Here is a 137174-nt window from a genome sequence, read left to right on the forward strand (position 1 = left end):
CGTCAGTGAGAGTCAGAGTCAGTCACTATCGGGCTAATTCACCGGTCGGTCCCTCAGAGTTAATCAGAATCCAACCGAGTGCGTCCTTGTCGTCGGCAAAGTCTGTCAGCCTGTACTTCCCGCCACCCGAGTACCCTAAGCGATCTGTAGGAGAATCGCGGCGCCAGACTGAATCCCTGCCCCAAGCTCCGCCCCTCCATAGTTTCGTCCAACCATCAGTCTCTGCCTCACAGGGGTGGTGAGCTCTACCCAATCAGGGGCCTTTTCCAATTCGAGACCCCCGCTCCTCCAGGGCCCGCCTTTCCCTGGCTGGCGCCGCGCCAAGCGGTCGCCGCGGATGACGCAATCGGGCTGCGCGGCAAAAGGTCACACGGCCTCCTCCAACATGGCGGCGGTGGCGCTGCGTGGAGGCTGGTGCCGGTGTCCGCGGGTGAGCGGGCGTGCGGGGCCGGCTGGGTGGGCTTGGTGATCTTTGGTACGGCGACCTCCAAGGCCTACCTCTCCTCAGGCTCTTGTCCCCCATGACCTTTCCCTGCACTCAGGCGGGAGGCGTGGGGTTGGGTCAACCGAGGTGTGGGCGGGGGGCCGGGTGCAAGGCCTGAAGGCGGAGAGCAAGCTCTCTCGGCTAGGAACGGCTAGGCGTGAGGCCGACAGAAAACGGATTGCCCCTCACCTCCTGCTTTCACCCCCCATGTGTATGGGGGAGTGATTCGTGGCCGGGGGCGGCCTGTGGGGGAAAAATAGCGAGGGGAAGGTAAAAACCAGTTCCAAAGTGGCTCGCGTTTATAGGCCAGATTTATAGCGCCTCTCAACCCTGAAGTCGCAGTGTGGGAGGTGGTTCTCTACATGGCTTAGAGCTTTTGAGCTGTTGGGTCCATAGAGCGGTGGGAGTCAGGACATGTAAAGCGTACTCAGAAGATAGCACTTCACGTTGTTGCTGCTTGTCCCTATTTCACCGATTAGGAAACGGGAAATTCAGGGTAAGCAACCTACCCGTAGTCCAGAGCTAGTGAGTGCTTGATCTGGTCCAAAGCCCAGGTCAGTCTGTCTCCAGAGGCAGACTGTTAAGAGGAAGGAAAATAATCTTGTAGGAGTCTGAATGTCTCCTTGACACTCTGCAGTCATTTGCTGCTTGTTTTTTGAGTCAGGGATTAGAGGTGGAATGTACACAGGTTTGAATTTGGGCTCAAGACCTAGGGGGAACCAGCTCAGGTTTGATCATGGCATGTGATTTCTTTTCGTGGTTAGATGACTGTATGCTTCTATTTCAGATTATGACTCTGGGATTAATGGGGGTAGGTGTATTGAGAAATAAAACATGTTATTTAAACCCCCAGGAGTTACTCTCATAGCTGTAGGAAGTAGTAGCATCTATATATGTTGAGGATGCCTTATGTGAGTCAGGAAAGAGGGAGAGGAAAAGTCCCGGAAATGTGGAAATGGAAGAATGATTCTATTGGTTCATTGGACATCAGTGTGCTAGGTTCTGTGCTGGGTGCCACGTTGAATAGGACCTCCACAGGCCCTTCCCTCCTGGAGCTTTAAGTTTATTGGTTGGTAGGAAACGAAAGTGTCTTTCACGTGCATTTTAGCTATGCCTTTGCCCAAGCTTCTCCTAAGATGCCTTGCTTGTGGCTCTTCCCTTGGCCAGGGCATTGCGGGCTAATTTCAAGGCTGTGTCTGAGGCAGTATGTTCTCAGTGTTTGCTTCTGAAAGCTCAGGTCTCTGTTCTTCAGAGGTTGGCAGAAGGGGGATGGGCTTGTAAGAGAAAACTCCTTTCCACCAGCATCAAGGCTCAACATGCCCATTTTCAGACTGAGAGATTAACACTAGACTCATACATTTAACCTTCTTTCCCCCATAGGTTGGACCTTCCTGGGACCCATCCATTTTCCCCAGGTTCAGAGGCAGAAGGGTAGAGATAGGCCCTACAGGTGAAGCCTCAGCGTTTTCTCTTTCCACGAGATCCCCCTGACTTCTCAGGCTTTGTGAAGATCTAGGAGTGTCCGGCGCGTAGCAGGCCTGGGATAAAAAGCGAATGAGGGAGCGGATGTGGGTCAAACTCCCACATGGGAGGTTCCGGGTTCTGTTCCTGGTGCCTCCTGAAAAAACAAAAACAAGCAACAAGCAAAACAAATGAAAAAACCAACTCAGGGGAGCTTATGTGACTCAGTGGTTGAGTACTGGCTTTCCATATACGAGGTCCCTGGTTCAATCCCTGGCCCTGGTACCTAAAAAAAAAAAAAAAAAAAAAGCAGCCAATGAATCTCAGTCTCAGGAGACCTCTTTTACTGTGGCATACTTATTTCCCAGCCATCTTCATGTGTAATGGATCTTTTCTTTTTCTTCCCCAATTAGAGATGCCTCAGCAGCGGGATCCAGTTTCTCTCCAGCCACAGCCTCATGCCACTACCCCATGGTTCGACCTATCAGATATGCTGGCCGGGTGGAGGGCTGCCCCTGGTGAGTGACTCAGGAGGAGCAAGCAGATAGTAAGGGGAAGTCTAAAAAGTTAGTCTTGTTGGCAGAAGGGAGGGGAAAGAATGTAGAAAGTTGCCCACACTGCCAGTAGCATCTGAGTGGCAGCATTCCGCATCTAAGGCCTTCGTGGCTACAGATCCCTGCGTGTTCCATCCTTTCAGAATCCCTGGGAAGCAGGGGACTGGCCTGCTGCTCAACATCTTTAGGGGCAGGGCACAACTACCTCACAGAGTAGTACCTTGTAGCAGCTTTTAATCTCTAGAAAAATCATTCCTGTGAGCTGAAATCCACTCCACCCCCACCCTGGCCTTAACCTGTGCATCCCTCACCAAGCAAGGCTGTTCCTTTTCAAAGCCTGCTGTCCTTTAGGCATTTGAACTGAGTCACCCCATCATCCCCTGGCTATCAGCTTACCCAGGCTACACCCTCTCTGTATACTTTCAGTTTCCTTGTAGGCAGCATTTTCTAGAGCTTTTGCTTCCCTAGTCACTTTTCTTCAACTATGCTTTGATGGTGACTCACCACTGTGAGGAGAGAAGCCCAAAACCTGATAGTACCATGTTTGGACAGCCCATACCATCCTGTTCTCTCTCTTCCTGCACTCAGTCTCATCTTAATCACCTCATCACAGTCAGCTACATGTGCCTGCCTCACCCAATTTTCAGCTCCCCAGTCCTATTCTGTATCAGTTGTCAGCGTGGGACAGGCCCTTTAACCCTTTCCCTTAATTATCCAGTTCCCCACCCCCAAGATTTGCAGTCCCAGAATATGTGGTAGGACCGATGCTGGGTGGCGCAATCCCTGATGGTCTTAGAACCTGCACTTCCCCTGCAGAAGCATGGCCAGGGTGGGCATCTGAACGAGACCACAGCCTGCTGGCATGAGGCCTGGCTGCCCCTTCTGTGACACAGCACCCAGGCTCCGTGTAGCTTTCCCTTGGGGCCTGACGAGGGCAGGGAGGCAGTCACTCCCAAAGCTAGTAGAGTGACCCCAATTTCTGTGGCTGGGGAAGACCCCTGGAAATGTCAGGAGGAACTGACTACTTATGGCCACCTCCCTGTGAAATAATTCTCTTTCAGTCATTCTTTTAGCAGTTTCCCTTTTTTTGCCCAAATGATGGAGCGAGGATTTAAGTCTGGCCATCATCATGGAGCAGGGTGCACTATGGGCTCTCTCCTGGCCGCCTTTGGATCTGGCTCTCAGGCCTCAGCCATCTGACTTTCCCAAGGGTGGGGAGCCAGAGTTCTCTGACTGCGATCCTGTGGGCCAAGGGAGGGAGGTCTGTGCCAATCCCCAGACCCTTGGGTCACGTGAGAGTACCAGCTGAGTACCTGGCAGTGGTCCCAAAGGAAGCATTTCTTCTCTGGGAGGACGTCAAGCCATCCCCAGAATCCCAGGGACTAATGCCCTGTGTGGGATCGATCCTTTGGGATCAGGAGCCCCAGAATCCTCGCAGCTCCAGTTCTGGGACGAGGGCCCCTTTGGCAACTGGCCTCAGCCTTTGGTCAAGGTGAGCATGTTTGAATTCCCCTGAGGACTGCTTTTCTGTTGTTTTGTCCTCAGCGTTTTCTCTGCATTTTAAAATTTGTCTTTTAACATTAATATTGTTATAATAAAAAAAAATAGCTATTTGTTGTTAAACCTGTATCAGCAGAAAGAAGAAAATAAAAACTACTCAGTCCCTCTGGGGTAACCACATTTGCAATGTACATTCTTCCACTTATTTTGCTAATTTTTTTTTTTACATTCTTTCTAGTCGAAGCCATATTCTTCTGGAAACAGAAAAGGGTTTCTGTCTGGCTTGCTAGATAATATCAAACAAGAGTTAGCCAAAAACAAGGAAATGAAAGAAAGTATAAAAAAATTCCGAGATGAAGCCAAGAAACTGGAAGAATCAGATGCGCTCCAGGAAGCCAGAAGGAAATACGTGAGTCCCTTCGCGTTATATCTGTCTTGGCTGATAGCCTTGTCTCTGGAGCCAGGATTTCCCTGGCCCCAGGAAGCAATCAGAGCTCAGTGCCAGGGCAGCTGGGGAAGAGGGCAGCTAGCAAGCACGTGAGGTCATGGACAGCACTGACGGGAGCGAGCCTGAGGGACAGGAGTGGGTTTCCAGGCCTCCTGGTTCTGTGGTGAGATGATGCAGCACTCTGCAGCTCAGAGCTTCTGGTAATTTGTAAGAAATGTGGTCTCAGACTCCTCTCGACCTGCCTGATGGGAACTGGTGTTTTAACAGATCCTAGGTGCTCCATTACATGGTAGGTTTGCGAGGCAGAGCTCCTGAGAGCCTCCTGGTTGTGGCCCGCTGACCAAAAAGGGGACAGAAATTGGGTTTTGGTGCTGGTGTAGTCATTAATGACCACTGCCATTGTTTACTGAGCAGCTGCCCAGTGCCAGCCCAATTATAGGCTCGGTATCCTATAGCTGTCTGCCACTTAAGGACCCTGTGAGGCAGGCACAGTGTCCCCATCTTACTCATGAGTGGCTGAGCCTGGGAGATGCTGGCATTGCCCCCAGTCCCAAAGTGTTTTGTTTGGTCGGTCTCTTATCAAGCCAGGGGCAAGGCCTGTGCCCTCTGAGTATCCCCAAATCACCACCCAGGTGGATCCTGCTTGGGGGAGATTTGACCCCATGGAAGACCTGGAAAATCACCATATCTTTAAGGAAGGGGTGTGGACAGACAGGTTGTTGAGGGGCAGAGCAGGCTGGGGTTGTCACGTGACCAGAGGTAGTGGAAAGGTGGGGAGCATGGGACCCATGCAGGTTGGGCCGAGGGCAGGCTAAGGTGGGGATGGTGCTGAGAGTAGCGCCCCCCTGAGATACCTCGCTGGTGAGCCTTAACTCCTGCCACTCTCAGAGGCAGTCTCAGGCCAGGGGCCCCTGTGTTCAGGAGGGCGGATGCCGAGGAGGGTCCACGTTTTGGCTGCCCTACATTCTGGGCAAGGAGCTTTCAGCTGCTGAGACCCACAAGCCAAGCTCTGGGGTGGCAAGAGGTTTGGGTCTCTGCCCTCTCCTGACTAAATGTGGAGATGGCTAGGGGGGTAGGATTCGGGTGGGGCCTCAATGGAGGAAGGAGCTGCAGAGAAAAGGCTTCTTTGGACTGGTGTTTGGAAGATACATTTAATTGCCATGTTGTAACAAAAGAAATCATGTTCTTTGTCTTAGAAAACCATTGAATCTGAAACCGTCAGGACAAGTGAAGTCATAAGAAAGAAGCTCGGGGAGCTCACGGGGACAGTGAAGGAGGTAATGTCAGAGCCAGCCCTGACCCCTCTGGGTCACGGCAAGCTCTTGGCCGCCGCTCCCAGAGACCATCTGTTACTTGCTTGTCAGGAGGAGAGCGGTTGCTGAAGCAGCGGGGCAGAGTCGACTCCTGGAGGGCGTGCAGACATGGCTTGGCAGCAGCGGGGATGCCTGGGTGTGGGCGGCCAGCAAGGACAGATCAGCCTGTTCAGTGGCAGCTGCTTGTGCTGTTGGGGAGGCTTTAGGGGGACAGAGTCAGACTTACTTAACAATTGGCCACTTGGGACAAGATACTAGGGGAAACGAGATCAAATGGGGGTGTTCTTGTTTAAAAATAGTAGGTAAAGTCACAAGAATGCGGAGGTGGAGATGGAAGGAAAAGCCTCCTTCAGGGCGTGGGTACACAGCTTTCTTTTTGTTGTTTTATTTGGTTTCCTTTTTTCTCCTTCCTGGAGACAAGGGAGAAGGGGTAAGACTTTGCCTGCCGTGTTGGGTGCACACCCTTGCCTTCTTTCCTAACCTTTGGGCTGCTGCTGGTTCCGGTGTGCCAGAGGGCTCGGGACTCCTGCCCATTTTTCTAGAAGACGCAGCTGGCCCAGTGTCTACCCTGGAGCCCTTAGCCGAGGGGCGAGACACCCCAGTGTCTACCCTGGAGCCCTTAGCCAAGGGGCGAGATGCGGTGTTCTTGAGCATGTGCCACTGAGTCTCTAGGTTCCGTGACCTGGATGAGCGAGGAGTGCCTATTCTAGCTCTCTGGGAGCCTGGTCCTCGAGACAGCTGACTAACTCTTCTCTGTCTGTCTGTCTCAGTAGAGTCTTGACGAGGTCAGTAAAAGCGACCTTGGCCGGAAAATCAAGGAGGGTGTGGAAGAAGCTGCCAAGACAGCCAAGCAGTCGGCCGAGTCAGTGTCCAAGGGTGGGGAGAAGCTGGGCAGGACCGCGGCCTTCAAAGCCCTTTCCCAGGTGAGGTTGGGGACTGGTTTCCATGGAATGCACTCCGTGGCTTTGGGCACAACCACACAGGCTGCTAGACGTGCTAGGAGGGTCCCTGGAGCCCCTGGCCGTGAGTACCCATTGCAGCCTGCTATGCTTTCCTTGCAGGGAGTGGAGACTGTGAGGAAGGAAATTGATGAGAGTGTACTGGGACAGACAGGACCCTACCGGCGGCCTGACCGACTCAGGAAAAGGACAGAGTTTGCGGGAGAGAAAATCAAGGAAGAGAAAGTGTTTGAGCCCAATGAGTATGTATCCGACCACCCTAGGGCACATGAGGGTGACCCCACCCTCGTCGCTGCCTTCTTCTGCATCCCCTCCACTGAGGCTCTGCCCTCATCGTCCGTGTCCAGGGGCCAACAAAAAGTATCTTGCTTGTTTTCTGCTCAAGATTCCTGTCTCCCTCGCAAGAATTTGGGCGAGGGAATGAGGTGACCGGCAAGGAAAGAGAGAAGGCAGGAAGTCTTGAGACAAGGAAGGGCTCATTGCAGCCCCTGGGCTTGGGTGGCTCAGGCCTGCCATCTTCCTGCCACCCCTCCTCACACCCTTTCCACAGCAACAGGGGCACTGGAGGGCACAGGGCACAGGGCTCCCAGGCCACCGCTCACTGCATCTGCCCCAATCTTCCCCAGGGAGGCCCTGGGCGTCGTGCTCCACAAGGACTCCAAGTGGTATCAGCAGTGGAAGGACTTCAAGGACAACAACGTGGTATTTAACCGTGAGTGTTGATGTTTTGGAGAGCGTGCCCACCCGAGTCCCCATGCGGTTGACTGGCGCCTCCCAGGCACCAAGCAGCTCTGGCTGCGGGTGGTGGCAGTGACGATACCGGCTCCAGAGGTGATAGTGGGTGCTGGGCCCACAGTGCAGGTCACTTCCATGGGGCCACCCAGTGAGTGAGCAGTGGGGCCCTCTTTGACCCAGCTCCACCCCGACAGGGAGCCCACATGCCAGCTGTTGCCAGGTGGAACCCAAGAAGGGGCAGGATGCCCACCTTTGCCGCGCTGGTAGTGGCAGTCAGATGGCCCACGCTGGGTGGTCACTCCGTCTGAGGGAGGTTGGGAGGCCAGGCACCCTGGTCCTGGCAGAGGCTGTGGTCAGCCCAAGGCCCCTTGGGACAGACAGCCCATTCAGCTGGCAGAGGAGAGTCAATGTGCCACGCGCCTGACGCTTGTCCCGTGAGGGTCACTAGAGGCCTGTGTTTCCTTTGTAGCGGCAGCAACAGCCAGCAGGGGCGGCACCTCATAGTTTACCCAGGCCCACTGCTGGTGGGTGTCTGCGGCCTCGTGAGGTAGGTGGCAGGCACCCATCCCCCGCTGCAGATGAGGAAGCAGGCTCAGGGAGGTCCGTTCAGTTCATCCAGCCTGCCCTGCAGGTCGATTGCACAGGGGCCAGGGGAGCCTCTGCGAGTGGTGGAGTGGGGTGTCTTTCTGAAAGGTGCCCCTCATCCAGTCTCTGCTCCCACTGTCATCCCCTGCAGGGTTCTTTGAGATGAAGATGAAGTATGACGAAAGTGACAATGCACTCATCCGGGCATCCCGGGCGCTGACAGACAAGGTCACGGACTTGCTGGGTGAGCGAGCGCCCCAGGACTATCCTGCTCACCCAAGCTGGCGGCAGAGCTGTCCCAGGCCCTCAACCTGCTTTGCCGCTGGCCTCCTCCCTCCCCAGGGGGCCTCTTTTCCAAGACGGAGATGTCGGAGGTGCTGACGGAGATCCTCCGGGTGGACCCAGCCTTCGACAAGGACCGGTTTCTGCGGCAGTGTGAGAATGACATCATCCCCAACGTCCTAGAGGTGGGCACTCCCGATGGCGCTTTTCAGTGGGTCTTCCTTGCCACAGCCCTGCCTCTGGCCGGCTAGGGTTCCCACAGCCATCCCCTCCCCACTACAGCTGGGGATATGGCAGTTTGAGGAGGGAGTCCCCCAGGGGAGTTTCCCCATAGAGGGTTTTTCCTGAGCAGAGACCTGGCACAGGTCCACAGTGAGCTGTACCTAGTGCCCTCCCCAGATTTCAGAGCTTGCCCCACCCTGCCTGGGTCGGCTCAGCCAGGCTCCTGAGGAGGCCTCTGGTCACTCTTGGGCAACCCCCTGAGGAGTCCAGCAGCGCCCATCGATTCAGGTGTCAGTGGCCCACAGTTGGCGTGCCTTGCCTGGGCTGCCGCCTTTTTGGCAGCTCCCGCCCACTGTGTGTATCTGTGCCAAGGCACCGAGCTCTTCCCCCTTGCAGTACCGCGCACGAGCTTCTGTCTCCCTTTCCCCCAGCAAAACCTGGAGCTTGCCGGCGATGTTTGCCTCCTGCTCTCTGCTTAAAGCTGTTCCCTCGAGGTGGCTGTGAGCAGCTGCCAGGGACCAGCTGTCTCTGAGGTGCCGGGGCTTTTCAGGAGTCAGAAGTGGGTGGCTCCCCTTGGGTGCCAGGGTTGGGTGCTCGGCTACCTCAAGCGGCAGCTGTGAGGTGGGCCCGGGGTACCATGTTTTTGCTGTGTCCCGATGCACTGGCCAAAAGGCAGGAACACAGCCAGATGAAGGGGACTTTCCTCAATAGCACTTTATCTGGGTGAGTCCTAAAATCCACTTTCTAGTTCTCCTCAGCCTCCCTGTGGTTTATAAACGAGGGTTGGCCTGTTCAGGGGCACAGTGCAGCACACCCTCCACCAGCCCCTACCCACACTGAGTTGCCTCTGCCTCTTGGAACCCTCCCGGGATGTGGCAACAGCTGAGCATATGTGGCCAGTTCAGGCCAGGCCTTCCCAGGCCTGTAGTGAATGGTCCCGTGACCCCTCCTGGCTCTGCTACCCCCAGGGCTCCAGAAAGCCCCTCCAGCCTGCAGATCCTCTCCTCTTCTGCCACCCTTCTGGTCTCCCTCCCCCTCCATGGGCCCAGGTTCTTCACATCACTCAGGGCAGGGCTGCGAGGACACGGAAGTGGGAGTGAGTTCCCCAAAGCAGCAGCTGGAGCCTGGGGTTGAAAGGTGGGGGCGCTTCATGCTCTCAGCTCACGGCTGCCCTACGGTCCTCCCACGGGGCACCTGGCTTCTTCCTCTCTCTCCACTCTGCACACCCACCTCGCCTTCACCAGACCCAGTCCTGTCTCCAGTTCCTGTGGTGGAAGCTTCCCCCATTGCACCTTGGCAGCCCTAACCTCATGCCGTTGGCTGCTCTCTCTGTAGCCTCCCCCTCCGACCACCCCCCCACTGACTTGGAAGCTTCTGCTCCTGGTGGTGACACTTGAGGCCCAGGGGAGGCAAAGAGTGTGGGCTCCCCAAGAGCAGGCAGCTCCTCAGCGCCGTGGCTCTGCTTCCTGTCCAGTGGGAGAGCCCGAACTCCACACAGCCAGCTGCCTGCGTCTTCCACCAGGCCTTTGGGGACCCCCATCTGGGGCACCCCTGTGCCCTCCCCAGCCTTCCCCACACCTATGCCGAGAGGGCCAGAGTCATGCACACATAGTAATTGGGGTTTGCTCCCTGGAGCCTTGGGGAGGGTGCACCCTCTGCTGTGGCCTAACCCAGGCTCCCTCCTTCCTGAGGGCATCTGGCCCCACCACAGACACTAGCACCCTGAGGCAAAGCCTCTGAGAGGACAGGTTCCCACTGGAGAATGCTCTCAAGAGCAGCCCTCCTCAGAAACCCTCTCGTTCTCACGCCTGGTTTTTTATCTTTCCCTTTTTAGGCCATGATTGCCGGAGAGCTAGACATTCTGAAAGACTGGTGCTATGAAGCTGTGAGTTCTTTTTCTCCCCTTCCCTTCTTTTCTAAAAAAGACCAAAATCACCATTTAGAGATGGAGACCCACTTGGGCAGCTAGCTCGCTTTGAAAAGGCAAGGTGGGACCGGGTCTCCTGCCCCGAGGAGCAGGGTGGGGTGCTCGTGTATGAGATGCAGGCTTGGCAGTCCCCTTCTTCCTCGGGCTCCGCAGCAGAGGGAGTCTCTGGGCTGGGCTGTGGAACCTGCTGGGGCTCACGGGGGGCCAGGGGGCTCCTGCTTGGAGGGTGATTCATCACTTGGTGCCTGTGTGATGGCCTGGGTGTTCTCTCCTTCGTCACAACCGTAGCAAGAGAGGCAGAGGGTTACAGAGCAGCCAGTTTGCTGGGCCTTTAAAAAAAAACCTTCATACATTTAAACCGTTTTTAAACCTGGTTAGGAGTGTTGTAGGAGAGGAGACTCGAGCCATTGAATAAAATGAAGTGCCTCGGTTTGCCACGCTGCTCTAACAGCAAACATTTATTGGCTTAGAATTTTTTTTTAAAGTAGGTACCAGAGATTGAACCTAGGACCTCATATATACGAAGCAGGCACTCAGCTACTGAGCTCCATCTGTTCGCCCGGCTTACAGTTTTGAGGCCAGAAGAAGTCCAAAATCGAAATATCAGCAAGGCTGACCCTCCTGGAGCCTGTAGCATTCTGGTGTGAGCTGCTGGCAGTCCGTGGCTTGTGTCTCTGACTCTCGTCTCATGGCATCATCTTCTTTCTGGCTTTTGTGACGTCTTTTGTTTTTTTTTTTTACTTATTTACTTAAACATACTTAGATTATACGAATGTCCCATAAAAAATAGAGGGGATTCCCATATGCTTCACTCGCTACACTGCCCACATTTTCCCACATGAACAACATCCAAGGTTAGTGTGGTATATTCATTGCAATTGATGAACATATTTTGGGGCATTGCCATTGAGCGTGGATTAAAGTTTACATTTTCCATCCAATTCTGTAGGTTATAGCCAGATATGTAATGGCCTACAGCTGTCATTGCAGTGCTTCTGTGCCTTCTGCGTTCTCTTTGTACAGCCTCCATCCATAAGGCCCGTGCGAATCTGGTTAGCCACACTTTAACTAAAAACGATGTCTTCAAAAGGTCCTGTTTCCAGTGGGTTCACAGCCACCAGAGTGCAAACTGTAATCAAGAGTGTGTTTGCTGGGGGGCATAATTTCCCCTGCCACGTGAGAGTGTATAGTGTGGCCTGTTTCCAGGGTCTCCCTGCCTTGCTTCAGGTAGCCACAACTAGCATAAAGCAGGACCCCATGACCGAGATGGTCCTTCAGGGCAGAGAGTGGCTGAAAAAAGGACAGGGAGTAGCTTGGGGCGTGAAGACCGCTGGCACGTGTCTTCCAAGTGTGGCAATCATGGGCTCTGGGAAGTGGCTGGGATTTGTTGTCTCTTGGGCCTGGGTCACTTCACTCCCCCGGCCCAGAGTTTACTCCTGGTGCCCACCTGATGGGTGTCATGAGGGTAAAACGTGAATGCAGAATCTTTCCAGTCCTCGGAAAGTGCTCAGTTGAGCAAGTGGCTGTTCTCGTGACAAGCTCCTGAAACTCTGATCAAAACAAACCTTGATAGATTTCCATCCTGGGGAGGAGGGACGTGTCCTGACTAGGCCCCAGCTGCTCCCGGGAGTGGGGGAAGTGGGCGCAGACTCCAGGGCCACCGTCAACACTGGGGTATGTGCAGGCAGGTCAGGTGCCCCCTCCTGACAGCCCCTCTGTCACTGTGGGACTACATGCTGCTGTCTTGCCAGGCCACCGCCCCTCACCCTGCTTGCTCCCTGACCCACGTCTTCATGAGTTTTCTCAGCTTCTCTGCATTGAGCACTCCCTTGTCTTTTTTGGCTAATGCTATTCTGTACCAAGCTCACAAACAACTTGGAAAAACAGAGGAGACGATGTCAGATTTTCTTTTTAAAATACTCCCCTGCACAGTGACTAATCTAGCAGGCATTTGAGTTTTTTGTTGTTTTTTTTTTTTTACTTTGGGACTTGCCACCATTAAGCTGTGGCTGATTATCTTTGACAGAGAGCTAGCTGCTGGGGACCCTGGAAACAGCTGGAATTGCAGCCGCTTACACATACGTGTTTTTAAAATGTCATCTGTATGAAACCGAACCAGTAGGATTAGCACCATCTTTTTTTTTTTTTTTTCTCGGCGGATTGGTTATTTCCATAATGTGTGTATGCCATCAGAATGGCTTCTGTCTACGGCTTTCTGCCAAGCTCAGAGAAGCATGCGTGGCCACACATTCTCGGGGGCTTTGTCCTGTGCTGGGTAGTATTGGCACAAGGGGGCTGAGGATGGCATGTGGGTAGTTATGTCCCAGACAACTGCATGGAAAAGGCTGGTCAGTGGGAAACACCCAACAGCTTAGACACTTAGAAGTGTCTGATCCCAAGCAAGATTCAGAGCAGTGTGAGTATGGGAAAGATCAGGGAAGGGCATCTGTGTACCCCTGGGAATGTATTTTAGGTGGTGTTCTCAGAGAATTACCTCCTTCACTGATTGATGCTGTTTTCATTTGGTAATCTCGACACAGTGCTTTTACAGTCAAAGGGCAGGAAGGGTGTGACTCAGGCCAGGTCCGCACATGAGTGGCACCAGCGTCCTGGGCTCTTGGCATCTGCTACTCCTTGGCAAGCACCAGGACCCATTTCTGGAAGGTGCAGGAGCAATTTACTGGGCTGAAAACCCGAAACAAAGCTAGTAAGACCACCTTGCCAGGGAGATTTTCCACAAAGATGCTGCTGCCAGCTCCATTGGGCTGACTCCACCCTGGGGTGTGCAGGGGGTGCTCCTGGGAGCTGCTGGCTCTCCCCTGTGGCATGGCACCTGCAGCACAGCCTGCCTCCGGGTGGCCGTCTTTACGGACATGTCTGGCCTCTGGTTGCAGACCTACAGCCAGCTGGCCCACCCAATCCAGCAGGCCAAGGCGCTGGGCCTCCAGTTCCACTCCCGCATCCTGGACATCGACAACATTGACGTAAGTGCCTCTCCCGAGGGCTGGGTGGAGCCCAGAGGCATGGGGCAGATGGCCCTAGTAGGAAGTCTTTGATAGAAGACCTCAGACAGGGCCTGGGAGGCGGCCTGGCCAGGACTGGGAGTGAGCAGGGTGCCAGGAGGATTTCTAGCCTGGGCAGGGGCTTGGATTAAGTGATCTGAGGGCCCAGTCGGCACAAAGCTGCTCTAGCCCTATGTTTGGAATAGTTTTGGGCAAGTGGTGGGGGCAGAGGGTGTGGCGTAGCTGCCCCGGTTTTGGGTAGCCCTTCTCCTTCACTGGGCAGGGGTTGTTTTGTCGGGTCAGCTGGGCCACCAGACTTCCGATTTCCTTCCTGACAACATTTAGCCTCCCTCCCTACTCTGCCTGGGGCGGGGCAGGCCCTGACCCAAATCCTGCACCTGCTAGGGAGCCCCCCAGGGCTGGGGAGCCTGCTTGGAACTCTAGGAAAGTTCACATGGGAGAGGTCTCATAGGAACTCCTCCACCCAGAAATGGACCAGTGGGCTTGCAGGAGGAGGTGGCTGTGGGTGCAGACCCGGGGTCGGTCTCCCCTGGCTCCCTTCTGGAGGCAGGTGGTGCCAGGTGGGGTTCTGCAGAATGGGCAGTGGAGCTGGGCAGAATGCCCCTCAGCAGGATGGGGTGTCCGAGCCTGTTCTGCTAGTGTCCAGGAAGCTGGGGGCTTCCACCTCAGGGAGTGGCAGGAAAGCCAGCCCTGGGTCTGAGGCCCCCTGCCCTGTCCCCCTTCCACAGCTGGCCATGGGCAAGATGATGGAGCAGGGACCCGTGCTGATCATCACCTTCCAGGCCCAGCTAGTGATGGTGGTCAAGAACCCCAATGGCGAGGTGGTTGAGGGAGACCCGGTGAGTGAGGGGCGGAGTCAGCCAGATTCTTCCAGGACCTGTGGAGACAGGGAGGGAGTCCTGGGGCAGAGTTTGGGCTTGGCAAGAGGGAGACCAGTGACCAGGTTGGTTCACCAAGTCCTGAGTGGCTCCTGGGCTGTGGCCTGAGTCCTGGCCAGGGTCCTTGTGACAGTGTATCCTCTGCAGACACAGGCCAACCCCCTGGGTCCCCTCCCAGAGCTGGTCCTACCCAGGCACAACAGCCTCATCCTCCCCAGCCTCTCCCTACTGTCCCTGGACCCTGCAGCTGCTGGGCCCACTCTCCATCTGACCCAGACCCTCACCCCTCCTTCCGGGCAGGACAAGGTGCTGCGCATGCTCTACGTGTGGGCACTCTGCCGAGACCCGGACGAGCTGAACCCTTACGCGGCCTGGCGGCTCCTAGACATCTCAGCCTCCAGCACAGAACAGATTCTCTGAGCATGGGCTCACCACGTGGCAGGCAGACTGGGGACAGGTCGCCCGTGCACCTAGGCATCCAGCATGAGACTGTCCTCTCTGATCCCGTTTCTGCCCAAGTGGCCGGGTGGGGAAGACGCCGGGCTGCTGAGGGTGCTGGCGGCAGGACATAGCACCTGCCCCTGCCGTCCCTTCCGCGATGCTCCGCCGGCTGTTGGGCAGGCTGGTGGGGACACTCAGGCTCCGCAGTTGCCAAGAGGTGTCCAGGGGCCCTTCGGAGGGGCAGGGGTGGGTAGGCCAGGTCTGCTGACAACATCCGCCTGCCATTTTAGCGTTTTTTTTTTTTTTTTTTTTTTTTTTTAATTTTAACAGTGCCCTTATTTCCTGTACATAAGCCCAAGATTTGGAAATGGTAATAAAACACCAAAGTGCAGAAGAGCAACTTGAATGGTCTCAGGCACCTGTCTCGGAGGGAGGGTGGAAGGGTGCACTGCGCAAACTGGGTCCGCTGGCTGAAGAAGCTGCAGCCCAGGGTGGCGGGCGAGGGGCGGCTCTACCCTTCGAATCCCGTCCCCTGAAGGTTGGGGGGTGAACCAAGCGACAGGAACGTTATAGAATCACTCCCCCAGTGACCTGGCGGCATGTTTCCAGGCTTGAGGGAGCTCGGGCGCTTCTGGGGTGAGGGGTGCGGTGGGATCCCCCAATCCGAGTCAGTGAGGGATCTGTCCCTGAGCAGAAGCAGGGCGCGGGGGCCGAGGGTGCTGAGAGCACGGGTGGGGAGGGCAGTGGCAGCTGCCCGCGCTGGTGGGGAAGTTTCCAGGTGCTCGTGGGGGACCCCGAATCCCTCCACTGGCGACCGGGTGGGGTCCCAGGCACGCGCGCCGCTCCCTGCGCAGCCTCCGCCCCCCGCGGCCCCGCCCCCGTCGCCATGGGAACAGCCGCGGCGGCCCCGCTCGCGCGCTGCGCGCCGGCTTGGTCTCCTCCGCTCCAGGGGCGGCTGGGGTGGGCTGAGCCGGGACCGCCCCGGAGAAGCCGAGAACGGAGTCGGCGCGGGTCCTGGGAGAGAGCGCGGCCGCCGGGCGGTCGGTCTCCGTCCCGGTCGAGGTCAGAGTGAGGGGGCGCCGGGGCGGGGCGCGGGGGAGGGCGGCTCGGGACACCGAGAACAAAGGGAGCGGGGCCGCGCACTCGCACCTGTTGTGCGCGCGCGGGGCTGGGCCGCTTGGGGCTCCGGCTCCCAGCGCTTGTCGCTCCTGGCGGCGCGCGCCCCGGAGCAGTCCGTCGGCCGGGCAGTGGGGCGTTGCCCGGGGGTCGCGGGCGCGGGCAGGGGCGGGAGTGGCGCGCGGCCTCATCCCTGCGCCCCGGGCGGGGCTCCCCCCACCGCAGGGCGCACGGCAATGTGAGCCATGAGCGCGCCGTGGACGTTGTCCCCGGAGCCGCTGCCGCCGTCTACGGGGCCGCCCGGGGGTGCGGGCCTGGACGCGGAGCAGCGCACGGTCTTCGCCTTCGTGCTCTGCCTGCTGGTGGTGCTGGTGCTGCTGATGGTGCGCTGCGTGCGCATCCTGCTCGACCCCTACAGCCGCATGCCCGCCTCGTCCTGGACCGACCACAAGGAGGCGCTCGAGCGCGGCCAGTTCGACTACGCGCTGGTCTGAGCCGGGCGGCGCCCCCGAGTGGCCCTCCGCGCGCTCCGGGAGGGCCGGGCCCACGAGGGGCGCCGCCGGGCCTGGACTGCGCTCGGGACCCCGCCCCGGAGCCCCCCAGCCCGCGGGGGAGGGCGCTAGGAGCCCAGCCCCTCCCCCCGAAACCCTTCCTATCCCCGGCCCCTCCCGACCCGGCCCGGGCCCCACCTCGTGCCTTTATCCGCCCTGGCCATGTCCTCTCGTCCCAATTCACTGGCCCGGCCGACCCTCGAGTGTGCACCCCGGTGGGGTTGGCACTGCTCTTGTCCTGTCGCCAGGCATGAGTGTCACGTCCCCCATCCCCACCCCGGTTAAGTGTTGAGTCCCTCCTTGGGCTCCTACCCCGGCGAGCTAGCCACCCCTGGGCCCCCGGGTGGACGTACCTCCCGCCAGCCTCCCAGCTGAGTCCAGGATGTATCTTGGCCCAGGCCCCAGGCCAGGTCAGCGTGCCCCTCCCTCGGTCACCGCCTCGGCCCCCTAACTGCCACCTCCCCCTAACCCCTCCTGCCATCCACGCCCCTTCCCCTCCCCTTTCTCCCCTCCCTGCCTCCTCGCTGAGGATAATAAAAGCCGTCATTCCTGAGCGCAGCCTCCGCCCAGCCCACACTTGTGCGGGGGTTCGCGCCTGCTACCCAAAGCCCCTTCCGTCCTCCGGACGCCCGCCCCGGTAACCTCCCTGTTGAAGGGTCAGAGGACCCAGGGACAGGCTGCTTGAGCACGTGGCTAGAATTTTAAGCAGGGCTGACTCCTGCGGGCCCTTTAGGGCTGCACAGATCCATGCCCTCCTTTCACCAGCTTTTGGGGAGCTGATCACCCCGGATCCTCCCCGCTTCTTTCCCTTGGCCAGGCCGAGGTGCTGGGGTCTTGGGGGCGGGGGGAGGGGATTTAGCTCGGTGACGAGCTGCCAGCCATGGAGAGTTGTTTTCAAGAACTGAGACCACCACCCTGCAGTCCCCAAGCCTCTCTGAACCTCGTGCTTCCTGCCCACCCTCGAAGTGCACTTTGGTAAACTGCGTCTGGGGCCGTGGGACTCCCCAGGCGCTCTGGGGGGATGAGTGCAGTGGGTGGGGAGAAAGCAGCATTTCTCTAAAATGCAGGCTGCTGCCTGAAAGCTCAGGAACAGTGCCTTTGCCCCACTCAGCGACTAGTGAGGGTTGCCTTTGGGGGAGGGAGCCCAAAGTTCCCTGGCTGCCCCACCCTGCTCTCGAGGTGACCAGAATCCCTTCCACAGGCCAGGTGGGGCTGGTGGAGCCTGTGCACGGAGGCCTAGCTACACCCCCAGGAATTTGGGGTCTTCAGCTTCTGCAGGACTCCAGTCTCCTTCCCTTCAGCTCTGCACCCCTTTCTTCCCCAACACCTTCTTTTTTTTTTTTTTTTTAAAGATTTATTATTTATTTAATTTCTCCCCCTCCCCTGGTTATCTGTTCTTGGTGTCTATTTGCTGCGTCTTGTTTCTTTGTCCGCTTCTGTTGTCGTCAGCGGCACAGGAAGTGTGGGCGGTGCCATTCCTGGGCAGGCTGCACTTTCTTTTCACGCTGGGCGGCTTTCCTCATGGGTGCACTCCTTGTGCGTGGGGCTTCCCCACGCGGGGGACACCCTTGCGTGGCACAGCACTCCTTGCGCGCATCAGCGCTGCGCATGGCCAGCTCCACACGGGTCAAGGAGGCCCGGGGTTTGAACCGCGGACCTCCCATATGGTAGACGGACGCCCTAACCACTGGGCCAAAGTCCGTTTCCCCCCAACACCTTCTTGTGTGTGGGAGGGTACTCAACTCCCTCCAACTGCCAGCCCCTTGCGGCAGCTCCCATCCCTCTTCCCACCCCCACTTGTGCCCTCGCCCCTCCCATCTGGTTGCCCTTGCCCTCTGCTGGTCTCTCCCTCTATCAGTATGATGGCAGGAGGCCACCCCACTCAGAAAACCTCTTCCAGACCTCTGTGCTTCTTAACACCAACCTGCCTCTGTCGGGTCCGAGAACCCCCTCCACTTCCTCACTGCCTCACTTCATCATGAGATAACTCCAGGCCTTGATGTACCAGCCCTGGCAGTGGCAGCCTTTGTCCCTTCAGTTTCCATGACCCCAAGCTTTGACCCTCCTGCTTCTTGTCTTCTCCCTCTTGCACTTCAGAGCCCGCACTACCATTTTTAACTCGCGGGGGCAAAAACAAGGCAGCTTGACAAGAACCCTGTTTGCTGTCCGACTGGGGAAGGAATGAGGGGCCCTGGATTGCAGCCAGCTGGGGGTGGTTTAGAGACAGCATGTGGTCTTGAGATGCATGCTGGGCTTGGGACAGAAGGAGATCCACAAAGAAGGGCACAAAGGAGGGTTTATTGTGTCAAGTGCCAGTTCACTGAGCACCCCGGGGAGGCAGGGGGGAGGCCAGCCCTGTCCATCTGTCCTTCCATCCACCTGTCCAGGGAAGTCAGGCTGCTTATGTGCAAAATCTCTGTAGCCTCTGTTCTCCATGAGCCCAGCTTTGGGGCCATCAGCTGTGGTTTCATTTCTGAGCCCCCCAATTGTCTCCAGTCTCTTAAGGGCCGTGTTATACTGGGCAGCATGTCAAGGACATTCCACCAACACTGGATCTTCAGGACAAGCCAACCCCAGCAGGATGAAGAGGTGGGGCGTCAGGGATGGCTGGGGGTGTCCTCTGCAGGGGTGGCCACCTTGCCCAGAAGCTCCAGGGGCACGAGAAATGGATTCAGGGGGCAGATCCCGGCTGCCTGCCAGGCTGATCGTGGTACACTGGGTCCAGTATCCTCAAGGACCTGGGGAGTGGCCTGGCTGGGTTCCTCATGCCCTTTGGAGCCAGATCCACCAGCCTCAGCCCCAGACTCCAAGATCCCCCCAGCTGAGCTGGGCTGGGGAGCCATCAGGTGGAGGTACATCCTGGCCAGATGCTCAGCCAGGTCTGTGCAGGGTAGGTGGGTCAGCTCCTGGGGAAGTGACAAGAGCAGGTCAAGGACCACAGCAGACTCTGGGGAGAAAGGAAGAGAGAAGAGGTAAGAGGGGGAGGGTGCTTGCCACCTGGGACCCCACCCTGTGGCCCCGGCCCCCACAGGCAACCTTACCAGCCGCAGAGAGCTCGGGTGTGGGGCCTCTGCGGCAGAAGGATGACAGGTACTTGTAGATCTTCTCAAAGTCCACAGTGAGGTCTCCCTCCGCACAGGGGCCAGCCAGGGATTCGGAAGGGACCTCAGGGATGTGGGGTGCCTGAGGGGCCTGCGCCTCCGGCTCTCTGGGGGTGCTGAGAAGCAGCTGCTTTCCACGGGCCTGCGTGGGCTTCGAGGGCTTCGAGTGCAGGAGGCTGATGGGTTCCGTGGCTGCGATGGTGAGTACCTGGTGGTGGGCAAAGCCATCAGGGAAGGAAGTCCTCCCCTGCTGCCACTCTCCTGGCCAGCAAATGGCAAGCTCTCCACCTGCACCCGCTCACCAAATCCTCCCTGCTCCCCTGAAAAAGCCCCCCCCCCCCCCAGGCAGGAGAGAGCCTCAGAAATGGGGAAACTGAGGCTTAGGAACTGGCCTGGATGTCCAAACCCATCTGATTTGGACTCACAGGCAGGACCCTGCTCCCTGGGACATGCTGGCCTGCGTGGGTGGTAGCTGTACCTGTGAGAAAGCAGCTGTCACAGCTTCCTCCAGGGGGCCTGTTATCTTCTCAGCCAGATCCAGCCACACCTGGGCAGGGTAACAGGAGGTACTGTCTAAGTATAGGGATCGGCCCAGGGTTATCTCCCCAACTCCCACCCCACTCCCCACGGGCTGCCTCTGGAAAATCTTGCCCTCCCACCTGCCTCACCTCAATGGGAGCCGGGGTTTGTGCCTCCCGGGGCCTTGGACCCCGGGGACCACCTGGACGAACCCTCTGAATGGCCTCCCGGGCCACGCGGTCCTTGAGCTGCTGGAGGAAGTCTCGGATCTGGGGAAGAGAGAGGAAGTGACCCCATGGACCTCCTATGTGCCCAGGGCTGGGGGAGAGAAGCTAAAGCCCGCGCCCCGTCAGGGTAGTCCCCTTGCCCCAGACTTGTACCGCACGGGTCGTGTCTTAACAGTGTCTGTGATCAGACACTCTCCCTGGCCTCCTGCTATCCGGTGTTAAAGAGTCCCAGGTCAGGACCCAAGAGGTACCCAGCTGCCTAATGAGGAGGGAAGTCCCGGCCTGGCTCCTCCCTCAGCCAGGGCCCGCCCCCCGCTCAGTACCCGGTCCTGGGCCCCCGCTCCGCCCCATTTCCCGCCCTCGCGTCAGCCCCCTTCTGCCCTTCGGCCTTCTCCGCCACGCCGTCGCCCGGGGGCCGGCTCCCGACCTCGGCCTCGCTCCGGCCGGGTAGGCCCCGGCTCAGCTCGGCGGCGTCCAGTTCCGGCTGGCCCCGCCGCGCCTGTAGTAGCCGGAGCAGCTGCCGCTTCTCGCGGGCGCTCCAGGCCGCGGGGCCGCTCGCCTCGCCCAGGTAGCGCGCGGGGGCCGCCCGCCGCCGCTGCGGGGGCTTCATGCCGCGCCGTTTCCCGCCGCTCCCCGGCGGGCGGGGCTACGGGGGCCGCCGGGGCCAGAAAGCTTCGCGCAGAGGCGGGCGCGGGGAGGGGCGTGGCTCCGCGGTGTCAGGCCGCCGCGGGCGCAGAGGGCGGGCGAGCCCCGGGCTCGGGTTTGATTTCATTCCCTGGATCCCGTGCCTTCCCTCCACTCCCGCACTCTTAGGACGTTCCTCCCGTGTGCTTTGCCCGGAAAGCATCTGTGCCTAGGAGCGTGGCTGCAGGCTGGAGCCCTTGGCCAAGTAACCGAGCACCCTCGGTTTGCTCATCTGTAAAGTGGGCTAGTAGTCCCGCCCTTCCCAGGCGCAGGCAGCAGGCACTGAAGGGGTTCTAAGACTAGACGGACAGTTTAGGAGCAGGCCAGACCGGTGAGGGTGCAGGCCGGGGGTCTGGGCGGCGGCTCTGGAGGATGCAGGAGGTAGGGGGATCGGTGCTGGGGTGGGAGAAGGGATGGGTTTATTTTTAACCCAAACTGATGCGATGGAGGGTTGCTTTCTGTCTGCTTCAGTACGCGCCCGCCGCTTGGCCGGTAGTACGTGCGTAGCTGTGCGTGGAGCCCCGCCCCACCCTTCCAGTCCCGCCTTCACCCAGCCTGGAATACCCTCCCCCAAGTCCCAGACCCAGGCCCTGCCCAGCCCCCCCTCCTGCTCCCTCCACCCCTCCCCGCCTCGCACACACAGACTCTCGGACTCAGCACATCAGTTCAGAAATTCATTTTGCGCCCAGGCGGGAGGGAGGGAAGGGAAGCCGGACGGACGCAAGGGGTCGCTGTCCCATCGCGTCGGAAGCGGAGGATCCTGGCGGACCTGGTCCGAAGCCGTGGCTGGTGCGTCTCCGGACCCTGCTGGGGCGCGTCATCCCTGGGGAGGGGCGGCCGGAGCTGAGCTAGAGAGGGGACACTGCGCAGGCCACCTCTTCCCCAGCCGGCCACTGACCTCCCCCATCAGTCTGTGCGGCGGGGTGAGGGTGGAGACTGGGTCCGAATCCCGAATTCTTCTTGCCCAGGGTATGTCCGTGGCCTGGGGACCCCTCTCGCTACACGGGGCTGTTGTCCCACTGTCTGAGTTCAACTCCCAGCTCCACCAAATTTTGTGAACTTTGATCAATTCCTTAACTTCAGAACACCTTATTTTTCTCATGATAAGATGGGGGTTATAATAATATCTGGGCGGTGGACTTGGCCCAGTGGTTAGGGCATCTGCCTACCACAGAGGAGGTCCGCGGTTCAAACCCTGGGCCTCCTTGACGGGTGTGGAGCTGGCCCATGAGCAGTGCTGATGCGTGGAAGGAGTGCCGTGCCACGCAGGGGTGTCCCCGCGTAGGGGAGTCCCACGCGCAAGGAGTGCACCCCGTAAGGAGAGCTGCCCAGGGCGAAAGAAAGTACAGCCTGCCCAGAAATGGCGCTGCACATACAGCGAGCTGACACAAGATGACGCAACAAAAAAAAACAGATTCCCCTTCCACTGACAACAACAGAAGTGGACAAAGACGACACAGCAAATAGACACAGAGAACAGACAACCAGGGTGGGGCGGGGGAGAGAAATAAAATAATATCTGCCTGACGGTTATGAGAATTAAATTAGGTAATATGTGCAAAACACTTAAAACTGGCACAGAGTAAGCGCTAAGTTATCACCTCCCTTTTCCCGCCCCCCCTACCGCCCCCCCCCCCCCCTTACCAGCCCCCGCTGCCACCACCACTACCCACTTACGTGCCTCACTGGGGCCTCCTGGACTGGAGGCGGCTGGGTGAGGTTCTCGGGGGCGCGCCAGGGATCTGAGGCGCTGGAAAAGAGAGGCAGACTGCAGGGGAGCCGGCTGCGGCCGGGGTCAAGGCGTCCCCTGGGGGCTGCTGCGGGCGTCGCGGAAGCCAGGCGGGCCAGGCCCCGCACGTGGGATCCCGACGTGCAGGGACAGAGGCTGGGGAGCAGGTGGGGATGGGACCGAGTGTGCGTGCGTCCCGGCAGGGCGACAGTCCGTACCTGAGTGGGCGCAGACTAGGCCGAGCCCGGCGGCCAGCGCAGCGCCCAGCACGAAGGCTGCCACCACCAGTGCCACCACGGGCGCGGGCTCCAAGGCGGCGGAGGCCGGCGCGGGCGGCTCGGGGCGCGCGGCCCTGCCCGGGACGCCCTTGGGCGGCCCTGTAGGGAGGTGGAAGGCTGAGACTCCTCCTAGAACGCGGAAGTCCGCCCCACCGCCAACCTCCGGTGCGGAAGGAGGTCGCGCTTACTTGGGGGCGGCCGGGGCACCGTGACCACGATGGGCTGTGTCAGCGTGTGCAGGTGAGGGCTGTCGGCGCCCAGGCTCTCGCCGCTGCCACTCCCCGCGTCCGCACACGCCTCGTCCTGAGGCAGACACTGAGGAGCGGAGGGAGGAAAGGCACGGGTCTGGCCCCTGGAAATTCGGCCCCTTAGGGTTCCTGAGCGCGTCTCCAAAAATATGCAAGCGGCCAGGCGCCCAGGAGTCCCAAGCCCAAGCCCCTCGAGGGGTTCACAACCTCCCAGCTCTCATAGCAGCTAATCTTCTGTAAAGACAACATTAGGCACCCAGAGATGTGGCCTCTTGGCAGCCCCTTGCACCAGCCCTCCAGCGACCCCCCAAAGCCCCGCCCAAGGGACCCCTGCACCCTGCCCTTGGTAGAACTCAATGTCCACTCTTTGCCCCTGAAGAACTCTTGTACCGAGCCCCACGGGTCCCCCGGGAGCTCTTGTACCGAGCCTCCAGCCTGCTAGACCCAGTACCCTATCCCCGTTCCCAGACCTCAAAGGGCCCCGAGGTCCCCAGGTCACCAGCCCTGCTCTGGCGCACCGGCGACGGTGCCGGGGGTGTGCGGGGCGCAGGCACCCGGCGGACTCCCCGGAGGCGGCGACATCGGCTCAGCTGGCAGTGCAGGAACTGCACCGAGGCATTGAAGACCGGGCGCAGGAGGAAGCTGAAGCGCGCCGGACGGGCGGCACTGAGGTTCGGCGGCGGTGGCAGGAGGACGACCGAGGCGTCGGCGGGGCAGCCCCCGCGCAGCAGCGCCAGGGCAGGGCCAAAGGCCGGGCGTGAGGACGGGGTCACCGAGCAGCGGTGCAGCGCCAGACCCCAGCGCGGGGAGGGGCGGGCCAGGGCCGCCTGGGGGAGGTAGGTGCCATCAGCTGCGGCCTGACCTGACCCAGCGCTCCCTCTCCGCCGCCCTCCCCCGGGCTCTCGCCGCCCGCACCTGCACGAACACACGGCTGTCTGCCGGCACCTCGAGCGGCCCGGCTCGGCGCGGGAATGCGTCCTCCGCGTCCGACAGCTCCAGCCTGAAGAGGGGTGGGCGAAGCCAGGGCCCCGGCGCAGGCGGGAACGGGGGCGCTGGGCAGAGAGGAGAGGGTAGCAAGGAGGAGGGCGGGCGCACGACCCCCGAAACCCCCTGAGAGCGCGGCCCTGCCTCCTCGCCTCCATCTGCTTCTTTGGCAAATGACTGCAACCTCGTTCGGGAGTGGTGACAGCATCACCCCTGCTCAAGCCTCCTTCACCGCGGGCGCCGTGAAGGCTACTATGGGCTGCAGGGGGGACACTGCAGCCCCGCAGCCTGGGCCGAGTTTGGCAAGGGAATCCCCTGCGCCTGGTGGAAGGGCAGGCTGGGTGAGGTCTGGGCACTGTGCAATCCGAGGCGGGGGGCTTCTCTGGGGTACCAGCAGACTGGCTTGCGAAGGGTGCTGGCCCACCCTTCCCTTTCGAAATGTAGATGCTATCACCAAAGGGGAAGGGGAAAAGGAGGGTACCTCTCCAGCCCTTCTTGGCACCTCCAAAGCCGGGCCCAGATCGGGGGCTTTTTCTTTTTTCAATCACCCAGGCACCTCGATGCCCAAAGGATGGAGCTGCAGAGCCCTAGGGAGGGTCCTCCATCCCCTCCATGACTACCCATCACACAGGCTGGCCAGGGCTGACAGGCCAACCAGGGTCCTTGTGGAATGGGTGTTAGGTAGGGAGGCTCAACTGCACACACATCTCCTAGCTGCGTTTGCACTGTCCCCTTCAACAGCCCTTGCTCTCTCCATGGGTGCCAGGGACTTGGAGGCCTGACACCCAGGCCAACCTGGGAATGGGGGTTAGAGGCAGAGCAACCCCTAGCCCACCACCCATGCCCCCAGGTGGAGTGGGAGACTTCAAGCAGAGAAAAGATGATGCCGGGATGAGTGTGATGGGCCCCGTGTCCCCCCATCTCTACGTACCAGGCGGCCCGCCAGGCAGGGTAGCAGCCCCGAGGAACGAGACCAGCAGGAGTGCTGCTCCCAGCATGCTGGACTGGTTGCACCCACCGTGTAGGACTAGCACCAGTCAGGTGCTACACCAGTCAGGAAGCACCTGGGCTCCGCAGGTGGGCAGATATCCCTGTCCTTGGGCAGCCACGCAGAGAGCGGGGGTGGTGGCCCGTGGGACTGACACCATAACCGGTGACCAAGGCCTGTGGGGATTAAGGGCTCCTCTCCTGTCCCAATGTGGCTCTGGGGGTGGAGGTGTCCCTCACATAGGGTGCTTGATAACAGGCAAGTCACCACCACGGCTGTCCCACCAGGGTCCACCCTGCCCATTCCCCCTTGATGCGTCACCCACCAGGCCCCAGCTCCTCTCTCCCAACCGCCCAAGGTTGGAGCTCCCCACCCCTCCCCACCTCCCCTTGCCAGGTCAGGCTGGGACCGCGACACACCATGGACCACCACTCAGTGGAAGAAAAGGGAGGGCTTTTATTCTCAAGCATCTAAGGGTTTACAAACAAGGGCATTTTGTTTTAAAAAGTGACAGGGCAATACTGGTGGCCTGAGAGCGGGTTGTGGGCCAGTGGGCTGGGCCCAGGCCGCCCCAGGCCCCCGCCTGCCCAGTCCATCCTCTGCCCAGATGAGAGGGATGGCTGGTGACGGAGAGGGGAGGATGTGGGAGAGGCAGGGAGGTAGGAGAGGCTCCTCCAGGGCTCCCACTTAACACTGAGGGTGGAGGGGCAGGAGGACACACAAAACAGAAAATAAAGTTAAATAAAAATAAAATCAGGCAGCTTGGCCTCAGGCCTGTGCCGACTCTGGGACCAGCCAAGCAACCTTCCAGCTACCCGCAAAGGCCCCCATGGCTGGACCCAGCTTGAGGGCAGTAGGGGTGGGGGTGGGGACAGACACATTGGACCCCCACCCCGCCCCTGTCCCCTCACAAAGGGGACACAGGAGCGACCCCCTGGGGAAGAAGACGACTTCTAGGACTTTTTAAACATGCGGCATTTTGAGACTAGAATAATGACTGAGTACGAGAGAGAGGACACAGCGACGCCTAAGCCTGTATTGCTTCAGCTACATCCAGCCAGGTTCCTCACCTTTGGTGTCGGTTGGTTGGTTGGTTCTTTTCTTCTTTTATTATTGTTTCCTTGTCCACTTGATTTGCATGCATCACCAACAAAAAGGAAACACCACCTCCCCCCTGCTCTGGCCGCAGCAGCGGTTCCGAAGGGCACCGCAGCCTGGCCTCATCTGGGCTGGGGGCTGGCCAGCTCTGAGTTGGGGGCTCTCTGGGGACATACCTGCCTCCCCCACTCCCACTACCCTGCCGCGGCCTGGCCTCCCCACTCGTGCTTGCCTGCCCCACCTCTGTCCCTGCTGCACATCCTCGAATCCCTGCGTCCCCTCCCGGTAGCCTCAGTCCCCGGACTCCTCCAACCCCCTCTCTCAGCACCACGGCCCCTCCTGCCTGTTGTTGAGTCCCTCCAGCAGCCTCCTTGCCGCACCAGCAACTTCTGCTCTCTGCCCCACCCCATGCCTACCCTCCCTGAAGGCCATCCTGTGTGGCCGCGGCCCTTTGGGCTCCCGCTGCACCCCCTGAGATCTTCAACTCACCCCTAAGCTGTGGCCAGACTCCAGCCCTGGGGGCTGGCTCCCGGGGAGGAGGAGCCCCCGGCCCCCACCTTTAAGACTTGTCTTTCCTGGATCAGGGCTGATGATGAGCTGTGGCCCAGGCCCCCCAAGGCTCAGCCCCCAAAGCCAGCCCCCCACCCCAGGCCCTACCACACCCACATGCAGATGGGGGCTCCACCACAAGCAGCTATACATGACTTTGGTAAAGTTTCTGAAGGTACCAACAAACCCCATGAGAACAAGCTCTTCTCCCCCCACCCCCCAAGCACCCCACCAAGTTCAATAAAATACAATAAACTCCAAAAAGGACCCCCTGAGATCAAAGAGAGAAAAGCCAGGCCCGGTCTGGCTGCAGTCACCTTGCCCAGACCACCTTCCTGGGGCAAGGACGCCAGCCTAGACTCACTGAAGGACAGAGACCTAAGCAGACCTGGGGGTCCAGGCTGTGGCTCTGCCCTGCCTCTCCATCCTGCCAGGAGCTGGCCGAGCCCCCCGGAGGCCAGAGGCCAGGAGAGAGGCAGAGGCAGGAAGGGAGACAGGAGAAAAGCCAGACAGGGACAGAGGTAGAGAGGGGAGTGACGGAGAGATGGAGGACATGTGCGGGGGAGAGACGGGCTCAGGCGCCCAGGCTGGGCAACTGGGACGGGGACGCGGCGGCTCTCTCCTGGCCTCTGGGAGCCGCCCCAGCCCAGAGGTTACGACTGAATAAATAGCAAGTCTGATCTGATCGTGGCCTGCTGTCTTCCGTTCACAGTGTCTGTCGGGGGGACGCGCACAGCCGCTGACCCCTGGGATGGGAAGGGCTGGGGCCTGGCAGGCCCGTCTGTCCGTGGCTGGTGGGCAGGGAGTTGGGGCAGGGTCGGCGCCCCCTACTTTCTGTCCTCAGCCCTCGGTGACTGTCCAGGTCCCAGATCTCCCCTGGCGGGCAGCTGGGTGGCCATGTGGGGATGGGGTTGGGGGGGCTGTGGCCAGGCCCCTGGGCCCGAGGGGCTGGCCGCCGCCACGCAGCTACCTGAAGAAGGGCAGGTGGTGCTGGCTCAAGATTCCACTAGTCCGCGGCGACTCGGTCTTTGCCATGACATCCTTGAACCAGGAGGCCACGTCCACCTCCAGCGTCTCGTAGCGCTTGATGAAGCTGTGTTCCTGCAAGGCCCGAGAGGTGGGTCTTAGGATGAGGGGCTGGGGAGGGGGAAGGGCTGGGGTGCGGGCCAGGAGAATCAACAAGTACTCACAAGTAGCTTATTATACTTTGGTCTCTTCCTGTGATCTTTAGTAAGGCTGGAGGAGGAAGAGGAATGAAAAGAGGTGAGAGCCTGGAGGGGGCCCTGTCTCCATGCACTCGAGCTGCCCTCCCTGTGGGCCAGGCATCTTCAGGAGCCTTGGGAAGGACCTGCTGGTGGTATCACAGCCCCAGCGGTGCATCCCTGAAGCCTCCTGTTCGAGGGCGGGGTGCACGGTGTCTGGCTTGGCCACAGTGCCTGTCCCCTCGCAGGCACTCCTAGGGCTGCAGTGCCAAGAGCATCTGGGGCCACAAACAGGCATCCTGCTTGCAGGGAAGACTGGAGGGGCCGTGAGGTTCGCCCTGGCAAATATAGTTCTGCTCACTGTGGGGGCCGTTAACCTTGAGGGACCTCTGTCAGGTCACAGCTTCCCGTGACAAAGCCCAAGGGCCACCGTATCAAAGGCCTGCAGGACCAGCTGTCCCCTCAGAGTCCAACCCTAGTCACGACTCCCTGGGCACTGGCTCCAGCTCGTCTGCTGCCCCCAGCTGTGAGTCCCTTCCTGCTTCAGCTGCTCCCACTGTCCCGCCTGCTCCTTCTCCTGCCATCAAGGATGGGCACTACACAACTGGCTGGATAGGCCTCCACCCACCCTGTGGCTTCCCTCATCCCAACCCACCTCCCAGAGCTGAGGGACAGGGTTGGAGTCCTCACCAGTCTTTGACAAAGGACTGGAAGTCCCCCGAAAAGCCCATGTGCCCGGGCAAGAGGGGGGGCTCTTCCTGGAGGACTTTGGTGAGGACCTCAAAGTCTGTCTTGCAATTCTTGTAGGGAAACTGTCCTGTTGCCAGCTCCACCTGGGAGGGAGACAGGGAAGGGCTGGGGTCAGCTGTGGGCAGGTCTGGACACTCCTGCCCGGCCTGCCCAGCGCGAGTGGGCCTCAGAGCCAGCCCGTGGAAGGGGCCCCAGCTCACCAGCGAGATGCCCAGGCTCCACACATCGGCTCGGATGTCGTAGTCGGGCTTGGTGGGGTCTGGAGGATCAATACGCTCAGGCTATGGAGGGAGGGGACACAGATGTAGCCAGAAGGTGGATGGGACGGGTTTCTGCCCACCCACTGAATGTGGCCAGGGCCCTGCTCACCGCCATGTAGGCAGCACAGCCAGCGCTGCGTGTTTTAGCCTTGGAATCCACGAGGCGGCCGCTGATGCCAAAGTCACAGAGCTTGATCTGGCCCCGCTCATCCAGCAGGATGTTGGAGGGCTTGACGTCACGGTGTATCACGCCATGTTTCTCCTTCAGGTAGTAGAGCGCTTTCACAATCTGTGGCGAGAACAGAGAGGACGCCAGTGATGGAGCCCAGGACACACAGGCCAGCCTGGGTGGACGACCCGCCCTCCCCCCTGCCGGTGCCCACCCGCTTACCGCCACCGTCATCTTGCCCAGGATCCGCTCAGGGATGGGGCCCTGCATCCGCTTCTTCAGCTTCTCAGCACATGTGCCCATGAGCTCCATGGCGATGAAGACGTCCGTCTGCGGGGCCAGTATGTGGCGGCTTGGGGGCAGCCCGTGCCTTCCTGCCCACCCCAGACAGGCCCCAGGTCCCGGGGGAAGGGGCCGGGGCAGGGAGCCAGTCAAGTCAGGGCAGGCTCAGAGACTGGCAAGGAAGAAGAGATTCAGGAAGTGGATGCTGGGTGATAGTTCTGGCAGGCCCCCTGGTGTCTGGGAGGCCACACAGAGGGAAGTGGGGTCCCCCGGCTTCCCACTGCCCACTTCCTGCCAAGGCCGGGGCTGGGCAGGGGCCACTTACATTGGTGATGAAGGTGCCAAAACACTGGACAATATAGGGGCAGTCGTGGCTCTTGAGCACCACGTCCAGGTCCATGAGGATGCGCTTATTTTCCTCCTTGTTCCCCGAGCGCCGCATTTGCTGCACAGGAGGGCAGGGAGCCTCAGCCTTGGGCTGCAAAGTGCCGGGCCCACCCTTGGGGCAGGGGCTAGGCTCACCTTGACTGCAATGATGTGCCCTGTCTTCCGGAAGCGCATCTTCCACACTTGGCCACAGGTGCCACTGCCCATCTCACCCAGGTTCTCCAGGTCATTGATTTCCGCCTGGTAGCGCTGGTGGGAAGGGCAGGATTGCGTGGAGCCAGCCCCATAGGGCTGTGTCCCGCCCGTCCACCCTCCACCTCCCCGTCCAGGGGTGCTGGGGGCAGGGTGGTACCTGGCCCCCGATAGTCAGGTAGCCTGTCTGCTTCATGATCTCCTGCAACTTCTGGTCGATCTCGAGGCTGGGGTGATAGGGAGCGGGTACCAGTGGTGGGGGTGGAGATCCTGACCAGCCCAAGGCGACCCCCACCCCCGTCTCCCCCGAATTCAACCACTCTCCTGCTTGGGACTGGCACAGTGGCCCCAGTCCATGGCAGAGACCCTCCCGTGCTGACTTCCCAGGCCTCCTCTGGCCCATTCCTGCTCTGGTTGCTCACCTCTCCATGCTGCGGGGTACGAACAAGGGAGGCGGGAGCCCCAGCATGTGGCGGGGCCGGGCGGGAGGCGTGGGGTGCTGCGGGGAGCTCTCCGAGGAGGGTGAGCGGCTGCCCCCATCATTGGCCAGCGGGAGCTGCAGGGCTGGGGGGGTGAGAACCGGGAGTGGATGTGGGGTTAGCTCTCAGCCTGCCCCTCCCTTCCGGCACCAGCTCCAGCTTCGGGCCCTTGAGGGGGAGCTTAGGATGCTCGTCCTCCCCTGCCTGGCACCCTGCAGGTAGGATGGCCCAGCCCCTACCTGCCCTGCCAGGCTGGAGGAACTGGGACCCCTGTCCCACACCCTGGACTGTTCTCCGGGTGCATTCTCCCACCCCCTGCCCTGGGAGAGGTACTCAGAGCTGAGGGTTCATCCCCAAGTCGCCACTGATGGAAACATGGCCTGGAGGCCAAGGCCCAATACTGTCCCCCAGCAAAGTGGCCTCCCTGGAGGTCCCTTTCTCCTGCCTCTGCCCAGACAGCAGACCCAGGGCCAGGGTGCCCACCCTGGACACACCAGGAGGTGGCTGGGGTCCACCTGCCACCGCCCTGCCTGCAGCACTGAGCTGGCAGAGGAGGTGCGAGGCAGACTGTCCTGGAGAACATGGACAAGGGACCCAGGCTGCAGGCTACCTCACAGCATGTTTGGCAATGGGGCCACCCTCCGGCCGGCCGGCTGATTGGGACCCTCCCAGGCTGGCCTGCAGAGCCGGGGCCAGTAGGGGGCAGAGGCAGAACCCCAGGCTGGGTCTGTGTCCTCTGAGTGAGGGGATCTGGGTGGCACAGCCCCTCCAGGGCTGGCAAGAGGGGCAAGGGGAAGGGCTGGGGCGGCGGCTCAGTCCCTTCCAGCAGCCTGCATGCGGACAGCTCGGGCATGCTGCGGGTAGGCGGGCAGGCGGTGGGCAGGCAGCAGACACCCAGGGCAGGCTGGCGGGCAGCGTTAGGGGATGGGCGGGCAGGAGACAGACAGACAGACAGGAACCAAGACTTGGGGCCCAGGTGCCCAGAGGAGATGCTGCAGAGATAGGCCAGTGAAGGACCTGGACAGAGAGGAAGCTCCCTGTGGAGCTAGGAACCCCTTTGCTGGATTGGCAATGGGAGAGAGGGGAGCAGAGGCCGGGAGGCAGGGTGCGGTCCCTGGAGGACGCCCCGAGAATGGGGTCACTGGCTGGGAAAGGCCATGGCTCGTTTGCCTTGGAGCGCTGGCCATAAGTACTCTCCAAGGCTCACCCTCCTGGAGGCCTGGGGCCTCTGCCTGCTGCGCTCGACCCCCTCAGCTAGTCTCCCCCACCTCCTGCCGTGACCCACCTTCTCTTCCCACCGCTGTGCAGGCACCTGGCAACTTGGGCACCAATGGAAAGACCCGTGCTTGAGTGCTGACAGGCAGGCCTTTCCCTTGCCCTGTCGGCCCGCGGCCCTGACCTTGATCAGAGCAAGGGGCACGACCCTGACCTGCAGTCCTAGGACAAATGCAGGGACCCCTGGGGCCAGGAAGGAGCAAAGGAAGGGCTCTGGGGACCTGGAACAGGCCCTCCCCTGGCGACCCCACCTCCCTGCCTGCTCGTGAACACACTTGCAAAAACACCCCTTGTCCCCATGTCCCCTCCCTGAGTCTGGCAAACTCCCCTGCCTTCAATCATGGACAGAGTTAGACTCCTGACCCTCCCTCTCTGGCTCAACATTCTGGGGTTCCTGAGGGCCCCATGCTCCCCCTGCCCTGGACTCTCTCAAGACGTGCTGGGCTCTCACCCTGGGGGTACATTAGCCAGGCCCTTTCCTGCCCCAAAACATCAGCTTCCTAGGGACAAGGCCTCAACTCTCTCTGTACCTCACAGTGCCCTAAGGGTCCCCTTCCTCACAGTCCACCAGGCCCTGAGGGCGGCTCCAAAGGACAGAGAGATGGTTGCTGGGAGCCATCCCCATGAGCCCTGATGAGGACTGGAGGAGCCAGTGAGGGGTGTGTAAAGTGGAGGAGGGTGAAGAGTTATACAAAGATCCTAAGGCGGTGACAGGCCACGTGGGAGGTCAGGAGGGTGGAGGGAGAGCAAAAGGGTGAACAAGAGAGGGTGAGAACGAGAGTGTGAGAGCAAGGGAGGGCATGCGGGTGCGTGGCCGGCAGGAGCCACGGACTCCCCAGGATGCCAACCCTGGCATTCGTGGATGCACACACGCATACACCTGGAGCACGGAATGATCCCCTGCCCCTAGCAGGCAGATGGGCAGAGGATGCACCATGGAGCCCCTGACATAACACTTTTACCTGCCTGAGGTTGAGCACTGGCCACCCCCGTGCACACTGGCCCACAGGGCCAGACTCCCCACCCCAGTCTCTTTCCTAACAGACCCTGCCTCACTCGCACACATCCACACATGGGGCACACTGCACATGGGAACCAACACGCCTGGGGTCCCCTGCATGTACCACGCGCATACCATTCCCCTACATGGTGAGTGCCGTGCACTCAAGGCCTCAGCAAGGCTGCTCCCCCAAACCCCAAACCTGCAGCTCATGCCCTACCTCCCACAAGCCTCATCTCAAAACCCATCTTCTCAAGAGGCTTCCCCTGACCACCCCACTGCAGAATTCCCTTTCCCGGCTCTAGTTTTTCCTTTCTCTGGGAACCTGCAGCATGCTAATGACCTCCCTAACTCATTATGTTATGTGCTCACTGGCTGCCTCCCCTACTTCAACTCCACCAGGAGAAGGACTGGGCCTGTCTGGTTTGCTGCTATGTCCTCAGTCCCTAGAACAGGCACAGAAGACCGAAAGGCTTTGGTAAGTGTTTATCAGATAGCTGAAGTTGGCTGAATATACACAGTCCACCCAACTGGCCCAATGTGCTCTCTCTCTCTCACATACACACACAGGTACATGCACACATGTGCAACTCCTTTGGCAGGTGACATGCTCCCCTTGATGGGTGAGCCCACTTCCTCCTCTAGCCCAAGAGGAATGGAAGAGTGGGAAGTGAGAGGGCACAGAGAAAGAGGATGAGGCTGGGCTGGACATTACTCATTTGGAATGAGAGAAAGTGAGAGAGAAGGACGTGAACACACACACAGCATGGGGGGAGGGGGAGGGGGAGAGGGAGAGGGAGAGGGAGGGGGAGGGATGGCATTCTGCGGCCCAGGGAAGCAGTTAGGTCAATGGTGCAGACGTCCAAGCGGCGATGATAAAAAGGCTGGTACCTGCTCGTTGGGACGGGGCAGGAGCAGGGCTTAGAGTGATCACAATAACTGGATGGGGAGAAGGAAGAAAAAAAACAACACCACGATAAATCACAACAGAAACCGATTTGTCCAACAGAAAAGAAATCAAATCATAACAAGGAGGAGCAGGGGAGGTATGAGGCACCAAACTGCAGAGATGGGGAGAAACTGAGAGATGGAAGGATGGTATGGAGCTGACAGAGACACAGACACCTGGAGGGGGACTCCTTGGGGGGCCTCTCCAGGCCTCACTCTGTCCCTGGGTCCGGGCTCTGCTGGGCCAGTCACCCCTTAAGGCACCCCAGACCCCTACTCGGCCCTGTCTCAGCCACATTGAAGACAGGGAGGGCAGCAATGTAGAGCTCAGCAGCAACCCTCCATGTCTTGGTCCAGCCTCTTACCCCAGGCAGTAATCCACCCCACCACCTCTGGGCCTCCAGGAGACACCCTGTCAACCCAGGCCAGAAGAGGGAGAGAGGTGAAGTGTACTCTGTATGGGGCTGGGAGCTGGGGAGTTATGGGGTATCCAGATCTAGGTAGTGCTTCCCCCTCGTCAAGATAAGGCCACAGGGAGCTATAACTACAAGGATCAAGAGGAGAACATCCCCAAGTCAGAGAGAATGTAGAGAAGGAAAATTTGCTGGGTTGAGAGACATAGAAAGGGCTATGAGGCTGGGAGTGTGGTGGGGGGAGATCTGATTCCTACCAGATGAGAGGATTTAGAGAATCAGTTGTGTTGAACATAACAAAGAGAACTGAGGTTACACCAGGCCAGGTGTATGTGTTGTATGTGTTTTGGCGGGGGAGCTGTTGACCTCAGATGATGAGATGCTAAGACGGTATGCACTGAAATGGTGAATTCAAAAAAGATGTTGTGTGTTGGGATGCCTAGAAATAGTCATAAAGACCCCAACGTGTCCCCAGGCCAGGTTGGGGGAGGTGAACAGTCACTTGAGCCCAAGTGACCAAGTCACCAGTCAGACTTTTGGAGGGGCTAGATGCAGTCATCAAGGCGGTGGGAAAGTGGCCTGAAAGGTACTTGAAGACTTGGCAGCAGTCACCGCGTCTCCAGGTCTGATATGTGTATAGGGTGTGTTGGGGGTTTGGGGCCATCCGATGAGGCCAGATGACAAAGTCCCAGGCTTGGGAGAAGGCACTGCTAGGCAGACAAAATCACAAGGAGTGAGAGAATCATCTGATCAGAAGGGATGGAGAATTATTTGTAGTCCCCAGGCCAGGCGAGTGGAGCATCAGTTGAAACGGGATGTCAAGGTCCGAGGCCTGGAAAGGGGGTTCTAGTGGAACGGGTTCCGGCTCAGCCTAGGTAACGGAGACGGGGGCGCGTCATCAGTTGGGGACCTCGCCTGGGGCAGGGCAACGAGGCTCCCAGGCTCCTAAAGTGGGAAACACCCAGGTCGGGGGACGGCTGTACGGGCGCGAAGGGGCATACCCGGATCGGTGTCCTCGCCGGCCCCACGCCCCCTGGGTCACCATGACCCTCTGCCAGCGAGCCGAAAAAGGCGGGGGACGGAGAGCAGGAGGAGCGCGAGCGCCCCGGAAGCGGGGGCGGGGCCTGGCGGCGGGGGCGGGGCCTCCCGCCCCGCGCGCCCCGCCCCGCCCGCCCCCTCCCCCACGCCGCCGTGCTTACTGGGCCTGGGCCGCTGGGGGCTGATATCCAGGTTGAGGTCGATCCTCCGCCGGGCTTCGCGGTTCTCCTGCTTCAGCTTCGCTTCCAGGCGGGACAGCTTCTGCTCCAGGGAGGACGCCGCCATCTTCCCCGCCGCCGCGCACCGCCCGGCCGCCCGTCAGTCCGGCAGACAAACACCGCACTGCGCCTGCGCCGGGATGACCCCGCCGAGCCGCCGTCTCGCCCCGCAAGGCGCATGCCCATGGCATGCACCCGCCCTTTCCTCGTGCGAACTTCGGCGCGTGCGTGCTTTGTTCCAGACGGAAGGACGGAAGGATGACGCCACCTAGAGCTCGCGGCTGACAGACGGGCAAACCTGCGGGAAACGGTGCGCCTGCGCGGATTCTGAGCGCTTAGGCTTGGGTCGCTGGGCGGGAACTCGTTCTTCGGCGAGCAGTGGGCGGAGCAAGCGGCGCGCGTGCGTAAGAAGGAAAAAGGCAGTCTCCGCGCGGTTTCTGCTGCGCATGCGCGTTGCCGGCCGTTTTTTTTTTTTTCTTCAGCCGCAGCCTCCGGCGGTAACCTCCAGGCCAATTCCTGAGCCTTGTGCCTCATGCGGGTACTCGCCTTGGGCAGTGCCTCATTAGGATACCAGTTACGCTTAACTGCTCTCCAGCCTCCTCCCAGAGCGGTGCTGCCTGCTGACCATAATTAAGCACCTGTAGGGAGCCTTTTCCACCGCAGCCCGGCCCAACAAGCTGGGTGGGCCGAAGACACGGGGAAGGGAGAAGTGGGGGCCGGGCCACTGGCCGGCCTCGGGACTCTAGCGGCATGACCCCTGACCTCGGCGACGGGGCCAAAGTCAAGGCCAGAGAGTTCAGAGCTGGACCCGCGTGGGCCCTTCCGAATTTACCCCTTGGAATAGGAACCCAGCTCCCGACAAGGCAAAATAAGCACCTGAAGACAGGGTCTGGGTTTAAGCGCTTTGCTTGGCGTCCTCCGCAGCCTGAGACGACTAAGACGGGTCTAAATGGTGCTGGGGAAATGTTCCCATTGGGTGACATCTGGAGAGCAAGTGCCAGGAAGTTGCCCACATCTTGCAGATGGACCTGGGAGGTGGCCAAGCCCAGGAATACCTTGTAATGGTGTGGAAAACTTGGGGGGTGAGGTGGGGGGGAGCCTACTTGACTCAACTGATAGAGCATTCGCCTACCACATGGGAGGTCCAGGGTTCAAACCCAGGGCCTCCTGACCCACGCGGTGAGCTGGCCCATGTACAGTGCTGATACTTTCAAGGAGTGCCAAGCCACGCAGGGGTGTCCCCCCGTAGGGGAGCCCTGTGCACAAGGTGTGCACCCCTCAAGGAGAGCCGCCCCACACAAAAAAAGCGCAGCCCGCCCAGGAGTGGCACAGCACACACAGCTGGTGCAGCAAGGTGACGCAACAAAAAGAGACACAGATTCCTGGTGCTGCTGACAAGAATGCAAGCAGACACAGAAGAGCGCACAGCGAATGCACACAGCAGATGGGGGGTGGTGGTAATAAAAAATAAATCTTTAAAAAAAAAAGACTTGTGGGCCTCCTCAGATGACAATTCGTTGGGCAGACACAAAAGTGTGGAGTTGGATGGAATAGAAGGAAAGGTAGAGGGAAAGGGGTCCTCCAGGAAAAAAAAAAAAGCAGAAAAGGCTATCTAATGTCTCCATCTCATTGGCTAAGTTTTCTCCTCTCCCCTTTGCAGAGTTCCCACCTGAGACTCCCACCCTTGATTCTGATATGGGGCTGTCACTGCTTGCCTATAACTGGTCTAGTAACATGGAAAGCTTAGACAAGGGCAGAAGAGGACCAGTGTTATTCTTACAATCATCATTCTTTATTTTTTTTAAAGATTTATCTATTTCTCTCCCCTTCCCGCCCCCCCCCCCCCCCGCCCCAGTTGCCTGTTCTGTGTCTGTTCGCTGCGTGTTCTTCTTTGTCCACTTCTGTTGTTGTAAGCGGCACGGGAATCTGTGTTTCTTTTTGTTGTGTCATCTTGTTGTGTCAGCTCTCCATGTGTGTGGCACCATTCTTGGGCAGGCTGAACTTTCTTTCGCTCTGGGCGGCTCTCCTTGCGTGTGGGGCTCCCCTACGTGGCAGGGCACTCCTTGCATGCATCAGCACTGTGCATGGACGAGCTGCACACGGGTTAAGGAGGCCTGGGATTTGAACCGCAGACCTCCCATGGTAGACGGACGCCCTAATCACTGGGCCAAGTCTGCTTCCCCATCATTCTTTATTAAGCACTCGATGATACATGCTCTTTCACACAAGCACATTCAATAGACATAGTCCCTGCCTGTCCTCAGAAACTAGCTTCCACAGCTACTTAACCTGGATCTGCAGACCTTGGGAAGTCCATAAAGAACACTCAGGGGAATCTATGGACTACCCAAAGTTGTTTACAGAATTTGTATGTGTGCACGAACATTTTCCTGAGGAAGGAGGTATGTAGCTTTCATTGCATTCCTAAAGAGTCTAGGACCTAGAAAGTCTTTGGAATCGCTGCTCTGGACATTTTCAGATATCTATTCTTAAGATCAGTGTTTTCCAACATAGAGTCTTAAGCAGGTTTTTGGCCCCTGCCCAGACCTCCTGAGTCAGTCTTTCAGGGGTGGGGCCTGAGATGTCTCCCACTTGCTTCCCAAGGCAATTTTGATGCATAGCCAAATGTGAGAATCATTGTTCTGAGGTCATATCCGTAGCAAACAACTGATAAATAAGGGATTAGCTTCAAAGTGTGTGTGGGTGGGTGGGGGGTAGAGGTTGATCCCTTGTCTCTGACCCCTCCTTGGGAGAGAACCCCAGATGTAAGCTGTTTCGCTGGGGAGAGAGGGATGTGCCCCACCCCCACATATGGCACTGATTGAACTGGGATATACAGGGGAGGGTAGCAGTTTTGGCCCAGGGCTGGGGGCAGGCCCGCCAGTGAAGGACACAGGTGTGGTTTTGGCCTAGAAATTCTGGACTGAGTTAATCCCTCCATGTGGGGTTCCACCCCAAATCCACAGCTTCCTGTTTCTCCCCAGACAAACCAGTCCCAGGATCTTGCCTGAGCCTCACAAGCTACCATGTCTGCCCCTCCTCTCCTGGCATGGACCCACATGGCCACCTTCCTTGAAGTCAGTGGTAGAGATTCTGGGGTGGAAGCATCTGAAGGCCTCCTGCCCCCTCCAACATACCCCACCCTGGCTTTATTCCTCCTCCATCTTCTCTCGCACCTCTGCTGGCAGGCCCTCATAAAGGGTGTCTTCCACCAGGAGCCCGGTTTTCTTGAGCCCCGCACAGTTACTGAGTTCTTCTGGCAGTGCCTCTAACCTGTTGCCCTTGAGCTCCAGACGGCTGAGGGCCCCAAGGGCCCCAACATGGGGCGAAAGCCGGCTTAGGTGGTTGTAGCCCAGAAGCAACGTCCGCAGCTTGCGGCAGAAGAAGAGCTCGTCGGGCAGGGCCTCAAGAGCATTGTAGGAGAGAGCCAGGTGCTGCAGGTTCTGGAGGAGGCCCACCTCGGGCAGCAGGGTGCGCAGCCCATTGTGGGAGATGTCCAGCAGGCGGAGGCTGGAGCACAGTCCAAGCTGGGCGGGCAGGGCCTCCAGCTTGTTGTGACTGAGGTAGAGCTGCTCGAGGCCCCTGAGTTTGCGCACATGCTCAGGGACGTAGGTGATCTGGTTGTGCCACAGCCTGAGTGTGACCAGCTTGCGACAGTGTTGGAAGCTGAGGATTTCCTCGATGGACCGCAGGTGGTTGTCCTTCAGGTCAAGCTCCTGCAGTGCGCCGAGGCTGAAGACTGCATGTGGGATGCGCTCCAGCCCGCAGGCCACCAGCTCCAATTCCCGCAAGGACACCAGCTTCTTGAGGCTGTTGAGGGCAAGCAGGCGGGCCCCATCGTTGTGCAGGCTGAGCCTCTGCAGATGCCCGGCTACATCTGTCACGCTGGCAGGCACCTTCCCGGCATTGCTCCTCAGGGACAGCACCTTAAGTTGCTTCAGCTCCCTGAGGCTTTCAAGGGTTGCTGCCCGAGCCAGCTCTGGGGGGAAGAGTCCCTCCAGGTGCAGCTCCTCCAGGCTGCGCAACCCAAACACCCAGAGGGGCACCTCCCGGAGCTCCTCACATTTGATGCGCATCACCTTCAGCCGGTCCCGCAGGAAGACCTGAGAGGAGAAAGGCAGCCTGGCAGGCGAGTGCAGAAGGCTGAGCTCCTGCAGGTTCACCAGCTGCGAGAGGCCTGGGGGGAAGGTGATGTCGCCAATGGCCTCCAACCGGAGTGCCTCCATCTCGCTGAGCTCGAATACGGTGTCCGGCAGCCCTGGGAGCATGCAAAGGGCCAGCTCAAGCCGGCCCCAGACATTGCGCTGCAGCTTCTGCCGCAGCTTCTCAGGTGTCCACTCATGGTTCAGGTTGAGCTGCTTGAGACGGCTCTCGCTGACCTCGGAGAGAAAGACAGCAAAGCGCTTGGAATAGAGCGAGTCATACTGGTCAATGAGGTGTAGCATGAAGGCAAAATCGTTCTTGACGTCAGGGATGTCGCCCATGCCCGTCTCCTCCCGCACAGAACGGAAGGAGTACTCCTTGAGGGGCCGGTGGAAGAGCCAGTAGAGCGTATAGAGGCAGGTGATTCCATAGACACACACGAAGGAGATATAGCAGAAGGCCAGTTTGGAGAAGAGGTGGGCCTTGGTGTGGTTGCAGCAGAAGCTGGCATAGCCCGTGACCTCTGAGGTCTCCACCCTGCAGGCCACCAAGAAGCTGATCTTCTCCACGTAGATGACGTTGTAGACCAGGATGGCAAAGAACTTGCATACTTTGAGCACCGTCTGCCGGATATACATGGAATACAGAATGTCGCCCTCTTCTACATGCACACGGAATTTCTTGACCTTCTCAAACAGGGCTTTGGCTTGCTCACCCTCTTTCTTGTCCAGCAGGGTGACAACTGGTGGCTCAGTCACCACCTTCTCAGGCTCCGCCCTCTCCTTCTCGCCCTCACCTGCCTTCCCCAGCACACCCCCCGCTGCTACGGCCACAGTTGCTGCTGCCCGTCCAGCAGCAGGGCCCTTGTTATTCTCCCCAGAGACCTCGGACAGGGCCCGCGTGGTCCACGGCGAGTCGAAGCACTTGCCTAGGATGGAGATGAAGTGCTCAATCTTAGAGCTTGTGCCAGGGAACTTGAACCAGAAGCTGGTGCAAACCATGAAGATGAGGGTGTGGATAACGACCAGGTAGGGGAAGTACTTGGCGTACCAGTGGAGGGCTGTCTCGTAGCACAACTGGTTGATGAAGCTGTACTGCTGCAGGTCCAGGTTGTTTTTGAGGCCACTTACCTCCTGGAGGCCCCCCATCTGCTCAGAGACCCCCCGCGGCAACAGCTGCTGGCACGGGGCCTCCGATGAGTTCTCCCGGGGCTCGTGACTGGGCAGACAGATAATCTTATCCTGCGTCACCTGGGGGCAGGGAAGAGGAAAGAACAGGGCCAGGGAGCTGATGAGGCCAGAGCAGCTGGGGCAAAAGAAGCAGGCCAAAGGCAGGTACCCCCAGCTGGCTGCAACCCTGGTAGAATTTGCTAGAGCTCTGAGCATCAGTGTCTGTATAAAAAAATGGAGTTGGTAACAACAGCACTTCCTAGGTTACAGGGATGAACCTGAGTGTCATAAAAGTATATGGAAGAAGCCCCCTCTCAATCAGAAACAGAGTAGGCATCACCATGCCCAAATCCTCAAGACTGATGAATGAACAAACGTAAGGGGAGGATGCAATTATGGACTAAAGTAGATTTATTCAGGCAATGGAAGAACCTGTATCATTGATATAAAGGCAGTGGCCGCCAGACATTCGGAGGGGAGGGAGAAGGAAGAATCAGTGTAACATGGCACATATTTGGGACATTGGAATTGTTCTGCATGGCATTGCAGTGGAGGATACAGGCTATTACACACTTTTGTCAAAACCTGTAAAATTGTTCAGGACAAAGTATAAACTATAATGTAAACTATAGTCCATGATTAGGAGCAATGCTTCAGTATGTTCATCAATTGTAATAAATGTACCATGCTAATGAAGGGTGTTTTAATGTGGGAAAGTGCAGGAGGGTTAGGGAGTGAGGCATATGGGAATCCCCTACATACATATATATATATTTTTTAAGATTTATTTTTTAAATTTATTTCCTCCCCCACCCCCAGGTTGTCTGTTCTCTGTGACCATTTGCTGTGTGTTCTTCAATGACCGCTTCTATCCTTATAACCGGCACTGGGAATCTGTGTCTCTTTTTGTTGTGTCATCTTGTGTCAGCTCTCCGCGTGGGCGGTGCCATTCCTGGGCAGGCTGAACTTTCTTTCGTGCTGGGCGGCTCTCCTTACGGGGTGCACTCCTTGCGCATGGGGCTCCCCTACACGGGGGACACCCGTGCGTGGGGGACACCCCTGCGTGGCAGCACACTCCTTGCGCGCATCAGCACTGCACATGGGCCAGCTCCACACGGGTCAAGGAGGCCCGGGGTTTGAACTGTGGACCTCCCATCTGGTAGGCGGACGCCCTAACCACTGGGCCAAGTCCACTTCCCCCTATATTTTTTTATGTAACATTTATGTAATCTAAGTATGTTTTAAACATTTTTTTAGGGAAACATACTTGGCCCAGTGGTTAGGGCGTCCATCTACCACATGGGAGGTCCACGGTTCAAACCCCGGGCCTCCTTGACCCGTGTGGAGCTGGCCATGCGCAGTGCTGATGCGTGCGAGGAGTGCCCTGCCATGCAGGGGTGCTCCCAGCATAGGGGAGCCCCCCACACATGGAGTGTGCCCAGTAAGGAGAGCCGCCCAGTGGGAAAGAAAGTGCAGCCTGCCCAGGAATGGTGCCCCACACATGGAGAGCTGACACAACAAGATGATGCAACAAAAAAAAACACAGATTCTTCGTGCCGCTGACAACGACAGAAGCGGACAAAGAAGATGCAGCAAGTGGACACAGAGAACAGACAACCAGGGTGGGGGGGAGGGGAGAGAAATAAATAATCTTTAAAAAAATTTTTTTAAGTATATATACATTAAAAAACAAAGTGTACAATCAATGGTATTTGGTATAGTTACATATTTTTGTGTTATCATTTCAATCATTATTAGAGCATTTTCATTGGTTCAATAAAAATAATAAAAAAACAGAACACAAGTAAACAAGAAAAGTCTTAGCTCTCACCCATATATTTTGTTTTGTTTTTCTTTTTTAAAATTTCTTATTCACCCATATATTTCTGATGTAACATTTCTGTAATCTAAAAGTTCTTTAAAAAGAAAAAAATTAAAAATAAGGAAGTATATATAAATTATTAAAAGAACCAACTAATAATTCTGAGGTTGAAAAATGCAATAAATGAAATGGATTAAAAAAAATAGTTTTGTCTTGAGCTGGACTCTCGTTCCTAGGCCATAATCATTCCCTGCCCTTCCTCTGGTAACAGGACCCTCTCTGGCGTGCCCCCCCAGGCTTACTCCCCACCTCCAGCCACTCAACTCCTGGAGGCCCCCCATCTGCTCCAGCCATGCTCTTACCTGGAGGGTACATCCAAAGACCCCAATCATGAGCATGGCCACGGTGAGGTACTCGGCCAGCACGTCCCACCAAGGTTTGAGCACCTTGAACGCAGGTTGCTGCTCCGTGAACTGCTTGAACTCTGCCACCGGGATCATCCTGCCTATAGGAGAAGAGAAGGCGGGGGTGGGGTGGGGGGTACCAAGGGCTGCAGGGAGGAGCGCCTGGCAGTGGGGTCTCTTGAGGAGCCAGAGGACATGGGCTTCTGCCCCCAACCTGCTCAACGTCCTGCCAAAATCCTGCAGAGCCCATCAGCTGACCGCTTTCCCTCTTAGCCTGGCCTCCTTGGCCCAGACCTCCCCTGTGTCCCAGGGCTGCGCAGCTACTGCTCTCGCCACTTCTCCCGTGCCCCCAGCACCCCTGCCCCAAGGGACTCTGTCCAGCCCTCAGGAGTGGCAGGTCCACAGGGCCACTGCCACCCAGTGTTCCTGTGTGGCCGTCTCTGAAACCCAGGCATCCCCCTCCCACCGTTGCCGCTGGAGGCCCACAGCACTCCCTCGGGGCCCTCTCACCCTGTCCTGCCCCCCCCCCCCCCCCCCCCCCCCCGCCCGCCCCTGCTCTCACCACCTCACCACCGTGGACCTGAGAGCGGCTGAGGCTCAGGACTTCCGGGTGTGGGCTTGGGAGTACCCCCCTTCAGGGACACTCCGGGCGCCACCTCCACCCTCCAACTGGAAAAGCCGGCTGGAGCCTGGCTCTGGTTACTAGAGCCCCAGGGACAGGGAGTGGCCAAACTGAAGGCTAATCAGCCCTGGGGAGGGTGAGGGGGCAGGACACCTGGGACTCTAGAGTGCTGGGGAGCCCAGAATCAGATGAAAAGACAGCCACCTGGGCTCCCAGGCCCAGGGGGTGAAGGAGCACGTTCAGGCGCTCGGGGTGCACTTGTGGCCTGGTCGGCCCACTCTGTCTATCCCTGGGTTTCCTTTCAGACCAAGGTATCATTATTCCAGACACAGCCAGGCTCTGGTCACTCCAGGGCACGAGCCACAAGCTGGGACATCATCCCCTGTGGCAGCCTGGGACCCTCCCTCCTCCTCCCCCAAGGCTGGACGACGGGGAAGGGAAGGAGGCAGCCGCCTCCGAAGGGGTTCCCAGGCCGGCCCCAGCGTCCATCCTCACCAATCCGCTTCCCTTGTCGTCTGGGGCAGGTTTCCTGGAGGCTCCTGTCCTCTTCCTGACAGCTTGTCCCTGGGCACAGGCTGAGCAAGGAAGGAGAGAGTCTGGGCTGCGGGCTGCTTCTCTCTAGCCTCGTACCTGTCTCCTGGAGAGGGGTCTGGGGAAGCCGTACCCCGGTCGCCTGTCTCAGCCAGTCACTTAGATCCCTCCACTCTTCTCCTTCCTGCCCCCCATATTCCCTGACTGTCTTGGAATGTCTCCTGGGTGAGGACCTGGCCAGGTGGTGTTGGTGTCAGGGCTCCTGCAGGACGCAGACCTCGCCCACCAGGCTGAGGGCTGGGCAGGCCACCACACCCCTTAATCCCCTCTGAGGCTCCCACCTCAGTTCAGGGATTGGCACGCAAGGGGGCAGGCACATGCCTGCCCATGCATGGGTTCTCCATTGTTCCCAGCCTCATGGGCCCCCTGACTCAGACCCTGACTCATGCGGAGTCCTTCGCTCGCTGGCTCCTCTCACGGGCCATGCCTCTTGCTCAGTTATACTCCTGGGCTGAAGCAGAAGCCCAGGAAAGAAACACACGTGCTTCCCAGTTAGTCTCAGTCCCCAGGGCATCTGACGGACACGCGCCACCAAGCCAGGGGGAGAGCCAGGACTGGCAGCCCTAACACCCGCTTTCAGTTCTGGCCACTGGCTCTTCTGGCTGTGGTCACCGGCCACGTCAGGTCCCCGCGAGGGACATTCTGCTCATTGGCTCTACTTAAGAAGAATGCCTGCGGGCTGGGGCAGAAATGCCACACGTGGGCAGGGACCTGGCCGCCTGCCCCTGTCCCTGCCACCCTGCAGGACCCATCTCTCAGTATCCTGAGCTCTGCTGCCCACAATTACAGGCAAGAAAGCAGAAAGATGCAGCCAGGGCCCCGAGCAGATGGCACAGTCACTCACACAGAACATGGGGTAGACATACACAGCACCGGAGGCAGACACGGGGGTTATCATTATCTGTCTGCGTGACTCAAGCTTGATCTCCCCGAGCCTGCCATTAAGTCTCTGCAGGCACAGGGCTGGCCCCCTGGTCTCCACGGGGCGGAGGCGGAGGACCCAGGAAGAAGCGCTCGCTGAACAGGGTCCCAGAAGAAAAGAATAGCTAAGACCAACAACGCAACTTGCATCCACCAGATGCCTCAAATGCGTCATTTTCTCCCCAATTCTAGGAGGCGTGGGTGCTAGGACCCTTGTTTTCCACTGGCAGGGCAGAGAAATAATATATGCTTGGTCTCCCCGGCCCCTGTCTGATTTGCTTCCACTCTGTTCTGTCTGGGGAGAGAACCTCTCAGCGAGACGCAGCAGCTTTGGAAACGGACCTCTGAGCCTGGGTCGGTGGGGCAGGGAAGTGATGGAGAAGATGGCTAGGCTGGGAGGTCCTGCCAGTCTGGGAGTGGGTGCCCGCCTGCCACCCATCCATGCCTCAGCCCCTCTCTCAGGTCCTCAAGCCCCCAGATGGCCCCAAAGATATTAGAGGCAAGTTCTTGCTGGTGGCGGCGGTAATAGGTGCTTCTGGCCCAGCCCCCAACCCCCACCAGTAGTCCATCCTAAAGGGGTAAGGTCCAGAGTGGGGAAACTGGGGTCGTGGGTGGGGAAGGCTCACCCCTAGTCAGACCCCAGGCATGTGGAGTTATAGCCCGGTACTTTCCCGAGCTGCTCCTGCCCAAACGTGGTGGCCTGGGGAATTCTGAGGTTCAAGAGCACCAGACAGCAGACTGGTGTGGACCCCAAGTGGTAGGGTTCTAAGGTTTTGAGGGGCTCGCAGGGGTGAGTTGTCACTGTTTTCCCAGCAGCTGAGGAAAGGGGGAGGAGGCTGAGACCCCCTCGAGATTCACTCCAGCCTGTCGAGCCACGTGGTGCCAACACGGCCTGGACAGGCGCCCCTTGGACTGAGCCCCTGCCCCCTCCCCACTTGCGTGCCCCTATGGTCTGCCCAGACCATGGTGCCAACTGGACCTGGGGCAGTTCCGCCCAGCTCCCAGCCTGACCCCCACCCTGCCACCCCATCCCCAGGGGTTGGGAGAACCTACTCACCACTACGGGACAGACACTGGGCCCAACTCCCGGGTACCTGGGAGCGGAGCAGAGCAGCCGGGACTCCTGCGCCCGAGCTCCCCGGGCAGGCGAGGGTGAGTCAGGGAGGCGGGGACAGGAGCCCGGGAGCTGGCCTGCCCCGCCCTCCGCCCGAGGCACCCAGCTCCCTCAGGCACTCCCAGGTTGACCCCCACCCGGGTGCCCTGTGGTCCAGGGAGGAGGGAGAGCCCAGCCTCCTCTCCCTCTCTGCCCGATGTGAGCAAAGGCCTCAGCCGCAGGTGCTCTGGGGGAAACCGAGGGAGCCAGAGCCCTGCGCTGCAGAGTCATCCGTGGCTGCCCTTCTTGGGGCCGAGCTGCAGAGACACTGGCAGGAGAGTGTGGGAGGATCTCCGCCCCGCTGGGCCGGGCCACTGGTCCTCAAAGCCCCCAACCAGTGAACACTCAGCAGACGGGTGCCTTCCTGGGGCTGCGGCGGGCCGGGAGCTTTTTCCTTCTCACTCTGGCTTTGGGGGAGCAGGAGCTGGGCCGAGCTCTGGGACCAGGTAGGACTAGGGGTGCTCACCCACCTGTCTGCGCCCAGGGGAGTCTGGGAGCCGGGGATGGAGCTCCAGTCTGAAAGGCCCAGGTTCTCCCCAGAAAGGCCCTGCCTTCCCACCCCACCCTCTCCTCCCACCTGCGGAGGCCTAAGCTGGCTCTTGGACGTGCAGATCTTGCAGTGCAGCCGGCAGGCCTCGGTGGTGGGACCTTGATCTGCACTCAGTCTGGAATGGAAGGAGAATGGGACTGGGGTGGAGATAGCAAGGCCCCGTCCCCTGTAGGGAAGAAAAGAGCCAAAGCTCTTCACCAGCTCCAAGACAGCCTGAGACCTGCAGCCTTGAGGATTGGGGTCCCCCTAAGCTTAGGTTCCTCTGTTGCCTCAGGTGGGTGAGACCCAGCCAAGGAAGAGGCCTTTTGGGCTCGATCCCCAACCCCTGAACCCAAAGGCAAGTTCTAGAGACACAGCAGTCTGCCCTAGGTCTGCTTGATACTGGGGCATTTTCAGAACTTGGAGTTGTCCTGAATGACATTGCAGGGACAGATGCAGGACATTATATATCCTGCCATAACCCACTGAATTGACTGGGAGAGAAAGTAAACTGCAGTGTAAACTATGGTCCATGTGGTGCAGCAGTGCTCCAAAATGTATTCAAACGCAATGAATGTGCCACACTAATGAAAGAAGTTGTTATTGTGGGAGGAGTGGGGGGTGTGGGGAGTTGGGTATATGGGAACCGCTTACATTTTTTAATTTAACGTCTTGTCTGATATATGAATCTTTTAAAAAAATAAAAATAAAAACAAAAACAAAACAAAAAAACCCAGCTCTTTTTTGGCACCTATTGTGTGTGAGGCCCTGAAGCTGCCAACCACCTAGACAAGCCACAACCCCACCCTGCACTCCCCGAGCTTCAGTCCTAGTGGATGGGAGATGCAGACACTGAACACACAAGCAAATGAAGGAACAAGATGATAGTGGTTTATCTATGTGATTGTGCCGAATACCCCCATCAACTGTGCACTTTGGATGAATTGTATGCTTTGTTGATTTGTATCAATAAAATTGATGTGTTTAAAAAAAATAGTGGCTTATGACAAGTGCTGTGAATATACGGCAGGGTGAGATGGTAGCTTGGGACAAGGGGAGGGGTCATTTGAGCCTGGGTTATCTCCCATTATGCCGCTTCCTCTCTCTGGAGAGACGTCTCTCCTTGGGATCCACGTCCTGGGTGTTTGTTTCCAACCGTAGGCTGAAATGAGCATCTTCATACACATCACGCATATTGTTCAGGAATCTCTGGGGTCACTAGAACCTAAGCCCCATGGGACCGGACACGTGTCTCCTGCTCCCTCCTGTATCCCCAGCGCTTGAAAACAGTGCAGGGCAGCCACTCAGATACCTCTATGATGGGCGGGTGAATGACACAGGGGTTCTTCTTCAGCCTGGGCACCCTCAGCAGCAGACTCTGAGGCAAGGGAATGGATTACCTGGATGGTGATTCCAGGAAGTAATGAAGTGAGACAGGGCAGAGAAGGAAGCCACTGATGGTGACCTACGGGGACACTGATCAGCTGAGGCTCAGTTCTGCTGGGAGCCTTTAGGAGATGGTATAGACTCAGCCTCCAAGTTGTCCCAGTCAAGAAGTGAGGGAATTGAAATAGTTCTCCACCCACTTTGGTGTGTCATTGACTACGGGCTGCTCGGGGTGCGGGTGGGGAGGCCAGGGAGTGTCTTCTTCCTGACGCTTCTCATCTTGCAGAGGGGATTTGCAGCAGACGCTGCAGCACCTGCCCCAGGTGTGGCACTGGAGTAGAAGGGCTAGGTCACAGGACATACAGACTCAAATGCTTTCTAATGGTTCCTCAGAAAGGCTGGCTCAGTTTACGTTCCCATTGGCAGTGTGTGGTTTTCTAACATGGATAACATCCAGCTTCCAAGGCTCTGTGAATCTGAGGCCGTTATGTATTGCTGAGTAACAAATTACCCCCAAAAGAAATAGCTGAAAACAACAAGTATTTATTATCTCACACAGATTCTGAGGGTCAGGAATCTCAGAGTGGCTGCAGTGGATGGTTCCGTTATTCTCCCTCTTGCGCCCCCGCCCCGCCCCCAGGCAACCACTGATGTGTTTTCTGTCACTGAAGATTAGCTTGCATTTCCTAGTATGTTATATAAATGGAATCATACAGTGTATGCTTTTTTTTCCCCCCTCCCGTGGCTGGCTTCATTTGTTCAGCTTAATGTTTTTAAGATGCATCTGTGTTTGGAATGTACCAGCAGCTTGTTACTTTTTTAGTCCAGTTGTAGGTTTACAGGAAAATTATACAGAAAGCACAGTCCTCCTTTCGCCTCTTGCTCTCTTCTGAGAGGCTTTTCTCCTTGGGATACATGACCTGGGTGTTTGTTTCCAACCATAGGCTGAAGTGCACATCTTCGTACACATCATGCATATTGGGCAAGAATCTCTGCCCCACCCCCGAGCTTGTTCCTTTTTATTGCTAAGTAGTATTCCAGGGCAGGGCCCACTTTGGTTTTGTGTTATCTGTTTTCCTGTTGATGGTTGACTGGAGACTGTCTTTTTAAGAGCAAAGAGTGCAGATCCCACTTAAAGCAGTTTGGGTCTGGGGAAGCGCCATAGTCAGAAGGCAGGAGGGCAGGCATTTGGGCAGATGGTTGTGACTCAGGAGGGCAAGGCTGGTGGGTGGGCAGGGAGGGGAGCCACGCTGCTGTTATGGGGGAAGGGGCTCCCTAGGTAGGCCTCAGCCTGGAGGGATCCAATTTAGAGGGCATGCCCTGGCTGCTCTGAAGTGGTCCCTGTCCAAGCCTGGAGGGAGAGGACACTGGAGGAGTGGGTGCCAAAGCAGGGCATTCAGTCCTGATGCCACCACCTTTCTTTCTTCCACCCCCAGAATCTCAAATGTGGACACAACGCCTGAAGCAACTAACAGAACTGTTTCCAGCCACACCCTGCCAGCCTCCTGTGTCCTGCGGGTGCCAGTTTCCATCCTTGCCTCTCCCGTGCACGGAAGCACCCTGAGTTCCAGGAAGGGATGGACTGCTCAAGTGTGTGTGTGCACATGCGAGGGCATTTGTGCATGATGAGGACGGGGCAGGGAGCAGAGAGAGCTGGCTCCTTGGAACACGGCGGGGTGTCTGTAAGTCTGGAAAGAGGAGGCCTAGAGGTGGAGAGCACAGTATGTGTGGGGGCACTTCAGGAGGCCAGCGCAGGCCGCTTCGCCTCCTCTGCCTCAACGTCCCCTACCTATGGGCCCCTACACTGGTTGGCGAGGTCACCAAAATGATACCTCCCACCCGAGACCCCTCCATCCTGCATCTGTTTTGACCCCTCCCAATCTTCCAAATCCTGTTGGCCCTAAGCCTGGCTCTGCCAGAAAGCCTTTGCTGAGGACCTCACCCCCTTCCTGTGAGCTGGGAGGGGGTGGAGGACGGAGGGGCCCTGCCCTGCAGGAGACTAGGGTCGCCGCTCACCAGATTTTGCCTTTTTTGTCTCTCTCTCTCCACCTTCCTTGCTTCTCCTCCCCAAACTCAGGTCTCCCGCATCCTTTAAATTCCCGGAGCTGCATGTCTTCCAGCAGCTCCCCACCAGCACCACGGCGGAGATTTGCTGGGGGTCTGGGAATAATCTTCGGATTTGGGAGGGACGGGGTGGGGGTGGGGGGGTGGGGGACACCCTTCCATCGTGGTGATGAGGGGGAAGACAGGGACGAGGGACGTCGAGCGGCCCGATTGGCCAGTTGGGCCAGGAGCGCGATGGTCCCACCCCCTGGTTGCCAGGGCCCAGCCTATCCGCGTCCGGGAGGACCTTGGTCGCCAGGTAGTTGGGGTGGGGGCCGGGGCAGGTGTTTGTGGGTGTCGTAGGGTGGGGGTTGAGGGGGCCGGGCGGAGAGACCGCAGGGGTTTTCCCCAAGTCCGCTCCCATCCGTCTGGTCTCCGAGCCCCTCGGGTGGGAGCCGCGCAAACGGGTCTCCCTCAGACCCCAGAGAAGCCGCCCCACCCCTCCGACGCGCGCCGCCCCCTCCCACCCGCGCGCCGCCCCCTCCCACCCGCGCGGCGCGCTCCCGCCCGCCGCTCGCGCGGGTCTCCACCGAGCGCGCGCGCTCCCCCGACTCCCCCGCCCGCGGCCGAGAGGCGGGGCGCGCCGGGCTCCCCCCGCACCGCCGCCCCCTCCTCTTGCCCTCCCGCAGGCCCCGGCGGCCGCGGCGCTCCGGCCTCGCCCCAGCCCAGGCGCCCCCGCGGGCGAGAGGCGGGCGGCAGGCGCGGGAGGTGAGCGCGGCCCCGGCAGGTGGAGGGCACCGGCGCGGCCGGGGCCCCGCTGGGGGAGGGGGGCGGGCGCCCGCCGCCGCTCTTTGTCTCCCCGAGCCCATTCGCGGGCAGCCGGGGCCGCTCCTCCTCCTGGCAGGTGCCGGAGTCCCTCGGGGAGGGCCGGGGAGGGCGCCGGAGCTGGCTCCGCGCCCCCTCCCCTCCTCTGAAGTCCGTGGCAACCCCCTGTCCCCGAGGCCGGCGGTCATCTCGGGTCCTGAAAGGTAGCAGGGGCGGGGGCGGGGGGCGGGCTGGGACGGACAAGACTCCCCGGCCCTTGGGGAAAGCGGTGCGGGTGGGACTTGGGGACCACGCCAAAGCCGCGGGGCTGGTGGAGCGAGGGCGGGAGGGAAGCGGGTTAGGCCGAGGCCGCGGTTCGGGTGCCCGTGGGCGGCGAGGCCACCAGCAGCGGTTCCCGCAGGGCAGCAGGGTCCCCGCAGGCAGCGCAGAGCGCCAGGCCTGGGATGCTGATGGGCCCGTGGTTTCATCAGGTGCAGAATGGACAGGAAGGACAAAGCCAAGGCAGGGGCCGCTTCGCGGACGCCGGCTGCTCGCCCTCCCGGCCTTCCGACTCCCAGGCCTCCAGGGTCTCCTCGGCCCTCTCTCCCAGTAACCACCGCCACCCTCCGAGGACCGGGCGCCGCGGGACGAAGGCCCCTGGCTGAGCGAACCGGGGGAGCCGCTCTCCCTGAGCCTGCTCCCCGGGTGGGACCCACGCGGAGTGCCGGGACAGGTCCCCGGAGCACAGGTGCCCCAACCTCCTTCCCCCATCCCCATCCCACCCCATCTTCCCGCCTCCCCCTTCCTCCCGAGGCACCCGCCACCCCACCCCCACCCCCTTGCCTTGCCCTTCCAGGCCAACTCTGACCGGGCCTTCTTCCTGTAGCCTCCAGACTCCCAGCGGCTGGGAAAGGGGAGCGGGTCCTTGCCAAGGCCCCTGGCCCGGGCTCTACCTCTAGCCCCGCGCGTGCCGGTGGGATGACCAGGTAACCCCCTTCCTCAGGTCCCTAGGCAAGAGTTTGTCACTCTTAGGAATCTTGAGATTTTACTCTTGGGTTTGGGTGGGAGGGCATTTGCAGATCGCTGGGCACAAATTGGGTGGAAGCTATTATTGGTCTGCAGAGAGGGTACGGTCCCTTTTCACATATGGGAAAATGGAGACTTGGGGGGGGAGAAGGAAATCAAACTAGGAGCTAGGACTCCAACCTGAGGCAGTCCCTCCTGTTCCCAGGTCGGGCCCTCCTGGCCAGAAGGGGCTCCGGCCCCCTGCTGAGGAGTCTGTGGCCAGAGGAAAAGCCCTAGAGTTGTCCAGAAAAAGTGGCCCGAGTGCAGCTGCAAGGAGAGGTAAGGGGAGGAGCAAGGTTTCCTGGGCTGTGAGAGGAGTCGGCCCGGAGGTATTGGTGACCCTTGATCCTCTGCTTTGCCTCCAGACTCTTCCGGGCTCGCCCCAGGTGTCCCCTCCCCGGTCACCAGTCGTCGCACCCGGGTTGTGGGCACCGAGGTGGGACTCACCCGGGCAGCTCCGAGTGCTCAGACCCGGCCCGTGATGGAGGCCCCCAGGAGATCAGTGAGCAGCGCTGCGGAGCCCAGCCCTGCCACCAGAAGGCTGCCCAGCGCCGGCGGGGGTCTCCCGAAGCCAACCTCGCGCCCCCTGGGCTCCAGCGCCACCCCTCTGTCCTCCCCAGCCCGGCCCGAGGCCTCACCCCGTGGGATAGTCCGGGCTCCTACTCATCCCTCTCAGCCCAGGACTAAAGGGCTTCAGTCTCTGCGCCCTCTGCAGGCCACACCCCCAAGGAAAGCAGCCGCTTCGCCCTCTTCTTTGGCCACACCCTCTTCCCGAGGTCCCACCGCACTGCAGGCCCCGCGTCTCCGGAGCCCGGCCCCTCGGCTGCCGGCCACGCCCCCTCCATCGCCGCCGGCCACGCCCCCTCGGCCCCCCAAACTCCAGCTCCGGGCCACGCCCCCTCCACTAGGTCCTCCTCCCCCTGCTACCCTCTCTCTGCAGTCCCTACCCTCTCCACCGGCCACGCCCCCTTTGCCAGCCGCACCCCCATATCTAGGTACAGCCTTTCCGGAGGCATCCGCCTCTCCCCTGGGCACACCCAGTGTTCTCACTCCAGTCTCTCCATCAGTCCCACCCCCTCCGAAGAGTGTGCCCTCCACCCAGGCTTCTCTAGCTGTACCTCTTCTCCTGGCTCCTCCCTCTCCCTTGGCCGTACCCACTTCGCCGGGTTCTCCTCCACCAGCCACGACCCCTCCTCAGGCCCCTCTCTATCCAGCAACTTCTCAGCTGAACCCGCTTTCTCCCCTAGCCACGCCCCTTCTCTCGTCCGACTCGACCACGCCTCCCCCTCAGGCTCCTCCTCTGCCTCCGCCCGCCTCCCAGACCACGCCCAATATTGTGGCCACATCTCCCACGCTGGACCCTGCTCCTTTGACCACATCCCCTCTGCTGGTCCCTTCCAAACCTCTGGTCACTCTGTCTTTGCAGCAACCGAGAGCCCTCTCCTCTGCCTCTCCCTTGGCCACACCCCTTCTGCAGGCCCCACCTTCCCTGGCCTCGCTGTCCCTGCAGGCCCCCCGCTCTCCTGTCTCACCCCCTCTGCAAGGCCCGCCCTCTCCCCCTGCCTCACCCCTTCTGCGGTCTCCTCCTTCGGTGGCCTCATCCCCTCTACAGGCGCTGCCTTCTCCTCCTGCCTCACCTCTTCCGCAGGCTCCTCCCTCTCTGGCCTCACCCCCTATAAAGGCTGCATTTTCACCCCCTGCCTTGCCCCTTCTGCAGGTCCCGTCTTCTCCTCCTGCCTCACCCCTTCTGCAGGCCCCTCCCTCTTCTGTGGCCTCATCCCTTCTGCAGACCCCATCCTCTCCCTGTGCCTCACCCCCTGTGAAGTCATTTTTCCCCCCTGCCTCACCCCTTCTGCAGCACACTCCCTCTCCCCCTGCCTCAGCCCTTCTGCAGCTCCTTCCCTCTCCCCCTTCCTCACCCCTTCTGCAGGGCCCTCCCTCTTCTGTGGCCTCATCCCTTTTGCAGATCCCATCCTCTCCCTGTGCCTCACCCCCTGTGAAGTTCTCATCCTCTCCCCTTGCCTCTCCCCTTTTGCAGGCCCCGCCCTCTCCCCCTCCTTCACCCCCTGTGCAGGGTATGCCCTCTCTCCCTGCCTCTCCCCTTCTTCAGCACCCTTCCTCTCCCCCTGCCTCACCCATCCTGCAGCACCCTCCCTCTCCCTCTGCCTCACCCCCTGCAAAGGCCTCATCCTCTCCCCCTGCCGGACCCCCTTTAAAGGGCCCTTCCACTCTCCTTGCTTCACCCCCTGCGCCGGCCTCATCCTCTCCTCCTGCCTCACCCCCTGTGAAGGCCCCATCCTTTCCCCCTGCCTTGCCCCTTCTGCAGGACCCGCCCTCTCCCCCTCCTTCACCCCCTGTGCTGGGCATGCCCTCTCTTCCTGCCTCATCCTTGCAGGCCCTGCCCTCCCCCTCACCCCCTCTGCAACGCCTTCCCTCTCCCCCTGCCTCACCCCTTCCGCAGGTCCCGCCCTCTCCCCCTGCCTCGCCCCCTCTTCAGGCTCCACGCCGCCCGCCGACCCCAGGTCCGGATGCCCCGATCCCGGGCCCACGGCTGACCCTGGCGCTGGCCCCAGGCCCGCCGCCGCCGCCCTCGCGCAGCCCCTCCAGCACGCTGAGCGGCCCGGACCTGGCGGGCCACAGCAGCAGCGCCACAAGCACCCCCGAAGAGCTGCGCGGCTACGACAGCGGGCCTGAGGGTAGTGCCACGGCCTCTCCGCCCGCCGACGCGGACCTCGCCGCCTGCCACCCCGCCGCCTGGAGCCGAGGCCCCGCTCCGCCGCTGGTGGCCCGCGGCGCCCCAGGTGAGCGGCTCCCGGTAGCCAGCGGGAGTGAGGCGGGGCGGGCCGGGGCAGGCCGGGGCCGGGGCCGGGGCTGGGGCTGGGGCGGGCCCTCCCCCTCCGCTCAGCACCGCGCCTTTCGCTGCAGGAGCGTCTCTGCCGTGGCCTCCCGCTGCTGGGCCTGGCTCCGCCGAAGGGCTCTGCACCATCTACGAGGCAGAAGGGCCCGAGTCAGCGCCTCCCGCCCCGGGCGCGCCGGAGCCAGGGCCCGGCCCGGGCGCGGGCCCCGGGAAGCCGGCGGCCGCGGCGGGGACCGGGCCCGGCGCGCGGGGCGCGAAGCCGGCGCGCCTGGGCGAGCTGCCGCTGGGGGCGCTGCAGGCGAGCGTTGTGCAGCACCTACTGAGCCGGACGCTGCTGCTGGCGGCGGCAGAGGGGGCGGCGGGCGGCGGCGGCGGCGGGGGTCCCGGGGCCACGGATGGTGGCGCCGTCGCGGGGAGCGCCAGGGCTGCGCTCAGTGACGCTGAACTGGGTCGCTGGGCCGAACTGCTGTCGCCACTGGACGAGTCTCGGGCCAGCATCACCTCTGTCACCAGCTTCTCCCCGGACGACGTGGCCTCCCCACAGGGCGACTGGACCGTGGTGGAGGTGGAGACCTTCCATTAAGCCCGCCTCGGACCCTGCGTAGCACGTCCCTCCCCTGCCTGAGGACCTGTCCTCCGGTTACACCTCTCCCACTTCGACCCCGTCCACTCCGCTAGGGCTCGGCTCCAGTTCCACTGCCCTAAGCCTCCTAGATTCCCAGTCTTTGGCCCAGGCGCTCCACCCCTGCCTAGGCTCGGTTCGGACCCGCACCTTTGGCCTAGGCCTTCCCTCCAGACCCGCCCCTGGGCCTAGGACACGCCCCCGATTCCCTCAAGTCCTGCTCCGCGACCTCGCGTGCAGTCTATCGCGCCACGGGAGTTTGCAATAAAACCCGGACACCCGCACCTGCACCTTCGCCGTCGCCGCGGGGGCGGGCGGTGGGGCGGTGCTGGCAACGGGACGTGGGCAAATCGGGGCTCCGCTGAAGGCCTGTCAGCACAGCCCGCAGCCGCGTGCGTGAACCTGAGCGTCTTCGTGGCCGCTTGTTCGTGGACACACTGGGCGCAGAAGGGGCCACAGTGGGTCACGCGCGGAGGGGATAAGTCGGTGCGTGGCCATCATGGACGAAAGATAGGAGCTCTTCCCACGCTCGGCTCCTAGGCGGAGAGGCGGAACCGGAGGCGCCCTTCCCAAAGTCCCTCGCCACAGGGCGCCTCATCTTACTTTGCGCACCCTGAGGCGCTGCTCTAGGAGCGCGGGTGGCTGCGGACCTGGGCCTTACTTGGGGGAGGAGGGAGCGAGGAGTCGGCTGGGGCCGTTCCTGCCCTTCCCATCCTGGGCTCGCTGCAGAGGTCAGGCCGGCAGGTGGGCCCGGGCCTTCTCCAGAGGATTCTCCGCGGGGATAGGGGTCCCTTGGGCCAGGCTCCACCAGGGATTCCCAACGCTAGGCCAGCTATCCCCGCAGAGGTCTGCAAGGAAGAAGCAGCCTTTCCCAAGACTTGAGGGGAGACTGTCCGCCATTCTGTCCTCTCCTCTCCAGGTGCTTATGCCTCTGCCGCCTCCCCCTCCATCCTTGGTATTCCTACCCTGTCATCTGTCTCAGACATCCTCATCTGAATTCCTTGCCCTTCCAATCCCCATCCAGTCAGACTTCCCCTCTCCAGTCCTAGTCCAGGCCCACCCCTTTCCCAGGTGCCCCTGAAGGAAGCTCACCTCCCACAGGGTCTCCGGTTTCACACCAAGAATGATGGAAGCCTGGTGGGGGCTGCAAGGGAGGGTCAGAGCACAAGGCAGGACCTCAACCGTGTCTCTGTCCCTGCACCCAGTCCTCTAGTCCACTATCTGTCAGGCACAGACCACCAAGTCCTGCCTGGTTCCTGCCCCAGACACTGCTGCTTTCTAGCCTGGATTTGAGTAGAAAAGGGCCCCATCCCAGGTGGGTGCTCCAACCCTGGAAGCCAAGAGGTGCCCAATATGCTCCATTACCCAATATGTTCCTCTCCAGCTAGGCCAAGCTGAGGACTTCTTTCCAGATCCTATGCTGAGTCCAAGGGTAAGGGATGATCCCTGACATGCCAGGCTGCCAGAACCTCAAGGCCATGGGACAGTCCCATGAGGGAGCAGGGCAGAGCCAGCCAAGGTGGAGCCTTACTGGAAATCCGCAGGATGGGAATGTGCCTGTGCCCGAAGGAGCCCCGAGTATGCTGGGACAACCCGTGGGACTTGGCTGTCCTCATGCTTAACTGGGGTGGTGTCCTGCTGCTTGGCAGGGATCAAGCATTGGGGGTCACACTGTGGACCCACAGAGGGCAGGGCCAGGCACCATCTTCCTGGACCCAATTAAGTTCCTGTCCCTGGGAAGCCTTTGCCATTCCTGGCCCTGTTTCCTCCAACCCCAGCCAGGACTCAATCTCAGATGGGTGTCCCCTGGGAACCCTACCCAGGATTCTGCCTTGGGGAGCCCTCGCTCGCTGCCCACCCAGCTGGTCTCTGCATCAGCTTCCTCAAAGATCCCCTAGTACATCTGATGGTGTTTCCCTTGTCTGACCCCTCCGCCAGGTCCCCCTTGCATTTGGTTCAACAGGCTCTGGCACTACCTCCTCCAAGAAGTCTTCCCTGATCTCCCTGCTTATTTGTCTACTGGGTTCTTACCATACCATGGTGACAGGCTCAGATGCCTACCCTGGGCTCTGTCTCCATTATACCAGGACCAATGATGGACCCTTCAGAGCCAGGCACAGGTGGGGCGCCTGTAGGCCTCGGTAAGTGTGTACTGCCTGGGTGAATGTGGCCAGATTCTGCCTCTTCCTGCACCCCAGCCACTTCGCATTCCTCCTGTGCCTCAGGGGAGGCCCAAGTTGAGCCGCCCAAATGGGAAATGACAACCTCTGCATACCCCTCCCTTCCACTCCTCAGCCCTCGCCATCTCGTCACCCTTCCCAAACACCCCGGCTCTAAGGGCCTGTGAGCCTGACATCTGAGGCCCTCCAGGACCTGCCTTCCCCTAGGGCACAGGACTTTATTCACCCTGAACCACACAGGGCCCTCCTAACCTCACCCCCACCCCAAATGACCCACCCCTGACCTCTGCCGCTGACTATTGGACTGTGGGGAACTCCTGAGGGACAGCCTGTCATTGTCGTTCCCCCCCAGCTTCCAACGCTTTTGGCAGGACAGGGGGCTGAGACCCTGCGGCTGCTTATGATCCCCCTACCCACCAGCCTGCATCCCTCAGCATCCCTTGTCCACGACCGCGTAAATACTTTATTTTCCATCTTTCCCACCTGGGCGGCATGTGGGGTGTGAACAGGCAGTGTGCAAAATGGTGGTGGGCAGTGTGTGGGGCACGTGGGGTGGGGAGGACCCCCGCGGATGCCCACGCTGGCCCCAGGCTTTGTAACACTGAGGAGTGAGGGACTGGGCTGGGGGGACTAAGCACAGGTCCCCGCCCCAGGAAGCGCCAGGGATTGCTTGTGACACCATTCGAGGCTCCAGGAGCACCGAGAGGGTCAGCCCCCAAGGGCTCCAGGGCCCTGGGGGAGGGGACTGGGGGGCTTTGTTGGACTTTGGCACCGTTCTCGGCTCTGACTTAGCAGAGAGCACGGGACCACCAGGAGGAGGCTGGGGGAGGCAGCTCCTCTGGGACGCCTAATCTGGGGCTGGCCCTGGCTGAGGCTGAAGACCCCCTGCAGAGGAGGCTCGTCTGAAGGGGGTGCTCCTCCATCATGGGTCATGGGAGGATGGGAGTGTCTCATGGAGGAAGGGCTGGCGCACTGGGGAGAGGGTTTCTGCACTTCTGGGCAGCTGCTCAGGCCCCCAGAGGCCGGGAACAGACACTGCCCAGGCCTGGGTCAGTTCCCATTGGCCACCCACACCCCAGGCGGCCCTGAACACAGGAGGGGGGGCGGACTTTGGTTTCTGCTGCAGGGGCCATGACACCTGCACCAGGCAGGAAAGCCCAGCCTGGCCATCTGTACCCAGTGGCCAGACTCCCCTGGAGGAGACCAGGGGCTGCTCAAAGGTGGCTGTGTCCCCAGGGATGTCAAGGGGTGGTGAGCAACTTCCAGCTCAGAGCACCCCATACCCCCTCAGGCCTCCTCTAGCTCCTGGGCCCTTCCCAGCAGGGCCGCCCTTGTCCCTGAAACAGAAGGGAACTTGCTGCTCGCCCAGTCCTGGGTCCTCTGGGTCATCCCTGCCCTTGCCGTTGAGAGACGAGGCCCTCCAGGTAACTGGTCCAGGCACTTCCAGGACACGGGAGGGCCTGGAGGGAGTCAATGGGGTAAACACTGCTGGGGAGGAGGGCCTGCCAGGGTCTGAGGATCTCCCCAGCTCTGGCCCTGCCCCTTGTGCTCTGGGCCTTGCCCTGGGTTTGGGCTGAGCCACAGAGGGTGTGGAGTTCTGTAGGTATGGCGGGTGCTCCCTGACCACCGCGGCCCTCGACTCCCAGCGGGCGGGGCGAGGCCTCAGTTGTCCAGGCCCTGGCTATAGGGCGCGGCCAGCTCGTCACCGTCGCTGTCCGAGCTGCCCTCGCTGTCCTTGGCCGGCCGCTCTAGACGGCGGAAGAAGCGCGCATCGCGCGGAGACAGTGGGTAGAGTGCATCCTGGAGTGCAGCGCCCACGCCTACGCCGAGCAGCTCCTCGTCCGAAGACGGCAGCGAGTCCTCGTCCAGGTGCCGCGCCAGGCCAAGGCCGTCGAAGGCCAGCGGATCCTCGAAGGGCGGCGGGCCCTTCAGCAGCCGCACCTGGGGCGGGGGTCGCGCGCACTTGAGGGGTGGAGGACCGCACTGCAGCTGGCGTGGGGTTGCAGGCACCCTTCCCAAGCACCGCGGCCCAGCACGACATAGGCCCAGGCCCCCAGGGCTCTCCCAGCGTGCAGCCACCCTGGTGCCCGCGCCAGCCGACGCACGGTTCCACACTCACCTCGGCCTTCAGCTCTTCGATCTGGTCTTTGAGCTCGCGGATGTACTGCGACGAGTCCGAGTGGTTCAGCTGGCCCTGGATGCGGCCCTCCTCCCTCTGCGGGCCGGGCCAGGTCACTGGGGGTCCAAGCGGGGACCCGGCCCTGGGGTCCGCCCCCTCTGCCCCCCAGCTGCTGCTCACCTGGATCTCCAGCTCAGCGATGCGCTGCCGCATCTCGGCCACAGCGGCCATGCTGTCTGCCTCCCGCAGGCGCACGGCCATGACCTCCTCCTTGCTCTGGGGGGGTGTGGGGAGAGCCGGTCATCGGGCGCCGGGTCCCGGGCAGGACCCGGCCACGGGGCGGGGCGGGGCGCGGGCGGCACCTTGCACTCGGCCTCGGCCTGCTTGCGGCGGCTTTCGCTGAGCTGTGTCTGCAGCCCCTTGTTCTGCGCCGCCAAGTACTGCAGCTTCTCCTGCAGCACCGCACGCTCCGCCTCCACGCGGTTTAGCAGGTTGCGGTGGATGTGGTCCTGGGGAGCGGAGGGGGCGTCACGGCCTCAGTCAGGGGGCCGCCCGCGGACCCCTCCACCCCTCCTCCCAGACAGGTGGACCCGGGGCGTCGAGCGACCGCGGCCCACCTGCGTCTCGAGCTCCACAACGCGCTGCCGCAGCTCGCGGCCATCGGCCAGGGCCTGGGCCTCGCGCAGACGCACGCTCATCAGCTCGTCCTGCAGCTCGCCCAGGACCAGCTTCCGCGGGGACTCTTTCCAGCGCCCTCCGCGGGACAGGTGAGCCTGCAGGCAGGGCCCGAGGGCTCAGAGGTCAGCTTGTGCCCCGCAGTCCCGAAGCTGTGGTCGCGGGCCTCGCGGGTGGACTGAAGTGGGTGCTCAGGCCGTGTTTTGTGCGTGTGTGCGTGAGATTAGGGCGGCCTGCCTGGCTGGGGGCCCACTGCAGCCCTCACCAGCCTCCCCCCCCCCCCCCACTGCCCCGGCGTCCTGCCCTGCCCCCTGCAGCACTGTGGCCCTCACCTGCCAGGTATCTGAGAGCTCCTGCAGCTGCAGCTTCAGTTCTCTGGCAGAGGCGACGGCCTCGCCCTCCCGAACCTTGAGCGCCTTCAGCTCCTCCTGCAGCCGGGCCACATTGTTCTCATCGGGCAGCGAGCTGTTCCTCTGTGGGGAGGTAGCGTGTCAGACGTGCAGCAGCACCTCCCTGCCTGCACGACCCCCGCTGCTCCCGCACTTCCTCTGAGGTCGACCCCTGCTGCTCCCGCTTCATGAGTTCCACCTGGGCCGCCTGGGGCTGGGGAGGGCAGCCCCCTGGACAGGACAGGGTGGGGAAGACTCTGGTCCTGTGCAGACCTGTGGGGGCCGGCCTGACTTCCTTAGCTGTCAGATGGGTGAGTTCACAGCTCCTCTCTCACCTTGTCCCTAGGGCAAGCCCCATAAAGCCAGTGACGTGGGTCCTCTCTGAGCCCAAGGAAGCCTGGGGCTGCGAGGTGGAGGGCTGGGGTAGGTGCTTTTCCACCCAGGAGCCTCACATCCACCCTTCTTGGGGCCCATGATTAGACCCAAGATCTGCCCCAAGCAGGCACCAAGAAGACTCTGGGCTCCAGAGCCCTTGGATTGGCCAGGCCAGGCCAGGCTGCTCCGCCCTGGGAACCTGCCGAGACCAGCCTAGGCCGGCCCTGCCTTCCCAAGGGCTTAGTGATGGGAACTTGTGCTCCAGCCTCTGGGCCCTCATCCTGCAGTCGCCACGCTTGTCCTGTAGACTGTCTTCCCCACCTCTCTTCTCCCAGGATCTCCCACTTGCGCACCCAGTCACACCTTCTCCATGTCCAGAACTTTGTCCTGCATCTCCCGCAGCGCCCCCAGCGTCTCGGTCTCCCGCAGCCGGGACTGCTCCAGCTCCGTCTCTAGGTGGGTCACGAAGTCCTCTGTGAGGCGTGGGTTGTCCTAGGGGGAGGTAGAGGGCTGCTGCTGGGGTTCCACTCCCTAGACCCCCAGGCCGCACGCAGAGAGAGGTGAGCAGAAACCCTGGAGGACCCTCCTGGTCATTTCTGGCACCTGGGAAGAGTGGAGAGGGCTGGGCCCAGACAGGTTCCCATCTCTGGGTGAAGGGGGTGCCGGCCCAGGTGCCACTGGCCTGGCCCAGCCTCTTCCCTGGGGAAGTGGCACAGAGGGGAGTTCTTAAGGGGGCTTTCTATGGCCACAGCTGCCTTCTGAAGGATGCTGAAGTCTCAGGGTCACTGGGATGGGGTAGTGGGTGGTTCCCTGCATAGTCAGTCAGAAGGGGGGGAGCGGGGGGAGGCAGAACCCTGACTAGGTGCAGGGATGGGCTCTGGACTGTGTGCACTCTTGCCCCTCACCCTCTGCATTTCAGAGCAGGGAAGGATAGGGAAAGAGCTGGCTGGGACTACTCTCCTGCTAAGTGCCCAGAAAGCTTCCAAGCAGCTCCCCAGTGGACACCCAGGCATGTGGGTGCTGTGAAGTTCGAGAAGCCACCTGAGCCTGAAAAAACCCTGGCTGGTGGGTGAGGGAAGCCCCTGGGGCTGCTCTGAGGCCCCGGTGGCCTGGAGGGCAGTGCCACAGCTCCAGACGGCTGCCCCAGCCTTCTTTGCCCTCCTTTTCCTGGCCGCCCCCCTAGCTGCTGAGGCCTGCTTGCTGTCCTCAACCACTGCAGTCTCTGCGACCCATGGGTGCCAGTGCCCTCTCTCAGCCCAGCCTCCTGCCTCGCTTTGGACCAAGGACGTGGCCCTGGGCCTCATCCATTTCTGGGGTGACGTTTGGTGCCTGGCATTTGGAGTGGCTGGTAGATCTCTCTGCCCAGTCCGAAAAGGGGCCTCATTCTGGGCGGTGGGGGGACAACAAGCCTGGCCTCAGCACCCATCAGCTTCATGGTGCCGCCAGGCCGGGTGTCAGCACCATTAAAGACTATGGCTGTTGACGGGTGGGTGGTACTTGCAGGGCACGAGATGGTGAATTGCATGTAAGCGTGGTGCTGACACTCAGCCCCTATTCCTGAGGCTGCAGTGTCCTCTGCCCCAGGAGCCACACATCAGCCCAGATCCCGCCAAGGTGTGGCAGTTTGATATTATGAATTCCAAAAAGACATATCGATTATGTTTGTAATCCAGTCTGTTCCTCTGGGTGTGATACTCTTTGATTGTATTAGATTGAACTGAGATGTCTTTGATTAAATTATGTTAAGATTAGGGCTTTGATTCAACCACATCATTAGGGCATGCAGGGTTGAGTCCCTGCTCCCCTTGGTGGGTGATATAAATGAACGCTCAATCAAGAACACAGAAGTGGGGAAATGGACTTGGCCCAGTGGTTAGGGCGTCCGTCTACCACATGGGAGGTCCGCGGTTCAAACCCTGGGCCTCCTTGACCTGTATGGAGCTGGCCCATGCACAGTGCTGATGCGCGCAAGGAGTGCCGTGCCACGCAGGGGTGTCCCCCGCGTAGGGGAGCCCCACGCGCAAGGAGTGTGCCGGGAAGGAGAGCCGCCCAGTGTGAAAGAAAGTGCAGCCTGCCCAGGAATGGCGCCACCCACACTTCCCATGCTGCTGACGACAACAGAAGCGGACAAAGAAACAAGACGCAGCAAATAGACACAGAGAACAGACAACCGGGGGAGGGGGGGAATTAAATAAATGAATAAATCTTAAAAAAAAAAAAAAAAGAACACAGAAGTAGCTACACAGAGAAGAACACAAAGGAAGAGGGACAGCTCCATAGACATGGCAGAGGCCCCGGGAAGAGAGATGAGCTTGAGAGTTTGTAGCTGAAGAGAACAGGGCAGCTGAGAAGCCCTGAGAGATGAGCCTCATGCTGGCCTACAGCTGAGATCGGAAAAAGCCGGGACCACGGAGCCTTAAGAGGAAGAAGGAAGGCTGAGCCCTTGCAGAGAATGGCAGCCATCTTGCTCCAACACGTGAAAATAGACTTTGGTGAGGGAAGTAACTTATGCTTTATGGCCTGGTATCTGTAAGCTGCTACCCCAAATAAACACCCTTTATGAAAGCCAACAGGCTTCTCGTATTTTGCATCAGCACTCCTTCGGCTGACTAATACAAATATCCTTTATAAAAGCTGACAGATTTCTGGTACTTTGCATCAGCACCCCTTTGGCTGACTTATACACAAGCCTGAACCTTCTGGCCTGGGAGGTGAGGGTGGGGGCTCTTCCTCAGTGAGTGACCCTTCCTCCTCCAACTGCTGTCTATGGAGCCACCCCCCATGGCTTCTCCAAATCAGGACCCCTGCCACACCACCAGGCCAGGCCTGGTTCAGCCCTAGGTTGTAGAGCCTGCAGCCTCTTTCCCTGCTCCTCACCCCTCCAGGGTGTGGGTAAGCATGGACCCCTGGGCTTTTTTTTTCTTTCTTTTTTTCAATGCTAATCCCATCTTTTATTTCCTCATACCAAATATTTTAGTTCATCTGTCTTTGCTAATAACTTAATTTATAGGAGTAAATTGCAAATGTGGGCCCAGGGGTCCATGCTGGTCTTGGGGGCCACAGCCACTGATGGTTATGGGAAAGGCAGAAAGGAAGAGGTCTAAAACCTCCTCCCAGAGAAGCAGACTCTCTGGGCAGTGCTCTACTCCATGGGCCCTCCCACCACTGGATCCTGAGTTTGTGACCCCACAAAACAGGCTTGGGGTTCCCTTCCTCTGCCCCCGAGACTCTGAGCTGTGGCTTCCAAAGTGGCCCCTGAGGGCCCTGCTGCCCTTTTCTGTGGCAAAGTCCTGGGGCGTGGGCCCTCGACACTGGAGGAGGGAAACCTTGTTGTCTTGTCCTAGCTGCTGCCCTGCACGACGGGCCTCTGGGGAAGCCCAGCAGCCTGTTAGGCCCCGGATAGCTGCAAGGGCTACCCCAAGCGGTCAAGTGTGCCCTGTGTGTATGCTAGGGAGGGGACCTACGGGAACAGCCTGGGTCTCAGAGGCCACCGGAGGAGGCTGAGGTAGTGGGGAGGCAGCAGCCTTTGGCTCAGGGTAGACGGCAGGACATGGAGACCACTACGGGACCCTCCCCTGGACCTGGGGCAGCTGGGGCTGTTGCAGGCTGGGGCCGCTAGGCTTTGTGTCCACCTGACCCCAGGGATGATGGGGGCCAGCTGTTCCCAGGGATACACAGAAGGCAATGGGGCATGGGACCCGGCCGGTACCTGCTGCTCCTGCAATTGCCGGATGGTGCTCTGCGCCTTCTGTAGGTCCTCGGCCGCCGAGCTGCACTGCTGTCGCACCACCGCCAGCTCTCGCTTGATGACGTAGTTCTCCTCAGCCTCCTGTGCCCGTGTCACCTGTCCCTGAGCACAGCGAGGAGAGGGGGTACCATGACCCTCGGCTTGGACCCCAGGCCCTTTCTTGGGCCACCGGTGGACAAGGGAGTCTGGACTCAGAAGTGAGAGGGATGAGGCCTCCTTTGCTCAGGGCCTGGGATGGGGTGCCCTGGGTCTGGGAGGTGGCTGCCAGACAGTGCCAGCCTGCCCTGGGCTGGGGGGCGGTAGGAACAGAACACCTGGGCCCAAGCTCTGTGCGGGTCTTTGGTGGGGCACGGAGGCCCCAGGCCTGGGACTTCCAGCAGCATCTTCCTGTTCCCGGCTCTCAGCCCATCCAAGGTGAGCTGAAACGAGCCTCTCCACCCAGGGGAGGTGGCGCAGTTGAGGCTGCCGCTGCCAGCTCACCCTAGGCTCCGCCGGTGGGGGTGGGGGGAAGGGGGCAGCTCGTTGGCTGGGGAGGGGATGACACCTTCCCCAGGGGCCTTCTCCAGTCCTGGACTCAGGGGCTTCCACCTGCCTGGGGTTAAGATCCCTGCCTCTGAGCCTCATCCCCTCACACACACACACACATCCACACCCCACAGTAGGCCCCCCATTCCAGGGTCAGAGCCAGCAGGCGGCGGGTGGAAGCTTTCAGAGAAAGCCGTTCAAGATGAGGCAGCGGCAGAAGCAGGTGAGTGGCAGAAGATGCCAGGCCTTGCAGAAGTGAACAGAGAGGGGTGGGAGGGGGCAGAGGGGGTGTGCCGTGTGTGCATGCGTGTGCTTATGGAGTGGGAGAGCTCAGCCAAGTGCATACACCGGAGCTTGGGGCTGATATACTCTTAGGATCCCTGAGCCGTCTTTGCTCTCTTCCTGTCCCCTGGAGGAAGGAAATTGTCTGTACCTGTGCGGGTATGTCCATCTCCACTCCACCCCCCTTGTTTCCTTTCCACATGCCCCTCCCCGGGGAGGAAGGCCTTTGCCACCCCTGAGAAGCGGTCCCCAGCTGCCCCCATGCAAGGCGCCAGGCCTACCCCTTCAGCCCCAGAATGGCAGCGGCCACGGAAGAGGCAGTTACTGGCTGTCATGTGCAAGGAAGGGACCAGGAAGGGAATGGGAGAGGGAGATAAAAAGCTACAGTACCTGGATTAACCTATCAGCCAGAGCAGCACTCTCCTACCCGGCGGAGGGGGTCCGAGCAACAGGGGGAGGAGCAGAGCAGAAGGCGCGGGGACAGGAGAAGGGAGAGACAGACAAGAACCACTTGTCACTGATGCAGTGGGCTATCTCTAGAAGCAGGGGAGAGAGGAGTGGAGGCCAGAGAACCAGCAGAAGAGGACCCGGAGAAAGACCAAAGCCGGAGGCAGTTCCATCCCAGAGAGGGTCTGCGCCGGGACGCCCATGGCTGGGGAGGAACCTGGAGGGCTGGGAAACCCACGGATCCCACCCTGGGGCAGGGGGACGAGGTGCTGGGGGCTGAGGGGACCCAGTGCCTGGAACACGGGCAAAGTAGGGCCTGGAGGAGCTGTCCTGGGGGGGTGGGGCTCTGGGTAGCAGTGCTGGCCTAGGGGAGGGGCTGCATTTTAATTTTCAGACCCAGCCATGGTGGAGGTTAGACCCCGGGCTTTGGGCTTTGGGCAAAGGGCTATGAAATCCTGTGGACAACCTGACCCCCTGTGGTCGCCGAGGGCCAAGAGGAAGAGGCCTGGTGGCCTGGGAGGTAGGGGCAGGCGGCGGGGAGTGGCTGCCTCACCTCCACCCTCATCTTTCAGAGTTGGGGTCCAGTATCAAGGCTGCACTCCCCTCCCCTCCCGATGGGGCTGGTGGCCATGCTGTTGCCCCTCCCCACTTGGCCTTTCTTCTTTTTTTTTGAGGGTCAGACTTCCAAATGACAGGGTGGGCTGGTTTGTTGCCCAAGAGCTGCTGTTCTGCCCAGTGGCAGGGGATGGGTGATGGCACTGGCAGTCAACTGGGTTGTGAGGAACCCCGGTGGGCCCGCGGGATTTCTGCTGTGCTCCCTCTGGCTGCTGGTGCCTGGCGGCCCCCGAGGAAGATTCTGTGGTCCAGACTGGCGGCCGCACCCCTCACCTTCTCCAGGGTCTCAATCCGTTGTTTCAGGAGCCGGTTCTCCGTTCGAAGCCTCTGGGGGCGGGGTGTAGGGGGAGGAGGAGAGCACGTGAGAGCCCTTCCCCCACTCCGGTGCCCCTCCCCCATTCACCAGCCACTGCCAGGCAGGACAGGTGCCAAGGGAGCTGGAGTGGAGCTGGTATCCTACGTACGTTCCGGCTCAGTGATTTCAGAAAACAGACGGGCCAATTCCCGCTCAGAACAGCCCAATATTTTCTTCTTTTAAACCACCTTTAGTTCAGTAAAAAATAATGTGAATGCCTTTCGTGGCTCTTCTGGGGCTTTGTGGCGTCGGCGTCCATGGGCAGTATTGCGGGGGTGGTCAGCACCTAGGCTTGGGCCTGTCGAGGGCCCACGGGACCCCCAACCTGGGGCAAATGCCTCCGAGTTCAGGTGTGGCTGCTATTGGACAGCCCCCGCCCTCAACCCCAACCCCTTGCTTGGCTCTGAGCGCCCAGGTTAAAAATCTCTGAGGACCACCTCCCCTCAGAGTTTGGGTTCAGGGGTGAGGCAAGGGTCTTGCTGAACGTGCACACTTCCTTCAGCTCGACAAGGAATCTCTGTGACCCGCCGAAGAAGTCACTGGCCCCAGGGGGGGTTTTGGAGAGGGGGGTCTATCTGGCTTTTCCCTTCCATGCGGTGCTGACTGATTCTGGTTAGGCATTTTTGAGTTTAGGTTACTCTATGATGTTTGGGGAAGCAGGTGAGATTTACAGATGCCCTCTGTCTAGTCTCTGCTTACATACCTATAGCGAACTAGTTTGGATCAGCATATTAGTGAGAATCCTGCCTCCCTGTGGGTCACACAGAAAATGGCCTGGGAAAAAAGGTGATGGAGATGCCCACAACATGCCCAGGAAGCAACCGTGGTCAGAGAGAATTGCAGATCTGATGGTTATTGTCTTCGCTCATGGGTGGGGAAACTGAGTCAGAGCAGGACTGGACCTTCCCCGTGGCTCTCCGCTCACCTGGGTCAGAGCCACTTATGGCACAGGTCTCTGTTCCTCAGAGCCAGTTGAAGGCCTGACTCCTGCCCTGGGTTGCTTTGACCTCCCTCTGGCCTCACTTGCCACTGTACCAAGCAGAATCATCCTTGGGGGAGCTGGAGGTGCCCCACTGCCCCCTTGCCCCTCTCATGCCTCCTCCAAAGGGAAAATGAAAGAGTGAATGAGAACCCATGGGTCTCTCGGGTTACTCTTGTGGGAAATTCCCAGGCTGGGCCTGGGGCCAGAGAATCTTCTACTACCTTGCCAACTGCTAAGCCCTCACGGCCACCAGACGACCGCAGGCCCTTGTCTGTACGTGAATGAGGCACACGTTTGACTGGTGTATCACGCAGGCTGCCCTTACTGAGGAAGGGAGATGCTCAGTACCTCAGGACCCAAGACTCAAATTCCTAAACCAGGGTCAGGACAATAATGACTTCCTTCTCCCTCAGGTCTGCGTGGGCAGTGACCTGGATTCTAATCCCTTCTCCTGCTGCCTTTCTAGGGAGGTGGGATGATGACGGTGAGGATAATACAAATGTGAACAGCAGAGCAAGTATCATTCCCATTTTACAGAAGCAGGCTCAGGAGGCAAATTCACATAATTGACCGAAGGCTCAGAGAGGTGAATTCACCTGCCCAGGGCACACAGCTGATCCATGCTTGGGTTTGCGTTTGCATCCCGGGCTGTAGGACCTCAGTCAGAGCCACATGTGTCACTGCCTTGGAAGAGGACAGAGCCGGGCTGTGTTGGGGTTTGTGTTTGTGACTGTTCCCCTCAATGGACTTGGGGCCCTCAGGCTCTGCTGTGACTCTGGCACATACCAGGGGTTCAATAAATGCTTGCTGGGTGAAGAACCATTCAGGTGTGGAGGGCAGAAAGTGGAAGGAAGGAGAGTGGGGAGCTGGGTGCAGAGGCTCTGCATGCTCAGGGAAATCCCAGACCTAGCAGGGCCAGGGGGCCAGGTGCCAGGAGAGCCAGGGGTTACCGTTGGACCATGCCTTCCTGTGGCCTGGGTGCACCCCGTGACATCTGGCCCCAGCCTGCCTGGGCTCTCACCACTCACCCCCAGCCCTGGGAGCTGTCCCCATTACGGCCTTCTTGATATTCCTGCAGCCCACTGGCGCACTGCTGCCTTTGGCCTTTTGCCCTCTATTCCCTGAGCCTGGAACATTCTTTGGCAGGTCAGTGCCACTCTAAACATTCCTTCTCCCTCCCCTGCACGTTTTTAGCTAGTGTGCTTTATAGTAGGCTTTTTAGCCTGCGGACACTCTTGCTTTATTGAGATTTTAACCCCCACCAGTGAAGATGCAGGTGGGTGGAAGGACAACCGCCCCATGGCCGAGGATGGCCTGGTCCTTGGCAGGTGCTGGGCAGGACCGCCCTCTAGCGGCCAACAGCCCCGTGAGCAATGCCCAGAAGTTGGGAAGGGACCCCCAAGGGCTGGGCATCCTGCCCTCTTCTCCCCAGGGACTCACCTTGATCTCGATTTGCTCCTCCATCTCCTTGCTCTTCATGACGGCGTACTCCTTCTCCAGCCTGCAGACGTGAGGGAAGACCAACAGGTGAGTACCCTGCCCTGGGGTGCCCAGGCCCCTGCTAGCACCCCGGGGCGCTCGGTCCTGACCTCTTCATCTTCTTGGGGTTGTACTTGACCTGGTAGGCCTTGAGGATCAGCTTGTCCGGGCAGCTGTCAAACTGGTGGGGGATCACCCTCTGGAAGTACTGTGGGGACACAGGTGTCACCAGCTCCAGGGTGGCCCTGGACCCCGGCCAGAGTCCCTGCTGCTTCCCGCTTCCCTGGAGAGCCCGGGTGCTTTGGGAGGGGAGGGAGCAGTCTGCCTGGGGCGTTGCCTGTGGTGGATGCTCGGTTGGTGTTTGGGGACCGAGTGGAGAAGTGAGGCTGGGGGAGAAGGAAGGGCCGTCCCCTCCACTACCCCCCACCCCGAGCTGTGTGCAGGTAGGGGCTTCTGTTTCAGGAACGAAGCAGGATGGGACACTGGGTTTGTGTCTGAGCACAGAGGGCTTTCACTGAGGAGGGCTCAGGAGGTGTGGCCCTCAACCCAAAGCCTGAGTTCACCAAACAAGACCAGGCCAGCCCCAGGGAGGCCAAGGGCCTGCAGGGAAGAAGGCCCTCAGGGGACCACCTGCTTGTCCGGGGCCCTGGAGCCTCAGCAAAGGGTTAACAGCAGGCTGCGGGCAGACCCGGCTTGTGGCTGTTAGAGGGCAGCCTGGCTTTTGCTCCCCAGCCCAGCTGGCCCCCTCTGGCAGCTGCAGACAATGGATGCCCATGTCTGCGGGTACAACCGTGGCCTTTGTGCATTCTTCCTGAGAGCAGCAGCTGGAGGACGCCGGGAGGGGGCAGGGGCCTGCGTGATGGGAAGATGGGGAGAAGCAGGCTGGCCTACTCTCCAGCAGGCAGGAAAGCAGGGCAGGGTGGGGGGCTGCCCCAGACCTCTTGCCCATCCTGTGCCTCTGCCTGGCAGGTTGCTGGGGTGGAAAGCACAGCCGAAGCCTGGAGGATGGGCCAGTACTACTATACCAGCAGGGATGTTCAGCCATATCGGGCTTCGGGGGACCTGGAGCTGGGGGTGGTGGGGGGTGTTCTGGGCACTTGTCCTGGTCCTGGGCCTTCCTCTCTTCGCTGACAGCCTGCCGGCCCTGGACTTTGGCAGAGGCTGTGGGCTCCTCAGGGCCACCTTGGTACCTACAGGATGGCCTTGGGGGCAGGGCTGATGGCAAGGACCAGGGATGCTCAGAAACGTCACCTTCTCTCGGAGTTAGGGCCTCCCCGGGCTCTTGTGAGGGCTTCACCCACCCCACCCGCCCCTGCCTGCCCACCTGGGACATCCCCTCCATGTCCAGCTGCATCAGCTCCATCTGGTTCACCTGCAGCAGGGCGAGGCCCACCCGGAACACGATCTCCAGCCCCTGCGGAGGTGGCGGTGGCAGAGCGTCTCCTGTTCTGCTTCCCCAGGGAGCTTTCTCTTCGCCCCTCCCCAAGCCCCAGCACCGTCCAGGATGGTTGCTAACGTGGCATGTGACCTGTTGCATCCAGAGCCGACTGGGGAGGTCAGGGCACATGGGGCCCTCCTTGACTGGGTCGGGTCCTCACCTCATACATGAAAATGTCAAAGACCCGGGTGGCGACTGGCAGCGGGAAGGTGGTCAGGAAGAGCGTGAGGAACCAGGACGAGGCGTACATGGACGTGTGGAAGCTTTGGGAGCGGAAGTGGGTGTTCAGGTCCGGGAGCTGCTCCTGCCGGGTAGTTGGGGGGCGGAGGGGGGAGCAGGGGCCAGGCCCTGTGAGGAGGGCGTCTGGGCCCAGTTGTCTCTGCCCACCAGCTCCCTTCCACCTGGGTGGGCTGGGCCTCAGTGCTCTCGCCTCCAGGGAGCCTTCCCTGGCCTCCCCTGGGAAGGCAGCCCAGGGCTTGGAGAAGCCTGAAGTGAGGACACAGACTGGGGTGTAAGAGGGTGCACATACTGGGCAGGAGGCACCTTGCAGCAGTTCATGAGATCGTGCCCTGGGAGGGAGGTCTTGAAGCTCAGATAGGCCACATTTCTGCCTGAAGACCCCCCAGAGAGCTGGGGGAGGGCGGCACTCTACCACATGGCCCCTGGTATTAGCTCGTCATGGCCATCCCATATGGTGACTCGTGTGTGTAAAACACTGCCCTGCCCATCCATGTCCACCACTGTTCCCAGCGGGATGCCACATGAGTGGAAGTGAAACCTGGAGGTCTGTCTCATTGGCCTGCATTGCAGACCAATGCAGACCAATGCAGAGTGACAGTCACTGGGGAAAACAGAGGCATCCAGGCCCCCTGGTGTCTGGTACTGAGAGAATGGACTCTTGGTCTGTCCCCCGCACCCGGGCTTCCTCCTGGAGCCAGGAGCCGGCTGGGTTCTGGGTTAACGAGGGGCCATCTACTCTGCCAGGGCAGGTCTGGGCTACCCAGGCTGGGGTGGGGTCGGCTTCTTTGGGGTGACAACAGAGGCCAGTGCGGGCCAGGCTTCTGCGCACCGGAATTCATAGATTTCCTCTAGCAACGGCCATGCCCTGGCCTGCAGGCCTGAGGAGTGGGGCTGCCGCGTCCAGACACATCCCCAAGCCTGTCTGTGGCATGCACATGAGCCAGGCCTGGGCGTGCAGATGGCCCCACCTCCCGCCACCCTGCCCTCCGCTGCCTGGCGCCTCATGACTCCACCTGCGACAGGCTCAGACTGCCAGCAAGGAGCAGGGCCCTGTGGGGCTGCTATTTATAAACAAAAACCGCTGCGGCTCGCCATTCATCAGCAACGCAGGCAGACAGGGCTTTCCCTTCCTTCCACCACCCGTGGGAGCAGACAAGGAGGGGCCGTATGTGTGTCTGGGCGCAGCTCTCCTCACGCAGGGAGACAGCCAGCCCCACCCCTCTGCCTGAGCTGGCTCTGGGAACCCTGCCCTCTCTGGAGTCCCTGCTTTTCATGGATGGTCTCCCTGCCCTGTCCCTTGAAGCGCCCTTTGGGGCAGGGTTGCACAGCTCCATGGGGACAGGTGTGCCTTCTGGGCCCTAGAGTGCTTAGGGTGGCCCGGCAGAGCTGGAGTAGGCCCCGCTCACCTGCAGCATGTACTCGAACTGGTAGATGCAGAGCCCCAGCTCTGCCATGCTGGGCTTGAAGAGCTCCCGCAGCCGGTACTCCTGCATCAGCCGCACGAACACACAGAACGCCTCCTCCTCGGGCATCTGTGGGGATGGGGGGTGCGGTGCAGGGGACTTTGAGTGCGGGCCCAGGGCGGGGCCCGTGCTTGCGGCTTCCCTTCCATCTTGGTGTGCTTCGCATGGGGAGTTTGTTTCTCTTCCATTTATGCTTATTGCATGCTGGCTGTGCTAGGCAACCAGGCTGAGCCTTGCACTTTCTCCCTCGACCCTCACGACAGAGCTCTAAGGTCAATGTCTTCACTGTGGTGTTATTGATGGAAAACCTGAGGCTTCAGTAACCTGCTGAAGGCCACACAGAAGAACACAGCGGAGCTGGCATTTGAGCCCAGGTCTGGCCGATGCCAGAGCCCATGGTCTTGCCCACTCAGTGGAGACACCTTCCTTTCCACTTACGGCTGTCTCTTTTCTCCCCCTCCTAAGCCTTTTCTCTGGAGAAAATCCCCAGGACCCATAGATGTGACACTGGCTGACTGAAGACTCCCAGTCTAAGTTCCCTGTCCAACCTTGGGAGGTGACAGAGTTGGACCGCTTGCCTTCCAGCCCCTGTCTCTGCCCATGACCCAGCCAGGACAGGTGCCCAGCCCTGTGTCTATGAGCCCATTGGAGGTTTGGCATGGGCATTTTCAGAGACAAGAGGTGCTGCAGGGAGCAGCTAGGAGGATGCTGGATGGAGGGAACATGCTTTTGTCCTCTTGCCTGGAGGCTGAGCCTGGGGTGGGCTGCTGCTCGCCTTGAGCCTGGCCAGGGCCACCTACCTGCATTAGGAGTAGGCCCACGATGAAGGCGCTGCCCTGGCAGTAGCCTACCTCCCGGTCCACCAGGGAGTATGCCTGGAAGGAAACACACGCAGTGTCAGGGCAGGCTGGCAGATTTGGGAGCAGCTTCTCTGCGTTGGCCCTAGACGCACGGCCCGGGAGCATGAGACCTAGGAGGTGGGGAACAGGAACCCACTGCCCTCACCTTCATGACGTTGAAGAGGACCTCCTGGCCCAGGCTGTCCTGGCCCTTGAAGAACTCGTGCTCCGGGTAGGTGCGGGCAATGTCCCGGCGGATGAGTTTCTCACAGGGTGAGGACATCTTGAGCAGCTCGGAGTATTGGTTCTTGACTGGCATGTCTGTGGCACTGCACAGGAGCTGCCACACGATGGCCCGGAAGTGGTGCGGGATGCCCTTGCGGATCAGTTCCTGGGAACGGGGTGGGGAGTGGAAGGCCGGGGCTGGCCCCTGGCCCCATCGGCATTCACACCGCCTCCAGTCCACCCTCTGAACGGTGGCTGGCCCCCAACTTGTCCATGGCCCAGGGTTCATCTGGGCTAGTGCACACCAGATAGAGTCTGCAGTCCTTAACGTGTTGCCCTCAGTCCTTCTGGAACATAGCAGGGCAGGGCGCAAACAGAACGCGGGATGCTGAGGCTATGCACACAATGCCTGCTGATGCAGCCCCCTGCCCCCCACTTGGCAAGACACCTGGAAAGTGCCGGCCGATCTCCACTTCTGCCCCTTCACCCATGCTGGCCCCCGGCGGGCCCTGCCTCATCCTCCTCGTGGCTCTCACTGTAGTCCGCGACCACCTGGGGCCTCCCCGCTCTTTGGCCCTGCCTCTCTGCCCGGGCGCCCCCACAACCTTGAGCAGCTTCTCCTTTCTGCGCCGCCACTCCTCCCACTCATTGGCGATCCGTCCCCACAGGATCCACGTGTCCTCTTCCAGGTGGCTCAGGTTGGAGGAGGCCGAGGAGCTGGACACCAGCGAGGAGCCACTGTTCCGCCGGGAGCCATTCATGGAGCGCATGGACTTGGAGTCGGCTTCGAGGAGCCTGGGCAGGAAGGGCCACTGGAGTCATGCCAGGGCTGCGGGCACCTCCCTGCCCTGACCCGGGGGTGTCAGTGACTTTCTCGGGAGCCCGAGCCTGCCTCCTGGGGTCCCAGAGGACATGGAGGCTTGGAGATGTGGCACTGCTGCTGGGTCGCCTTAGCCAGCTACTGAACCTCTCTGAGCTTGAAGAGGCATCCTTCTTGGGTGTTCCCATTCTAAGCACCCTGTGTACTATTGGCTCATTTGATCTCCAAACCAGTTCTTTGTGAGGATGTGCTTCACAGACTGGCTGGGGATACACAGCTAGGGCAGGGCAGAGCCTGAGGAGGGATGTGGAAAGGCCCAACTCTGTGGCCTGAGCCTTTAGCCTCTTCCCTTCAATAAAGGCTCAGGGCATCATGGCGGATGCACTTGACTTCTCCAGGCCTTGGTCTCCTCCCCGGAACAGCGAGGACAGAGCTGCTCCCTTGGGGTTGGGAGGATGCAAAGAGATGTCAAGTGTTGGGTGGCAGCCGTTGTTTTTCCCAGGGCCTGGCCCAGCTCCGAGTCTGAAGGGGCACCCAGGGATGTCTGGGTTGGGCCCGACTGCACCCTGGGGCCCCTCCCCTCCTGCAGGCCCCAACTCACCGGTTCTGCTCTTCGAGTTTGGCCAGCAGCTCCAGCTCATCGGGGCTGAGGTTCTCAGAGTCTGAAGTGGGGGAGCAGGTGGGAGCTGACAGGGCCTCCTGGGATGAGGAGTCGGGGCTCAGAGTGGGGCTTGCCATGGTGGGTGGGCTTGTCAGCCGTGAGGCAAGGCCGGGTCACAGCTCTGTCTGGGGGAGGGAGACACATGTGGTCAGCCCTGGGGGGGACTCCCACCCTGTCCCTGCTGGCTCTGGGCCAGCTCAGCCTGTCTGTCCCCTCCCTGGACATTTCCTCACCCAGGCTTCCCACCTCTGGCCTGTCCACTCTGCACTTCCCCTCGCATCCCAGACAAATTGATAGCCACACCAACTCCTTCTGCTCGACTCTGGCTGCCTCCCTGCCTGGGTAGTCAGGGTGGATGCCTGGATGGAGGCAGGAGGACCCAAACTGTCCCGCTCTCCCTGGGCATGAAGGCCAAGGCTCGACTTAGCACCTGGAGGCTTCCGCAGGGTCTGGGGCAGAAACTCGAGGCCCAGGGACCCTGGGTGCAGCAGCCCTGCTCCGGAGGCCTTTTCTGACAGCCTTGTCTCCGTCCCCCACTGCGGCCAGCCGTGTGAGCCCAGCATCAGCATCTGACCTTCTCCATCTCATTAACCAAAGTGGGCTGCTGGCACAGCCAGAAGCGATTATTCTCTAATGTTAATTGTCTGTCACTGCCAAAGGCTGAAAGAGTTGACCCCCCTTCAGCTGGGAAGTCAGGGACACAGAGGTGCTGGGAAGTGTGCCCTGGTGGATGGAGTTAGAGCTGAGGGTTCTGACTGGCACCTGAACACTCCCTTTTCCTGCTCTCCTTGGGGGTGGTCTGGCTCTCTCGCCTTTTTCCAGCCTCGTGAGAGGCAGATCCACGCGGTGACAAAAGCCAAGGCTCCAAATGCCAATTGACCCCTGTCTGAAGTGGGGCTCCCCCTCAACCAGCTGTGTGACTTTGGACTGGCTGCTCTGCTTCTCTGAGCCTCTATAGACTAAGGAGCATCCAGGATGGTTGTGAAGGTGGTTGTGAAAACTCAGCATGCTCCTGCATACAAGGAGTTTAGAGCAGTGTCTGATACTTCATGTCTGTACCAGGAGCACTGACTATTATCATCTGCTCTGCACCCAGGGCTCCTGGGTCCTCCAAGTCCTGTGGGGGCAGCACTAGCAGGGTCGCCAGCACCCTGGAGGAGGTTTAAGGGTCGGGAGCAGTGGAGGGCAGAGAGGCTGGGACGGGGGAATGTGCTCCTTCTGCCCATGTATGTTTCTTCCTGGTGAGCCCAGTCTAGAACCGAGGGTCTGAAAAGACAACCCTGCTCCCTACACCTATTTCTGATGCCATCTTTATGCTTGCCCACGTTCTGGCACTTTCCATACAGGAACTCTGACAGCTGACCCAGCTCTGACAGCTCAGCCCTGAGAGGGAAACCCCGCCAGGTCCCCAGAGAAGAACATCTGGTCTCCCCGGCTGGCAGAGCAGTGCCAGCTCACATCTGCCTGGGCCCCCTCAGGTCACTGGACACGTTCCCGCTGCCAAAGTCTGATCTCCAAGCAATGCCTGAGGGCCCACGGCCAGCTGGCCTTGACCCTGGTCACACCCTTGATCCAGGCCCCCTTCCCCTGGGCTTCCCTGCCATGGTGGAGGGAGGCGCCATTTTTCTTTTACCCCTGGGGGCCCAGGAACCCCCTCCCTAGAAGCCTGTGGCTCCCTAGTGCCACTGGTTCTACTTTTGGCCCACAAGGGCTCTTCCGGTGCATCAGGCACTGAGGGCCCTGGCTTTGGGTGGCAGTTCTGGGCAGGGCAAGCAGGTCTTCCCACTGCCCAGCTGACCAGGGACCATCTGTCCCGAAGACTCAGCAAGTGGGTGCCACCTAACCAGGAGTTAATCATTCTCAAGAGGCTGTGGGGGCCGCTCCAGGGCCTTCTGCAGAGTCAAAGTCTGCAGGGGGCCAGGGCTGTGGATGAGAAATGCTGAACTGGAAGGATCTCTGGGCAGGGAGGGGCTGGGAAGGCAGGGAGTTTCTCAACAACAGGATTGGAAGGATGGTGAAAGGTGGTGGAGCCTTGTGACCACAGCTGGATTTGGGGAGCAGTGGGGGCTCTGAGGAAGAGATAGGTGGCTGGGGCAGGTGGGCTGGTGACTGTCCTCTCCTTGCTGAGTAGGGGGAACCCAAGGCTCAAAGAGCCAAGAGAATGGTTCAGCTCTGGGTTTCTGGAAAAAACAAACACTATTTATCATATACTAATATACATTTCATAATAAAATTTATTAAATACGTGGGGCTGAAATTTGTCATCAGAGAGGCAAGAACCTTCTGATCCCTCAGGAACTTTGACCTGACTGATCCACAGGCTTTTTAAACACTGCCCAGGGAAGCGGACTTGGCCCAATGGATAGGGCTTCCGTCTACCACATGGGAGGTCTGCAGTTCAAACCCTGGGCCTCCTTGACCCATGTGGAACTGGCCCATGAGCAGTGCTGATGAGTGCAAGGAGTGCTGTGCCATGCAGGGGTGTCCCCCGCATGGGGGAGCCCCACGCACAAGGAGTGCACCCCATAAGGAGAGCTGCCCAGTGTGAAAGAAAGTGCAGCCTGCCCAGGAATGGTGCCGCACACACGGAGAGCTGACACAACAAGATGATGCAACAAAAAGAAACACAGATTCCCAGTGCCGCTGATAAGGATAGAAGCGGTCACAGAAGAACACACAGTGAATGGACACAGAAAGCAGACAACTGGGAAGGAAGGGAAGAGAAATAAAATAAATAAATAAAAAAATAAACACTGCCCAGCCCTGGAAACCATCCATGCGTGTATGCACGTGCAAACATGTGCACACATGCTCAAACACACTTGCACACTTATACATTCACACCCACCTACACATACGTTCCCACATTCCCACTCACGTGTGTACACACTCATGTGTGTACACACACTCACTATCACTCTCCCACATTCTCACACTCACACATGCACCCATACACTTACCTTTTACACACTCACGTAGTCTTCTACACCCATGCCTCCACACTCACATACATTCACTCACACACTTACACTTAAACACCCATGTCCACATACACACACCCTTCCCTGCACTGACCAGACCTCACCACTCTCAGAATCAGGTTGGTGTGGGAGGGAGGCTGACTTGCAGCCACCGTCCTGGCTCTGAGCAGACCTGTGCCCCTCCAGGGGCAAGCTCCCTCCGACTCCACCATCTGTGCCTCAGCTACTCACTGAGGCCTGCTCTGGGCCAAGCACTGTCCCAGGCACTGGGGCGTGGGGTGGAATGGGGTGGCTGAGGCCCCACCTCACGGCACCTCCAGCACTCCACTCTTGATGGATGGGCACACAGACGTCGATGAAAGGTGGTTTCCTGAGTGCTGAGGGCCCCTGGCCTCAGAGATTCCATACCTGGGCTCTTTGGGCTGGCCTTCAGGCCTCTTAACAGCCTCATTTCCTATGCCCTTCACCTCTGCTCCACCCTCAGCCCCCCATTCTAGGGCCCACCCCTGACCCTGCCACAGGGGACATATCAGTCGCTGTCCACCCACTCCCCCTTCTGGGGGGTTCCTGGCCCCTGGAGACAGTGGGCCATCAAACCCTGCCCCTGCTGGTGGCCACAGCTTATGAATCTGTCTGGTTCTCTGTTCTACTGTGGTTCCCAGCCTTGAGCCTGGTATGCCGTAAGTCGATAAATATTTGTGGAATTGAATCCACCCTCCCACCCACTCGATATTTACTGTCTGCCTACTAGGGGCTGGGCACCATGCTAAGGGCTGAAGACTGGTGGGCAAAGACAGACACAGCCCCTACCCTTCCTGGAGCACATAGTGGGAAGAGACTGGGAAACAACCACCCAACTTTCTATTGCAGACTGAGATAAATGCTTGGAATAAAAGATAAGGAATGATGGAAAACAGCCTGGCAGTTTCTCCCAAAGTTCAGCTTAGAGTTACCATATGACCCAGCAATTCCACCCTGGGTGTGTACCCAAGAGGAATGAAAATATACTATCCACACAGACACTTGTACACGAGGGTTCACAGAAGTAGAGTTCACAAGTGCCCCCAAATGGAAACACCCCCAATGCCTATCAGCTGGTGAATGAATAAAACAAATGTGGTCTAGCCATACAATGGAATATTATTTATTCAGACATCAAAAGGAAGGGAAGGTGGATACATGCTAAGACATGGATGGACCTTGAAAGCATGATGCTCAGTGAAAGAAGTCAGACACAAACGGTCATATACTGTGTGATTTTTTCCATATGAAATGTCCAGAAGAGGCAAATCACAGATAAAGGAAATAAATTAGTGGTTGCCAGGGGCCGGGGAAGGGGGGAATTGAGGGGTGACTATTAATGGGAATAGGGTTTCTTTTTGGGGGTGATGAAAATGTTCTGGAATTAGATGGTGATAATGGTTGTACAACTTCGGGAATACACTAAAAACCACTGAATTGCTACATGAATTCTATCTCAAAAAAGAAAAAAGAAAAAAAAAAGATAGGGAAGGGGAGATGGTTGGGAGTGGGATGGGTGGGCTGGCAGAGGAACTGTGGTGTAGAAAAACTGTAGGTGTTTGGAAGCAAGGTGGGGGCATGGCTCTAGAAAAGGTAGGAGGGGTCTGAGGAGCCAGACTGGGCTTTTTAGGAAGACCCTCTGCCCCCCGCATGGAGATGCTGCTCAGACTCAATACTCTCACGACTTAAATTGCCTCTCGTCCTCCATGGGCCTGCCCATTTTGGTCCACTGGGGCCAGAGGCCTGGGATACTCTCCTCCCTCTCACGTTCCAGTTGAATCCACTATCCATATCTTGCTCCTTCCTGGCCTCTCCCCTCTGGCCCTGAGGCTGCTCTCTTAATGCCCCCCCTCACCTCCAGTCTGGGCCTAGGAAACACTCTCTGCCTTGGACTCTCTGACCCTTTCAATGCCCTGCCCAGGCCACCAGGGCTGGGAAAGAATGCAGCTCTAACCATGTCACTCACTTGCCCCAAACCCTTTCGCTGCACCCCATTCCAAGACAGAGCCCAAACACCTTTGCATGGTACCCACAGTGCTGCCAGCCTTGCCTTCTCCCCTACTTCTCAGTCTGCCCCTCCCCAAGTCCTCCAGGCACACCTGCTTTTTCCTGCCTGGGTCACTGCACATGCTGCTTCCACTGTTCTCCAAGACCTGGTTTGAGCATTTACTTTCTGTGAAATCTTTCCTGTCAATCTCCGCCTTGCCCAGTGTCCTGGTTCATTCTTCTCCTTCTCTCTCCTTGAACGTACCTTCTTCCTCTCAGCCCCTCCCCAACACACATTATGAGTGATCTGAGTGCAAGCAGGGTCTATCATCTTCATTTGTCCTTCCAAGCCCCTAATACAGCATATGGCATACAGTAGGTCTTTAATAAATGTGTATTGAATGAATGAAGATGGAAATTTCTTTTCTTTCCCCCCCAAAAAAATACTGTCTGCCCCACCCTCCATCTCTCCTTTCTACTCTACTTTCTGTCTCTGTGAACTAAGACCAAAGTTTCTGTGCTACTCAGCCAGGTGGTCAAGGTCAGCTTCAGCAGAGGTAAGTCATATTGGTTGCCTGGACCCTGGATACGGTGTGTTGAGAAGGGCATGTTGCCTCTGTGGTATTCCTCCCAAGGACATATAACCCTAGTCTAGCCATGAGAAAAATATCAGGCAAATTCCAATACAGGGGGCCTTCCACAGAACACCTAACTTGTGCTCTTCAAGACTGTCAAGGTGGGAAAAGTTTCTATGTTCCCATAATTCAAAAGAAAAAAGGAGGAACTGAAGAGACAATGACGATTAAATGCAATACATGATCCTGGATGGATCTAGCAAGGGAGGGAAAAAGGCACCAAGGAACCTTACTGGGACATTTGAAAAAAAAACTGGAATATAGACTGTAAGCTTTATAGCAATGTTAAGTTTCTTGAACTTGATAACTGCACTTAATGTGGTCACATAAGTGAATGCCCTTCTTCTTAGGAAATGTACATGGCTTTTGCTGTGTTAAACGTTTAAGGAGAATGATGTATGAAACCTACACTCAAGTGTTTAGAAAATGGATTGATGGGTATGGAATGATAGAATGCTAGATAGACAGATATGGAAAACAAGTTAAAATTGATGGATCTGGGTATCTGGGGGGTTAGGGTGTGTTGGAGTTCTCTGTACAGGGTTTGTATTATTTTTGTAAATGTCCTATAATTTTGAACATATTTCAAAATAAAATTTTTTTAAACTGTCAAGGTCATCAAAAATAAGGAAAGTCTGAGAAAATGTCACAGCCCAGAGAGCCTAAAGGGATGTGAGGACTGACTGGCATGTGGGATCCTAGGTGGGGTCCTGGGACAGAAAAAAGAGACTAGGGAAAACCTGAGGAAACCGGAGTCAAATGTGGACTTTAGTTAATAATAACGTTCAAATAATGGACAAAGGGTATGGGGAAAGGCAGGAAGAGATGAGAAGTGGAGGCGTCTTCGGGACATGGAGCTGCCCTGGATGGTGCTTCAGAGGTAATCACCGGACATTGTAAATCCTCACAGGGCCTACATGATGGAATAGAGGAGAGTATGGGCCATGATGTGAACCAATGTATATGAGGTGCAGAGGTGCCCAAAGATGTACTTACCAAATCCAATGGATGTGTCATGATGATGGGAATGAGTGTTGTTGGGGGGGGGGGGAGAGGGGGGGTGGGGGGGTGGGGTTGAATGGGACCTCACATATATATTTTTAATGTAATATTATTACAAAGTCAATAAAAAATAAAAAAATTAAAAAAAAAAATAATAACGTTCAATATTGGTCCAATTGTAAAAAATGATGTAAGATGTTAATACTGGAAGGGGCGGGGTGTAAGGTACATGGGAACCCTACTCTCTTCACAATTTTTCTGTAAATCTAAAACTGTTCTAAATAACAAAGTCTATTAAAACATTAAAAAAGGTCTGTGTCAGTAGCAACAGAAAAGGAAAAGACAGCTGAAACACAGAAGGGCCTTAGCAAGCAGAGGGCCACTCACTGGGTCCCCAGACTAGGCTGTTGGGGAACAAGGATCCGAACTTGGCTTTCTTGCTCCACCGCCTCCGCTCTAAATCATTCTGCTGCACTGCCACACTCTCTGCATTCTTTTACTTTAGAAATAATATACAGAAAATGCCAAGTGCAGTAGACACTCGGTAAATTGCAGTCAACTGTTTTTCAATGGGGACAGCGAGTGAGCACGCACACGCCATCTTTCAGAGCTTGGTGTTCTCACAGGCAGGGAATAAAGATCCCAGGTTTCCTTTGAATTTTGGCTCCCAACCCTGTGCAGTTCCTGGCTTCTGATCTCCCACCTCTAACGATTACCAGGAGAACAGACCCATTTCTCAATCTGAAGCCTTGAAAGATACCCTGTGATGCCAATTTGCCCAGCCTAACAGGTGATCTGTCCTGGCTGGCTCTGACTCCTGGAGAAGTGGCAAAGGTGGCAAAGGGTGGGCAACCGCAGGCAAGCTGCCCCTCATATGCCAAGGACACAGCTGGAATTCAGAGGTCACCACCTTGCCTCCTCTGGTTCCCAGTAATAGCTGCTCTTCTGGGCTGTTCCAGGATGTTTCCATATCCAGGGAACTTCCACGACTTTCCTGGAGTCTGGGGAACTGATCCCAGCTCTCTTGGCCCCAGGGAGGGCATTCAGAGCCAGCAGCTTGGGCTCCAAGCCTTCTCCTACCATTTCTATCTTTGTGACCTTGGGTATGATGTATTTTGCCTTAGTCTGAAAGAAGGGCTAATGACAGGTTTTGTTGGGAGGAATAAAGGAGCTAAAACCTGTAAAGTGCTTAAAAGAGGACCTGGTCCCTAATATTTATTCCTTCCTGGATGGTAATCTCTGTAAGGGCAGGGGTTAGGTCTGTCTAGCTCCCTACTGGATCCCCAAATTCTGGCATGCCATCAGGCACTCAATATTTGTGGAATAAATCTCCCCTCCTCAGCAGGTCTGCCCCCTAAGCAGCCTCCCTGCTTAAAGACTAAACAGAGTAAAATTATAACCATCATTATTGGTGATAGCAGCTGCAGGAGCAAAAACCTTCAGGCTAAAATCTGAGGGGTGGACCGTTATGAGCCGTGGAATCCTTCTTGACGTAAAAAAAAAAAAAAAAAAAAGGTTTACCACCTGCATCCTACTTCTCTCTGCCATGGTAAGAGGTCCATTCCAGGCAAATCCCTCATTTCTCTGCATTTTAGTGTCCCTGAGAAGGACAAAGGAAAGCTGTTAAAGCTTTCCAGAGGCAGGTGGCTGGCCGTGGTCCTTGGCCCTTTCAAGACCAGCAGGGTGTCTTTTCTGCTGCCCTAGCAAGTTGTAAAGCCTTGCTGGGTCAGAGGGCAGGGTGAGGTGGGGTCAGCCCTGCGTGCGGGAGCTCTCTGAGGAAGGTGGGTCAGGCCTCTTTCTGTGCAAGAGCTGCTCTCTTCTCCAGGCTGGAATGGGGAAGACTCAGCTCTGAAAACTAAACAAGTATTAGTTGAGCATCTCCTATGTGCCTTGAACTTGCCTGGGACAAAACTGTGAACCAAAGAGACAGGTGCCCTGCCCTCATGGGGCTCGCAGACAGATGTGGGAGACAACTCCATGAAATAATCTCACAGAACCATCATGGCACACTGAGAAATGAAAGAAAAATGTGGGCCCATCATGCCAACAGGGCCTTTGAAATCTCCCTTGAAGGGATACGTCTCTTTCCTGGCACCCCCTCTGTTCTCCTAACTAACCTCCCTCTTCCTACCGCCCCTCTGTCCAATGGTGCTTCTTGCTTGGCTTCTCGAACAGGTATGCTGCACACTTCCCAAGTTCTTCTGATTATAGAACTCTTTGGTCAGGGAGTGTCCCCCAGGGGCACAGAGATCTATAGGATGAAGCACACCAAATGAGGCACCCTTCCCCGAATGCACCACACTTGTTTCTGCGTCCTGGGCCTGGAACCAAGCACATCCGCTGCCTAGAACACCCTTCCCTGCCATGCCTGCCTGGTGAGCCCCTCTCCCCCTCCTGGACCAGGTCCCTGTATCATCCCAGCTCCACCATCTCAATCAACCCAGGAAGGTACCAGGCCCTTTTCTGTGCTCCTCCAGAAGACTGCCCATCATTCTGTCTGATACCTCCACCACAGCAGGCAGCAGGATGGGATGGTAAGAGGCTGCCCAGTAATCCTGCTTCTGCTAGGTTGTTTGAGGACTAAATGAGATAATATGCAAATGGCACTTGGCACAGTGTCAAGCATGTGAGACTAGCCCATCAGTATGCACTACTGGTTTCAGCTCTTGTCTTGTGATCTTGAGCGGGTCTACAGAGGCAGGACAGAGACCAGTTTACAGCCTTCATGCTCCAGCATGTGACTCAGTTGCTGGCACATGGGGGGAGGGGCTGCATCTATGGACAATCAGCATCGACATTCTGCATGAGGAAAATGGAGCATGCACTCCTCCTTGCACTCCAGCACCTACCAAAGGGCACACACAAACATGCAGCCCCGAAGACCTCGTCAAGGGTCAAACCACATGGGTATCGTTCAGGAGCCCTGTCCAGGGCCTTCCTGGGTTTTCCTAAGTAGTTCATGGTTCTGTCCTGGGGAGCCTTCCTCCCACGCTTCGTCCATACAGAGTTCCACGTGGTGAGGCTGTGGAGTTTAGCTCCTGTGTGCCGTGTGACCTTGTCGGCCACTCCTCCAGCAGGTGCAAAGGATAAACCTCTCTTACCCAGCATCAGACAGGGGAGCAGCCCCTCATCCCTGTGCCCTTCAGTCCCCCTGGAGGTCCTTGTGTGGCCACAAATCCTATAACAGACCATCCTCATCCTACTGGCTCCAATTCCAGCCAGCTTCCTGAGATGAAGCTCAGCCAGGGAGAACTGGCCACTGATTGGGTGAGGCCTCGTCCAAATTACAACTAGGAGATCACTAGGGTGGTCAGAGATTCTGTACCCCCAGAGGGGGGACTGTCCTCACAGACCCAACTGTCCCCTCCCACACGGTGCCCAGAGAACTTCAGAGCTACATCCTGATCTCCCGGACATGCCTGCAGTACAAAGTTCTGTGCTAAGGATCTATCTCCCCATTTGCCAGATGGGAAAGTTGAGGCACTGAGGAGAGATGAGCTTTCAGCTAGGGTGGCTCAGATTCACTGCTGAATATCTACCATGAAGCCCAGGCTGGTGAGGAATCTGGGGCTTTGCAGGCAGGATCATGTTCAGAAGACCCCAGATGAATGAGTGTCAGGCTGTGCTGCAGCTGTGCTGGGGCTGTGCTGGGCTGGTCTGAGCTGATTCCACACGGGGTTTGCCCTTCCCCCTGCAGTCCCAGCCACAGCGTCTCGCCAGTTCTGTGTCTCTGCTCTCTGTCTCACCTCCATCACTGTGCCGGGGTCAAGCCACCTGCAATTCCTTCCAAACCAACCACCGTCGACCCCAGGAGACCAGGAGAGGCCACAGGCTGGGCAGAAGCACCAGCACAACCCAGAAAGACCCACAAAGCTGGGTCCCCGAGCTCTGTCACAGCCTGGCTGAGGACAAAATGAAGCAGTCTGCTCACGCATGTTCTTTCTGAGCCTCTTCATTACATTTTTTCCCCCTACTGAAAATATTCTTTAACAAAGACATGCCTGCTCTGGCAGGCCCAAACCCAGCCCCACAGGGTCCCAAATGCCAGGATAGCAGGAATCCGTTTCCTTTCGGCAAAACACGTCCACCATGGGTGAGAGAATTCTTGGGGCCACCAGGAGCCAGCCCCAGTGAGCAGCCTGGACGGCGGTGCTGGCTCTGCTCTCTGAGGCCAGCAGGCACTGTGGGGTCAGGACACTGGTCCTACCAGTCTGGCCAGAGTTCAGGATGGGGAACCCTTCCCTGCTTTCCACCTTCCCCCTGCAGCGGGTGGCATAAATTAGTGGGTAGGCAGTGGCTCCTTTCAGGACACTTTGATGTAGGAGGGAGAGTGAGCGTCCTTTCCTTTGAAGAAGGGCAAAGCAGCAGACATGGAGCAAGAGGCTTGGGGCAGGAGCTGACAGGGGTGCTGGGTGATGTTGGGTCCCTGCCACCCTTAAGGGCCTCGAAATTGGGCCCAGCTCAGGGAGGTTGGTGTGCTGAGACAGGCTGGCTGGGACCTGTTAGGGGCTTCTCAAGGGAAGGGCCTGGGCAGGTGGGGTCTGGGTTGGTTTGTGGAAGTGCTGAGGAGTTCCCAGGTGTGGGTGTCTGTGTATGGGAGGATAGGTGTCCCAACTCCTAAGTTTCTCTGTGTGTGCTGGGGAGGGTGGGGGCTCCTGGTTTCTGTGTGTTGGGGAGCCAGCATGACAGTGTGAGTTGTTGGCGTCTCCTGGGTGTCCCTCTGTGTGAGAACTGGAGGCTCCCAGACCAGAGTGTGGGTCTGGGGGTGCAGGGGGGCTCCTCAGGTCTAAGCATGTGGGGAGGGGAGATTTTCAGTAAACCCAGATGGAGATGGGCCAGGGTCCCAGGTGTGGGGGGCTCCTGGAGTGTCCTGGGAGGAAGCCGAGGAATGATTTTTTAGGGGCGCCCTTGGGCACGGGGGATGGCTGGGGTGGGAGATGGGCCAGCTGGCTGAGGGGAGACCTGGGAGGGGGGTTCAGAGGGGAGGGGCGGGTCCCAAGGCTGATCTCCTGGCGGGGTTGGTGGAGGCAGGTCTGGCGACAGGGGTCCTGGACCTGAGGGAGACCCTAGTGGGAGGGGGCGGGTCTGCGGGGTGGGGGCTGGGGGGACCCCGAGGGTCAGCAGAAGGGTGGGCGGGGGTCATAGGCCTGCCGGGGCCTCCAGGGGGGAGAGAGGGCGGAAGAGGGGGGATCGGGAGCTGGGTGGGCTGGGAAGGCTGGGGGCTCCTGCTGCGGGGTCCCCAGCGGCCCAAGTCCGGGTCTCGTACGGTCCCCGCGGGCCGCAGCGCCCGGGAGGCCCGGCCCGCGCCGCCCTACCTGGGCCGAGCGCGCCGCCATCGCCGTGCCGAGCCTCGCCGTCCCGGGCCGCGCCGCCGGATCCCCGCCGCGCCGTCCGCCCCGCAGCCCCGGCCCGGCCCCCCTCAGCCGTCCCCGGGGACCGCGGCCGCAGCCGGCTCCCCCGCTGCCATTTCACCCGCTGACAGGAGTGCTGCCCCGCCCCCGAGGCCCAGCCAGCCAATTCACCGCCCCCAGGCGCGAGGCTCCGCCCCGCACCCAGGAGTGACGGCATGTCTGGCCAATCGGTGGCCATTCCGTGAGGAGGGCCCTGGCTACTGTCAGAAGGTTGCCGCCTCTTGGGAGAAAAGCGAACGGAAATTAGGGAAGCAGTGAGGGACAGTCAACTTTACCTATCAGAGTGAAGAACCCTGTTGACCATACCTGATAGGGCCAATAGCAAGGAAAGAGGGGTGTGTCTCTGCGGGAAGGCTGCGGGCCTGAGGAAAGCCAGCCAGAAGTAGCCAAGCTTTTGGCACTGAGCCCCGCCTAGAGTCGGGCTTCCTGCCCAATAAGGAAACGTCTTGAGACGTCCATTATTAGCGCCTCTCAAACCTCGGCGGTGGCAACTGTAGGGGCGTGGTAAAGAAGATTGACACCTAGCGAGCCAATGGCAATGAAGGAGGGAGGTGAAATGACACTCTCTCACCAATGGTATCTTGAAGTTGGTGTGAGGTTAGCTTTCTGGGAGTGGGGCTTGAAGTTGGGCTTGAATGAAATGGAGGCGGGGCTAAAAGAGGGCGGGCCCTAGGTACCCGATGGGGCAGGGTCAGACAAGGGAGGGGTCTGAGAAGGGTCGTTGCCAGAAAATCCCTAAGGCCCAAGGGGAGATGACCCGACCTCCTCCTCTCCGAGCCCAGGACAGTGTTGGGGGCGGGGCGGTTGGGGTGGGGGTGGGGTCTCACCAAAAACTGGGGCCCGTCCCGTGCCCTTGTCTAGCCCGAGTAAAGTGTCCAATCTGTGGCTCACAATGCCTTGTGTTCCCCTTTAAAAGCTCTGATGTCGCTAAATTGTCACTGGGGCCACCTGCTCCAGACTGAGCTCCTAGGGGAGAGGGCTGTGCAGGACCTACGTCAGCTCTCCCGGGGTCTCCAGCCTTGCCTAGCAGGGGCCCGGCACGTGGTAACTACTCACAAATGTTTGATGAATGAATGAATCAATGAATGGTAGGCTCAAGACTCTTAACAGGTAAGTGAAGGTTGGGGGCCTCTCAGGCCGGGGAAGGACTGGAGGCAGTTACCTCTGCAGAAAGATGATTCCACCCCAAGATACAGGGACGGGGCCCAGGAGGGGGCGTGGCAGAGCAGGACTCAGCCACAGAAGAGTGGGTAGCATTACCGTGGTTAGAATTGGGCTGAAAATAGGAAGGCAGAAAGAGGAGGAAGTCTGAGTCACGTCAGGACCTTCTAAGACCTGAGGCTTTGGTCTAGGGTGCAATGTCTGACATCCATCCAGATCTCCTACTTTGGTCCATCTCTCTGTCCCTGCCTACACTTTCTGTGCCCCTGTCTACACACTGGCCCTGCCTACACTCGGCTCTTGTCTATGCTTTCTCTTTCCCTGTCTACCCTGGTGCTATATCCACTCTCTCTGGTCCTGTCGACATTTTCTGCCCCATCTATTCCCTTCCTAGCAACTGTCTACACACTCTGGTTCTGTGTTTTTCTCTCTACACTCTCTGCCTCTATATGCTTTGCCTTTCTCCCCCTTTCTGTCTAGCCTGCATTTGTTAAAATTCTGGAACTGTTAAGAAAAGCCTAAGTTCTGAAAACTTGGGTGGTAAAAATAAATATAATGCATTCCTTCCCCTCCCCACATTTCCATACCACCCATTAGACACACTTAAACACACACTCACACACACACGTCTTTATCTCCCTCCCTTTACAGTCATGTTATATGCTAGGCATTTTGGAGTCCTGACAAAATCACAAAGCGACTTTGGCTTTGCATAGGGTGAAGCTGAAGGGAATCTCACTGACAGACATTTCCCCTGATTCCCAGGGCCCTGAGAGGGCCTGGGAGAGGCCATAGACCCCATGGACATGGTTAATGATGGGATGCAGCAGGGTGTTAAGTCAGAAGGGCCCTAGACTGTGGTGGAATCCAAGCAACCGGCAAGGGGGTGATCCCTGAGGCTGAGCTGCACATGGTCCCTCAGTGAGGGGGACCAAGGAGCCAGGACAAGATCTAAAGTCCTGGGGTTTGCCCCACTATACAAGTGATCTCTTCGGGAAAGAACAATCTCTGAGCCACAGTTTCACAGGAACAGAAAACCCCAGGGCCTCTCGTCCTATAGTAGTAGCCAGCTTCTGGGAAACAGAGAAGTGTGGGGAGGCTCAGAGCTGGGTGGGGTGTGGAGTGCAGCTAGATAATGATCAGGACCAGTTTTAGGGGACATGCAAGGGAGAAGAGGCAGCTGGTATCTGGAGAATAAAATCAGCATAAGGAAAATGCACAGGACATGAGGACCCTCTCATTCTCACACTACTATTTTGACACAAAGGATGCTTTCATTCTGGCAACACTTTGATTCCATTTTTATCAGCACAACTTTTGAAAAAGACATTTCAACCATAAACTGCATTTGAACAGTTGAATTCCTGGATCACTTTTCTATGCACTTAAACCATTTCCAAACTTTTCCATTTTCATTTTTGGTTGAACTCTTTTTTACCAGGAACATTTGCTTCCCATGGGATTTTGACAGTGAACATTTGAATTGTTTATCAGGTTGCTTTGTTCAAGTTTTACCAACTATAGATTCTACCATTGTGATTTTTTTGGTGTATGTGGTTGTCATTTCTTCTTCTTTTTATTTTATTTGTGTCTTAACTTTTAAAATATTACATTAAAAAAATATGAGGTCCCCATATACCCCCACCCCCCTCACCCCACTGTCATTTCTTCTTAGCCAAATTTTGTATGTTTAAATTTGATTAAAAGACTCTTCTGTTAATGCTTAGCCAATAACATATTTCCTCAAGCAAGAATATTTTTTATCTAGACTAATCTTTGGACTCAAGGCTCTTTGGTTAGGAATGCTGATCAACATAGACTTGGAGCTCATACTTTATCTCACAAGTAGCACAAAAGGCCACCAAATTTGTAGCTCCTTACATCAAGAGGTGGGATTTTCCCTTACTACTTGAATCTGGACTGGCTTGGTGACTTATTCTGACCAACAGAAGACATCAGAAATGCAGAGCTAGTTCTGAGAATGGGCCTAAGAAGCCTTGCAGCATCTGTTCTTACTGCCCTCATCATCATGTGAACAAGCCTGGGCTAGCCTGGAATGAGAGGCCCATGGTACAGTCAACTTGTGGCCTCAACCTCCAGCCATGAATGAGGCTATGCATTCAAGTTTTCTACGCTACATAGCAAACCTCCCCAGAACTTCCCGGCCTAAAATAGCAACCATTTTCAATATGTTCATGAATTCTGGGGGTCAATTTTTTTGTTAGCTAGGCTGCCAAGATACCATATACTAGAAAAGGGTTGGATTTTACAATGGGGATTTATTTGCTTTCAAACTCATAGTTCTGAAGCCATGAAATTGTCCAAATCAAGGCTCATCAGGCAATGTTTTCTCTCTGAAGACCAGCTAGGGGTGATCTTGGACTCTTCTATCATATGGCCAGGCACAATGGCAGTGTCTGCTGGTCTCTCCTCTTCTGGGCCTCATTGCTTCAGCTTCCTGCTTCAGTGATTTTCTCTCAGTTCCTGGGGCTTTTTTTCTCTGTTTCTCTCCATATTCATCCCACTTATAAAGAACTTCAGTAAGAGGATTAAGACCCATGCTGGGTCATGCCTCAATGAAGTAGTCTAATCAAAAGGCCCTTAACTGAAGTAATCTAATCAAAAGGTCCTGCCCATAATAGGTTCACACAGGAATGGATAAGGACATGATTTTTCTGGGGTCCATAAAAGCCTCAAACTACTGCAGTCAGGAATTTGGGCAGGGAACACCAAGGATGGCTTGTCTCTGCTCCATAATGTCCAGGATTTCAGCTGGGAAGACTTGAACGGCTGGGGATACTTCAAGGGGCTGGGTGGGGTTGATTATCTGGGGGCTTCTCCATTCACATGTCTGACTACTGAACTGGGATGACTCAGATGGCTGGGGTTTCATTGGGTCTCTCTGAGGAACCCTGTGTATGGTCTCTCCATATGACATCTCCAGCCTGGCAGCCTCAAGATTGTAAGACTTCTTACATGATATCTCAAGGCTCTAGGAATGAGTCTTTCAGAAAACAAGTCAGAAGCTGCATGGTCCTTATTATCTAGACTTGAAGTCATATAACATTGCTTCTGTTATACTGTATTGGTTGAAGCAGTCCAACCCTGCCCAGATTTAAGGGAAAGGGGCTTAGACCTCACCACTCAGTGCAAACATTGTCAAAGTATTTTCAGCTATGTTTTAAAACTTCTACAGCATCCAAGAGTAGCCAGCCTTGGCCAAACTACCAGGTGACCACAGATACATAAATGAGCCCAGCTGAGCTTAACCCAAATTCTTGAACCACAACATTGAAACCTAAATAAATTGTTGTTTCCAACCATTCGTATTGGGGGCAGTTTTTTATGCAGCAATAGCTAATTGGTACATCTTCACAGGTACATAGCATTTGCCAAGCTAACTCCTTCCTGGAGTCCTACAAGGTAATGCAAATGAGCAGACCCAAGACCTCTGGAGTGCAGTCCCTCCCTGTCTGCATTAACCCCACAGTCCTCTACCCCTGGTTTTTCCTACCATGACTTCTACCCATCCCACTGCTCCTTGAAGAATCTCAACAACCCATGATTAGAATCCCTGAACATAATAAATCGTGTTGAATTCAAACAATCCATAGTTATCCCATTCTCAGACCATACAACTGACTCCACAATTTTACAAATATTATGTGAACATCTACTATATATCATTAGCATCCAAAACACTGGATAAATGATGGTTAACATGTACAAAGGGGTATCTGCTCTCATATAATTTATATTCTGTTGGGGCATGGTAAGTAGCTTCTACGATGGCCCCAGAGGTTTCTTTCTCCTGGTATTTATGGACTTGTATAATCCTCTTCTTTGAGTAACTTCTATCTAACCAATAGAACACCTCAACATTAAGGAAATGTCACTTGTGTGATACATTACAAAAGATTCTGACTTCCATCTTGCTGGCAGACTCTCTCCCTTGATGGCTTTCATTACGTAAGTTTTCATGTTGGAGAGGCTCATGTGGCAAGGAACTGCAGGAATTCTCTGGCTAACAGCCAGCTAGAAACTGAGGCCCTCTTTACAACACCTTCCAAAGAACTGACTTCTATTAGAAACCATGTAAATTATCTTGGAAGTGAATCCTTCCCCGGTTGAGCCTTCAGATAAAACCTGGTAGGTGTGGGCAGACACAAAATGGAGGAGTAGGACATTCTATAGCTCACTCCCTCCAGCAGAAAAATGAATGAGCTGGAAAAAGAAATTGGAACTAACTAAGCGGTAACCATATTGGACACTTAGAACAACTAAGGAGGTGCCAAATGAAGGGAGAGGCTGCTGAACTTTCAAGCTTTCATAAAAGGAGGCATGGCGAGCCAGCCTCAGTTCCTCAGCTGCATGGCGACAGCTGTGGAAACAGCAACCCAGATTCCAGGAGCAGCCAGTGGAGGTCAGGACTGGCAGAGGAAACCTTCTCCTTCAATAAGTTGGAGGTCCAAGTTGAGCTGGTCTGGCGTATCCCTGAGGGACTGGTGTAGATGCTAGTCTTGGTTTCACCCCCCTTAGCTGCAGTAGGTTCTGGCTTCCCACCAGCATCTACTGGGACTTAATGAGGTAGTGAACCTTTTTGTTGTTGTTGTATTCTTTCCTTCTTTCCTTCCTTCCCTTTCTTTTCTTTCTTCCTTCTCTCCCACCCCCTTTTTTTCCCGCCCACCCTCCCTCTCTTCCTTTCCTTTTTTCTTTCTTTCCCTGGAAGATCCTTGATGGGCCAGCTGGGATATTAGTCTTGGTTTTGGCCCTCTCAATAGAAACAGCATCCACAAGGAGATTTGGAGAGGCAGTTGCACCTATTTGTGCTTGTTTTGTTTGCTTGTTTTTATTTATTTTTCTTCTTTTTTGGACGGGTGGATTCCTGCAGGGACAGTGAAAATGCTGCCTTTGGCTTTGTCCCTCCCCACTGGCATCCATCAGGAGACTTGGGGAGGCAGTTTACACTTTGGAGCAGTGGTCTGGTGGACTGGAGTAGGAGACAACATTTCCAGCATGACCACAATATAATATGAAGATTGTCTAGTTCTCAAAAAAAACAAAACAAAACAAAAAAAAACTGCAAACATATAAGTACGCAGACCCAGACATGGGAAAAGAATAATTTGACAAACTATCATGGAGAAAACCCCATCATGGAATGTCTATTCAAAGACCTTAGATCAACGCTCTTAATTAGGATCAATGAACTAAGGGAAAGCATTGACAAAAAACTAAAGTAAATCAGGAGAATTATAAATGAAAAAAAATGAGAATTTCAATGATTAAATATTCTGGTGGTTTGAAGCTGTATGAACCCCCTGAAAAACATATTCTTAAGTTTAATCTATTCTTGTGGGTGGGAACCCATTTTAAGTGGGACCTTTCGATGAGATTACTTCAGTTAAGATGTGGCCCACCTCAATCAGGATATGTCTTGATCCTATTACTGGAATCTTTTATAAGTGGAGTAAAATTCAGACACAGAGAGAGAAAGCCACAGGAAGCAAGAAGCAGAAACAGAACCTGGAAAAGAAGGAAGCAACTAGGAGATGCTACTGGGTGTCTTGCCATGTGACAAAAAACCAAGAACCAAAGATCACTGGTAGCCAGCATCAGAACCATAGTCTTTGGGAAGAAACAATCACCTTGATGGCATCTTTTTTTTTTTTTTAAAAGATTTATTTATTTATTTAATTCCCCCCCCCCACCCCGGTTGTCTGTTCTCTGTGTCTATTTGCTGCGTCTTGTTTCTTTGTCTGCTTCTGTTGTCATCAGCGGCACAGGAAGTGTGGGCGGCGCCATTCCTGGGCAGGCTGCACTGTCTTTTGCGCTGGGCGGCTCTCCTATGGGCGCACTCCTTTCTGCACTTTCTTTCGTGCTGGGCGGCTCCCCTGAGGCGCACTCCTTTCGCGTGGGGCTTCCCTACGTGGGGGACACCCCTGTGTGGCACTGCACTCCTTGCGCGCATCAGCACTGCGCATGGACCAGCTCCACACGGGTCAAGGAGACCTGGGGTTTGAACCGCGGACCTCCCATGTGGTAGACGGACGCCCTAACCACTGGGCCAAGTCTGTTTCCCCTTGATGGCATCTTGATTTGGACTTTTTCCCAGCCTCAAAACTGCAAGTGAAAAATTCCCATTATTTAATTTGACCCATGTCATGATATTTGCTTGAGCAATCTAGGAAATGAAAGTAGATATAACTTATAAAGAGGAACCAAATGGAAATTCTGGACCTGAAAAGTACAATAAATAAAATAAAAAAATTCAATAGAATGCTCCAACAGCAGATTGGAGCAGTCAGAAGAAAGGATCAGCAAACTTGAAGGTAAGACAATTGCTATTATCCATTCTGAGGAATAGAAAGAAAAAAAGAATGAAGAAAAACAAACAGAGCTTGAAAAACTTGTGGAATACCATCAAGCATACCAACATATGCATCATAGGATTTCCAGAAGAAGAAGAAGACAGGGGAGAAAGAAAGAAATAAAATATTTTGATAAATAATGGCTGGAAACTCACAAATCTGATGAAAAACATGAATATACATATCCAAGAATATCAGTGAACTCCAAGCAGGATAAACTCATAGAGCTCCACATTAAGGCACATAGTTAAACTGTCAAAACCCAAAGACAGAGAGAGAACTTTGAAAACAGCTATAGAGAAGCAACATATTTTGCATAAATGATTCTCAATAAGATTAACGTCTGAGTTTTCATTAGAAACAACGGACACCAGAAGGCAGTGGAGCAGCATACTTAAAGTGCTGAAAGAAAAGAAAATCTGTCAGCTAAGAATGTTGCATCTGGCAAAATTGTCCTTCAAAAATGAGAGAGAAAGCAAGACAGTTATAAAGAACAAAAGCTGAGGGAACTCATTACCATAAGACCTGCCTACAAGAAATGCTGAAGGAAATGTTGAAAGGAAAGGATATTAGAAAGTAACTCAGAACTGTATAAAGAAATAAAGACTTCTGGTATAGGTAACTATATGGTTAAATATAAATGCTAGTATTTTTGCACTTTTTTTTCATTTTTAATGCCATCTTTTACTTCAAAAATGGTTTAAAATAGAAATGCATAAAAACAGTAATAAAACTATGTTATTGAACACACAGTGTATAAAGAGCTACTTTGTAACCAGAACAACATAAAGGAGTGGGGGGGGCAGGGGATATAGGAACATGCCATGTGTAGGCTGTTGATATTAAGATGATATTCAAACAATCTGAATTTAATAGACACAGGATGTTAAGTGTAAGTCCCATGGTAGCCACAAAGAAAATATCTAAAAATTTACTCAAAAGGGAATGAAAGTGATTCAAAACAGTTAACAAAATATCATCTAAACAAATGGAGGAAAGGAGAGACAAAAAGTTATGACACAGGGGAGCGGACTTGGCCCAGTGGTTAGGGCATCTGTCAACCACATGGGAGGTCCGTGGTTCAAACCCCAGGTCTCCTTGACCCATGTGGAGCTGGCCCATGCAGAGGGCTGATGTGCGCAAGGAGTGCTGTGCCTTCCAGGGGTGTCCCCCATGTAGGGGAGCCCCACACACAAGGAGTGTGCCCCGTAGGGAGAGCCACCCAGCATGAAAGAAAGTGCAGCCTGCCCAGGAATGGCGCTGCACACACGGAGAGCTGACACAACAAGATGACACAACAAAAAGAAACACAGATTCCTGTGCTGCTGACAACAACTGAAGTGGACAAAGAAGACCATGCAGCAAATAGACACAGAGAAAAGACAACTGGGGAGGGGGAGAAGGGGAGAGAAATAAAATAAATAAATCTTTAAAAAAAGTTATGATACAAAAAACAAATGACAAAATGACAGAAGTTAAGTGTGGGCTTATCAATAATTACCATATATATAAATGAATTAAACTTTCCAGCCAAAAGGCTGAGAATGGCAGAATGGATAAAGAAGTATGATCCAATGATATACTGTTTACAAGAGACTCATCTTAGGTTGGTGAATTTGCTCTGATGGTCAATTTCTCTCTCTTGCCAAATGGTTTTGTTTCATGGCTCTTCTTTGATTTTTGGTTTAACTTATTCTAAGTCTTTAAAATTGATCAGCTCAAATTATTAAAATAGGGCCAAGGACCCACTAATGGGGTGCAGATCATATGGAAGGGATCTGGGACACAAGAGATTCCAAAAATCGTTTTTTTCTTCTTGCAGTTCTCCAGCCTGCCAGCAGATGGTGGTCTTCAACAAATCTTTCCTCAGAGGTGTCTCAACTTCCAGTTGCCTTTGATTCTGGTCTGGCCAGAGCCTAGATTCAAAGTGGGTTCTGCTGACAAAACTATCTGAAGAGAAACCACTCTCCGCCCTCTGCTGTACCCTCCCTCTTCCCAGGGAGGAAGACATCTGTTCAATTCTTAGTTGGCTGCAGTGAGCCATGGGTTTTATTCAGGCTATTAGCCTTGAGGGTGGGGATTGGGTGCCATTTCCGGCTATGGAGGTTAGTAGCTCCCGGTTGTTTTTTTTTAAATTGACTTTGTAATAATATTACATTAAAAATATATATGTGAGGTCCCATTCAACCCCACCCCCCCACCCCCCTTCTCCCCCCCCCCAACAACACTCGTTCCCATCATCATGACACATCCATTGGATTTGGTAAGTACATCTTTGGGCACCTCTGCACCTCATAGACAATGGTTCACATCATGGCCCATACTCTCCTCCATTCCATCCAGTGGGCCCTGTGAGGATTTACAATGTCCGGTGATTACCTCTGAAGCACCATCCAGGGCAGCTCCATGTCCCAAAGACGCCTCCACCTCTCATCTCTTCCTGCCTTTCCCCATACCCATCGTCCACCATGTCCACTTTTCCCAATCCAATGCCACCTCTTCTATGTGGACATTAGATTGGTTGTGTCCATTGCACCTCTATGTCAAGAGGAGGCTCAGATTCCACATGGATGCTGGATGCAATCCTCCCATTTTCAGTTGTAATCACTCTAGGCTCCATGGTGTGGTGGTTGTCCTTCTTCAACTCCATCTTAGCTGAGTGTGGTAAGTCCAATAAATCAGATTGTAGGTGCTGGAGTCTGTTGAGGCTCAGGACCTGGCTATCACATTGTCAGTCCAGAGATTCAAATCCCCTAAATATATCTTAAACCCCAACATTAACTGCACCTCCAGCACATTAGCATGAAAGTCTTATGAAGGGAGATCCCATCTGAGTCCAGATTCATCACACATAAACACCATTTCCAAAGAGGGGCCATCTGCCCTGGTAGTTAACCCCATCGGCCATGACCATAACTCCCATGGGTCTCTTTAGCCCTCAAAGGAACCAATATCTGGGGGTTGTATCTGCTTTATCTGTCTCTCTGACTCTGCTCAGTTGTGCACGAGGGCAATCCTTCTGCCAGCCTCCAGACTCTTTTTTAGAAGCTCGTAGCCATATAAACTCATTTCTCCTTTCCATTTCCCCCTTACTTTAGGTCAAACAGCATTTTAAAGTCATGTTATTTTATGTAGACATGGATATTCTGCTGATCCACATTGAACCTTCCGTATAAGGTCATTTTCCAGTTGCATCATCAGTTGGTAGTTGATAGTGGTCCCTCGTTGCCGGGGAGGCTCATCCCCGGGTGTCATGTCCCATGCTGGGGGGAAGGCATTGCATTTACATGCTGAGTTTGGCTTCGAGACTGGCCACATTTGAGTAACATGAAGGCTGACAGGAGGAAATTCCCAGGCACAATGTTGCTCTAGGCCTTGTTCTTATTTTAGGCTTATCAGCTCACAAGCATAGTCATTAGCATCAGGGGCTCACTGTTGAACCCTCACTCCCTCCCGGTCCCCGCTGCTGTACCTGGGAGACTGTCGCTGCTCCCCTAGGGACCACGACAGAGCACCACTGGCCAGGAACCCAGTACCCCCCCTGCTGTGGTTTTTAATTGTTGCCACTATGAGTATATCCAAACATTACCATGCACCCTGGACATATGTTCTGTACAGCTCCCTGTCAGCCATATATCACCTGTCATTGATATCCCATACCAGTATCTCCATTGCCATTGTTGAAACACTCTGTGATCCAGAACTCCCCGAAATTTGAAGCCCAATATAATGTCATGGTCCCTTACTAGGGAATGGCATATAGTAGCTCCCGGTTTTTATTTCAGCTTCTACATCTCTCCATCCCTCACCCTCCTGGATGGTGCACAGCACTCTCCTTGTCTGCAGATCCCTACAGCAGCTCCCTTGGACAGCTTTTTGTCCTTCCTCCATTGTTTTTGTAAGAGAATTGAGCCCTGCCTACCTACTCCAATGCCATCTTCCTGAAAGTCCCAAGAGACTCATCTTAGATCAAAGACACAAACAGGTTGAAAGTGAATACTTCCATGCAAATACTTACCAAATGAGAGTAGGGGTGTGTTTACTAATGTTAGACAAAATAGACCTAAAAACTGTTAAAGGGACAAATAAGGACATTATATATTAGTATTGGTTTGAATCTTTTGTGGACCCCAGAAAATTATGTTCTTTTTTTAAAAAAGATTTATTTTATTTATTTCTCTCCCCTTCCCCCCACCCCGCCGGTTGTCTGTTCTCTGTGTCTATTTGCCGTGTGTTCTTCTTTGTCCGCTTCTCTTGTTGTCAGCGGCACGGGAATCTGTGTTTCTTTTTGTTGCGTCATCTTGTGTCAGCTCTCAGTGTGTGTGGCACCATTCCTGGGCAGGCTGAACTTTCTTTCACACTGGGCAGCTCTCCTTACAGGGTGCACTCCATGAGCGTGGGGGTCCCCTATGCGGGGACACCCATGGCTGGCACTCCTTGCATGCATCAGCACTGGGCATGGGCCAGCTCCACATGGGTCAAGGAGACCCCGGGGTTTGAACTGCAGACCTCCCATGTGGTAGACGGATGCCCTAACCACTGGGTCAAGTCTGCTTCCCTATGTTCTTAAGCTAAGCCATTCTTGTGCATGTAAGTCTTGCGTCTGGGGCCTTTTGATTAGATTTAGTTAAAGGAACTTTGATTATATCACTTTTGATTAGCTTGCTTCAGTTAAGGGCCTTTGATTAGATTAAAGGACCCAGGGTTGGTCTTAATCCTTTACTGGAGTCCTGTATAAGTGGAGGAGAGGAGAGAGGAAAAGCTGCCATTTTACCCCACAATGTGAGAGAGTACTCCAGGATTGCCTGCAGGTGCAGAAAGAGAAACCCCAAGATGATGAGAGAGAGGTCAGAGGTTGGAGTCAGTGGAGAAGCCTGAAGCTGAAGCAATGAGTCCTGAAGAAGATGGGAGAGATAAGTTACATGCCTGATCACTCACAGCTGAGCTCGGGGAGAAAGTGAGCCTGAGGGGAAGAAAGATTCCTTGGCAGAGACCAGCCACCATTTTGCCTTGCCAGGTGGCAGGAGTCCAGGACTGCTAGCAGCCAACCAAGCCAATCATCTGATGATGGCTTGATTAGGACATTTTCACAGTCTCATAACTGTAAGCTTTTGTCCTAATAAATTCTCATTATAAAACCAACCCATTTCTGTAATTTTGCATTGGCAGCCTTTAGCTAAGACAATATTGATAAAAGAGGCAATTCAACAAGAGGATGTAATAATTATAAACATATATGCACCTAACTATAGGGCCCCAAAATGTATGAAGCAAACATCAACAGAATTGAAAGTAGAAATAGACAGTTCCACAATAGTAGTTGGAGATGTCAATATACCATTTTCAATACTGGATAGAATGTATAGAAAGAAGACTGACAAGGAAAGAGAAGACTTGAACAATACTGTAAGCCAACTGGATCTAATATATATATATATATCTAATATATATATATATTTATGTGTGTGTGTATATATTTATCCAACAGCAGATTAACATTTCCTTAAGTGCACATGGAACATTTTCCAACATAGACTATATTTTAAGGCATAAGACAAGTACCAATACATTTTAAAAATATGAAATTTTGCATAGTGTATTATCTGACTACAATGAAATGAAGACAGCAATAACAGTAGAAAAAAGGAAAATTACAAATATGTGGAAATTAAACAGCACACTCTTAAGGTACCAATGAGTTAGAGAGGAAATCACAATGAAATAGATAAATGGGGTCCTGAAGCAAAATACCAGAAACTGGTTGGTTTTATAAAGGGTATTTATTTGGGGTAGAAGCTTACAGTTACCAGGCCATAAAGCATAAGTTACTTCCCTCACCAAGGTCTATTGCCACATGTTAGGGCAAGATGGCTGTCAACATCTGCCAGGGTTCAGGCTTCCTGGGTTCCTCTCTTCCTGGGGCTTTCTTAACTCTGGGCTCAGGTCCTCTGTTATCTCCACAAGGCCAGCTGTAGACTCTCAGATGAATGGCTTATTTCTTTTCCCAGGGCCTTTTCTTTTTCCTCACAGACAAGCTCCTCTGTGTGCTTACTTCCTGGGGCTCCAGGATCAAAACTCCAACATCAAAACTCCAATTCTGTCCTTTGTCAGGTCTTTTATCTGTGAATCCCCACCCACCAAGGGACAGTGACTCAACACCCTACTGATGTGGCCCAATCAAACCCCTAATCATAATTTAATCATGCCCAGGTACAGACCAGTTTACAAACATCCAGTATCTATTTTTGGAATTCATGAGCCATATAAAACTGCTACAGACCTCATCAACATTAAAAACTTTTGTGTACCAAAAGACTTCATCATGAAAATAAAACATCAACTCACAGAATGGTAGAAAATATTTAGAAACTACATATCTGATAATGGTTAACTATCCGGAATATATAAAGAAATTCTACAACTCAACAATAAAAAGACCAACAACCCAATTTAAAAATGGGCAAATGATTTGAATAGACGTTTCTTCAAAGAAGGTATGTAATTAGCCTAAGAGTACATGAAAAGATGCTCAACATTGCATTCACCATTAGGGAAATGCAAATCAAAACCACAATGAGATACCATTTCACACCTACTAGAATAGCTACTATTAAAAAAATGGTAAACAACAAATGTTGGAGAGGTTGTGGAGAAATAGGAATACTCATTCATTGTTGGGGGGAATATAAAATGATGCAGTCATGGTGGAAGAGAGTTTGGCAGTGCCTCAGAAAGTTAAACACAGCAATATTAAACCAGCAATCTCACTTCTAAGTATGTATCCCAAAGAACTGAAAAGAGGGAACTGTACAGATATTTGCCTACTTATGTTTATAGCAGCATTATTCACAATTGCCAAAAAATAGAAGCAACCCAACTGTCTATCAATTGATGAATGGATAAAAAAATTGTGGCATATACATACAATGGAATATTTTTCAGCTGTAAAAAGGAATGAAGTTCTTATTCAAACAAAAACATGGATAAAGCTAGAAGGCATCATGTTGAGTGAATAAGCCAGACACAAAAGGACAAATATTGTATGATCTCACTGCTATTAAATAATTAGAACAAGCAAATTCATAGAGCAAGAAATTAGAATACAATATATACAATATATACAATATAGAATACAGGGACCAGGGTAGGAGTATGGAATGGGGAATTAATGCTTAATTGGTACAGAATTCTATTTGGGGTGATAAAAGAGCTTTAGTAATGGATGGTTGTGATGGTAGCACAACATTTGTGAACATAACAGCACTGAATTCTTTATGTGAATATGGCTAAAGGGGGAAATTTTAGGATATATATATATAGAGAGAGTAAGAATTTATTTAAAACCCTTAGGACTGTACAACACAAACTGTGAACACTAATGTAAACTATGGACTATAGTTTATAATTAAAATAATATTTTATCAACTGTAACAAAGATACTATGTTAATGCAAGGTGTTAATAATAGGGAAGTATATAGAACTGTATTTTCTGCATGATTTTTCTGTAAAACTATAACTTCTCTAATTAAAAAAATATTAATTATACACCATGAACAAGTGGAATGCATCCCAGGATTGCAAAGGTATTTCAACACTGAAAATCAATCAAAGTAATACATGACCTAAATAGATCACGGGAAAAAACACACATGATCATCTCAATAGATGTAGAGGAAGAATTTGACAAAATTCACCACCTTTTCATGATTAAATCACTCAGAAAACTAGGATCAGAATAGAAATTCCTCAACATGATTAAAGACATTTTTGAAAAATATACAACTAACATCATATTTAATGGTGAAAGATTGACAGCTTTCCCCTTAAGATCAGGTCCAAGTAAAGGATGCTTGCTTTCACCACTGTTATTCAATATGGTAATAGAAGTTCTAGACACAGCAACTAGACAAGAAAAAGAAATAAAATATATCCAAAATGGAAAGGGAGAGTAATACTATCTATACTTGAAGTGAAATGATACTATCTGTAGAAAATCCAAAGGAAACCACAACAAAGGTACTAGAGATAATAAAGAAATTCAGCAAAGTTGCAGCCCAGATTAACCAACATTCATCTGTGTTTCATACACTAGCAATGAATAATATGAAAACACAATAAAATATTCCAAATCCAAAAGCATATGAAAGAATGAGATATCTAGGAATAAATTTAACCAAGGATGCCAAAGACTTTTACACTGAAAACTACAAAACACTGCCAAAAGTGATGAAGGAAGACCTAAATATATGGCAAGATATTCTGTGTATGGGGATTGGAAGATTTATATTGTTAAGATGTCAATACTAAACACAGTGGTCTACAAAGTCAACCCAGTCCCTATAAAAACTGCAGCAGTATTTTTTTTTCAGGAATGGAAAATCCAATCCTCATGTTTATGTGGAATTGCAAGGGTCTTTGAACAGCTAAAACAATTTTGGAAAAGAACAAAGTTGGAGGACTTACACTTACAAATTTCAAAACTGACTATAAAGCTACAGTAATCAAAACAGCATAAGGGCAGACATCTAGACCAATGGAAGAGAACTGAAAGTTCAGAAATAAACCCATACATCTATTCTTAAAAAAAAAAATTTATTTATTTATTTATTTTATCTCCTCCATTGTCTGTTCTCTGTGTCCATTCACTGTGTGTTCTTCTGTGTTTGCTTGCATTCTCATTAGGCAGCTCTGGAAACCAATCCTGGGACCTTCTGGAGTGGGAGAGAGGTGCTCATTCTCTTGCACCACCTCAGCTCCCTGATCTGCTGCATCTCTTATTCTCTCTCCTCTGTGTCTCTTATTGTTGTGTTACCTTGCTGCACCAGCTCCCTGCATGGGCCAGCACTCCTGCGCAGGGCAGCACTCCTGCGGGGGACAGTACTCTGTGCAAGCCAGCACGCTGTGCAAGCCAGCACTCCGCGTGGGCCAGCTCGCTGCATGGACCAGCTTGCCTTCACCAGGAGGCCCTGGGAATTGAACCCTGGGCCTCCTATATGGTAGATGGGAGCCACATCCACTTCCCCATCTATCATTTTTAACAACAGTGCCAAGTATATGCAATGGAGAAAATTTCATCATTTTTTTTTAACAAATCAATTTTATCAATACAGTGGTACCTTGGTACTCATCATTAATTGGTTCCAGGAGGCATGGCGAGTACCAAAAATGAGTACTGAATAAATTTTTCCCATAAGGAATAATGTAAATAAATTTAATGCTTTCCCAAACCAAAGACAATGCACAATTTTAAAGGCAATATGTAAAAAGATAGGATTGTTTATATTACATGTGAAATAAACCTAAAAATTAATAAATACTTAGATTAAATAAATAAAAACTTCACTTTACCTGTGTTGAGAAGAGTCCATGGCCTAATGGGATGGTGGGAGGAGAGTGGCGAGGAGGAGAGGTCACATGATGTGTTGCTTGGAAGGCGAGCTCCCTCCAATTGAACATCAGGCACTTGCACTGCAGGTGATTTCTCTTTTCTGCCTTTTTTCAACTTGCACCACAGGCTCTGACACACTCTTTGTCACCTTCACTAACAGCTTATCCAATAGGACTGCTTCTGTCTTCTTTTCAGAATTCCTCAAAAGTGTGAAATCGTTTGGTCATTCAATAAATTCACATTTCTACTTGTCAGAGCTTTGTCCGGATGGTACTTTCCCACAAAGTTTTGAACTTCTGCCCATTTATCAAGGAGCTGCGGACATCCTCCCTTATCTCCCCCCCACCTGAAGAAATCTCTTCAGCCACCTCTTGTTGCTGCTCCTTCCGTAGTTCCTGCAGCTCCTCAGTGCTGAGCTCTTCATGATGTTCCTCCACTAACCCCTCAACTTGAGCAGCATCAACCTCCACACCCATGGACTGGCCCAAAGGTACAATATCCTGCACAACTGCACGCTCTGCACCTGCGGGCTTGGGGTCATCCTCAAACTCTTCACAGTCTCTCTGATTCACAGCTTCTGGCCACGAGTTCTGGCTGGTAACACCTTCTCCTCTTTTGTGATGTAGGTTCTACTTGGCATTTTTTCCCAAATAATTCTGGTCTCATCACAGTTAAAAACTTGGTGGGGAATAAAACCCTCAGCCTCTACATAGTGTTGAAATCAGCAGGCTTTAAAAAAAAAAAAAGACTTATTTATTTATTTATTTCCCCCTTCGCCGCCTCCTGCTCTGCTGTTTTTGCTGTCTGTTTTGTCTTCTCATTTTCTCTCCTCTAGGATTCACTGGGATTTGATCCTGGAGCTCTCTAATGGGGAGACAGTTTCCCTATCAACGTGCCACCTCAGTTCTTGGTTTCTGCTGTGCTTCACCTTGACTCTCTCCTTGTTTCTTTCTCTCTTTTTTTTAAAGATTTACTTTATTTCTCTCCCCTTCCCCCACTCCCACCCCAGTTGTCTGTTCTCTGTTTCCATTTGCTGTGTGTTCTTTTTGTCCACTTCTGCTGTTGTCAGCAGCACAGGAATCCATGTTTCTTTTTGTTGTGTCATCTTGTGTCCACTCTCCGTGTGTGCAGCACCATTCCCGGGCAGGCTGAAATTTCTTTCGCGCTGGGCAGCTCTCCTTATGGGGTGCACTCCTTGCGCGTGGGGCTTGCCTACGTGGGGACACCCCTGCATGGCACGGCACTCCTTGCATGCATCAGTGCTGTGCATGGGCCAGCTCCACCCGGGTCAAGCAGGCCGGGGGTTTGAACCGTGGACCTCCCATGTGGTAGACGGATGCCCTATCCACTGGGCCAAGTCCACTTCCCTCTCTCCTTGTCTCTCTTTTGACGTGTCATCATCTTGCTGTGTGACTCACTAGTGTGAGGCACTGGCTCACCACGCGGGCACCTGTGCAGGCACTGGCTTTCCACGCGGGCATGCTTTCTCTTCTTCTTTTTCACCAGGACACCCCAGGATTGAGCCCAGGTCTTCCCATATGGTAGGCGGAAGCTCTATCAGTTGAGTCATGCCCGCTTCCCTAAGCAGCCTTTTTATTAACCCTTGCTGCCTTGCCATGCCTCACAACACTGTGGATGCCAATTTTCTTCATAAAATGATCAAACTGGGTGGCCTTAAAAATGTCAACACTCTTATCACTCGTTTCTGGTTTATTTTTCAAAAGATTGGCATACAACACTTTCATTTTGTCATATATCATGGCTTCTGACACAAATATCATGGCTTCTGACTGCTGCTTGATAACTGCTTCTCATTTACCCAAATTAATAACATCTTTTCAACTTCCTGAGGGGAACACTGCTTTGTTACTGTTTTAACTCCTTTCACAACACTTTTTATTCTTAATGATGGTAGAGACCGTTCTAGGCATACTGTAACCCCTAGCAAGATCAGTAATATGAATATCACTCTCATATTTACCTATTATTATTATTTTTTTGCTCAGTGGTGGTGCAAAGTAATTTTCTTTCCTGCTCTGCACTACCATTGCTCATTTTCTTAGGACCCATAATGAGGAAAAAACCTGCAAAAATACACAAAATGACCACAGAAGTTGAGACAAGTCTGCGATGGGATGTGCACAATGCAAGAGCTACCATGTGACTAAAGGGTGACCTTTTGTGCTGGCTGGAAAGGGTAGCAAGTCACAAGGTAATCAACACTGACAAGTCCTAGCTTGCATGTAGAGTACCAAACAAACGACAAATACCGGGACAAAATTTTCACGTCAAAATGCATCGAGTCCAAATTCAATGAGTTTCAAAGCAGTTGAGTACCAAGGTATTACTGTATATATTAATAAAGCATAAAATTCATCCAAAGTATACAAGCAATGGTATTTGGTATAATCAGTTAGCTGTGCACTCATGACATCAATCATTATTGAGGCATTTTCGTTATTTCAATAATAATGAGCAAAAAACAGACAAACAAGAAAATTCTTCATTTCTCCATCTCTCTATGCTTCCCCTGCTGTACATAGCTGTTGTATCTGGCTATTTTTGCACATTTATTTATTTATTTATTAAGCAGTTTTATTGAGATATATTCACATACCATACATTCTATCTAAAGTGTAAAATCAATGACTTTTGGTATAATTGCAATGTTGATGCATATATCATCACAAAAAACTTTAGAACTATTTAATTACTCCAAATAGAAAAAATTCCACAGTCCTTAGTATGCCAGTGAGTATATAACATTCACAAACAAGCAGAATCTGAGTTTGTAAAAAAAAAGAAACCACCTTTGCAGGAAATATTAAAGGAAGCCGTAGAGCCTGAAAGAAAAAGACAGGAGAGGGAAACGGACTTTGGCTCAGTGGTTAGGGCGTCCGTCTACCACATGGGAGGTCCGCGGTTCAAGCCCCGGGCCTCCTTGACCCGTGTGGAGCTGGCCCATGCGCAGTGCTGATGCGCGCAAGGAGTGCCCTGCTACACAGGGGTGTCCCCCGCGTAGGGGAGCCCCACGCGCAAGGAGTGCACCCATAAGGAGAGCCGCCCAGCGCGAAGGAGGGAGCAGCCTGCCGAGGAATGGTGCCGCCCACACTTCCCGTGCCGCTGACGACAACAGAAGCGGACAAAAGAAAACAAGACGCAGCAAAAAGACACAGAAAACAGACAACCAGGGGAGGGGAGGGGAATTAAATAAATAAATAAATCTTTAAAAAAAAAAAAAAAAGAAAAAGACAGGAGAAAGAGGCTTGGAGAGAGTATAGAAGAAAGAAGAACAGAAAGGATAACCAAAAGAATAAAAAGACAGACGAAATTATGATATGATATGACATGAAAACCAAAGAATAAAATGGTGGAAATAAACAATGCATTTACAGTATTATCATTGAGTGTGAATGGATTAAACTCCTCATTCAAAATATATAGACTGACAGAATGGATAAAAAAACATGAGCCATCCATATACTGCTTACAACAGACTCACCTTAGACCCAGGGATACAAACCAGCTGAAAGTAAAAGGCTGGAAAAAGACATTTCACGCAAATATTAACCGAAAAAGAACAGGGGTAGCTATACTAACATTGGACAAAACAGAATTTAAATGCAAAATAGTTATGAGATACAGAAGATATTAATATTATATATTAATAAAAGGGACAATCCACCAGGAAGATATAACAGTCATAAGTATCTATGCACCTAACCAGGGTGCCCCAAAATATATGAGACAAACTCTGACAAAACTGAAGGGAAATATAGACAGCTCTATAATAATGGAGACTTTAACACACCACTCACATCATTAGATAGAACAACTAGACAGAAGATAAACAAGGAAACAGAACTTGAACAATGTGAGAAATGAGTTAGAACTAACAGACATAAACAGAACATTGCATCCAAAGTCAACAGGTTATACATTCTTCTCAAGTGCCCATAAAACTTTCTACAGGATAGACCACGTGTTAGGGCACAATGCAGCTCTCAATAAGTATAAAAAGATTGAAACTGTAGAAAGCACCTTCTCACATCATAATGGAATGAAACTGAAAATCAATAATAGATAGGAAAGAGATAAATTCCCAAACATGTGGAGGGTAAACAACCACTCCTAAATAATCAGTGGGTCAAAGAAGAAATTGCAAGTGAAATCAGTAAATATACTGAGGCAAATGAAAATGAGAACACGACTTACCAAACTTATGGAGGGAAGTGGCTGTGGCTCAATCGATTGGGCTCCCGTCTACCATATGGGAGGCCCTGGGTTTGTGTCCCACGGCCTCCTTGTGAAGGCAGGCTGGCCCTCCTCACCTGCGGAGAGCTGACGGCCTGCACCCGTGGAGAGCTGATGGTCCGCGCCCATGGAGATCTTGATGGCCTGCGCCCACGGAGAGCCAGCGCAGCAAGATGACGCAGCAAAAGGAGACAAGCAGACACAGAAGAATGCACAGCGAATGGACACAGAAAGCTGACAGCGAGCAAGCCACAAGGGGGTGGGGATAACTAAAAAAAAAAGTCCAAAACTATGGGATACAGTGAAGGCAGCCTTGAAAGAGAAATTTATAGCCCTAAACACCTGTATTAGAAAAGAAAAGCTAAACTCAAAGATCTAATTGAGCAGCTAGAAAACTAGGAAAAGCATAGCAAACTAATCCCAAGGCAAGCAGAATAAATATTAGAGTACAAATAAATGAAAATTGAGAACAAAGAAACATTAGAGAAAATCAACAAAAAGGTGGTTCTTTGAGAAGATAATACAATTGGCAAACAAAGAAAAAGAAAAGAGAAGATGCAAATAAATACAGTCAGAAATGAAAGGGGGGGGGGGAGTTACTATTGACCCCACAGAAATAAAAAGAATCACAAGAGGATATCATGAGAAACTTTATGCCAACAAACCAAACAACCTAGATGAAATGGCCAAATTCCTAGAAATGCACAATCTGCGCTGATGCTACAAGAAACAAAAGAACTTAACAAACCAATTGCATTTAAAGAGATTGAATCCATCATAAAAAAATCTTCCAACAAAGAAAAGTCCAGGACTAGATGGCTTCACAAGTGAATTCTACTAAACATTTCAAAAAGAATTAACACCAATCCTGTTTAATTCAATCCTTCCAAAAAAGTGAAGAGAAGGGAAAACTACCCAACACATTTTATGAAGCCAACATCACCCTAATACCAAAGCCAGACAAAGATATTACCAGAAAAGAAAATCACAAACTAATCTCTCTAATGAACATAGATGGAAAAATTCTCAACAAAATACTTATAAATTGAATCCAAAGCCTATTAAAAGACTTATACATCATGACCAAGTGGGATTATTCCTGGTGTGCAAGGAGTAATCAATCAATGTAATACACCACATTAACAAATTGAAGGAAAAAAACCCACATGATCATCTCAATCAATGCAGAAAAGGCATTTGACAAAATCCAGTATCTTCTCTTGATAAAAAAACATTTCAAAAGATAGGAATAGAAGGAAAATTCCTCAATGTGATAAAAGGCATATATGAAAACCCCAGAGCCAATATTGTACTCAATGGGGAAAGGTTGAAGCGTTCCCTAGGAGACTGGGAACAAGACAGTAATGCCCATTGTTATTCAACATTGTACTAGAGGTTCTAGCTAGAGCAGTTAGACAAGGGGGAAAAAAAGGCATCCAATAAGAAAAGAGAAAGTAAAAACTCTCACTGTTTGCAGATGACCATGATCCTATATTTAGAAAATTCTGAAATGTACACAACAAAGCTACTTGACCTAATAAATGAGCTCAGCGAAGTGGCAGAATACAAGATCAACATGCAAAAATCAGTAATGTTTTTGTACACCAGTATGAACAATCTGAACAGGAAATCAAGGGGGGAAATTCATTTACAAAAAAAATCAAATACCTAGGAATCAATTTAACGAATGAAGTATAGGACCTATCTGCAGAAAACTACAAAATAATGCTAAATGAAATCAATGAAGACTTAAACAAATGGAAAGACATTTTGTGTTCATGGATTGGAAGCCTAAATATTGTCAATCCTACCCAAACTGATTTATAGATTCAATGCAATACCAATCAAATTCCAAAAGCCTACTTTACAGAAACAGAAAAAGTAACTACATTTGTTTGGAAGGGAAAGCACACCTAAATAGCTAAAAAGCATTCTAAAAATGAAGAGAGACATGGGAGGAATTTCACTGCCTGACCTTGGAAAATATTTCAAAGCTACAGTTGTCAAAACAGCATGGTACTGGCATAAAGATAGACACATTGATCAGGGGAATAGAATTGAGAGTCCAGAAATAAACCCTCACCTCCAAAGTCAACTGGTTTTTTACAAACCTGCGAAGTCCATGTTAACAGGACAAAACAGTCTCTTCAACAAATGATGCTGGGAGAACTGGATATCTATAATCAAAAGAATGAAAGAGGACTCTTATCTCACTCCCTATACAAGAATCAACTCAAAATGGATCAAAGACCTAAATATAAAAGCCAGGACTATAAAACTATAAGAAAATGTAGGGAAACATCTTAAAGATCTTGTGGTGGTTTCTTGGACCTTTCATCCAAAGCATGCAGAGCAAAAGAAAAAAAAAAAGATAAATGGGACCGCCTCAAAATTAAACAGTTTTGCACCTCACAGGACTTTCTCAAAAGGGTGAAAGTGCTGCTGACTCAATGGGAAAAAATACTTGGAAATCATATGTCTGATGAAGGTGTAATATCCATCATATATAATGAGAAGTTACAATTCAACAATAAGAAGACAAACAACCCAATTAAAAAATGGGCAAAAGACTTGAACAGACATTTGTCGAAACAAGAAATACAAATGGCAAAAAACACATGAAAAAATGTTCAACATCACTAATGATTATGGAAATGCAAATTAAAACTATAAGGGGATATCATTTCACACCTATCAGAATGGCCACTATTAAAAAGTCAGAGAACTACAGGTGTTGGAGAGGATGTGGAGAAATAGGGACACTTATTCACTGTTGGTAGGAATGCAGAATGATATAGTCACTGTGGAGGTCTGTTTGGCAGTCTCTAAAGAAGTTGAATATAGATTTTCCACATGACCTGACAATACCCCTATTGGGTATATACCCAGAAGAACTGAGAGCAGTGACACAAACAGACATCTGCACACTGATGTTCAGAGCGGCATTATTCACGATTGCCAAAAGTTGGAAACAACCCAGGTGTCCACCAAGCGATGAATGGATAAACAAACTGCGGTGTAGATGCACAATTGAATATTATGCAGCTGTAAGAAGAAATGAAGTTGTAAAGCATATGACAACATGGATGAACCTGGAGGACATTATGTTGAGTGAAGCAAGCCAGACACAAAAGTACGTTGCAGTCTGCTCTCTATGTCTGTTCACTGTGTGCTCATCTTCTTTTAGGAGGCATCAAAAACTGAACCCAGGACCTCCCATCTGGAAGGGAGGCACCTAATCACTTGAGCCACCTCTGCTTCCCACTTGAGTCTCTCATTGTGTTTTTCTCCTTGTGTCTCTTCATTGTGTCATCTTGTTGCATCAGTTCACTGCACCAGCCCATCATGTCAGCTCACTGTCTTGATCATTTTCTTTAGGAGGGACTGAGAACCGAAACCAGGATCTCCCAGGTGGTAGGCAGGTACCTAACTGCTTGAGCTACATCCAGTTCTCACCTCCATGGTTTTTTGATGAGAAAACTGCACTAAGTCTTACTGGGTGTCCCTTGTATGTAGTTTGCTTCTCCCTTGCTGCTCTCAGAATTTTCTCTTTATCTTTGATGTTTGACTTTCTGAGGAATATGTCTTGGAGTAGGTTTACTTGCATTTATTCTAATTGGGTGATGGTGCACTTCTTGGACATGTATGTTCATTTCTTTCATGAGAGTTGGGAAATTTTCACCTATTATTTCCTCAAATACTCTTTCTGCCCCTTTTCTCTTCTATTCTCCTTCTCGAACTCCCATGGCACATATGTTGTTGTGTTTTGTGTTGTCATACAACTCCCTGAGCCTCTGCTCAATTTTTTCCATTCTTTTCTCTCTGTGTTTTTTTCACCTTCAATTTCAGCTGTTCTATCTTTGGTATCACTTTTTCTTTCTTTTATCATTTCAAGTCTGTTGGTACAGGGGCCTGGAGATTGACCTGGGAAGCCAGTGCTCAAGCACTGAGCCACATTGACTCCCCTGAGTTGTTTTTTTGGTTTGTTTTGCTTGTTGTTTGTTTTGTTTTCTTTTGTTTTAGGAGGCACCAGGAACCAAACCTGGGACCTCCCACGTGGGAAGCAAGTGCTCAGCCACTTGATCCACATCTGCTCCCCTCTAATGTGTTTTTTTTTTGAGGGGGGGTTTAAACTTTATTTTGTACATTTAATAATCAAAAATATAAACAATTAAAATTAAAAAGAAAACACAGTTGAATGAAAACATACATTTCTCAATTAAATGTACCAGATACATATGACATTTTAAAAAATCATACAATATGTTACAAAATATATTTGGTTCATAGTAATGCAATCATACAGTATTTGTCCTTTTGTGTCTGGCTCACTTTGCTCAACATAATGTCCTCCAGGTTCATCCATATTTAATGTGTTTTTTTGTTTGTTTTAGGTACTGGAGCTGGGGATTGAACCTGGGATCTTGTATGTGGGAAATTGGCACTCAACCACTGAGCCACATCAGCTTCCCTGAGTTGGTTTTCTCATTTGTTTTGCTTCTTGTTTATTTTTGTTCTTTCAAGAGGTACTGGGAATCAAGCCCAATACCTCCCACATAGGAGGTGGGATCCAACCTTTTGAGCCACATCCACTCCCTCTAATGTGTTTTTTTTTTTAAAAACAATTTTTAAAAATTTATTTCTCTCCCCTTCTCCCCTCCTTCCCTCCCCCCCAGTTGTCTGTTATCTGTGTCCATTCACTGTGTGTTCCTTTGTGACCACTTCCATCCTTATCAGTGGCACCAGGAATCTGTATTTCTTTTTGTTGTGTCATCTTGTTGTGTCAGCTCTCCATGTGTGCGGTGCCATTCTTGGGCAGGCTGCACTTTTTTTCGTGCTGGGAGGTTCTCATTATGGGGTGCACTCCTTGTGCGTGGGGCTTCCTTACGCAGGGGACACCTCTGGGTGGCATGGCACTCCTTGCACGCATCAGCACTGTGCATGGGCCAGCTCCACATGGGTCAAGGAGACCCGGGGTTTGAACCGCAGACCTCCCATGTGGTAGGCAGACACCCTATCCACTGGGCCAAGCCTGCTTCCCTCTCTAATGTGTTTTTGATTTCAACTATTGTGTCTTTCATTCCCATGAGCTCTGTTACTTTTCTATTCAGTATTTCAAATTCTTCTTTATGCTTGCTCAATATCTTCTTAATGTAACTTATCTCTTTAGTCATATTGTCTTTCAACTCATTCATTTAATTTTGGGAATTTGTGTGCATCTCATTAATTAGTTATATCAAATCCTGCATCTCTTCTGGGGCTTTGATATATTCCTTTTCTTGGGCCATGTCTTCTATTTTCTTGGTGTGGCTCATTATTTTTGCTCATGCATAGGCATCTGATTAGGATGGTAGTTTACTCAGAGGCTCAAATCTGTCTCTTTCATAGGGATTTAGTGGCAGTAAATCACAGTTTACTGCTGCTCTTTGATTCTTTTTTCAACCCAGGTCATTAGGATTCTCCCTATTAGTTGCTCAAAACTGGACTCTGGATCCAGTAATGGGTTGCAGATCTGCTTCCTAGGGTGTTGGGGAGGAAGGTTATAAAGGAAATGAAAAAGCCTCTCATTTATATACTTTTAATTTTCTCACATGCCCTTCCTTGGTTAGTCAGCAGATGGTACTCTTCGACAGTCCTCTAAGTTCAATGCCTGTTAGTATGTTTACTGCAACACCAACCAGATCAATGTGATAAAGGTTCCTGCCTGGAGCCTGAGAGTCTTATAATTCAAACTTTATAAGAGATAGTACTCCAGCTTTTGCTGGCAGCCTTTTCCCCATAGGAATAATTCTTTCTGCATTCTCAGCAATCAGTCCTGGTTAGCATAGAGGGAGGTTGGAGAGGGTCTGATCTCTTTAGCTCCTTGCTGGCTCCCAAGGCAAACAATGGCGTGACCTCACCCAACCTGGAAGGGCTCCTGGGACACAGCAGACCAGATCTGTGGGTCAGAAGCGGAGTCAGCCTTAGGCTGGGTTCCTCTCTCTGCCCTTTCCTGGGGTGCTGGATCCCTGGGGTCCCCTTTGTCTGTAGCCAGTCCAGAGGCCTGAAAATTCAAGTGTCTTTAGTGTGGGGGAGGCTGCCCGCAGTAGCAGCTGTTGGGTTTAACTTATAGTTTTGCTGTCATAATTCTTTTCCTTTGTTCCTTTCTCTTCTGGGTGGCGTTCAGATGTCTCCTGGTGTCCTAAACCCTAGAAGAATTTTTTTTCCAGGCTATTTCAGCCTGTCCTCTAGCTATTTTTGTGTGAGAGAAGAAAGTCCCATGTCTTTCTAGATTGCTGTATTCCAGGAAGTGAAAGTATATTCTTTTCAACAAATGGTGTTGGGAAATCTGGATATCCACATGCAAAAGAATGAAGTTGGTCCCCTATCAAAACACCTAGTAAAAATGGTCTCAAAATGTATCAAGACCATAAATATAAGAGCTAAAACTATGCAAATCTTCATGAACTTGTGTTTGGCAATGATTTCTTAGGTTTTACATCAAAAGTGTGAGCAAAAAAAGGAACAATAGATACGTTAGCTTCATTAAAATGAAAATCTTTGTGCTCTGAGGGACAAAATCAAGAAAGTGAAAAGACAATCTACAGAATGGGAGGAAATGGTAGGAAATCATGTATGTGATAAAGAATATATCGAATATATAAAGAACTCACAACCAAGATTAAAGAGAAAAAAATCCAGTTAAAAATTGAACAAAGAACTTGAAAACTTGATCCCATTTTCCAAAAAGGATCTACAATGGCCAATAAACAAATGAAAATTTGCTCATTGTCATTAGCCATTAGGGAAGTGCAAATCAATTTCACAATGAGATGCCACTTCACACCCATAAGGATGGCTATTGCTAAAAAGTGGATGTGGAGAAATTGGAACCCTTGTGCATTGCTGGCGAGACTATAAAATGGTGCAGCTACTTAAAGAAAGCAGCATGACAGTCCTCAATATGTTCAGTGTAGAATTAGCTTATGACCCAGCAATTCCATTCCTACCCAAAGGAATTAAAAACCAGAACTCAGACAGAGACTCGTATATCAAAGTTCATAGTAAGATTTAAAAGGTGGAACTAATCCAAGTATTCATCAACAGATGAATGAATAAAGGAAAGAGTGATTCATACACAATGGAATATTATTCCACCATAAGAAGGAATGAAGTTCTGAGACATGCTGCAACATGGATATACCTTGAAAACATTATGCTGAATGAAATAAGCAAGGCATATAAAGACAAATACTGTATGATCTCACTTGTCTGAAATATATAGGAATAACAAATTTGTAGGCAGAAAGTAGATTAGTAGCTACTAGGGGGCAGGAGAAAACAGGAAGGGGGAGTTACTGCTTGGTGGGTATAAGGGCTTTGTAAGTTTTGATAATTAAAAAAAAACACCTAGGGAAGTGGATGTGGCTCAAGCAGTTGGGCACCCTCCTACCATATGGGAGGTCCCAGGTTCAGTTCCTGGTGCATCCAAAAGAAGAAGAGCAAGACAGTGAGCTGAAGTGATGGGCTGGCACAGCGAGCTGATGCAACAAAATGATATAATGAGGATGCAATGAGGAAATCCAATGAGGAAACATAATGTGAGACACAGCAAGCAGGGAGCGGAGGTGGCTCAAGCAATTGGGCACCTCCTTCCCACATGGGAGATCCCAGGTTTGGTATTTAGTGCCTCCTAAAAAGAATATGAGCAGACACAGAGTGCATACAACAGACACAGAGAGCAGATAATGGGGTGGTGGAAATAAATAAATAAAACAAAACACCTAGCTTTGGTCGTTTCCTTAATTGCAGCCTCCTGAGAGACCCTGAGCAAAAGACACAGTAAGCGTACATAGATACTGATACACAGGAGCTGTGAAATCATAAAGGCATGTTGTTTTAAGGCACCTAAGCTTGTAGAATTTATTATGCAGTAAATAACTACTACGTGTGTGGGGATGGGATGGGTGGAGCCAGATTTGTAACAAAGAAATGACAACAATATCACATAGAGACACAGCTTATCAAAATGGACCCAAGGAGAAATAGGAAATCCTAACAGACCAAAAATCATAGAAGAGACGGGGAAGTGAGGTGGTTAAAGTCATAGTACCTTAAAAGGTACCAGGTGCAGGTGGTTTTATGGCCTCACCTTTGTCCTGCCCATTGCTATGCTTGGGGCCATTCGGTTTCTATGACCAGTTTGGACCTCCACATTTGCTCAATAAGATTTTTAAAATTTATTTTTTAATTGTCTTTTTTTTAAAAGATACATAGATCACAAAAAAGTTACATTAAAAAATATAAGAGGTTCCCATATATATTCCCCACCCCGCTCCTCCCATATCAACAACCTCTTTTGTCACTGTGGCACATTGATTGCATTTGAATACATTTTGGAGCACTGCTGCACTGCATGGATTACAGTTCACATTGTAGTTTACTCTCTCCCCAGCACATTCAGTGGGTTATGGCAGGATATATAATGTCCAGCATCTGACCCTGCTTACTCAGCGCTGGTGTTGGCTCCTTCCACGGATCTTGCTGCCCTCTGCTGGCTCACTCCTTGGAGAAACTCCACAGCCTCCTCCACCTGGCTTCCCTGCTTCACTTGCCACCAGCAGAAGGGATGTGACAGCAAAGCCCGTGGAGATCAGTCCCATTTCAAGGTCAGGCAGAGGTGGAGAGCCGGGGAAGGAGACAGATGGAGCAGCCAGGGAGGGAGAAGGAGGACCAGGACCTGAGGCCCCCAGGGAGGGCCCGGCAGGCTGGGGTTTGAAGCAGGAGGGAGAGTGCCCACCCCCACAGGAGGCGGGAGTAAGACCAGAACGGGCCTGTTGGCTTTCACCAGGGGAAGGAAGGGCCCGGTGTTGGCCATTTCAGGAGAGCGGCAGGAGGGTAGGAGGGAGAAGGGGAGGGCAGGGTGAGGACAACCCTTTCCAAGAAGTCTGGGGACACCTAGAGAAGTGCAGGCGGATTCCCTCCCAGGGGGGCACCAGCCTCGGCTCCTGGGATCTCACTGCCCTGAGCCCTGAAGAGCGGAGCCTTTGGGGCTGCAGCAACTCCTGCAGCCCCGGGAGTCGCTTCGCTGTGGGACACGCCCTGCTTCCTGGGCCTCTCCAGGGCAGCGGCGCCCTCAGCATGGGGGAAATGAGCAACGCAGCCCAAAGACGTGTGAAATGCGGCACGGTGGAGGAAGGGGCGTGCCAGGCAGGAAGCGGGCTCAGGGGACGCCGAGGCAAGGAGGCGGGAAGGTGCGGGTTTGTGTCCCACGACCTGTGCTCGCGGCCCCCTCGCTAGCCTGCGTGCCGTGGTCCAGGAGGCGAGAGGCCCAGAAGCTGCCATCCCCGCCCCCTGCGCACAGCCCCTGTGGTCCCCTCCTGAGCGCACGTGAGAGCAAGGGGGCACCAGGTTCAAGGCTGGGCCCAGAGCTCTGGCACCAGCCCAGGGAGGAAGCGGGAACCCCCTTCCCCGGCGTGGGGACACAGCCCGCTTGTTGTGCAGAACTCCTCCCGCTCCTGCTGTGGACGTTTGCTGAGGCTCCGGAATTCCGTTCCTGGCAAGCCTCGGAGAGGCCGGCCCAGCCTGGCCCACGTTCTCACAAGGGGAACTGAGGCCCCTAAAGCAGTGGGTGGTGCTGATTCATGGAGGAAGTGAGTGGGAGCTAATGTGGGGTAGATCTTCACGGAAATCCTCTCCTCTTAGGTCGAAGCTCACAAGGTCTGCGGCACAAGAAGTTTGGGGAGAGAACTCTAGAATGTAGGAAGGAGGGCTTCCTGCAGGAGGTGGTAATAAAAGATGATGAGCTTTGTGGGTGGAAGAGAGAGAAGAGAATAATTTCAGGAATGTAGGAAGGGACAGATGTGTCCCTGTGTGTGATATAGAGGTTGAGCTGGGCAGTGCAGTGAGCAAAATTTTCTCACTGACTGCTTTTATATGTGTATATATATATATTTAATTTTTTAAAAAGATACGTAGATTACATAAATATTACATAAAAGACATAGGGGATTCCCAAATGCCCCGCTCCCTACCCCTCCCACATTTTCCCAGATTAACAATGTCCTTCATTAGTGCGGTACATTTGTTACAAGTTGATGAATACATTTTGGAGCATTGCCACTAAGCATGGATTATAGCTTACATTGTAGTTTACACTATCTCAGGCACATTTTGTAAGTTATGACAAGATATATAATGGCCTGAATCCATCATTGCAATGTCTTTCAGGACAATTCCCAAGTCCCCAAAATGCCTCCAAATTATAACTATTTTTCCGTATCCCTCCCCTCAGAGCCTCCAGTGACCACTGCCTCCACATCAGTGATAAAAGGTCTTTCATTGCTAGAACCATAGTAAATCTATAATAAAATAGCAGTAAGTCTACTCTATTTTTTTTTTTTTGAAATAAGACACCAGATTATATTATGACTTCATTAAATATAAGCTTGGAAGGTTGAGGTTACCTAGAAATGTACAGGAGTTGCCATCACTAAAAATATAACTTCAACAGACCATTAAAAAAACTTAGTAAATAACTCAGTACATGTCTTTTCAGACTGAAAAAGTACTTTCATAAGACATCTAAATATTAGTTTCATTATTTATCAATAATTGTAGGCTTTGCACAAATCAGGTCATCTTCTCATTTTTTTCATATACAGAGTGAGGTAATTGTAATTCTCTCTTTTTTGTTATTTTTTAAAAATTAATTAATTAATTAAAATTCATTTTTAAAAAATATTACATTAAAAAAATATGAGGTCCCCATGTACCCCCCACCCCCCTCACCCCACTACTCCCCATAGTAACATTCTCCTTCATCATCATGACACATTCATTGCATTTGATGAATACATCTCTGAGCATCGCTGCACCTCATGGTCAATGGTCCACATAATAGCCCACACTCTCCCACGTTCCATCAAGTGGGTCATGGGAGGATCTACAATGTCCGGTAATTGTCTCTGCAGCACCACCCAGGACAACTCCAAGTCCAGAAAACACCTCCACATCTCATCTCTTCCTCCCATTCCCCACACCCAGCAGCCACCATGGCCACTTTTTCCATACCAATGCCACATTTTCTTCGATCACTAATCACACTAGTTCATGAATAGAATATCCGTAAATCCACTCTAATCCATATTCTATTCCTCCATCCTGTGGACCTTGGATTGGTTGTGTCCATTCCACATCTATGTCAAGAGGGGGCTTAGATTCCACGTGGATATTGGATGCAATCCTCCTGCTTTCAGTTGCAGGCACTCTTGGCTCCATGGTGTGGTGGTTGACATTCTTCAACTCCATCTTAGCTGAGTGGGGTAAGTCCAATAAACCAGAGTGTAGGAGCTGAAGTCTGTTGAGGCTCAGGGCCTGGCTATCATATGGTCAGTCCAGAGATTCAGATACCCTAGATATATCTTAAACCCCAGCACCAACTACAATTCTGGTAAAGTAACAGGAAAGGTTTGTGAAAAGAGATCACATCTGAGTCCAGCTCCATTACACAGAAACACCAACTCCAAAGAAGGGCCAACTTGACATGGCAGTGAACTCCATCTGCCATGACCATAAAACCTGTGGGTCTTTGGAGCCCTCAGTAGAACCAATACCTGGGGTTGTATCTACTTTATCTGTCTCTGAGACTCTGCTCAGGTGTGCATAAGGGCAACCCCTCTGATAACCTCCAGGCTCTTTTTTAGAGACTCATAGCCATATAAACTCATTTGTCCTTTCCATTTCCCCCTTGATTTAGGTAAAAAAGCATTTTAAACTTCTGTTATTATATGTAGACAGGGATATTCTGCTGGTCCGAGTTGACCCTTTTATTCAAGGTCATTGTCTAGTTACGTCATCAGCTGGTACTTGGTAGTGATCCCTAGGCACCAGGGAGGCTCATCCCTGGGAGTCATGTCCCACGCTGGGGGAAGGCAATGCATTTACATGCAGAGTTTGGCTTCGAGACCAGCTACATCTGAGCAACATGGAGGCTCTCAGGAGGGAACTCTTAGGCACACTGCTGCTCTAGGCCTTGTTCTTATTTCAGGTGCACAGGCTCACAAGCATAGTCATTAGTATCAGGGGCTCATTGTTGGACCTTCATTCCTTTTTGGTCTTTGCCGTTGTGCTTGAGGGATTGTTGCTGTTCCTTTAGGGACTGTGATAGAGCTCCCCTGGCTAGGAACTCAGCACTCCCTGAGTTGTTGTTTTTAATTGTTTCCACTATGAAAATATCCAAACATTTTTATGTACCCTGGATATATGCCCTGTAGAACTCCCTATCAACCATATGTCCTCTGTCAATAACATCCCACACCAGTATTCCTCTGCTGCCATTGTTGAACCTCTCTGTGATCCAAAACTTCCTGAAAAGTGAAGCCCAGTATATTGCCAGGTTCCCTTAATAGTAAAATGGAATATAGCGATGAGTTTAAAGGTTAGATATAGAATAGATATTAATTTGGAAAAATTCTACATCCTATCTTTTTCTTTTCTTTTTTCTAATAATTAAGCTTATCTTCACAAGAGTTTTAGATCACAGTAATTCATATATACAATATACAGTACTCTCACATATCCAACATAAAACCTTTTCCCTTCCACAGCAATAATCTTTTAACATATTCATACCATATTTATTGAAACTGATATACAGATATTGAGACAATAGCTTTCAAACAAGGTAACATTTGTGTTTACATTGTGGTTTATACTTTAGGCTATACAATTTTCTAAATTTTTAGTTATCCTATGTTTTACATTATGATTTACATTTTAACCTATCAGCCCCTATATATTTTTGGTGTAATTTTACATGTCTTATATCCATCCTTGCGTACTCTTGTGAAACACTTCTATTGCCCTCACAGTTATGTTGGTTCTATTTCTTCAATACATATTTCCCCCTCCCCTTAGGGCCCACAGTGACAGTCAATCTTCATTTCTTGAAGAGGCATGTTCAGAGATACTTGCAACAGTGTTGAGGGTTTGACATGCTCAACTGCCCTAATGCCCTGGGAGCCACCATTTCTCTTGAAAGATACAGTTCCCTCTATTTGATGGTATCAGTCCTCCCCAGGATGTGGATATACCTTCACTCTCATTATATGGGTCTCTATCCAATGATATAACCCACTCTGACAAAATGAGCATTCACATATTCCCTAGGAGTTTGTCCTGCATCATATTAACCCCTTTAAATATCTTAAGTAAGTCTACTCTAGACTATCACTCACTCCCCAGTCCTGAGGATTCTGGAATGGTGATGTCCACTATGCCTCTAATTGAGAGGAGGCTTAGATACCATGGGGCAGAAATATGGGACTATCTTGCTTGTAGTTGCACACTCTCTCTGTTCCTTGAGATGGTCATTGTCCATCATCATCTCCTTGTTAGTTGTCTTGGGCGAGTCCTATGAACTGGAGAGGGAGTGTTGCAACTCTATTGAAATTCAGGGCCCAACTGGTACAATGACAGCCCAAAGATTTAAGTCTCATGAACATATACCTATCACCTCTAGTACTAACTGCAGGATCAAACAGAAGGGGCAGATGAGTCATGTGTAGGGAAACCACAACTGAGTCCAACTCTGTCACACTGGGGAGCATAAATTCTAAAGTAAGGCTCTTGGCAGGATGCCAAACTCCTGAGCTGTCTGCCCTGCCTATAGTGTCTGGATGTCTCCAGAGCCCTCAGGAGCCCCACTATTTAAGGCATATTTATTTAGGCAGTCAGTGAGATCCTGCAGAGATGTGCATAAGCATAACCTCTGGAATGACCTCCCAACTCACTTTGAAGTCTCTTAGCCATATAAACTCATTTTTTTAAAGATTTAGTTTTCATTTATTTCTCTCCCCTTCCCCGCCTCCCCCTTCCCTTGTTGTCTGCTTTCTGTGTCCATTCGCTGTGTGTTTTTCTGTGTCTGCTTGTATTCTTGTCAGCGGCACCTGGAATCTGTGTCTCGTTTTGTTGCATCAACTCTCCATTTGTACGGCTCCCATTCCTGGGCAGTCTGCACTTTTCTTTGCTCTGGGTGACTCTCCTGAAGGGGCACTCTCCTTGCGTGTGGGGCTCCCCTGTGTGGGGGACACTCCTGCGTGGCATGGCACTCCTTGCACACATCAGCACTGCGCATGGACCAGCTCATCACATGGGTCAGGAGGCCCAGGGCTTGAACCTTGGACCTCCCATATGGTAGGTGGATACCCTATCCATTGGGTCAAATCTGCTTCCCATAAACTCATTTGTTTTTACCCTTTCCCCTTTTGGTCGAGATCTTTTTCCAGTTGCATTGCTAGTTGGTGCTTGGTATTAATCCCTCAGTGCCAGGGATGCTCACCCCATGGGGGTGGTGGGGAAGGTAATACATTTATATGCTGAGTTTGGCTTAGAGAGTGGCCACATTTGAGCAACAAGGAGGTTCTTAGGCATCCTATAATATGAGGATAAGTTGCAATTTCAGGGAAACGGACTTGGCCCAGTGGTTAGGGCGTCCATCTACCACATGGGAGGTCCGCGGTTCAAACCCCGGGCCGCCTTGAGCCATGTGGAGCTGGCCCATGCGCAGTGCTGATGCGCGCAAGGAGTGCCCTGCCACGCAGGGGTGTCCCCGCGTAGGGGAGCCCCACGCGCAAGGAGTGCACCCATGAGGAGAGCCGCCCAGCGCGAAAGAAAGTGCAGCCTGCCGAGGAATGGCGCCGCCCACACTTCCCGTGCCGCTGACGACAACAGAAGCAGACAAAGAAACAAGACGCAGCAAATAGACACCAAGAACAGACAACCAGGGGAGGGGGGGGTGAATTAAATAAATAAATAAATCTTTAAAAAAAAAAAGTTTCAATTTCAAAAGAAAGGTTCATAAGTACAGTTATCAATATCAATGGCCAGTCAATGGCCCATCCTCCTTCACTCAGCCTCTGTACTCAGGCGATTCTTGCTGTTCCATAGAGAATGTGGCCGAGCTTCCTAGGATGGGATTTCAATATTTTGAGGCTTATTGTGTGACTCTTCACTCACCATGACAATGCCCCATGGACACTTGAACACATTCATATGCCTTATGGTATGCCCCAGGTGAACTTCCTCCCATGTATTCCCCATCACTGACGCCCTACGCCAATGATCCTACTGCTGCCACAGTTGTAACCCTTCTGTGGTGCAAAACTTCTTAAAAAATGAAGCCAACAGGGAAGCGGACGTGGCTCAACTGATAGAGCATTCATCTACCATATGGAGGGTCCAGGGTTCGATCCCCAGGGCCTCCTGACCCGTGTGATAAGCTGGCCCACATGCAGTGCTGCTGTGCAAAAGGAGTGCTGTGCCATGCAGGGGCACCCCTGTGTAGGGGAGTCCCAAGCACAAGGTGTGTGCCCCGCAAAGAGAGCCGCCCCCTGTGAAAAAAGCGACAGTTCGCTCAGGAGTGGCGCCACACACACAGAGAGCTGATGCAGCAAGATGACGCAACAAAAAAGAGACGCAGTTTCCTGGTGCCGCTGATAAGGATAGAAGCAGTCCCAGAAGAACACACAGAGAGCAGACAACTGGGCGGGGGGGGGGGGGATAAATTAAAAAAATAAGTCTTTGAAAAAAAAGATATGGAGAGTGGATGTGGCTCGAGCAGTTGAGCACCTGCCTCCCACATGGGAGGTCCAAGTTTGGTTCCCGGTGCCTCCTAAAGAAGACAGACAAACAAACAACAAGCATACAACGAGCAAAACGACAAGAAGATGATGAGCAAAAACAATGAGCAAAACAATGAGCAGACAAAGAGCAAAAACGACTAGCAAAAACATGAGCAAACAGATGAAGGAGGGTTAATAAATTTGCATGGGGGGGGCGGGTGTAGCTCAGTGGTTGTGTGCCTGCTTCCCATATATGAGCTCGCGCTTTCAATCCCCAGTACTCCCTAAAAAAATTATATATATATGCAGACATTTGGGATATTTGGTGGGGTAAGCCATCAGATCAGCAACTTATTTTCAAATAGTTTAGGGGAAAAATTTCTCTGAACTGTATTTGCAACTTTTTTTCTAAGTGGAAAAACAAAACTATGTAGAAAACATGGCACTGCAGGAGCGCTAAATGGCAAGGGTGTTGGCTGAGTGAAGAGATGAACGGGCGTGCTACCCCCAGGCTTGTCTGTCACTCCTCTTAACCACAGGCTGTTCTCTGAGGCACAAGGCACTGGCAGGGTGCGGTGGGAGAGGGAATCCCTCAGATTGGTCTGGAAGTGCCTCCACAGGCTCGGGGAAGAGAAGAGACATCTCTCTCGCAGACGCCCCTGGCCCACCGGCAGGCACGTAGTGCTGTGCTTTCTGTGGACAGCAGCTGCGCCTCTTTGCCTGGGGCTTTCTTTTGCACTCAGGATCCTACTTGGACCCCGCAAGTGGAGAGTTCACAAGTGTCGGGAGTTAATGCGCCTGAGAGCAGCTCTTGGCAGTTGCACAGGAATGAGTGGATAAGTTCCGCTGCTTTCCCAGGCTCTGCCCTCAGGGTTGAGGTCCCCAGAAGGAGCGAAGGCTCTGGCTGCCCAGGGTGGAAAGTGGCTTGCGAGCACGCCCTTTGCAGTTTTCTTCTTTTGACCAGTATCACTTCCCCATCCCTACTGGTGTTTCCTGTCATTGCCTCCTAAGCATAATTCTTGTGTCCTCAGATCCATGTCTCAGGATCTGCTGAGTGCAGGGGTTAAGCAGAGACTCAGGGTGGGACAAGTCCCAGCCTCACTGCTGCTGAGCTGTGTGACTTCAGGCAGTTGTTTGACCTCTCCGTGCTTCACTTTCTTCATCTGTAAGGTGGGATAATAACTATACCTATCTCTTAGAGTTATGGTAGGATTGTCCGTGTCTTCCAAAGACTAACAGGAACACACCTGTGGTCGAACAAATTCAGGCTTATTACTCATTGCAGGGAGGGAGCGCGTGCTCCTTGGGGAAGCATGAGGGGTCTCAGTAGGAGGATGTTAGAAAGGACTTACAGGACCTGTGCTCATGTTTGGTGCTTTTGTTTCAGGGAAGTGGGGCACTGGGATTGGATGCTGTCAGGAAGAGGCATAATCCTGTGATTTGTTGTCCAAACACATCTGACCTAGAAAGAGGGAAGACAAAACCAAGGCTAATACATCAATTTATTATTAGTAAAGGAGGAGTCATTCCTACTAGCCAGGCTATGGGGATATTTGTAGCTTGGGCAATGCTCATGTTATACGTGATTACGGAATTATCTTATTTTTATCTTGATCCATCTCAGGCATAGCAACACCAGGGCCAGCTGGGACCCTCCCACCCCCACCCCATCATTCAAATACATAATTTATACCCATTACTATCGAACTGTAGTCAACTTCACAGTGACAGGTTAAGGAAGGGCAATTGTCCCATTTCACTGTGGAGGAAACTGAAGCCATGGTAAGCAAGGGGGATGCCAAAGTCACAGGGCTGGAAAGGGTCTGGAATGAACCTTTTCTTTTTTTAATTGTATTTTTTTGTGTCCCCTCTTTTTTTAATTGTATTTTTTTGAAGATACATACACCACAAAAAAATGTTACATTAAAAATAGAGGGAGGTGGTGGACTTGGCCCAGTGGTTAGGGCGTCCGTCTACCACATGGGAGGTCCGCGGTTCAAACCCCGGGCCTCCTCGACCCATGTGGAGCATGGCCCATGAGCAGTGCTGATGCGTGCAAGGAGTGCCTGCCACCCAGGGGTGTCCCCCGCGTGGGGGAGCCCCAAGCACAAGGAGTGCGCCCGTTGAGGAGAGCCGCCCAGCGCGAAAGAGAGTGCAGCCTGCCGAGGAATGGCGCCGCCCACACTTCCCGGGCCGCTGACGACAACAGAAGCGGACAAAGAAACAAGACGCAGCAAACAAATAGACACAGAGAACAGACAACCGGGGGGGGGGGGGGGGGGATTAAATAAATAAATAAATCTTTAAAAAAAAAACATAGGGAAGCGGTTGTGTCTCAACGGAGAGAGCGTCCACCTACCATATGGAGGGTCCAGGGTTCGATACCGAGGGCCTCCTGACCCATGTGGTGAGCTGGCCCATGCGCAGAGCTGCCACAGGCAAGGAGTGCCATGCCACGCAGGGGTGTCCCCCGTATTGGGGAGCCCCATGTGCAAGGAGTGCACCCCGCAAGGAGAGCTGCCCTGTGTGAGAAAAGCATAGCCCACCCAGGAGTGGTGCATGCACACACGGAGAGCTGACACAGCAAGATGACGCAACAAAAAAGAGATGAAGTTTCCTGGTGTCGCATGACAAGAATGCAAGCGGACACAGAACGCACAGTGAATGGGCACAGAGAGCAGGCAACGGGGGGGGGGGGGGGGCCGGGGGGGGAGGGGAAGGGGAAAGAAATATATGAAATAAATCTTAAAAAAAAAATTTATGTATATAAGTTTCCCATGTACCCCCCCCCCCACACACACATCAACATCCTCTTTCATCAGTGTGGCTCATTCACTGCATTTGGTGAATACATTTTGGAGCACTGCTGCACCATATGGATAGTGGTTTACATTGTAGTTTACACTCTCCCCCAGTCCATTCAGTGGGTTGTGGCAGGGTATCTAATGTCCTGCATCTTTTCTAATATCAGAGTTTACCGCACAGCTTCTGCCGTGACCCTGCAAAGCCTCTCTCGCAGCTGTGTCAGGCCCTTTATTTCCCCACCCCTCCGCCTGCCACTTTTCCGGGAGGGTGGTACCTCTATTCTGTTCTTTTGTTTTTTTTCCCCTCAGCTGGGGAGGAATGCGTCTGAGGAGGAGCTGTGTGTGGGGTTATAAAGCCTCAGTCCAGAAAGAAAGCAGAGAGGGAGGGGCCGGGGAGCAGAGGATGGCTGAGATAAGTGACCTCAAGTCGTCAGAAAGCCCCGGTGAGGCTGAGCCCCAGCCCTGGGGTGACAGGGGAGGGCAGGGCTCCAGGGTCCTGGGGGGGTGTTCGGGTTTGCTTTTGAGGTGGGGGATGGTCTGAGCTTCCTGTTTTGGGGGCGGGGGCAGCGGACGTCCAATCTCAGCTGGGTTCTCTTCTGCCCTGTTCAGAAGAGGTGACATTCTGGGGATTGAAGTTAGCTGAGAAAGACCCTGGGCTCCTACGGACTCGCCGTGTCAGGGTCTTCCCAGGTACTTGGGGGGGGGGGCGGGCTGGTTTAGGGTGAGGGGTCTGGGGATGTGGGCTTGGTGGGCTGGCTCTGTCCCCTGAGCCCCCAGCTCAGCCTGCCTGCTGGTTCTGCAGGATGCCTGGCCCGGGTCCCCCCGTCTCTGCCGCTGCTTCTTGCTTCTCTGGTTTTCTTCGTGCTCCTAGTGACAACCCTGGTCCAAGGTGAGTCAGGGGCTTGGAGACCCGGGTCCCTTTGCGTTTTCCCTGTTGGATGGTCCTTGCCTTTTCCACAGCCCCTAAACTCACCGAGGCTGGGGCACCCGGGCTCCGTGCCCCTCTCCTGTGTGACTGTGGGCAGATTATTGTCTCTCTCTGAGCCTGTCCCCTCATCTGTGAAATGCAGCTCATGGGGAGAGAGGACTCTCAGAAACGAGGGTGCCATGTCTCGCAAAGGGTCAGGCATACAGTCGGTGCTCATAAAGGGGGATCCTCTGTCCTGTTGCAGTCTCCAGGATCCACCACCAGTCCTTTCGGGCAGGGAGCTGGGACTGCCAGAAGGACCGCAGTTCAGGTAAAGGGCTGGACTCTGGGGTCCTGCGGTTGTGTGTCCTCATGCAGGCTAGGGGAGAAATCTGGAAGGCAGAGCGAGGGGGCTGGCAGTGTTGGCAAGTCTTCCCTGGGCGTCAGTTTTCTTGTCTGTAAAATGGACTCTCAGGACCACTGTGAGATCCGTAAATTATGTCCCCGTGGAGTCCACGCTGAACCGAGCATACAGTAGGTCCTTAATAATCGAAGCCCTCTTCTTCCAGCTGCCGTTTCTCCCGAGCAGATACACTCGGGGCTGGAGGAGATCCGCCAGCAGCTGGACTGGATGAATAAAACCCTGGGTGAGTGCGGCTCCTGGGTTTGGGTGGAGGCTCCTAGGCGGGCTGGGACCTGCCTTTCGGGGCTGCCAGCCTGAGGCGGGCACAGCAGAGCCGGGCGCGTTCTCGGGGCCCTCTGCAACACTGTGCCGACGCCTGCACACGGTGCCGGGCCAGGCGTAGGGACCTCCTCTCTCAGCCCCGTCCCCCCTCCCCAGTCGGCCTGTGCCGTCCCTGCCCCTGGAACTGGGAGTTCTTTCAAGGAAGCTGCTACTTCTTCTCCTGGACCAAGGGAATCTGGAAAGCTTCCGAATCCGCCTGCGAGAGGTTGGGGACCCAGCTGGTGATCATCAACAATGCTGAGGAGCAGGTGTGCCTGAATGGTGTCCGCCTGGGCCTGGGTGACGCGGCAATCCCCTCTGAGAGATGCCAGCCTGGTGGGCAGCTTGGGAAGTGATGCAATCAGGGAAGACTTCCTGGAGGAGGGACTCTAGTGGACTCAGGGAGGTCAAATGGCAGGGGAGGGGGAAGGAGAGGAAGTCTAGACAGAAAGGGCCCATGAATGATTCCTCTCTGGAGATGATTAGGAACCGAGGCATGAGTTAACACATTTCCACGTGTGTGTTCATGTGGGCATGCATCTGCCGCGTACAGGCACATATGAGCACATTCAACTCAACTGGGGGCTATAGGGTAGACTGCAGAAAGAACTTCCACCAGGAGAGGTAGGGGACGCTGGGAATATGGACAGACGTGGGGTAGTGGTGTGTGGGGATCTTCTTCCTAAAGTTCCCCCTTCATCCCCACAGGAATTCCTCAAGTTCTGGACGATCAGAAGAAATACCAGGATCTGGATAGGCCTCAGTGACCACCACGTTGAGGACTCCTGGCACTGGGTGGACAACAGCTCTGTCCAGCTCAGGTGACCCCCCCAAGACAATATCCCAGAAGGGAAAAGACACCCCCTCCAATCCAGGGAGGCTCAGATTGGGGTATTGGGAAGCAGTGCCTGATAAACCTGTGAAAGTGCAAGTCCTGACACCCCCTGGGGATTTCTGATTCATACAGTGTAGGGGGAGGCCCAGGAATCTGCCTTTTCACTCTCCCAGCACCTGTTCTGATAGAGGTGGTGTCTGAACTCACGTTTTGAAAACCCGTACCTCTAAACTCACTACCACCCTCCACTTGGTCCTTGGGACGCAGGGACCAGCTGCCCCGGGGGGGCTGGGGCAGGCTCTGTGTAGGGGCGGGGTTCATGGTGCTGATGGCGTTTGCAGCTTCTGGATGGAAGGGGAACCCAATAATCATGAGAATGAGGACTGCGTGGAGCTGACCAACGACGGCTGGAATGACAACAAATGTACCGTAGAAAACTTCTGGATCTGTGAGAAGCGGTCGAATCCTTGCCCTGGCTTCTGAGAACCTCTGCTCCCATGGACCCCAGAGACAGGACAACTTGGGTGTGCACTCTGCCTGCTGCCCCCAGCTCCAACCCCTTTCTGGGTTTCCTTTGGTGAATTCCCATGTGCCTCCTGAACTTTGAGGTCCTGGGAAGGACTCCAAGATCCCTTCCTGTTCTGAGGCCCCATCATTCCATTTGCTCCAGCCCATCTCTCTTACCCCACTGATGTTCTCAGCTACCTCCAACCCCCAGGATAGCCCCTTAATAAAGTCACACATTGTATTGTGTATTCCATCCGACTGATAGTCTACTCTCTTGCCATGGTTTTAATTTCCATAGCTTTATAATATGGTTGATACAAGCCAGAACATTGTTCTCTTTCAACATGTTTTTCTCTACTATTGTATGTTTTGTTTCCCAGATGCAGATTTTAATTGGCTTGTGATTTTGGTTGAGAACATATACACACACACACAGACACACACACATACATATATACATACATATGTGGTAGATGAGTGGATAGGCATAGATATAGAAATAAATACAGATATGGATCCATTCACTCATTCATGACTCCATTATTTATTCAGGTCCTTTAAAAATGTCCTTCTGTAAGTTTTTTTTTAAATTAATATTTTAGTAACATATACAACTTAAAATTTCCCCTTTTAACCATATTCAGATATATAATTCAGTGGTGTTAATAACATTCACAATGTCATACTACCATCACCAACATCCATTACCAAAAATTTCCTTTATGCAAACAGAAATTCTGTATGAATTGAGCATTGATTCTCCATTCCTCACTCCTCTCCAGTCCCTGGAAACCTGCATTCTAGTTTCTGACTCTGAGTTGCTTATTCTAGTTATTTCATATCAATGGAGTCATACAATATTTGTCCTTTGGTGTCTGGCTTATTTCACTCAACATGATGCTGAGGTTTATTCTCGTTGTTGCGTGTATCAGAGCTTCGTTACTTTGCACCGTTCCATAATGTTCCATTGCATATATACACCATGTTTTGTTTATCCATTCATTTGTTGATGGACACTTGGGTTGTGTGATAGTTTGAAGCTGTATATACTCCTGAAAAACATGATATTTAATCCATTCCTGTGGGTGTCAACCCATTGTAAGTAGCTCCTTTGGATAAGGTTACTTCAGTTAAGGTGTGTGTGGCTCAGCCAGTCAGGATGGGTCTAAGTCCTATTACTGGAGTCCATTATAAGCAGAATGAATTCAGACATGAGAGAGAATTACCCACAGAGCGTGTGGCCAGAAGCTGAACAGCACCAGAATCCGGAAGAGAAGGAGAGTCCATGAGATACCCCCAGGCTCCTTGCCGTGTGACAGAGTAGCCTAGGATCCCTGTTGTCAACCCCAGAATGCCACAAGTCTTTGTGGATAAAGCATCACCTTGATGACACTTTGATTTGGACTTTTCTTTTAGCCTCAAAGTTGTAAGCAAAGGAATTCCCCTTGTGTAACCTGACCCATTTCATGGTATTTCCTTTGAGCCGCCTGGGACACTAAAAAAGGTTGCTTCCATAGTTTGGCAATTGTGAATAATGCCACCACGAAAATCGGTGTGCAAATATCTGTTGGAGTTCCTGTTTTCATTGCTTTTGAGTATATACCTACAAGTGGGATTGCTGAGTCATATGGTAATTCTGTACTTAACTTTCTGAGGAACTGCCAAATTGTTTTTTCACAGTTTGCACTATTTTACATTCCCACCAACAATGAATGGGTGTTCCTGTTTCTCCACATCCTTTTCGAAACTTTTTTTTTTTAACAGTAACCATTCTAGGTTGTGTGAAATGGTATGCCATTGTGGTGTGGATTTGCATTTCCTTAATGACTAATGATATTGAGCATCTTTTCATGTGCTTTTTGGTAATTAGTGTATATTCTTTGGAGAAATGTCTATTGAAGTATTGTGTCCATTTTTTGATTGAGGTATTTGTGTTTTTGTTGTTGAGTTGTAGGATTTCTTTATAAATTCTGGGTATTAAGCCCTTATCAGATATGTGGTTTCCAAATATTTTCTCCTGGTCTCTAGTTTCTATTTTAAGTTTCATGGTAGAGTCTTTTTTTATTTTTTTTATTTTTAATTTTTTTTAATTTTTTTATTTTTTATTGACTTTGTAATAATATTACATTAAAAATATATATGTGAGGTCCCATTCAACCCCACCCCCCCCCTCTCCCCCCCCCCCCAACAACACTCGTTCCCATCATCATGACACATCCATTGGATTTGGTAAGTACATCTTTGGGCACCTCTGCACCTCATATACATTGGTTCACATCATGGCCCATACTCTCCTCTATTCCATCATGTAGGCCCTGTGAGGATTTACAATGTCCGGTGATTACCTCTGAAGCATCATGGTAGAGTCTTTTGATATCCGAAAGTTTTAAATTTTGATGAGGCTCCATTTACCTGTGTTTTCTTTGGTTGCTGGTGCTTTTGGTGTAAAGTTGAAGAAGCCATTACCTAACAGAAGGTCCTGAAGATGTTTCCCTGTTTTCTTCTATGAGTTTTATAGTCCTGGTTCTTACATGTAGGTCCTTGGTCCAGTTTGAGTTGATTTTTTATATGGTGTGAGATAAGGGTCCTCCTTCATTCTTTTGCATATGGACATCCAGTTTTCCCAGCTTCATTTGTTGATGAGTCTATTCTTTCCCAATTGAGTGCACTTGACACCCTTGTCAAAAATCAATTGGGGGCTGGGGAGTGGATGTGGTTCAAGTGGTTGAGTGCCCACCTCCCACATGGGAGGTCCTCGGTTTGGTTCCCCATGCTCCCTGAAAAAACAAACAATAAGCAAAACAAATAAAAATTAAAAAAAAAAAACTCAGGGGAGCCAATGTGGCTCAGTGGTTGAGCATCAGCTTCTTATATATGGGGCCCCAGTTTCAGTTCCCAGCCCCTGGTACCTAAAAAAAAAAAAATCAATTGGCCAATCACTACCTATTAGGAAAATGCAAATCAAAATGACAATGAGATATCATCTTGAAATGCATAGAAAAACCATTATTAAAAACAAAAACAAAACAATAAATACTGGAGAGATGTGGAGAAATAGAAACATTCCATCACTGTTGGTGGGAGTGTAAAATGGTGTAGCCTCTGTGGAAGACAGTTTGGCAGTAACCTGAAGAACTGAAAACTGTGATGTGAACAGCCATGTATAAATATGAACATTATGTTTGTAGTGGCATTATTCACAATTACCAAAAGATGGAAACAACTTAAGTGTCCATCAACCAATGAATGGATAAACAAAAAGTGGTACAACAAGGTGTGGAATGCTATGCTGCAGTAAGAAGAATTGAAATTGGAACACACATGATAACATGGATGAATCTTGAAGACATTATACTAAGTGAGGTACGACAGACACAAAAGGATAACTATTGCACAGTACCATTAATATGAACTAAATATGTAGAATAAATGCATGAAGTTAAAACCTAGAGTATAGGTTATTAGGAGATTAGAGGAGGGCTGAGGAGGACTACTGATGCCTAATGTATATAGAAGTTTTTTTTTGTTTTTTTTTTAAAGATTTATTTTTTATTTATTTCTCTCCCCTTCCTCCCTGTCCCCCCAGTTGTTGCTCTCTGTGTCTATTCGCTGTGTGTTCTTCTGTGACCGCTTCTATCCTTATCAGCAGCACCGGGAATCTGTGTTTCTTTTTGTTGCGTAATCTTGTTGTGTCAGCTCTGTGTGTGTGTGGCACCATTCCTGGGCAGGCTGCACTTTCTTTTGCGCTGGGCGGCTCTCCTTACGGGGCACACTCCTTGCACATGGGGCTCCCCTACATGGGGAACACCCCTGCGTGGCATGGCACTCCTTGCACGAATCAGCACTGCACATGGGCCAGCTCCAACACGGGTCAAGGAGGCCCGGGGTGTGAACTGCGGACCTCCCATGTGGTAGGTGGATGCCCTATCCATTGGGTCAAGTCTGCTTCCCATGTAGAAGTTTTAATGAACTTGACTGCAAAAGTGTGGAAAAGGATAGAGTTGATGGTAACACATTATAGTGAGTAGCAGCTGAATCGTGGCTGAAAAGGGTCATCCAGGGATGTCAATGTCAATTGAAAGAAAGAGAATTATCTAGGGACTGAATAACACAGTGAACCCAGAGATGGATGAGAATTGTGGTTAATAGTACAAATACAAGAATGTTGTCCTTCTGTGAACTAGAACGGAGGTACATCACTATTGTAGGATGGTGGGAATGTGGAGAAGCATGGGAAAAATATAGTCAATGCAACCTATGGACTACAGTTAACAGCAACACTGTAATATTCTTGCAACAAGGCCAAAGACGTACTTCATTAATAATAGGGGGGTATAGAAAAAATACGCTAAATATAGACTTTGGACCATAGTTAGTGGTAATAGTCTGATGATATTACCTCATAATCTTTAACACGTATTCCACCACAGGGTGGTGTGTTGATGGAGGAGTGTCATATGTGAATCACATACGACAATAGTTGAAGTTGGTGGCCAACTGTTTTTGGGAAATGGAGCTTCCAATTCCAGCCACAGACTAGCTCCTAAGGCGGCTTGCACAGCCAGAGTAGGATGAGCATTGGTCTCTGCAGCATGGCCTGTATTTTCCCAGAGAGGCTGGTGCAGGTTCCCCCAGCTTCCCCCTGCCGGAGCTGGGGCTGGTGCTTAGGCTATAGTTGCAATCCAATCTGGATGGAAAGAAAATCCCTATCAGCACTGTGATTTTCAGTTTGCCCTGCTTCCCCTCACCCTGGGGTGAAGTTAAAATGGCGGCTACTGACCTCTTTCTCACTTGGACAGGGTCAAACCCTATTCTTAGGGTTATAGTGTAGCCAGCCAAGTTTACTGAAGGTGGTGCCCAACCATCTCTTCTCCCATTTTTGGGAAGTGGAGCTTCCAATTCCAGCCACAGAAAAGCTCCCGAGGCAGCTTGTGCTGCCAGTGGAGGATGGGGACTGGCCTCCGTGGTGTGGAGCGCTCTACTCACGAATCTTCTCTGAAAATGGGCAGTCTCCTCCTTCCATTCTTTCAAGGATGTTGCTCTTCTGGTCTCCTGGAGCCCCCAAACAGATGCTTTAGATAGCTCTTGGTGATTACTAACTGCCCTATAGCATGAGCTGACCCTTGGAGCTCCTAACTCTGCCACCATCTTGTTGGTTGTTTCCCATAAGCATCATTTTTGAAAGAATAATCATTGACCAGGAGGCAATGAATCATGAATACTTGATTCTCCATTAGCTGGGTGAGGTCAATAATTTTTTTTTTCAATTTTGGTGTGGAATTTGGAATCTGATAAGTAAGGCAAGAATCTGTTTGGGGCAGTTGCAGTTAGTTTCAAAATCAGGAAGTGTGAATCCTCAAATTTTGTTCTTTTTCAAGTTGGTCTTGGCTATTCAAGGCCACTTATTCTTCCATATAAATTTGATAATTGGCTTTTCTATTTATGCAAAGAAGGCTGTTGGAATTTTGATTGGGATTGTGTTGAATCTATAAATCACTTTGGGTAGAATTTGACATCTTGACAATATTTAGTTTTCCAATCCATGATCAAGAAATGTCCTTCCATTTATTTAGGTCTTCTTTGATTCTTTTTGGCACTTTTTATTTTTATTTTAGCTTATTTTTTTAGTTTTCCATGTGTAAGTCTGTTATATTCATGGTTAAATTTGGTCCTAGATATTAGATTCTTTTTTGTTGCTATTGTAAATGAATTTTTTTTCTTAATTTCCTCTTCAAATTGTTTATCACTAGTGTCTACAAGCACTACTGATTTTTGCATGTTGATCTTGTACCCTGTCACTTTGCTGAGTTTGTTTATTAGTTATAGTAGCTTTGTTGCAGATTTTTCAGGCTTTCTGTATAGTTCATCATGTCCTTGCAAATAGGGAAAGTTTTACTTCTTCTTTTCCAATTTGGCAGTCTTTCATTTCTTTCTCTTGCCTAACCAATCTGGCTAGAACTTCATTAGCTACGTAGACAAAGAAGACATTGTACTCAATGTCAAATAACAGTGGTGACAGTGGGCATCCTTGTCTTATTTCTGATCTCAGAGGGAAAACTTTCAGTCTTTCACCTTTGAGTATAATGTTAGCAGTGGGTTTTTCATGTATGCTCTTTATCATGTTGAGGAAGTTTCCTTCTATTCCTCATATTCTAAGTGTTTTTATTAAGTAGGAGTGCTGGATTTTGTTAAATACCTTTTGTGCATCAATTAAGTGATCATGTGGTTTTTTTTCACTTCATTCTGTTACTGTAGTGTAGTACATTAATTGATTTTCTTACATTGAACCACTCTTGCATACCTGGGATAAATCCCACTTGATCATGTTGTATAATTCTCTTAATGTTCTGTTGGATTTGATTTGCTAGTATTTTTTGAGGATTTTTGCATCTATATTAATAAGGGATATTATTCTGTAATTTTCTTGTGATATTTTTATCTGGCTTTGGTTTTAGGGTGATTTTGGCTTCATAGAGTGAGTTGTTAGGTATTCCATCCTATTAAATATTTTAGTAGAGTTTGAGCAGAATTGGTGTAAATTCTTCCTAGAATGTTAGGTAGAATGAACCTATGAAGCCATCTGGTCCTGGGTTTTTCTTTTTGGGAGATAATTTGATTACTGGTTCAATCTCTTTACTCATAATCGGTATGTTGAGATCTTCTATTGCTCCTAGAGTCAGTATAGGTTGTTTCTGTGTTTCTAGGAACTTGTGCATTTCCCTAGTTTGTATGATTGGTTGGTATGCAGTTGTTCATAATATCCTCTTACGATTCTTTTTATTTCTGTGGGGTCAGTAGTAAAGTGCCCCCTTTCATTTCTGATTTTAATTCTTTTTGACTTCTCTCTTTTTCTTTGTCTACGTAGCTAAAGGTATGTAGACTTTATTGATCTTTTCAAAAGAACCAACTTTTTGTTTTGCTCTGTCTGAATTGATTTTTTTTTGAATGGGTGCTTTTTGAAACCTGTTTGAGAATACATTTTTTAAGCTTAGAATATATATATATATATATAATTATATATAATTAATGGTAGGTTGTAGTTGTAGTTTTACAAAACAATTGTGCATAAAATGCAGGTTTTGGTTTTGCTCACTTTTAA

General features: G+C 53.6%; 8 protein-coding genes across 15 annotated transcripts; 4 read left to right on the forward strand and 4 right to left on the reverse strand.

Moving 5' to 3' along the window:
* The first annotated feature begins 302 nt into the window (after positions 1–302).
* On the forward strand, positions 303–15212 carry TIMM44 (translocase of inner mitochondrial membrane 44). The gene is made up of 13 exons (XM_058281902.2): positions 303–430; positions 2359–2463; positions 4238–4408; positions 5644–5724; positions 6534–6683; positions 6822–6961; positions 7346–7431; positions 8191–8283; positions 8382–8506; positions 10378–10428; positions 13365–13454; positions 14222–14332; positions 14672–15212. The coding sequence occupies exons 1-13, from the start codon at positions 338–340 to the stop codon at positions 14789–14791; spliced, it is 1416 nt and encodes a 471-aa protein (XP_058137885.1). The 5' UTR covers positions 303–337; the 3' UTR covers positions 14792–15212.
* Positions 15213–15743: 531 nt separating this feature from the next.
* Positions 15744–16490, forward strand: CTXN1 (cortexin 1). Its single transcript, XM_071209952.1, has 2 exons — positions 15744–15874; positions 16154–16490. The coding sequence occupies exon 2, from the start codon at positions 16174–16176 to the stop codon at positions 16420–16422; it is 249 nt and encodes an 82-aa protein (XP_071066053.1). The 5' UTR covers positions 15744–15874; positions 16154–16173; the 3' UTR covers positions 16423–16490.
* Positions 16491–18757: 2267 nt separating this feature from the next.
* Positions 18758–20967, reverse strand: SNAPC2 (small nuclear RNA activating complex polypeptide 2). Its single transcript, XM_004484185.5, has 5 exons — positions 20754–20967; positions 20249–20368; positions 20059–20127; positions 19521–19788; positions 18758–19426 (listed from the first exon to the last, which is right to left on the reverse strand). The coding sequence occupies exons 1-5, from the start codon at positions 20934–20936 to the stop codon at positions 19077–19079; spliced, it is 990 nt and encodes a 329-aa protein (XP_004484242.1). The 5' UTR covers positions 20937–20967; the 3' UTR covers positions 18758–19076.
* A 704-nt stretch (positions 20968–21671) lies between these two features.
* Positions 21672–35651, reverse strand: MAP2K7 (mitogen-activated protein kinase kinase 7). Of its 2 annotated transcripts, XM_004484183.4 has the most exons (18): positions 35441–35643; positions 33772–33819; positions 30549–30690; positions 30287–30353; positions 30070–30183; positions 29873–29992; positions 29488–29595; positions 29206–29385; positions 29037–29117; positions 28777–28919; positions 28075–28120; positions 27855–27985; positions 24181–24317; positions 23784–24092; positions 23206–23332; positions 22958–23116; positions 22692–22760; positions 21672–21833 (listed from the first exon to the last, which is right to left on the reverse strand). In XM_004484183.4, the coding sequence occupies exons 1-18, from the start codon at positions 35562–35564 to the stop codon at positions 21677–21679; spliced, it is 2262 nt and encodes a 753-aa protein (XP_004484240.2). In that variant the 5' UTR covers positions 35565–35643; the 3' UTR covers positions 21672–21676. The 2 variants fall into 2 exon arrangements, with proteins under 2 accessions (XP_004484240.2, XP_004484241.1); XM_004484184.3 differs by lacking the exons at positions 21672–21833; positions 22692–22760; positions 22958–23116; ... (2 more) ...; positions 24181–24317; positions 33772–33819 and having other exon boundaries at positions 25674–27985; positions 35441–35651.
* A 1698-nt stretch (positions 35652–37349) lies between these two features.
* On the reverse strand, positions 37350–46308 carry LRRC8E (leucine rich repeat containing 8 VRAC subunit E). Of its 4 annotated transcripts, XM_071209954.1 has the most exons (4): positions 46227–46308; positions 44153–44232; positions 42994–43136; positions 37350–40890 (listed from the first exon to the last, which is right to left on the reverse strand). In XM_071209954.1, the coding sequence occupies exons 3-4, from the start codon at positions 43129–43131 to the stop codon at positions 38647–38649; spliced, it is 2382 nt and encodes a 793-aa protein (XP_071066055.1). In that variant the 5' UTR covers positions 43132–43136; positions 44153–44232; positions 46227–46308; the 3' UTR covers positions 37350–38646. The 4 variants fall into 4 exon arrangements, with proteins under 4 accessions (XP_071066055.1, XP_058137886.1, XP_071066054.1 ...); XM_058281903.2 differs by lacking the exon at positions 46227–46308 and having other exon boundaries at positions 44153–44326; XM_071209953.1 differs by lacking the exons at positions 44153–44232; positions 46227–46308 and adding an exon at positions 43616–43713.
* Positions 46309–51097: 4789 nt separating this feature from the next.
* PRR36 (proline rich 36) lies at positions 51098–55912 on the forward strand. The gene is made up of 6 exons (XM_058281904.2): positions 51098–51308; positions 51576–51832; positions 51971–52070; positions 52316–52428; positions 52515–54950; positions 55075–55912. The coding sequence occupies exons 2-6, from the start codon at positions 51583–51585 to the stop codon at positions 55587–55589; spliced, it is 3414 nt and encodes a 1137-aa protein (XP_058137887.1). The 5' UTR covers positions 51098–51308; positions 51576–51582; the 3' UTR covers positions 55590–55912.
* Positions 55913–58248: 2336 nt separating this feature from the next.
* Positions 58249–109295, reverse strand: EVI5L (ecotropic viral integration site 5 like). 4 transcript variants are annotated; one of them, XM_058281905.2, is made up of 20 exons: positions 108658–109295; positions 75426–75610; positions 74610–74799; positions 73946–74170; positions 73741–73815; positions 72884–73009; positions 71398–71541; positions 71124–71213; positions 69910–70007; positions 69761–69821; positions 67257–67310; positions 66312–66344; positions 65076–65216; positions 61730–61858; positions 60935–61075; positions 60545–60700; positions 60290–60436; positions 60108–60203; positions 59928–60023; positions 58249–59749 (listed from the first exon to the last, which is right to left on the reverse strand). In XM_058281905.2, exons 2-20 carry the CDS (start codon positions 75560–75562, stop codon positions 59471–59473), a joined length of 2418 nt encoding a protein of 805 aa, XP_058137888.1. In that variant the 5' UTR covers positions 75563–75610; positions 108658–109295; the 3' UTR covers positions 58249–59470. The 4 variants fall into 4 exon arrangements, with proteins under 4 accessions (XP_058137888.1, XP_004484235.2, XP_004484236.2 ...); XM_004484178.4 differs by lacking the exon at positions 108658–109295 and adding an exon at positions 87426–87587; XM_004484179.4 differs by lacking the exons at positions 66312–66344; positions 108658–109295 and adding an exon at positions 87426–87587.
* An 18116-nt stretch (positions 109296–127411) lies between these two features.
* LOC101437275 (CD209 antigen-like protein C) lies at positions 127412–130333 on the forward strand. The gene is made up of 8 exons (XM_012519099.3): positions 127412–127545; positions 127712–127792; positions 127905–127991; positions 128275–128340; positions 128579–128656; positions 128851–129002; positions 129442–129554; positions 129910–130333. Exons 1-8 carry the CDS (start codon positions 127422–127424, stop codon positions 130049–130051), a joined length of 843 nt encoding a protein of 280 aa, XP_012374553.1. The 5' UTR covers positions 127412–127421; the 3' UTR covers positions 130052–130333.
* Positions 130334–137174: the final 6841 nt, after the last annotated feature.

This window comes from Dasypus novemcinctus, chromosome 19, assembly GCF_030445035.2.
Source record: "Dasypus novemcinctus isolate mDasNov1 chromosome 19, mDasNov1.1.hap2, whole genome shotgun sequence".
Classification (NCBI taxonomy): domain Eukaryota; kingdom Metazoa; phylum Chordata; class Mammalia; order Cingulata; family Dasypodidae; genus Dasypus; species Dasypus novemcinctus.

Excerpts from the sequence above, each read along its gene's own strand:
- TIMM44 (XM_058281902.2), top strand. The coding sequence starts at position 338 with ATGACGCAATCGGGCTGCGCGGCAAAAGGTCACACGGCCTCCTCCAAC. Across the intron at positions 2,464-4,237 it reads CGGGTGGAGGGCTGCCCCTG|TCGAAGCCATATTCTTCTGG; the intron begins GTGAGTGACTCA and ends CATTCTTTCTAG. Across the intron at positions 7,432-8,190 it reads CAACAACGTGGTATTTAACC|GGTTCTTTGAGATGAAGATG; the intron begins GTGAGTGTTGAT and ends CATCCCCTGCAG.
- CTXN1 (XM_071209952.1), top strand. The coding sequence starts at position 16,174 with ATGAGCGCGCCGTGGACGTTGTCCCCGGAGCCGCTGCCGCCGTCTACG.
- SNAPC2 (XM_004484185.5), bottom strand. The coding sequence starts at position 20,936 with ATGAAGCCCCCGCAGCGGCGGCGGGCGGCCCCCGCGCGCTACCTGGGC. Across the intron at positions 19,789-20,058 it reads TGACAGCTGCTTTCTCACAG|GTACTCACCATCGCAGCCAC; the intron begins GTACAGCTACCA and ends GCCCACCACCAG. Across the intron at positions 19,427-19,520 it reads ACCCGAGCTCTCTGCGGCTG|AGTCTGCTGTGGTCCTTGAC; the intron begins GTAAGGTTGCCT and ends CTTTCTCCCCAG.
- MAP2K7 (XM_004484183.4), bottom strand. The coding sequence starts at position 35,564 with ATGGCGGCGTCCTCCCTGGAGCAGAAGCTGTCCCGCCTGGAAGCGAAG. Across the intron at positions 33,820-35,440 it reads CCCCCAGCGGCCCAGGCCCA|TTATTGTGATCACTCTAAGC; the intron begins GTAAGCACGGCG and ends CTCCCCATCCAG. Across the intron at positions 29,386-29,487 it reads TGGGCAAGATGACGGTGGCG|ATTGTGAAAGCGCTCTACTA; the intron begins GTAAGCGGGTGG and ends TTCTCGCCACAG.
- LRRC8E (XM_071209954.1), bottom strand. The coding sequence starts at position 43,131 with ATGATCCCGGTGGCAGAGTTCAAGCAGTTCACGGAGCAGCAACCTGCG. Across the intron at positions 40,891-42,993 it reads TCTTTGGATGTACCCTCCAG|GTGACGCAGGATAAGATTAT; the intron begins GTAAGAGCATGG and ends CCCTGCCCCCAG.
- PRR36 (XM_058281904.2), top strand. The coding sequence starts at position 51,583 with ATGGACAGGAAGGACAAAGCCAAGGCAGGGGCCGCTTCGCGGACGCCG. Across the intron at positions 51,833-51,970 it reads GACAGGTCCCCGGAGCACAG|CCTCCAGACTCCCAGCGGCT; the intron begins GTGCCCCAACCT and ends TTCTTCCTGTAG. Across the intron at positions 54,951-55,074 it reads GGTGGCCCGCGGCGCCCCAG|GAGCGTCTCTGCCGTGGCCT; the intron begins GTGAGCGGCTCC and ends CTTTCGCTGCAG.
- EVI5L (XM_058281905.2), bottom strand. The coding sequence starts at position 75,562 with ATGGCAAGCCCCACTCTGAGCCCCGACTCCTCATCCCAGGAGGCCCTG. Across the intron at positions 69,822-69,909 it reads AACCCCAAGAAGATGAAGAG|GCTGGAGAAGGAGTACGCCG; the intron begins GTCAGGACCGAG and ends TCACGTCTGCAG. Across the intron at positions 60,024-60,107 it reads TCGCTGAGCTGGAGATCCAG|AGGGAGGAGGGCCGCATCCA; the intron begins GTGAGCAGCAGC and ends CCCGGCCCGCAG.
- LOC101437275 (XM_012519099.3), top strand. The coding sequence starts at position 127,422 with ATGCGTCTGAGGAGGAGCTGTGTGTGGGGTTATAAAGCCTCAGTCCAG. Across the intron at positions 128,341-128,578 it reads CCAGAAGGACCGCAGTTCAG|CTGCCGTTTCTCCCGAGCAG; the intron begins GTAAAGGGCTGG and ends CTCTTCTTCCAG. Across the intron at positions 129,555-129,909 it reads AACAGCTCTGTCCAGCTCAG|CTTCTGGATGGAAGGGGAAC; the intron begins GTGACCCCCCCA and ends TGGCGTTTGCAG.